Source organism: Schistocerca serialis, chromosome 5, assembly GCF_023864345.2.
Source record: "Schistocerca serialis cubense isolate TAMUIC-IGC-003099 chromosome 5, iqSchSeri2.2, whole genome shotgun sequence".
NCBI classification, from domain to species: domain Eukaryota; kingdom Metazoa; phylum Arthropoda; class Insecta; order Orthoptera; family Acrididae; genus Schistocerca; species Schistocerca serialis.
Window position 1 is genome coordinate 125,597,115 of NC_064642.1, and position 144,179 is coordinate 125,741,293.

The 144,179-nt window shown below is 42.7% G+C and overlaps 1 protein-coding gene across 1 annotated transcript; it reads left to right on the forward strand.

The window, feature by feature from the left end:
- Positions 1-41,191: 41,191 nt before the first annotated feature.
- LOC126480960 (uncharacterized) lies at positions 41,192-71,219 on the forward strand. The gene is made up of 2 exons (XM_050104389.1): positions 41,192-41,268; positions 70,647-71,219. Exon 2 carries the CDS (start codon positions 70,659-70,661, stop codon positions 71,013-71,015), a length of 357 nt encoding a protein of 118 aa, XP_049960346.1. The 5' UTR covers positions 41,192-41,268; positions 70,647-70,658; the 3' UTR covers positions 71,016-71,219.
- The last annotated feature ends 72,960 nt before the right edge of the window (positions 71,220-144,179 follow it).

Genomic DNA, 144,179 nt, shown 5'->3' on the forward strand with positions numbered 1-144,179 from the left:
AGAGAAAATCTCCGACCCAGCCGGGAAAAGAACCCGGGCCCGCTGATGCGACAGTCCGTCGCCCTGACCACTCAGCTACAGGGGGCCGACGCGTTTCAGAAAAATTTTAAAGACTCTCTGGCTAGAAAAACATCCTGGTATCGTCCAAAATATTTTAATAATCCTCAATGGACATATGGACAATCTAGAGCAAATGGCTGATCGAACGATGGACTCATTTTCGGTACAGCTCAAAATGGAGACCTGAGAAGTGAGGCCAACCTTACCAATGGAATAGTGAGGGAAACTCCAATCGGTAGAGTAGCGACTGAGTGTTCTGCCACAATGATTTTACCAGGCCGCCAATATTGACTGTTTGTGAGAGATAAAACTTCAGGGCTGCGTTTTCTGGTTGGCTGCGGTGCTGATACTTCCGTTGTACCAGCGTGTCCCTAGGATAAGGCTAAAGAAGCAGACTACAAACATTATGTTACAAATGCATCCGAAATTAAAACTTATTGAATCTTGATTTAGGTTTACAATGCAGTTTTGAGTGGCCTTTCATTGTAGCTAACACAACAAAAGGTATAATCGGCAAAGGCTTTCTTCATCAGTTTGGCATATTGATTAGTTGACAGCAATACTCAACTACATGCCAACTGTAAATACTCTGAACTTGAAAATATTCCTAAACTAACAAAACGAGCAGTGGCCCGCCATTGTACCCAAAAGCCGGCAGGGCAGATCCACATAAACTAAAGTTGTCTAAAAAAGAATTCCAGTTCCTAACTAATCATAATATAATTCTCCCGTCTAAGTTCCAGTGGGCTAGTCGGCTGCACATGGTAGAAAAGCCGGGCGGTCAGTGGCGTGTTTGTATAGACTACCGATGTATTAATGACTGTATCGTTCCTGACCGCTATCAATTCCTTACATAAATGATGTAAATTCCATCCTTGTCGGCAAGAAATTATTTTCTAAAATCGATCTCATCAGAGCATATTACCATTCCCCTCTAGCTGAAAGTGATAAGGAAAAGTGTGCTGCCATCACATCTTTTGGACTTTATGAATTCTATTTTATGCCGTTCCGCCTCAAGAATGCACCCAGTATTATTAATGACAGTTTGAGAGATTTAGATTTTTTTTGCGTGTTGCGATAATGTACTGATAGTTTAAAGATCTCCAGAAGAACATACTCTACAATTAACCATCCTGTTTGAACAATTGAACAAATCTTATTTCAGGATTAATGTTGGAAAATTGTGTTTAGAGTTCAAGAAATTAACTGTTTAGGTCATGTGATGACTCCGGAATGCACCAAACCTGACCAAAACGGGTACAAGTGATAACTAATTTCAAACTTACAGAAACGGTGTCACGATTACGTCGTTTTCCTGGCCTACTCAACTTTTATCGAATGCATTTGGTACATGCTGCAGAACATCAAGCTACACTGATTACTTGAAGAATATCAAGATAAACGGCGAAAGAAGCATACAGTGGACAGAAGACGCAATAAAGCAGTTTCAGAAGTGCAAAACAGGCCTTGCAAACGCAGATCCTTCCGTTCCCGAACGTAAACAACGATATTGCGTTATTTGTAGTTCTTCAGATTTTACATCCAGTGCAACGCTGCAAGAGAAAGAAAAACGAATATGGAAACCGACTGTTTCTACTCCAAAAAGTTCTCCCATTCCAGACTAAATATCCAGCATACGGTAGGGAACTTCTCAGCATGTACAAGGCAATAAGGTATTTTAAGTACCTCCTTGAAGGATTTAATTTTCAGTGTATACTGACCATGCTCCTCTGACACAAACTTTTAAACAACGAAACGAGAAAGCAACTCCCACGCGTTTGTGTCACCTACAACTAATATCAAAATTTACGACAGATAGCAGACACATTTCTGGAAAAGAAAATAGTGTGGCTGGTAACCTGTCCAGATTGGAAGAAGTGTACCAATTTATTACGGGAAGATAACAGATGCTCAATTGAGTGATGAAGAACTTAAGAAACTTCTTTATAGTCCTCGTGCCTCATTGAAATTTAAAGAGCATGAAACCCCTGGTGAATGATTGTTATGGTGTGATGTATCAAAAAGTAACATTCGTCTTCATGTTCCTCAGCAATTGAGATATCCAGTTTTTCAGCATTACCACAGATGACTAATCCTGGTATTAAATTTTCTGTGAAATTAACCGCATGCAGATTTATTTGGTCAAACATAAAACGAGATATCCAAAACTGGGCGAAATCGTGCATAGCATGCCAGAAGAACCAAGTGACTAGACACATTAAATCCGCTATTGGCCAGTTTCAAAGCACAAGATTAGAAGATTAGAGGTGGTACACATCAATCCAATCGGCCCCATACCTCCCTTAGATGCCGGCCGCGGTGGTCGAGCGGTTCTAGGCGCTACAGTCTGGAACCGCGCGACCGCTACGGTCGCAGGTTCGAATCCTGCGTCGGGCATGGATGTGTGTGACGTCCTTAGGTTAGTTAGGTTTAAGTAGTTGTAAGTGTAGGGGACTGATGACCTCAGATGTTAAGTCCCATAGTGCTCAGAGCCATTTGAACCTCCCTCAGATGAATTCATATGCTGTTAAACGTGCAGCCTTCGGTTCACTAACTGGACAGAAGTCATTCCATTACGTGATATTCAAAAAGAAACCGTTGAATGAGCATTTTATAACGCTTGGATCACTAGATTTGGAGTACCTAACCATATAAAGATTGACCTAGGAGCACTGTTCCAGTCAGAGCTGTTTCATGCATTACCTACGATTTATGGTTCTGAATGAACTATGATTATGACATACCACCAACAATCAAATGATAAAAGAGAGACATTACATCGAACATTGAAGGCAGCCGTCAGAGCACATCGAAAAAATAAATGTAGCAACATAATTCCAACAGTTCCCCTAGGACTGCATTGCTGTGTTAGAGAAGCAAATAACAGCTACGAAAATCCTGTGTGGCACAACTCTGACATTCCAGAATGAGATTTTCGCTCTGCAGCGGAGTGTGCGCTGATATGAAACTTCCTGGCAGACTAAAACTGTGTGCCGGACTCAGGTTTGAACTCGGGACCTTTGCCTTTCTCGGGCAAGTGCTCTACCATTTGAGCTACCCAAGCACGACTCACCCCCCGTCCTCACAGCTTTACTTCTGCCAGTACTTCGTCTCCTACCTTCCAAACTTTACAGAAGCTCTCCTGGTAGAGCACTTGCCCGCGAAAGGCAAAGGTCCCGAGTTCGAGTCTCGTACCGGAACACAGTTTTAATCAGCCAGTAAGTTTCAACTCTGACATTGCCTGGTGGTTTCATTGCGAGGTCGGAAAACGAACTAGAAGTAGATCTACCAGGATTCAATTTTAAGTAAGCCAACAGACGGCTAAACTACGCCTTCATAATGTTCACACAAGATAAGGGAAACACCATCTGTTAATGAAGATCTACATAACACAACTCATGTATTTTGAGGAATGACAAAAGTGAAAGCGAAAATAATGCCTCCCTATGAAAGTACCTACGTAGCCCCGGAGCGAAAAGCAAAATATTTCACTCTAGAAATTAAGGATGTGCCAACGGACATCTTACTTGACAGACTGAAACTCTCCTACGTTCTTGTGAACTCAAACATCAGTGGTCTACAGGATAACCTACAGAGCACCCCTCCAGTGAGTGATTTACCCACACCTCCAACAGTTTCACCAAAGAAAGTTACATGATTTGCTAGAGTTGTGAAACTCCCGAACAGTTCAAGTTATTGACTTTCAAAACCCACAGGATGATGATGTAGGGTCATGTTTATGTTCATAACTTACAGTTCGGTAAATAACTGTTCTTTGAGTTAATTTTATTTTTCTTTTCAAAACAAATGACATTGGGTGAAATGCACAGAGTAGGATATCTAGAGTTCACATGTTTTGATACTGGTCCTGTAACAAAACCGAAGTTATCAAATAATAATTTTTAATCTACAACACTGCATTTCTGTTATTAATGGTACAAGAAGACCAACATGGTGGGTTGTCTGGACTGGTTTTCGGTGTGCTGCGCCATACCCAAGTTGTTACCATGGTAAGCAGCTGGAGCAGGCCGCACTTGGTCTGTGGCCAGCAACCGAGACTAAAGTTCAACTGGAACGTAGTTTGTCGAGAATCTGGCCAGCCTGTGTAGTCAGTTGTCAATGCAGGGCACAACATTGCCTAGTTCTCCTTACCTGGAGGCTCTAGAAGACAGTACGCACGAACATATACGGAGAAGAGTTGTTTTATTACTGCTGCAATACACTGGAGCGTCAAAGAAAATGGTATACGCATACGTATTCAAATACAGAGATACGTAAACAGGCGGAATAAGATATTGCAGTCGGCAACGCCTATACAAGACAACAAATGTGGCGCATTTGTTAGATCGGTTCTGCGGCTACTATGGTAGATTATCAAGATTTAAATGAGTTTGAACGTTGTGCTACAGTCGGCGCACGAGCGATGGGACACACCATCTCCGAGGTAGCGATGAAGTGGGGATTTTCCCGTACGATTCTTTCACGAGTGTACCGTGAATATCAGGAATCTGGTAAAACATCAAATCTCCGACATCGCTGCGGCAGGAAAACGATCCCGCAAGAACGGGACCAACGAAGGCTGAAAATCGTTCAAAGTGACAGAAGTGCAACCCTTCCGCAGATTGCTACAGATTTTAACGCTGGGCTATCAACAAGTGTCAGAGTGCGAACTGTTCAACGAAACATCATCGATATGGGCTTTCGAAGCACAATGCCCTCTCGTGTAACCTTGATCACTGCAAGACACAAAGTTTTATGCCTCGCCTGCGCCCGTCAACACCGAAATTGGACTGTTGATTATTGGTAACATGTTGCCTGGTCGGACGAGTCTCGTTTCAAATTGTATGGAGCGGATGGACGTGTGCGGGTATAACCTCAAGAATCCATGGATTCAAATGGTTCAAATGGCTCTGAGCACTATGGGACTTAACATCTGTGGTCATCAGTCCCCTAGAACTTTGAACTCCTTAAACCTAACTAACCTAAGGACATCACACACATCCATGCCCGAGGCAGGATTCGAACCTGCGACCGTAGCAGTCGCGCAGTTCCGGACTGAGCGCCTAGAACCGCTAGACCACCGCGGCCGGCAAGAATCCATGGACTGTTCAAGTTGGTGGAGGCTCTCTAATGGTGTGGGGCGTGTGCAGTTTGAGTGATATGGGACCCCTGATACGTCTAGATACGACTGACAGGTTACACGCACGTAAGCATACTATCTGATCACCTGCATCCATTCATGTCCATTGTGCATTCCGGCGGACTTGGACAATTTCGGCAGGACAACGCGACACCCCACACTTCCGAATTTGCTACATAGTGGATACAGAAAAACTCTTCTGAGTTTAAACACTTCCGCTGGTCCCCAAACTCCCCAGGCTTTCGGAACCTAAGACCCGCTCGTGTACGCTTGATGACTGCACGACACGAGGCTTTAAGTCTCGCCTGGGCCCTTCGACTCCGACATTGAACTGTTGATGTCTGGAAACAAGTAGCCTGGTCGGACAAGTCTCGTTTCAAGTTGTATCGAGCGGATGGACGTGTACGATATGGAGACAACCTCTTGAATCAATGGACCCTGCATGTCAGCAGGGGACTATTCAAACTGGTGGAGGCTCTGTAATAGTGTTGAGACTGTGCATTTGGAGTGATATGGGACCCCTGAATCTTCTAGAAACGACTGACAGGTGACACGTAAGGTAAGCATCCTGACTGATCACCTGCATCCATTCGTGTCCATTGTGCATTCCGACGGACTTGCGCAATTCCAGCAGGACAATGCAACACCCCACACGTCCAGAATTGCTACATAGTGGTTCCAGGAACACTCTTCTGAGTTTTAACACTTCCGCTGGCCACCAAACTCCGCATTAATGAACATTATTTAGCATATCTGGAATGCCTTACAAAAGAGATCTCAATCCCCTCGTAATCTTACGGATTTATGGACAGCCATGCAGGATTCATGGTTCAATTGCCTCCAGCACTACTTCAGACATTGGTCGAGTCCATGCCACGTCGTGTTGTGGCATTTCTGCGTGCTCGCGGGGTCCCTACACGGTATTAGGCAGGTGTATCTGTTTCTTTGGCTGTTCAGTGTATATGGAGTACTAAGAGTGTAGTTTAGTTGCGATTATTACGCGACATCATAAGGTGTGGCCGTGGGGCTGCAAGAAGGTGTCTTTTACATTAGTGTTCTGTCCACGCTGAGGATGTGTTCTACCACTGTTCTACAGAACGTTCTATACTGAGTTTGTAAACACGCTGAAGACGTGTTCCACTATTGTGTGTTGTATTCTCCAATAATAATTTATGTAACCTGAAGCTATCTCCTGACTGTGTATGTAATTGAAAATGGAACTCTGGAAAGTCTTTAAATTATGCGAAATATTGTGATTGAGTGAAATATTCGTGCTATGAATTTTATCACTTCAGTTCAATAAAATACCACTGAAACTTCGTTCTTTCAATTGAAATCCAATTTGAGCACGTTTTCAACGTGAATGTGATTTCATACAGTGAGGGAAGATATGCTGTATCAGTGATGAAATGCACTAATCATAGTACATCAACAAAAGCGTTTGCTCTTCCTTCTGCGTCGTGACTACAAGTAGAAACGTGGTCCACATTTGTGCCACTGCGGCGCTCTGCGTGGAGAATTAATGGGTAATTAACGAGTTGTATTTATGAACTTACGTAAACCGAATGAATTTCTCAAAAGGCAACGACCGCTCTCCAGGCTCTAATTAACCCGTGAACCTTCACAGATCCCCACAACGTCCCTAGAAATAAATCATTATACATGACAACTGAAATTCAGAAACTTGCAAGAAAAACGTTGGACACGTACCTGATAATACCATTTATTCTTAAAATCAGTCGTAACAATGCCTAACATTGTTAGTCACAATCACAGTTCAAAACTCGTTCTCTACCGGACGTATTTCTGTCGGTCACAAATTCTCAAGATGGCCACACAAATAATATATCGTTACAATTACATTTACTATCTCCACAAAATGTCGGGCCATATTAGTTACAATTCATTACAATTCTCTCCCTCCTAATACGAACAAATTACAAATAGCTAATTCTTCTCCATTTTCCAGAGAGAGTAACGCTCTGTTGCAATCATGGTTGCAAGAGTGTGTGGTATGTTATCTCTGGTTTTGCGCTGTATCGCAGCGTATCTTTACGAAAAGCTAAATGTTTTCACATTTTCAACAGAATTCATAGTTTTCTTATGCACAGAACAAAGCAGGAATTAAATATAGTGGAAAACAGGTCACATCAAATGGGATAGCACTTTCACGCAATTATAAGTTTTTAAAATTTAACGTTGCTGTTGTCTGTAGACTACACAGCCTTGGTAGTCCTGTGGGTTTTGGCAGTAGTAAACTGGCGGAGCTCCTTGGTACCTAGAGGCAGATTTGTTGTTATTTTATTCTCTTACTGGATTGTATTTATATGGCTGCCCAGTTGGAACATACTAAGGGCGAAGAGGGTAAATACTGTGCTTTCTGTTTGTGTTGTTCTTGGTTGGTGCCCGCTTGGGTGTCACAGAGGTTGACACGCATTTGGGTTACGTATGTGTTCTGTATTTCTAACGCAGTTTTTTATTTGTTTCATTATTGTGTTACGCCAGTTTTTACATAAGGGTTAGCTAAGGGCAGAAACTGTTGATTTATTATTAATTTCCAGTTGTTCTACTGACGTCATTGTACTGGTGTGAAAATACTTGTGTTGTCAATAAACGGTTTTATACAATAAGTCTGCATCTGCATAATTTTAACCCATATCCCATTCCCAAAAAGAAGAAAGAAACCTATGTACGGAACTTGCTCCTTAGACAACATACCAAACTGAAATTTAACCAAATGTCTTCGAAGGACTGTCGTACAATTAAATTGAAATCTCCAGGCCAATGTGTGTAGCCCTGCAAAGTGACTGACATTTACAAGGATATTTACTATTATTTAAAAATGGCATTGCATCTCCAGCAATGCTGCTCCAACAACATATTCGAGAGTTTCGATATTTCTTGTTATTTCACCCAAGGATTGAACTTGGTCAATACCCTCTGTTTGCACGTCAAAACGCAAGCGTTTTATGAAACAATAACCTTCACTGCTAATTCCTCGGAGACAAAGCGAGCGCTGGAAAACATCGTGACCGTGAATCACCCAGAGAGGACAACAGATAACGACTTAAGTAGATAAAACAACAACCTCGACAGTCATCTCTCTGTTATGCCTTACGGTCAGTCTGCGCAAAAGAAGAATGGAATATTTTCGGAATAAGAACAGTAAACACATTCCTTGCTTATCTGCGCAGCAAGGGGATGACTACCACCTAATTCTAGAGAATTTGCATGAGTCCTCACGACTTGTTTTAACTGCTGCGTAAATCCGGTAAGTTCTGTGTTCGGTTGTCACAACAGCCAAACCTGTTTCATCGTCGTTACTGCGTCGCAGGTGTCTGGTACATAGATGGGTATAAATGTGGGTAAAATGTGTGCACTGTATCAGACTTCCGTAAGACAGTCGTCGCTGACAGCTGAATTTGCGCTACTTTGCTCACACATCGACTTGCTACGCACTACACTCCGGTAAGCAACACGTTTAAGCAACGCCACAGACCATTGGAAGTCACTTTCTAGCCTCTCTTCTTGCGCTAACGGTCTCAAATATTGTCTAGAGATCCTCTTCTTTTTCTTTTGCCTTTTGTCCCGCATCTGCCCAGGGTCGGCGTTGTTGTTAACCGATGTGGCATCATTTATTAATGGGTGGCCGGCCGCATGCCCTTCCTTTTGCCACACCTCCTGGGACGAGATGTATGTTCCCCGTCTATCTGCAAGTAGTGTTGTTCATGTGAAAGTGTACGAACGTTTCCTAAGTCTTTCCGAATCTCTTACTCAGGTGGGACTTCGGAACCAGCCTGGTATTCGGCTAACTGGATGTGGAAACCTGCCTAAAAACCACGTATAGGCTGGTCGGCACACCGACTCGTCGTTAATCAGCCGGCGAGCTTCGTTCTCCACTACCGGAAACGGCCCTTTAACATGCAAGGCTATCGGGAGGGTGGGCGAACTACTGATCGTAACTTATACCAGCCTAAAAACACTGGGTACAACTTTTTGTCAAAAAAGGCGGCAGTGATAGCGCCTAAAACACATTACTGAGATTTTCGTTTACCGGATTATTGTGCAAATACCAGTAAGTCACACAGTTCACTTTATGATGATCAGGAATCTTCACGATATAAGAAAATTTTATGTTGGATTGTTCCTGAAACTATTACGCGTGAAGCTTGATTTGTATAACAAAGGAAAGGTTAACCAAAACAACCATGAGCTTTTTGATTAATGGTATTAGTTTTGTTAGCTCTTCTGCGAACTATAGTGATCTTCTCACGAGAAAGTAGCACAATGTTTAGCAAACTGGCCTCTTATTTGGGAAGTGCTGTGTTAAAATTCTTTTCTCCTTCCCTAATACAGGCTTTTCTTCAGTGTTTACAAATTTCTCGCCGTAACTCAGGAACCAGTAACAGAAATCAACGAGCCACTATTAATTAAACACTTTCATTAAATGGCTGATGATACACAGTTGTGTCTTCTTTCTACTTAATTCCAGGATTTGGATACTATGTAGATCTACTGACAATGGAGTTTTCTCAAAGTGCTTGGGAATGACCTACTGCTTCCTCCCTATGATACTAATATGGCCAGTGACGACCGAAACTAGCAATTCCTTAAAAACTGCTGAGAAGTGTTTGGTGCTATGGAATGGCCGTCCTTGTTTTAACCCCCTATATCTCACCATTCAGTTGTAGTCTCATGTGAGCTAATGCGTTGGTGAATATATCCTTCAAAATACTAACATACTCTGCGTTAATGGCTTGTTTGTAAACTACTGTTAGCGTAGATTTTTGTTGATGCTGAATAAAAACGTTTTATCAGTTTATGAACAACTGCTTTCTCCTTTCTGTAAGTTGGCTCAATGCTCGGAAATTGACTTCTAAGCCAGCTTATTACTTTATTTGATTACACTCCAAAGTATCTTATGTGTGGTCGAATATAATGTTAGTGGAAATCATGTACATTATAGAGATAATTTCTTATTTATGCTTTTCCTGTTGTACTTATTTAGGAATATTTGGCAGATTAAAACAAGCAATTGGAAATGAAGAGGGCACAGACATAGACGGAAGGAGTCAGCAGAAGATGTAGAATGTATCAGGAAGGCACATGTTCAAAAGACTTTTAAAAAAAATGTTCAGACAGCTATTAAAGAAATGACAAGAGTTTAAAACGATCATAGGACTTGACAGAACGAACAGCAGAAATTTTGTAGCAGAAACAATTGAAAACAAGACCAGTATGAAGAGAACTAAGCAGATGTTTAAGTTGGATGGATTTCACATTTAGTTAGTTAAGATTCCAGACGCCACGGAGAAAAAACTGTAGTAATACTCTAGTTTTTAAAAGTATATAAAATTCAATAGATGAATAAGACAAGATAGTTAATTGAGAAGGTAATTAAAATCAAATGTTTTATGGCATCGTCGCCCGGGAAACTCCAAGTGGTAGGTGCAACCGCATAGAAGAATGGGTGCTCTACCTCCGTGCACATTGGTGCTTTTCCTTGTACATATATAAGAGTTCCTTCCCTATGAACTCTGTACATTACTGTGATGAGATGTTGGTAGAAGTACCGTAGTTTCTACCACAATGGAGGCCAGGAAAACGAGTGGTTCCTGAAGAGGGACAGCAAACTTTTCAATAGTTGCAGGGGGCAGCTGTCTGGAGGATTGACCGATCTACCTTTGTAAAACCAGCCATGATAGCCTTACTGTGCTTGCACTCCGAACGGCTGAAAGCAGGAGTGACTACAGTCGTTATTTTTCCCGAGGGCATGTAGCTCTACTCTGTATTACCAAATAACTGCACCCTCTTGAGTAAAATATTCCGGGGCAATGTAGTGTCTCATACGAATCTCCGGCCGGGGGCTACTCGGGAGGATGCAACCATCAGGAAAAACAAAACAAACGTTCTACAGGTCGGAGTTTGGAATGTTAATGCCTTAACCGGGCAGTTAGGTAAGAAAATCTGAAAAGAGAAATGGATACGTCGAAGTCAGATGTAGTGGGAATAAGTGAAGTATAGTGGCAGGAAAACCAAGACTTCTGTTCAGATGAGAATAGGGTTGTGATTACAAAATCAAAAAGATGTAATGAGTAGGTCGAAAAAGAATAAGGAAATAGGAGCGTTAGTATGGTAATATGCACAGCATACTGAACCCATTATTAAAGCCAAGGAAGACACAAAGCCAACACTCACCACAGTAGTACACGTTTACAAGTAAACTAGCCTCGTAGATGCAGAGATATAATATATGATGAGATATAAGAAGTTAGTCACATCGTAAAGGGAGAGGAGAATTGGCGAACTGGAATTCGACAGAAGGAAAAGGAAGGGAAGGAAAAATAATAGGAGGATATGGAAAAGGGGAAAGAAATGAAATACGAAGCCGCTTTGTAGAATTGCACAGAGCGTGATTTAATCATCGCTGAAAATTGGTTTAAGATCAAGAATGAATGTTGTATACGTGGAATAGACCTGGAGACACGGAAGATTTCAGGTTGATTATATAATGATTTCGGAAACAGATTTAAAACATTAAAATATTTCCAGGGGCAGACAGTTATTTAATTGATTACGTAGTGCAGATTAAAACGGAAGAAATTGGAAAAAGGTAGGAAATTAAAGAGATGGGACCTGGATAACTTGAATGAACCAGAGCTTGTTGAGAGTGTCAGAGGAAGCTTTAGATAACGATTGAATGGAACAGGTGAAACGAATACAGTAGAAGACGAATGGGTAGCTTTGAGAGATGAAATACTGAAGGCAGCAGAGGATCAAATAGGTAAGAAGCAAGCGTAGTTGAAAATCTCGGATGTCACAGGTGATACTGAATTTAACTGATGAAGTGAGAGCATACAAAAACGCAACAAATGAAGTGACCAAAAGGCAACAGAGACACCTAAAAAACTAGGTTGGCAGAAAGAGCAAAATGGCCAAGCAGGAATGCCAAGAACGGCTAAAAAAAAAAACAAATGGAAGGCTATAGAAGTATATACGACTAGGCAAAAGATAGATACCACCTCTAGAAAAATTTAAGAGATCGTTGGAGAAAACAGAAGCAGTACTATGAAATGAAACGAAAATCAGTACTAAGCAAATAAGGAAAAGCTCAAGTGTGGAAGGAGGGCTATACAAGGGAAATGAACTTGAAGGTAATATTCTAGAAAGGGAAGAGCACGTACATGAAGACGTGCAGGGAGATGTACTACGGGAATTTGACGCAGTACTGAAAGACCTAGTCGGAACAAGGCCCCTGGAGTAGATGACATTCCGTCAGAACTACTTTTATGTTTGTGAGATCCATCCATGATAAAAATATTCCATCTGGTGTGCAAGATGTATGAGAGAGGCGAAATACCCTCAGAGAATGGAATAATTCACATTCCAAACAACGTATATGCTGACATGTGTGAATACCACCGAACTATTAGTACAACAAGTCACGATTGCGAAGTACTGACACTAATTATTTACAGAAGAATGGAAAAAACTGGTATAAGTCGACCTGGAGGAAGATCGGTTTGGATTCTGGAAAAATGTAGAAACATACGAGGCAATACTAACCCTAAACGTTTTCTTAGAAGACAGGTTAGGGAGAGCCAAAGCTACTCTTACAGCATTTGTAAACTTAGAGAAAGCATTTGACAGTCTTACCTTGATTACACTCTGAAATTCTGGAAGCAGGAAGGATAAATATGGGGAAAGGTTATTTACAGGTTTTACAGAAACCAGAGGGCAATTAGAGTCGAAGGGCATCAAAGAGAAGCAGTGGTTGAGAAAGGACTGAGAAAACGTTGTAGCCTATCCCCAGTGTTATTCAGTCTTCACATTAAGTACGCTGTGAAGCAGGAGAAATGTGAAGAAGGAATTAAAGTTAATGGCGAAGAAATAAAAACTTTTAGGTTTGCCGATGAACATCAACAAAAGATATACAAGGGAAATGGAATGTAGTCAAATTAGAATTAGGTTGGGAAATGAGACACTAAAACTAGTAGATGAGTTTTTCTGGGCAGTAAAATAACTGACGATGCCCAAACTAGAAAAGATATAAAATGTAGACCGACAATGGGAAGAAAAGCGTTTGTAAAGAAGAGAAATTTATTAAAACCGAGTACAGATATAAGTGTTAGGAAATATTTTCTGAAAATATTTGTCTTGAGTGTAGCCTTGTATGGAAGTGAAACGTGACGACAAAAAATTCAGACAAGAAGAGAATAGCAGCTTTTGAAATGTGGTGCTACAGAAAAATGTTGAAGATCAGATGGATGCACTATGTAGCTAACGAGGTGGTACCGAACATACAGAACTGAGGAAAAAATGAATAAGGAATTTGTGACCAAAAAGAAGGTGTCGGCTGATAGTTCGCATTTTGAGACGTCAAGGGAATGTCACTTTAGTACTGGGAAAAAGTGTGTGTGGGGGGAGGGGGGGGGGGCGGACAGAGTGGCCGAGCGGTTCTTGGCGCTTCAGTCTGGAACCGCCCGACCGCTTGGGAGCAGGTTCGAATCTTGCCGCGGGAATGGACGTGTGTGGTGTCCTTAGGCTAGTTAGGTTTAAGTAGTTCTAAGTTCTAGGGGAAAATCCCATAGTGCTCAAAGCCACTTGAACCATTTTTTGTGGAGGGGGGAAGGGGGGGGGTAGAAAAAATAGAGGGACACCAGAAGGTGAATGCAGTAAGCAGGTTCCCGTAATTATTCGGATGTCAAGAGGCATACAGAGGAAAAACTAAAATTGAGAATTGCATCAAACCATAAGGGTATTTGTGGAGTGTAGGATCGTCTAATAGAAGCGTTTATAGAGCAGTGTCATATTTGTAATGGACGTTAGTGGTGATGAGAGACGGTGTGCACACGAAGCCCACTCCAATACAAAAGCTCAAAGATGGCCGCCGAAGGACAGATTACCATCAACAGCGCCAAATGTCGTCACTTTATGAGATATGCGGAGAGGTCTGGAAGTTAATCCAGGAACTTCACGCCACAATCTTTTCGCCTCTCGCCTGCTAAATATTGGTAGTGAAAATTTCAACCTCCATCGGGACTCGATCCAGTTTTCTTCCGAGTCGAACGTCATCGCACAGCCAGACATTACCGACGTAGCTACAAAAGCGGGCAGACACTTCGCCGGAAATCATGAGGTATATGATAACCGCGAGGCGAAGTTATACAGGGCGGTCCATTGATCGTGACCAGGCCAATTATCTCACGAAATGAGCGTTAAACTAAAAAACTACAGAGAATGAAACTTGTCTAGCTTGAAGGGGGACGCATCTCGTGGTCGTGCGGTAGCGTTCTCGCTTCCCACGCCCGGGTTCCCGGGTTCGATTCCCGGCGGGGTCAGGGATTTTCTCTGCCTCGTGATGGCTGGGTGTTGTGTGATGTCCTTAGGTTAGTTAGGTTTAAGTAGTTCTAAGTTCTATGGGACTGATGACCACAGCAGTTGAGTCCCATAGTGCTCAGAGCCATTAGCTTGAAGGGGGAAACCCGCTAGATGGCGCTGCCATAGGTCAAACGGATATCAACTGCGTTTTTTTAAATAGGAACCTCATTTTTATTACATATTCGTGTAGTACGGAAAGAAATATGAATGTTTTAGTTGGACCACTTTTTTCGCTTTGTGACAGATGGCGCTGCAATAGTCACAAACATATGGCTCACAATTTTAGACGAACAGTTGGTAAAAAGTAGGTTCCTTAAATTAAAATACAGGACGTAGGTACATTTGAACATTTTATTTCAGTTGTTACAATGTGATACACGTACCTTTGTAAACTTATTTCTGAGAACGCATGCTGTTACAGAGTGATTACCTGTAAATACCACATCAATGCAATTAATACTCAAAATGATGTCCGTCAACCTCAATGCATTTGGCAATACGTGTAACGACATTCCTATCAACAGCGAGTAGTTCGCCTTCCGTAATGTTCGCACATAAATTGACAATGCGCTGACGCATGTTGTCAGGCGTTGTCGGTGGATCACGATAGCAAATATCCTTCAACTTTCGCCACAGAAGGAAATCCGGGGACGTCAGATCCGGTGAACGTGCGACTACGACGACCAATCCACCTCTCATGAAATATGCTACTCAACACCGCTTCAACCGCACGCGAGCTATGTGCCCGACATCCATCATGTTGGAAGTATATCGCCATTCTGTCTTGCAGTGAAACATCTTGTAGTAACATTGATAGAACATTACGTAGGAAATCAGCACACATTGCACCATTTAGGTTTCCATCGATAAAATGGGACCCAATTATTCTTCATCCCATAATGCCGCGCCATACATTAACCTGCCAAGTTCGCTGACGTTCCACTTCTCGTAGCCATCGTGGATTTTCCGTTGCCCAATAGTGCATATTATACCGGTATACGTTACCGCTGTTGGTGAATGACGCTTCGTCGCTAAATAGAACGAGTGCAAAAAATCTGTCATCGTCCCGTACTTTCTCTTGTGCCCAGTGGCAGAACTGTACACGACGTTCAAAGTCGTCGCCATGCAATTCCTGGTGCATAGAAATATGGTACGAGTGCAATCGATGTTCTCAACACTGAAGTTTTTGAGATTCCCGATTCTCGTGCAATTTGCCTGCTACTGATGTGCGGATTAGCCGCGACAGCAGCTAAAACACCTACTTGGGCATCATCATTTGTTGCAGGTCGTGGTTGACGTTTCACACGTGTCTGAACACTTCCTGTTTCCTTAAATAACGTAACTACCCGGCAAACGGTCCGGACACTTGGATGATGTCGTCCAGGATACCGAGCAGCATACATAGCACACGCCCGTTTGGCATTTTTATCACAATAGCCATACAACAACACGATATCGACCTTTTCCGCGATTGGTAAACGGTCCATTTTAACACGGGTAATGTATCACGAAGCAAATACCGTCCGCAGTGACGGAATGTTACGTGATACCACGTACTTATACGTTTGTGACTATTACAGCGCTATCTATCACAAAGGGAAAAAAGTTGTCCAACTAAAACATTCATATTTCTTTACGTACTACACGAATATGTAATAAGAAATGGGGGTTCCTATTTAAAAAAAACGGAGTTGATATCCGTTTGACCTATGGTAGCTCCATCTAACGACCCAACCATAGCGCCATCTGGTTTCCCCCTTCAAGCTAGACGAGTTTCGTGCTTTGTTTTTTTTTTTTTTTTTTTTTTTTTTTTTTTTTTGCTTATTTCGTGAGATATTTGGCCTGGTCACTATCAATACACCACCCTGTATATCGTTGGGTCTTTACTCGATAGTGAACGTTTAAATGCATTTTGATGGTAAACGTGAACTTTATTTTTAGTACTGGGCCGCCTAATATCCGAAATTTCGTATTGGTATCCACGTGTTCCTTTTCTCATGACCTAACGAATGCCCTTCACAATAAACAGACATCTGTTGTTAAGTATGAGTGAATTTATCAAGGCAGATAAATTACTAGTGTGAACCACACAGTAAAGTAATCGCATTGAATTCTAAAGTTCGTAGAATATTTGTTCTTAACCGTTCCGTTCTGTTTGAGAGACCCACTTTACTCGTGGCATCACATATCTTTGCAGCAGGTTTTACAATGACTGTCGTGAGGCCTCAACCCAGCGCCATGTATTCAGAACCAGGCCAGAATTCACTTGACACGTTATCTCTGTTGGTGATTATCATCTGTTTTCATTCTACACTTGTTTTCTTTTGCTTAACACAGAACCAAAGAGTGCTGTCCACAGAATCATGATTTTCGAAATTTACCATAACCATTTCCAAAATCGCATGCAGACATACGAGCAGCTGTTTGGCTAAGCAGCACCTTTCCTTTGATTTTCAGAGAACAATGAGGGCACCGCAAATGCTGCTTCTGGCTGCAGTTGTTCTGCTGCTCCACCAAGGCACCCAGGCCGCATCACTGGGCAGGCAGCGCCCGGGATACCAGGGATACAATCCAGGGGCAGGCGCCAACCCGCTGTACACCCAACAACAAGGTGGCGGGTATAACGTGGGGCAGGACCCATCTCTCATCCGCCCGCCGGGCCCCTACGGCTCCCATGGCAACGGTATAGGACCTGTGCCCTACACCACTCGACCTCGGCAGGTTCGACCATCCCGCACAATCCAGCACACATCCAATCAATAAAATTTTAGACCTGTTTCCCATCTGAGAAACCTATCGCCATAAAACTAAAAATGTCTGTAACCATTCACATAAATAGTTCGTATATTAATAAGTATCTTTGCGTAAGCATACCGAAAAACTTTGTTTCTCTTACTGGAATAACAATGTGTGATCTCACAAATAATATGAAGATTTGTTGTGTTATCCAACAATTTGTTTGCTTTCATCAAAGGTTTGGTTATCGATACAAAAATGAAGCTAGATACATAGTATTATTTTAAATTTAGTTATTTCAACCTGAGGTTTCAATTGTAAAACGAGGTACTTGTTTTGAGTTCAAATGTTGTATATACATTTGTGTAGATATAGTGTAACTTTCAGTATGTATGTAAGTGCGGTATTAATTTCTCTTATCTGCAGTGATACAGTTCTGGCAACCACATTCATTGTTTTCAAGTAATGGGCGAAATCTTTTGTATTATTGACTCGTTGCAAATAACTCATTTTTTACCTTTTTTTACAAACTGTAATTCTCTCAAATATAACCTTTGTATTGTATGTTTAAATTTGATGCTGATGACCCTTTCTATGTACTTGGACGTATAATCCAGGAAGAGTTACTTGCAAATGAATGAATACAAATATTTTTAGAAATTAATTAACTTTTTGTAAATATACGTTTATGTACAATAAAACTTGTATCTTGCCCGTTATGTGTCTTATCCGTACCTTAATTACAATTACCCAAAAAAAAGACTATCTCGTTTTATTACACAGAACTTTGGCGCGTTGGCTAAGAAAATTCAGGAGGATCAGAATTATAACTGTGTTGGATTCTCATTCAGATCATTCGAGGTCACATCATATTATTTCTTGTACTGAAGCCTAAATATAACTATGTCTCCGCAACTCCGGTTAAGGCGAAATCTGAACTCTAGACGAAGTTAACCTTTAAAAAGATAACGAAAGAACGCATCTTGATCTCTCACAAACCAACAAACATCAAGCAAGATATCATTGCTACACAGCTATTACGTACAGGTAAGCAAACGAGCAAAACGGTCAGCAATGCACAATTATTTTTTGAATGTTCGACTGATTACGTTGCATTCTTAGCTTGCCGTGTTTCGATTTCATCATCTGTACCTGAAAAGCGACGGACCAAGAGCGATGAAAACCGTGAACTGAAACTGCTGTTTCAACGATCAATTCTAAAGTTGCTTTGATTCAGTCCTCAGAATCTTTCGCTTTTCAGAATTCCTTTCCATTTCAGCGTAACTGTTGCATCTGTGACCTGCCTTGTGTTCCTATATACATTTAAGAGCCAAAGAAACTAGTACACCTGTCTAATGTCGTGTAGCGCCCCCGCTAGTACGCAGAACTACCGCAACACGACGTGGCATGGAGTCGACTAATGTGTGAAGTACTGTGGAGGGAACTGACACCATGAATTCTGCAGGGCTGTCCATAAATCCGTAAGAGTACGATGGGGTGGAGATCTCTTCTGAACAGCACGTTGCAAGGCATCCCAGACATGCTGAATATTGTTCAGGTCTGGGGAGTTCGGTGGCCGATGGAAGTTTTTAAACTCAGAAGAGTGTTCCTGGAGCCACTCTGTAGCAATTCTGGAAGTGTGGGTGGCGCATTGTTCTGCTGGAATTGCCCAAGTCCATCAGAATGCACAATAGACACGAATGGATGCAGGTGATCAGACAGGATGCTTCTTCGGGCTTCTGTCAAATGGAAACGAGACAGATGGAAAAAAGGAAGTAAACTATTCATTATAAACTGTTATTATTAGATGTTAAAGTATTTATCCCACTGTGAGCAAGACGGTCAGTGCCGTCATGGGAAACCGACTTGTCTAACAGTGGAATAAATTTATTAGCAGATGTGGCTATCACTTTTAAAATAATGAATAGCTTACGTACCTTTTCTCGATTTTTCTCGTTTTTATTTGACTACTCCTTATACATAGACCAGCACCTGCGACTATTTACCTTCAGTATCCGCACAAGTCAGTTTTCAGCTATTCCATGTCTTAGATTCATTACATTCTTTATTGGGTATTTTTTCTCGTAAACTCGTTATAGAACTTTCTTATTCCTTGTATGATAAGTCCATCTGATCATCAACAGACCGTATAACATCATCAAAGGGTTCTAAGGGTTTCGATCTTACATTCCTCACTGTCCACATTTCGTACCCGCGCGGAGTTGTGCTCCACACACAACTTCCCCTTTATCTCTTTGTGCACTCAAGATTTGCCAATTTTTACGTTAGATCTGATAGTCTAATGCATAAAATATAATGCTCAAAGCTCACCGGCCTTATTCCTTAACCCCCTCCTCTTCTCCAAAACGGTCCAGTCTAAAATAAATAATTGTTCGAAAATATTCCATCTTCTTGCACAGATAGTTATGTCTTGAGAGGTGAAAAGTTTGGTTTATTTATTTTAATGTTTCTATAGCTTTTGCAGATGTAAATTAATAGCTATAAACATATAATTAGAACTTTTTCCCTCACTCTTCTGATTCGTTTAAGGCGGACTGTGATGAGTACCTCTCCTGTGCGAAACTCATCATGTCAGAGCAGTTCTTACACGCTGCATCCTCAATTACTTGTTGGATATTTCCCAGTCTCTGTCTTCACTTATAATATTTCCCCTTTAGGGCTCCCACCAGTAGCATGAAACTTATTCCCTGTTATTTTACCATGTGTCCCATCATTCTATCCCTTCTTCTACTCAATATTTTGTACATATCTCTGATCTCGCAGATCCTGCGGACAAACTCATTTCTTCTCGGTGCACTTTACTTACATCCTCCTTTTTGACAACATATTTTAAGTGCTTCAGTTGTTTTATTTCCCAGCTTTCCTATACGTCTGACATCCAACAATTCTCCCAGTCAGATTTACATTATCAGAAATTTCTTCCTCGTTTTAAGGCTTACAGTTGACACTAAAAATTTATTTTAGTGAGTAATGTTCTCTTTGCTAGTGCTAGTCTGTATCTACACTCCTGGAAATGGAAAAAAGAACACATTGACACCGGTGTGTCAGACCCACCATACTTGCTCCGGACACTGCGAGAGGACTGTACAAGCAATGATCACAAGCACGGCACAGCGGACACACCAGGAACCGCGGTGTTGGCCGTCGAATGGCGCTAGCTGCGCAGCATTTGTGCACCGCCGCCGTCAGTGTCAGCCAGTTTGCCGTGGCATACGGAGCTCCATCGCAGTCTTTAACACTGGTAGCATGCCGCGACAGCGTGGACGTGAACCGTATGTACAGTTGACGGACTTTGAGCGAGGGCGTATAGTGGGCATGCGGGAGGCCGGGTGGACGTACCGCCGAATTGCTCAACACGTGGGGCGTGACGTCTCCACAGTACATCGATGTTGTCGCCAGTGGTCGGTGGAAGGTGCACGTGCCCGTCGACCTGGGACCGGACCGCAGCGACGCACGGATGCACGCCAAGACCGTAGGATCCTACGCAGTGCCGTAGGGGACCGCACCGCCACTTCCCAGCAAATTAGGGACACTGTTGCTCCTGGGGTATCGGCGAGGACCATTCGCAACCGTCTCCATGAAGCTGGGCTACGGTCCCGCACACCGTTAGGCCGTCTTCCGCTCACGCCCCAACATCGTGCAGCCCGCCTCCAGTGGTGTCGCGACAGGCGTGAATGGAGGGACGAATGGAGACGTGTCGTCTTCAGCGATGAGAGTCGCTTCTGCCTTGGTGCCAATGATGGTCGTATGCGTGTTTGGCGCCGTGCAGGTGAGCGCCACAATCAGGACTGCATACGACCGAGGCACACAGGGCCAACACCCGGCATCATGGTGTGGGGAGTGATCTCCTACACTGGCCGCACACCACTGGTGATCGTCGAGGGGACACTGAATAGTGCACGGTACATCCAAACCGTCATCGAACCCATCGTTCTACCATTCCTAGACCGGCAAGGGAACTTGCTGTTCAAACAGGACAATGCACGTCCGCATGTATCCCGTGCCACCCAACGTGCTCTAGAAGGTGTAAGTCAACTACCCTGGCCAGCAAGATCTCCGGATCTGTCCCCCATTGAGCATGTTTGGGACTGGATGAAGCGTCGTCTCACGCGGTCTGCACGTCCAGCACGAACGCTAGTCCAACTGAGGCGCCAGGTGGAAATGGCATGGCAAGCCGTTCCACAGGACTACATCCAGCATCTCTACGATCGTCTCCATGGGAGAATAGCAACCTGCATTGCTGCGAAAGGTGGATATACACTGTACTAGTGCCGACATCGTGCATGCTCTGTTGCCTGTGTCTATGTGCCTGTGGTTCTGTCAGTGTGATCATGTGATGTATCTGACCCCAGGAATGTGTCAATAAAGTTTCCCCTTCCTGGGACAATGAATTCACGGTGTTCTTATTTCAATTTCCAGGAGTGTAGATACGTCTACCCGTTCCGGAAAAAATGGCTTTTTAACATTAGGACAAACAAAGAGATGGACCACAAGGTGCTCCCACATGGGTACCGTTTTTACAGATTAAAGTGCGGAACCATGAAAACTAGCCTTCAGATGCTGCGTCGTGTGTGGTACAAGAGCTCCAATTTCCCACAGCTGATAAAATAAATAATATCGAGACCAACTGAAACCACTAGAAAATACCTCTTTCATGAAAATCGCACTTATTTAGGCCTCGAGAACCACAATCTGGTAAGACGAAGGCATTAGTGGTCACTACACACCATAAGATGTACCAAATGACAAATTTACAAAGACAAATTACTCTTTATAATATTACAGGCCTACCACATATTCCAACGTAATAAATTCATAATCGCTTGCAAACTATATAACGGTAATATGACCACAGTAATGAAATCAAAATACACACAACAAGGTAAGAAACATGGCACTCTAGTCCATAAAGCATTACACAATAACATTGTATTAACATATTGCCAGAAAAAGCATTAGATGATGAGTAAGCAGAGTACTTGTCTGGAAGTACTGGAGAATCTAAGAAAAACCATTTCATCCAAGACTCAATGACCAGAAACTTTTCCTGCCCGTCACTTCCACGTGGTAGAGAAAGGACAACGCTTATGTCACAAGCGGCTAACGACGCAGGGACTAAATCCTTCTCGGGATAAGGTAACCACTTCTGCCGAGTGCCAACAGCCTCCTTGATACGGAAAGCAGGGGGAAGCCACCGTATTAAGGGCCCATGTAGTGTCCCTAGTTCCGCTGGACTGTGCTCTTAAGTGCGGTTGTTCCTGAGAAGAAATATTCCGGGATATGCCCCCAATCGGATATCCGGTTAAGCACTTACTGAAGACAACGGTACACAGAATTAACTCTAGATAAGAAGAGAGAAAGGGAAACATGCTGCTTGGAATATGAAGACAATGAATGAGAAACGAATATCAGAAAACGTGGAAAGAGAAATGGAGGGACACACGGACGACACTAGAAGAGGATGAACTTGGAAACAGATGAAGGGAGATGCTAAGAACAGAACAAGATAAAGAGATTCCTTTTGTAACACGTCGTAATACAAATAAAAATCATTCAGTGGCCTCCATCGCAAAAAATATTTCTTTATTGTCCTTATTGAAGACAACTGGTTTCGACAGACTTTTCTGTCATCTTCAGACCTTAAAAAACTTTTTGTTGTGAAAGGTGTTCATTTTGCGTTGACCCTCACGCCAATTTCTCATGTGAATAAAATACAGCATATTAGATTTGGCATAACTAAAGAACTTAAAAACATAAAGCACCTTTGCAAAAGGCCGTGTCCATATATATTGCACAGCCTATTATCCCTTTAATATCGCCGTCTCTTCGACAGGAAGTTGATGTGTTTTTACGACAGGACAGGGCACGTTTGCGTATGGCTTTTGCAATGCAATTTGCTCTTCGAGATGTACAACAACTGCCCTGATCAGCAACGTAAACAGATCTCTCGCCGATTGAACACATATGGGACATAATGGAGCGAGAACTTACATGTTCTTCAGGGCCTGGCAGAACCGTTGCCACATTGTGAGAAAAAGCGCAAGATGCATGGGATAATATACTGCAGGTTTCCATTCGGCACCCATATGATGGTCTGCATGTAAGAATATATTCCTGCGTTGCCGCCAGAATGGGTACACTATGGTTTGGTGTGACTGTCTGGGTACCTATCGCTGTGACACGTGTGTTTCATTTGGTCTGAATTTTTAATCAAATATACATACAATGTTTAAGTACCTGTTACCTCACTTGTCAATAAAAAGACTTCGTTATAAGGTATTTTATACGCCGTTTTAAGTAGATTTTTACTGATCAGAATACGTCCAGCTTACGTAAACAGATCTGATACAATGTATTGTGTTTTTTTATTTCGCAAGTATATTTGAGCGTTGCGAATACATAGTGGTCCATTGATCGTGACCGGGCCAAATATATCACGAAATAAGCGTCAAAAGAAAAAACTACAAAGAACGAAACTTGTCTAGCTTGAATGGGGAAACCGCTATGGTTGGCCCGCTAGATGGCCCTGCCATATGTCAAACGTATATCAACAGCGGTTTTTTTTAAACAGGAACCCCATTTGTAATTACATATTCGTGTAGTACGTAAAGAAATGTGAATGTTTTAGTTGGACCACTTTTTTCGCTTTGTGATAGATGACGCTGTAATAGTCACAAACATATAGCTCACAGTTTTAGACGAATAGTTGGTAACAGGTAGGTTATTTAAATTAAAATACAGACCGTAGGTACGTTTGAACATTTTATTTCGGTTGTGCCAATGTGATACATGTACCTTTGTGAACTTATGATTTCTGAGAAAGCATGCTGTTACAGCGTGATTACAAGTAAATACCACATTAATGCAATAAATGCTAAAAATGATGTCCGTCAACCTCAATGCATTTGGCAGTACGTGTAACGACATTCCTCTCAACAGCGAGTAGTTCGCCTTCCGTAATGTCCGCACATGCATTGACAATGCGTTGACGCATGTTGTCAGGCGTTGTCGGTGGACCACGATAGCAAATATCCTTCAGCTTTCCCCACAGAAAGAAATCCGGGGACGTCAGATCCGGTGAACGTGCGGGTCATGGTATAGTGCTTCGACGACCAGTCCACCTGTCGTGAAATATGCTATTCAATACCGCTGCAACTGCGCGCGAGCTATGTGCGAGACATCCATCATGTTGGAAGTACATCGACATTCTGTCATGCAGTGAAAGATCTTGTTGTAACATCGGTCGAACATTACGTAGGAAATCAGCATACATTGCACCATTTAGATTGCCATCGATAAAATGGGGGCCAATTATCCTTCCTCCCATAATGCCGCAACATACATTAACCCACCAAGGTCGCTGATGTTCCACTTGTCGCAGCCATCGTGGATTTTCCGTTGCCCAATAGTGCATATTATGCCGGTTTACGTTACCGCTGTTGGTGAATGGCGCTTAGTCGGTAAATAGAACGCGTGCAAAAAATCTGTCATCGTCCCGTAATTTCTCTTGTGCCCAGTGGCAGAACTGTACACGACGTTCAAAGTCGTTGCCATGCAATTCCTGGTGCATAGAAATATGGTACGGGTGCAATCGATGTTGATGTAGCATTCTCAACACCGACGTTTCTGAGATTCCCGATCCTCGTGCAATTTGCCTGCTACTGATGTGCGGATTAGCCGCGACAGCAGCTGAAACACCTGCTTGGGCATCATCATTTGTCGCAGGTCGTGGTTGACTTTTCGCATGTGGCTGAACACTTCGTGTTTGCTTAAATATCGTAAATATCTGGCGAACGGCCGTACACCTGGATGATGTCGCCCAGGATACCGAGCAGCATACATAGCACACACCCGTTTTGCACTTTGATCACAACAGCCATACATCAACACGATATCGACCTTTTCCGCAGTTGGTGAACGGTCCATTTTAACACGGGTAATTTATCACGAAGGAAATACCGTCCGCACTGGTGGAATGTTACGTGATACCACGTACTTATACGTTTGTGACTATTACAGCGCCATCTATCTCAAAGCGATAAAAGTGGTCCAACTAAAACATTCATATTTCTTTACGTACTACACGAATATGTAAAAAAATGGGGGTTCCTATTTTAAAAAACGATATTCGTTTGACCTATGGCAGCACCATCTAGTGGGCCAACCATAGTGCCATCTAGTTTCCCCCTTCAAGTTAGACAAGTTTCGTTCTTTGTAGGTTTTTCGTTTGACGCTTATTTCTTGAGATATTTGGCCCGGTCACAATCAGTGGACCACCCTGTATAATGCCACACACTGTATTACAGACTGTTCCCAATGGACTCTTATGACGCAAAGGGCAACAAACGCCATGATTTCGCCCTTGGATAGTGTTCGGTTGGCCACCGGTGATCGCACATTCTTGACGTGCGTCGTTACCACGCTGACCTCCAGAGACAGGTCTACAGGTATGGGAATGTTACATTGATAATTGCTAAAAGACTGCGTCACACCACCGAAACACTGTGCCTAACATATGCGACAATCCCTCGATACAATATCCAGATTTTTGCAGCCCCGCAATGCCACCCAGTTCAAATGGCTGAAGCTGTTCAACAGGAGTCCGTATTCGTCGGTGGGGAATGGTTGCACCCTAGAATGAATGTTGCAAACACAGATCATCCCTAAATTCAGTACATTTACTGGCACACAGTCCTTCTGAGCACCATCGGATTGCCGATGATCGTGACAAACGAATCACTAACACTACTAGCCATCAGTATGAACGTATAATACCTTGGTGCCACTGAATGATGAATTTTATGATAACACTCATCACCCACATTCCAGACGGCACACAATTCTACAAAATACTGAATATCTAATAAAATCCCAGTGAATAGAAGTACGAAGAGAAAGGTGTTTAAGACAGGAAACAAAACCGTTGTTTCGTGCAAACGTAAACATTCTTCACTATCATTTCACAAATAAAAGTCTGAAGTCTGTTATCGACGACAAGATTTTGGCAGCCTACAAAATACTGACAGCTGATTTTCCAGAAATCCGGTGTGGAAGTTCGCTCCACGAATAGGCGTTGTCGCATCGAGTTTAGGCAGGTACGCTGTAACACATGGAAGGTTGAACGGGACAGACAGTGCACACAAATGGTGGAGACGCGCCGTGGGTGGCACGGGACCCCATGGGGAGACTTCCTGCGAGGAAGCGGAAGCCCCTGCTAGGACGTGCTCTAGATCACGCCGGGCAGTAACAATGGCCCACAAGTGTTCTGAAATACTATACACTGTAATGAAAGACGTACACCCATTTAATAAAAACCGTCAAACTGTTACAAAATTATTTCTGTCAGAAAGGGGAACAATCAACATCGCTAGATACAGTAAAATGTGTTTTGATCTTTTGTCTACACTATCAAGGGCTTTACATAAATTTTAATATCTATTTATTTAAACTGGGATTTCCAGCACTCAGCACTGTACAAAATTTAATATGTATTCCTAATAATTACGTATATTGCCCGAAGATATCCGAGCCATACAATATAACCTTACAAGGAACCCTTAGAGTGTGACGTCGCAAGTTCAGTTTTTAACAACGTTCATTTGAAGGTGTTGTTTTTGGAATTATGAAGAGAAAAATTTTAGCTGCTAATGACTCACCACGTGCATCAGGAGGGAGACAGAATCTGGTCCGGGAGAGGCAAATATCAACTTTCTATGGGATGTATGTATTACGCTTCACAAAATGGACATCGTCGACATTCAAGAAATGTTCAGGACAAAGCAATATCTTGCACCATGAACGCCGAATGGAAAATGGCACGCCACAGTGACGAAAAAGGTTCGCTCCATCAACATCGAAAGCAAACTCCTTGGGAGTTACAAACGGTCCAGGAATGAAATGTGTAATGGTAGTGACACACCAAAATTACAATAGTTATCCGTTGTAGTTGCTACATATTTTATTACAATCAAAAGCATTATAAAATCACAGTCACAATAATACAGGAGACTGCCTTACAAGGCCAGATCACTTGGACAAATAACAAATAAATTCCTTTAACCGGAACAAGACCCATAAAACTTAAAATTTGAATATGATTAGGTAAATATACTCAGGTAAAGCTTTACTTAAGTAGTACAAATGTCCATACAATTCCCATCAGAACTCTCATTACTTCTAGTCAGCTGAGGAACAGATTCAGGGTAAGAACACAGATCTTTTATGGTTTGGCTAGCCAACTTTCCTAAACAAAACTATATACAAATGACTAAAAGAATGAAGGAGGTGCTTTAATTTTGACCAAACCAGTCTTCAAATTTACTTACTCAGCTAATTAATCAACAATATTCTTAGAATGATTACAAGCAGAACATGACCATATGACAATATCCCTAAAATGAGTTTGTTTCAATATTGCGTGTGAATTAGCGATAGACGCGAGCAGACCAAGGATTCAAATCAATACGAGAGATCCACGAGACTGGAAATGACATAGAAATGTACTCAACTTTGCGCTGCAATTGGATTTCAGATGCTATAGTTCTCCACCGGAAAGATAGAATCACGCGCAGTTCAATGCGCAGAACGTAATAAGGCACTATAATGCACATCCTGCAAACTATATCGAGCATTCTTGAAAAAAAACACCAGAATTTCTATCAATTACGCCTTGCACTCCCTTCAATATCAGTAGCTTTTCTAAAGTCACTGGCGAAAGTGGCAATAAAACGACCATTCACGCTGGTGTGTAGAATGTATGAGTCTGGCGACTTACCTTCTGACTTTCGAAAATATATCATCTACACAATTCGGAAGACTGCAAGAACTGCCAAGTGCGTGAATTATCGCACAATCAGCTTAACAGCTCATGTATCCAAGTCACTGACAAGAATAATGTACAGAAGAATGAAAAAGTTAACTGAGGATGTGTTAGATGACAAATGGTTTGGCTTTAGGAAAGGTAAAGGCACCAGAGAGGCAATTCTGACTTGCGGTTGATAATAGAAGCAAGACTAATGAAAAAACAAGATACGTTTGTCGATAGGGAAAAAGAGTTCGACAACGTAAAATAGTGCAAGACGTTCGAAATTCTGAGAAAAATAGAGTTAAGCTATAGGGAGAGAAAGGTAATGTACAATATGTACAAGAACCAAGAGGGAATAATAAGTGTGGACGCTCAAGAACGAAGAGCTCGGATCAAAAAGGGTGTAAAACAGGGATGTAGTCCTTCGGCCCTACTGTTCAGTCTCTGCATCGAAGAAGCAATTATGGAAACAAAAGAAAGGTTCAAGAGTGGAATTAAAATTCAAGGTGAAAAAATATCAATGGTACGATTCGCTGGTGACATTGCTATGCTGAGTGAAAGTGAAGAAGAGTTACATGAAGCGCTGAATGGAATGAAAAGTCTATTGAATACATAATAAGGATTGAGAGTGCATCGAAGAAAGACGAAAGTAATGAGAAGTAGCACAAATGAGAACAGCGAGAAATGTAACATCAGGGCTGAAGGTCACGAAGTAGATGAAGTTAAGGAATTCTACTACCTAGGCAGCAAAATAACCAACGGCGGACGGAGCACGAGGACATCAAAAGCAGACTAGCACTGGCAAAAAGGGCATTCCTGGCGAAGAGAAGTCTACTAGTATCAAACATAGGCCTTAATACGAGGGAGAAATTTCTGTATATATACGTTTGGAGCACAGTATTATTTGGTAGTGAAACTTGGACTGTGACAAAACCGGAGCAGAAGAGAATCAAAGCATTTGAGACGTGGTGCTCCAGACGAATGTTGAATATTAGGTGGACTTATAAGGTAAGGAATGAGGAGGATCTGCTCAGAATCACGCAGTTCTAGGTCCTGAGCAGTGTGTTTACATTCCGCGACATGAGGTTGCAGCTGTAATGTCTCTAAAGCTAAATACTGTCAAAGGTGTTAAATTAAATAATTTTCAATCGTTCATTCAGTTGTTAAATTTCGCAGCGTACAGTTGCAGCGGTAGCAGTTCTTAGGTTCCGTCAAAGTTGTTTGTGCAGTTACACAGTTATTAAATTTAGTAGTTTTCAATGGTGTCTCGTGCTGTTTGTGGCAAAATAACGGTTTAATAAACTTTCGGAAATGTTCACTCACTGTGTTTTTTAGAACTGTCTGTGCGTTGAAGCAAATTTCATGTGGTAGTTTTCAGCTGACGTTTCTTATTGTTTCTAGTGAAATATTTCAGTAAACTTTTCATTCACTGTTTTCATTTCGTTGAGTGTTACAGTGGCTGCTTGAACTTTTGGTTTTAGCTCAGAAACTGAGTAAAGTTTGGTAATATTGGTATTAGTTTTGGTTTAGTAGTATTAATAAAAGTTGTTGCTTTCTTAGGAGAGAGAGAATTTCGAAACCACTATTGTTAGTTCATTAAATAGGTGTGCTGTTGTAATTGAACTTAGGTAACGTAAAAGTTTAGTTTTTTCAGTAAATGTTAAAATCTTACGATGAATGAGAAGTGTGGTCGTTGTTGTAGGTTTGTAAGTTGTGGGTTACTGTCTGAGATTTGTTCAAAGTATTTTCATTGGGGGAATGCACAAGGGAAGCCAGTGGGCATTCTTGCGAGATTCTCTCCTGTGAGTGCAAAATCTATAGTAGAAATAACTTGATAGAGGAGCAGCAGCGTAAGATCTGTGCCTTTCAGATGCAGTTACAAGACGTAAAGGAGGAACTAGATACGTTGAGGAGGTTGAAGGGTACTGGGGAATGGGAACTGGCAGTTGGTAAGAAGGCAGCAAGGAGGAGGAGATATTCCGACAGTTGCACTTTGTGTGTATGCAGTAGATTTGACCAACTGTTAGAGTTGAATGGAGAGATTAGGTTTAAGAAACATGCAGCAGTCCTCAGCAGTTAGGGAGCCAAAGTCAGTTGCAAATTCTAACAGAAAGAAGAAGGTTCCACTGCTTGGTAGTTCGCACAGTACAGGTGTGGTACAGCAGCTGCAGGAAGTGTTGGGGAGTGAGTGCCAGGTCAGCAGCATTGTGAAGCCTCGACCCAGGTGACTTACAGCGTAGGGGAATTACGTAGGAATTTTACGAAAGAGTGTCAGGTAGTGATTGTGGGAGGAGCACGGAGTAGTCTTGATAGGGACGAGGAAATGATGTAGGAAGTAGAACTAATGTGCACTTCGTGCAACTGTTTCAGCGTCATAATCGGCCTCATCTTAATGTTGATTAGGCTTGTGAACATGGGATTGGAGAAGGCACTGATGGCAGAGGGCATGACACATACTGCAGTGGTGTCAGCTGAGTCTGTCAATAGATCGGGTTTCATTAGGCATGGCCTGCATCTCAATAGATATGGGAAGACGAGGCTGGCAAAGCTCGAAGGTGAAAGAGTAGTGGGTGGTGGTAGGATCACTCATGGAAAAATTTCTGTAGTAGTTGGTGTTAAAGCTGCATCTTGTTTAGATTGAAGACAGCTTAAAGGAAGTCCCTCTAACAAACAAATCGCTTTCAGAGGAGGTCAGGTATCTAAGTACAGAAGGAATAGCATATTTCAAGGGCAGTTGAATTTAGTGAAACTAAACTTCTAATTTTTACCCCTGTCACTTTCATAATTTGAAAGAGAGTATTGCATTCAACATTGTCAAAAGTTTTCTCTAAGTCTACAAATGCTAGAACGTAGGTTTGCCTTTCCTTAATCTGTCTTCTAAGATAAGTCATAGAGTCAATATTGCCTCGCGTGTTCCAACGTTTCTACGGCACTCAGACAGATGTTTCCCGAGGTCGGCTTCTACCAATTTTTCTATTCGTCTGCAATGAATTGGTTTTAGTATTTTGCAGCCATGACTTATTAAACGGATAGCTTGGTAATTTACACACCTGTTGACATCTGCTTTCTTTGTGATTGGAATTATTATATTCTTCTTGAAATGTGACAGTATTTCGCCTGTCTCATACATCTTGCTCACCAGAAGGTAGAGTTTTGTCTTGGCTGGCTCTCCCAAGGCTATTAGTTGCTCTAATGCGGTGTTGTCTATAGCCGGAACCTTTTTTTGACTTAGGTCTTTCAGTTTTCTGTCAGATACTTCTCGCAGTATCATATCTCCCATTTCATCTTCATCTACGTCCTCTTCCATTTCCATAATACTGCCCTCAAGTACGTCGCCCTTGCATAAACCATCCACATACTCCTTCCACCTTTCTGCTTTCGCTTCTTTCCTTAGAGCTGGTTTTACATATGTGCTCTTGATTTTCGCCAAAGGTCTCTGTAATTTTTCTATAGTCTGTATCTATCTTACCCCTATAGATATATGCCTCTACGTGCTTACATGTGTCCTCTAGCTATCCTTGCTTAGTCATTGTGCATTTCCAGTCGATCTCATTTTTTAGACGTTTGTATTCCTTTTCTCCTGATTCATTTACTCATTTTTATATTACCTCCTTTATCAAATAAATTCAATATCTCTTCTGTTACCCAAGGATTTCTACTATCCCTTCTACTTGATCCTCTCCTGCCTTCACTATTTTATCCCTCAAAGCTACCCATTCTTCTTCTACTGTTTTTCTTTCCCCTGTATTTGTCAATCGTTCCCTAATGCTCACTCTGAAACCCTCTACAGCCTCTGGTTCTTTCATTTTATCCAGGTCCCATCTTCTTATATTTCTACCTTTTTGGAGGTTCTTCAGTTTTAGTCTACAGTTCATGACCAATAAATGGTGGTCAGAGTCCACATCTGCCCATGGAAATGCCATACAGTTTAAAACCTGGTTCCTAAATCTCTGTCTTACCATTACATAATCTATCTGAAATCTTCCAGTGTCTTGCATGCCCTCGGGTAAAATTCGACTGTAGTTTCCCCTTGCTCTCAACCGTTCGCAGTACCAGCACAGCAAGGCCGTTTTGGCTAATGTTACATGGGCAGATCAGTCAGTCATCCAGTCTGTTGTCCCTGCAACTACTGGAAAGGCTGCTGCCCCTCTTCAGGAACTACTCGTTTGTCTGGCCTCTCAACAGGTACCCCTCCGTTGAGGTTGCACTTACGATACGGCTATATGGAGGCACGCAAGCCTCCCCACCAACGGCAAGAGCACAGCCACAGGAAATATTTTTGTTCGTTCTTCATTACTACATGGTAATTCTGTTAGTAAAAGTGCGAATGCCCTTTCGGATCATGATACACAAATTTTAACACTAAAAGACTTTCGTACTCAAGCAAATGTTATATATAATAACAAACTATGTAGGAAAGTTAATCCAACGGCAATAGTCTTTTAAATCTTGTTAAGTAACAACAGTGGCAGGACGTTTATAGTGTGGATAACATAGACGACAAATATAATGCTTTCCTTAACACATTTCACATGCTTCTTGCGAGTCGTTTTCCATTAGAACGTTCTAAACAGTGTGCTAGTGGGTGGCTGACTAGTGAGATAAGAATATCATGTAGAACAAAGTGAGAATAATATCAAAATGTTAGAAGAACTCGTAATCAAGCTACAGTAATCCATTCCAAACAGTATTGTAAGGTACTTAAAAATGTTATTAGGAAGGTAAAGACTACATGGTACGCAAATAGAACAGCTAATTCACAGGATAAAATTAAATCGAAACGGTCAGTTGCGAAGGAAGTGTCTGGTCAACAGCTCAAGGTTGGCGATGTAAAGTCTGTTCGTAGTAAAAGTATTTCTGTTACTTCTAAGTCAGATGTATTCACAGTATTCAAAAATCAGTTTCTGAGCATTGCTGGTGAATTAAATAGAAACTTAGTTTCGACAGGAAATCATATAACTCTCTTGTAAAATACCTCCCCGAAATTGACAGCTGAAATACTCCTCTGTGACACTGGCAAGCGGAAGATTGAGTCAATAATAAAATACCTGAACACTAAGGACTCTCGTGGATATGATGGAGTGCCCAGCAGAATATTAAAGTACTATCTTGCACATGTTAGCCCAGTACTTAGCCATAATTGTTATTTTTCCTTTAAGAATAGACAGCGTCCTGAAAGATAAAGTACTCAGTAGTAAAGCCGCTTTATAACAAGGGAGAAAGAGATAATGTAGACAGTTTTAGACCTATTTCTATGACATCTCTGTTTGCTTAAGTTATTGAAAATGCTGTGTACAAAAGGATAATTGATCATTTTATGTCACATAATTTGCTATCAAACGTATAGTTCGGCTTTAGAAGTAGTTTAACAACTGAAAATGATACGTTCTCTTTTCTCTGTGAGGCATTGGATGGATTTAACAAGTGGTTTCGAAGCCGGCCGGAGTGGCCGAGCGGTTGTAGGCGCTACAGTCTGGAACTGCGCGACCGCTACGGTCGCAGGTTCGAATCCTGCCTCGGGCATGGATGTGTGTGATGTCCTTAGGTTAGTTAGGTTTAAGTAGTTCTAAGTTCTAGGGGACTGATGACCTCAGATGTTAAGTCCCATAGTGCTCAGAGCCATTTGCAAGAAGTGGTTTCTAACGCTAGGCACATTTTTTTTATTTAACTAAAGTGTTTGATTGTGTTGATTGCTAAACATTTCTCCAGAAGTTGGACCGTTATGGAATACGGGGAGCAGCTCACAATTGGTTCACCTCTTACTTTAACAACAGATAACGAAAGGACATTATTTACAGTGCTGAGAATGGCTGTGATGTGGGGTCTAAGTGTGGCACAGTCAAATGGCGGCAGGGGGGGGGGGGGGGGGGAAGGGTGGGATGACCCAGTAACCTGTGTTGGAGACATTCCCGTTCCTTCTTCGTATAAATGACATGCCTTGTAGTATCACAGGTGACTCTAAAATATTTCTGTTTGCTGAGGACACTAGCTTGGTATTAAATGATGCATGCAACACTGACTCTGTTTCAAATACTGCAGTTCATGACGTAGGTTCATGGCTTGTAGAAAATGAAATAACGCCAAATCACAGTAAGACTCAATTTTTACAGATTCTAACACACAATTCAACAAAAGCCCACGTTTTAATTTCACAAAATGGGTATATGATTAGTGAAAATGAACAGTTCAAATTTCTGGGTGTTCAGATGGATTGTAAACTGTTGTGGAAAGTCCACGTTCAGGATCTTGTTCAAAGACTTAATGCTGCCATTTTTGCTTTTTGAACGGTATCACCGAGTGAGGTGGCGCAGTGGTTAGCACACTGGACTCGCATTCGGGAGGACGACGGTTCAATCCCGTCTCTGGCCATCCTGATTTAGGTTTAATGTGATTTCCCTAAATCGTTTCAGGCAAATGCCGGGATGGTTCCTTTGAAAGGGCACGGCCGATTTCCTTCCAAATCTTTCCCTAACCCGAACTTGCGCTCCGTCTCTAATGACCTCGTTGTCGACGGGACGTTAAATACTAACCTCCACCACCTTTGAACGGTATCTGAAGTAAGTGATCGTACGACGTGAAAATTAGTTCATTTCGCTTATTTTCAGTAGCTTATGTCGTACTGTATTATATTTTGGTTTAACTCTTCCCATTCTATAAGGATATTTTTGGCTCAGAAACAGGCGATCCGGACTATAAGTGGTATAAATTCGCGAACCTCTTGATCCCCGTTCACTAGTATGGGCATTCTGACATTGGCCTCTCAATATATACAGGGCTATTACAAATGATTGAAGCGATTTCATATATTCACTGTAGCTCCATTCATTGACATATGGGCACGACACCTACAGATACGTAGAAAAACTCATAAAGTTTTGTTCGGCTGAAGCCGCACTTCAGGTTTCTGTCGCCAGAGCGCTCGAGAGCGCAGTGAGACAAAATGGCGACAGGAGCCGAGAAAGCGTATGTCGTGCTTGAAATGCACTCACATCAGTCAGTCATAACAGTGCAACGACACTTCAGGACGAAGTTCAACAAAGATCCACCAACTGCTAACTCCATTCGGCGATGGTATGCGCAGTTTAAAGCTTGTGGATGCCTCTGTAAGGGGAAATCAACGGGTCGACCTGCAGTGAGCGAAGAAACGGTTGAACGCGTGCGGGCAAGTTTCACGCGTAGCCCGCGGAAGTCGACGAATAAAGCAAGCTGGGAGCTAAACGTACCACAGCCGACGGTTTGGAAAATCTTACGGAAAAGGCTGAAGCAGAAGCCTTACCGTTTACAATTGCTACAAGCCCTGACACCCGATGACAAAGTCAAACGCTTTGAATTTTCGGCGCGGTTGCAACAGCTCATGGATGCGTTCAGTGCGAAACTTGTTTTCAGTGATGAAGCAACATTTTTTCTTAATGGTGAAGTGAACAGACACAGTGTGCGAATCTGGGCGGTAGAGAATCCTCACGCATTCGTGCAGCAAATTCGCAATTCACCAAAAGTTAACGTGTTTTGTGCAATCTCACGGTTTAAAGTTTGCGGCCCCTTTTTCTTCTGCGAAAAAAACGTTACAGGACACGTGTATCTGGACATGCTGGAAAACTGGCTCATGCCACAACTGGAGATCGACAGCGGCGACTTCATCTTTCAACAGGATGGTGCTCCACCGCACTTCCATCATGATGTTCGGCATTTCTTAAACAGGAGATTGGAAAACCGATGGATCGGTCGTGGTGGAGATCATGATCAGCAATTCATGTCATGGCCTTCACGCACTCCCGACTTAACCCCATGCGGTTTCTTTCTGTGGGGTTATGTGAAAGATTCAGTGTTTAAACCTCCTCTACCAAGAAACGTGCCAGAACTGCGAGCTCGCATCAACGATGCTTTCGAACTCATTGATGGGGACATGCTGCGCCGATGGGGAAGGAACTTGATTATCGGCTTGATGTCTGCCGAATCACTAAAGGGGCACGTATCGAACATTTGTGAATGCCTAAAAAAACTTTTTGAGTTTTTGTTTGTGTGTGCAAAGCATTGTGAAAATATTTCAAATAATAAAGTTATTGTAGAGCTGTGAAATCGCTTCAATCATTTGTAATAACCCTGTATAATCTTTACCGTCGTTTCTTGTTAACGGTATCGGCTTATTTCCAAGAATTAGTAGTTTTCACTTTGTTAATACTAGCCAGAAATCCAATCTGCGTTTGGATCGCACGTCATTGACTCATGTGCAGAAAGGTGTACAGTATACTGCTGCATCCATTTTCAATAAGCTACCACCAGAATTCGAAAATCTTTGCAGTAATCCACGCGCTTTTAAATCGAGGTTGAAGAGTTTCCTCATAGGTTACTCCTTCTATTTTGTCGAGGAAATTCTCGAAAAATAAAGCTCATTCCTATGTTATATTGTTGATTGCGTTACCTTAAAGGTATGATTTGATTTATTTTGGGTCCTAAACATTTTATTCTATCTGTTATTACCTGTACGTTCAAAATTTCATGTACTGACACATTCCATGACCTTGGAGATTTGCTCCTCAGTTTGGTCTTACGGAGCTAGACATGTAAAATAAACAAATGAAAGGAATACGTGGAAAAGACTGACAAGGAGAAGGGACAGGACGATAGGACAACTGTTAAGACGTCAGGGAATGATTTTCATGGCACTAGAGGGTTCTGTACAGCGAAAAACTATAGAGGAAGACAGAGACTGGAATACATTCAGCAAATAATTGAGGACACATGTTGCAAGTGCTACTCTGAGATGAAGAGTTTAGCACAGTAGAGGAATTCGCGGCTGGTCGTGATCAAACCAGTCGGAAGGCTGATGACTCAAAAAGAAAAACAAAAACAAAAAAAAACGTGCTACACTATCATATTGCTGTGCACTTATTCTAAATCTGTCTATAAATGGTTTTTTTACTTATTTACTTTTTGTTCTGCGGATGTTCTTCCATGTATATAATTATGTTTGGTACCCATTTACCCACTCCTGGACAACGATTTTCCTCTACTGCGTTTCACTGGAGGCAGGATTTGTGACTCCCTGTCCGACAAGTATGATGAACTATTTGGCTTGATACGTGCTTTAGTATCACATTCACCTGTTAACCATCTATCTCATCTGGAGACACGCTAATATTTCATCTGTCACTTCCTTCTCACTCTGTGAAATTCCTTTGGTCTTTCAGCAACTGTTGTTGTAGATATAATACAACGTTTGCCTTGTTTATCGTTGTCATTGCTCTGCTTTGTTTAAACACCACAAGCATTGTAGCACTGTTGTGAGTTATTCGTCGACTAAGCAGTTCAACCACGCTCTGTAGCCTCATGCGATGGACACCTCCAGTCCCGCCCCCTGTCACCACTTGCGCCCAATATTGTGGTCACATGGTGGACAGTATGTGGGGAGTTGAACGCCGTAAACGTTAATGGCCTTTTGTGACGCTGCACACAATGGGTTCCTTGTTAGACTTCCAGAAGCAATTAATTTTAGTTCCAAAGAAGGCATGTGTTAACGAGTGAGTACTACAGTACCATCAGTTTAATAAACTCTGACTGCAAAACACTGATACGATTTATTTACAGAAGAATTGAACAACTGGTAGAAGGCGCCCTAAGGGAAGAGCAGTTCGTGTTCCGGAGAAATGTAGGAACACGCGAGGCATTACTGAACCTCCGATTCGTCGTAGACGATAGATTGAAGAATGGCAAACAGACGTTTATAGCATTATTAGATTTAGAGAAAGCTTTTAATAATGTTGACTGGAGTAGCGAGAAGTTAATTACAACGTATATAGAAACCAGACTGCAGTTACTAGTGCTGAATGTCATGAAAGATAGGGGAAAGTGAAACAAAGTTGCAAACAGTCCGCAATGTTATTCAGTCTGTACGTTCAGGAAGCAGTAAAGAAAACAAAAGAGGAATTTGGAAACGGAATTGGTTTGCCATTGCCTTTGTAATTTTGTTAGAGACAGGAAGCGACTTGGAAAAGCAGTTGAATGGGATTCATATGACTTTCATAATAAATTAGAAAATGAACACCAACAAAAGTGAAACAAGGGTAATGGAATATACCAGAGTTAAATTAGGCGGTGATGAGGAAATTCGATTACGAAATGAGACACAAAAGGCAGTGGATGAGATAAAGGGGTTTTTGAAATGATAAATCTGTTAAAATCGAACATAAATTTAAAAATTAGAAAGTCTTCTCTGAAGTGTCCAGTTTGTAGCCTTTTGTGAAAGTGAAACATTGACGAGAAACAGCTCAGGCAAGAAGAGAATAGAATCTCTTGACATATGGTGCAAAGAATAATGCTGAAATTAGATGGGTACACCGAATAATTAATGACGAGATACTCATTCGAACTGTGGGAAAAAGAAATTTATGACCCAACGTGGCTAAAAGAAACGTTAGATTGATAGGACAAATCCTGAGGCATCAAGAAATTTTCAGTTTCATAGTGGATTGATGTGTGTGTGATGGGGTGAAGAGGAGGTAAAACTTGTAGGAGGAGACCAAGGCATGAATACAGAAAGTAAGTTCAAATATGTTTAGGTTATAGTATTTATTTAGAGACTAAGGGGACTGCACACGATAGACTAGGATGCAAACCATGCATCCAACCAGCCTTTGGAAAGAAAACCACAGCAACAACATTCACTACACTTGTAGAATGATAAAGTTGCATAGTCTTCGTCATTGACGCTAATTCAGTGAATGTTCATCTGTGATATACGGAACTACCTTCTAGCGTCACGATATGTAGATGACTTTCGTGCTACCTCCAGTAACAGTCCATTGACAATAGTTTTGAAATAAAAAATGAAACACTTCTGCATTCATGTCAAATGTGTTTCATTTTTTACTTCAGAACTATTCTCAGTAGACAGTTATTGGAGGTAACACGAAAGTTATTGCGCTGCCTCCGTTTAGCTTCATATCTTCAGTTTTTCTGGCCAAAGCCTCTGGCAGCTATTGATTCAGAATGACGTCTCCATCTCGAATCCTGAAAAATGTGGGTTCATATTCTACCTCTTGAGCGGTTGTTTTAAACATGTAGTTCCTCTACGCTAACAGATTTCATTAAAAACTATAGAAATCATTTAAATTCCATCATCATTACCATTAGCCATGTGACATCTACTGTCGCATGAAGGTCGCTATATTAGACTTTTCCAAGCAATTCCAATCTTCAGGTTCATGGATTTACGATGGAATGCTGGAAAGTAGTGTCCCCGAATTCGTTATGAAAAAACTCGTAGACCTTTTTAAACAATACAATAGTTATTAACATTCTACATCTTTATTCTGCATATTTACATATTTATTTCTCGACATAGTCACCCTGGCGACGAACACATTTCTCCCAACGAGAGACCATTTTGTCGATACCGCCCTGTAGCATGTTTGACATTGCTGATGGAGCCACAACCCAGTCTATGCATGCACCGCTCGTCACTATCATCGTGAAGTCCTCGAAGGCGTTCTTTAAGTTTTGGAAAAATGTAAAATCATATGGGCCATGTCGGGACTGCGTGGAGGATGATCGACGACGGCGAACCTAAGACGTCGGACTGTTGCAGATATGGCAGCGCTTGTGCTTGGTTCGGCATTGTCATGCCGGAAAGACTCGTCGCAATCGGAACTCGATTACAGCAAGTTGTTTTTCACGCACCGACCTAGCTACGTTATACACCACCATGTGATAGCTAGAATTCTGAGCCCTCTAGTGGCAGGGGTTTATAACTTGCATCAACGGAGCGGGAAGGTCGACCGAGTAATATGCGATATTGAGAACAGAAGAAAAAATTTCGAAGGCACTACTTTTCAGCACGCCCTCGTATTTTGCTACACATGAATTCGTTGAATATAACTGCTCTAAATGCAAAATCTCATCAGCTCGTTGGTTCTATATCTTCATTTTTAATGCGGGGCATTATCATTTTGATGTGTTTATTGTACATTGTTTTAGATTTATTGTAGCAGTTTTTCAGACTTCATCTCAGTTTCTCTGTATTAAATTCTTCCATTAAATGTTGTAGATTCTATGCATCTGAAGCAATTAGTACAGTGTCAAAGCAAAACGACGATGTTTGAGACTTGTATTATTACGTATTTATTCTTCGTTTTCCCAGTTGGTGGCTCTGAAGAGTACCTCCAGGCTTTGGCGGTACAGAATCTCCTAGCCTAACTCCTCTTTCGATTCGAAATTTCCTACTGTCCTCGCCAGTCTAACGGTAGCTATAGAATATAAATCATACAAATTGCACATATCAAATACGAAATAAGGAGATAATAGGAAAACAGTCGCTCATATCAGAGTAGAGGACAGGTTAATTGGGTGCCGTACAGGTTAGTACAGGGGCAACAGTGGAGCGACAGGTGGAGTTTGAGAAACGTGTAATAGACTACAGTGAAATTATATCGATAGGAAGCAATGGTCGAGTCAAAAAAATTAATCGACGTACACTGATACTGAAAGAAATATTGTCCAATTGCATTTATACATCCAGATAATTACTTTTATAACACAGAAAGATGTATGCCATTATTCCGTCATTTACATATTGGCATTGTTAATTTATTACTGATGAGAGACACTATAGAGTTCAATCCCTTGCAATAGTTTCATTGTTAACTGCCTCGGCTTTTGTGTCCTGATCATCTTTTTGAACGAAAAACTTCATTTCAAATGAATGTACAGAAATTATGAATGATATTTTTGTGGAAGATGAAGGTGAACTACGTAAAAGCTAAACAAAGGCCTTACATTTCTAAGATAATAATGGAAATTCAGATGAGAACAAGTTTCGGTAAAATAACAAACAATAGGAGGTGTTATCGTATCTAGTTCGCGGTCACGCGCTGAGTGTAAGGAAAATATTCTGAGCAAACAGTAAACAACCACGTTCCAACGCAGGACAAGGTGAAGGGCATATTTTAAAGCCGCCACTCAGCAACGAGAAAATTTTCCTCCATTGATAACTGTGGCATCTGAGTCACTAACTTCGAAGCTGTTTTAAAAATGACGTCGTAACTATTCTCGAGTCAGTACAAAAGACGACCGTTTTCATGTTGCTCTTCACTTCTCCCGAAGACTCGAAAGCAACATTTCCGCTAAAGTGGTGAGTTTCGTTCCAAATGTGAACAGTTCATCTTTTTTCCCATAAGTCTGCATGTTGTCTCATCTATTAAAACACACCGAAATTAATAAGAAATAACATATTGTATTTAATCGTTCTCCGAAAGCCTCAGAACTTCCCACTGAAAGCACTCTGCGTGACGCAAAGCTACGGAATCGAGAGCTCTAACAGTCACGAATTTTTTTTTTTCACAATGAGTCAACGAAGTGAAGTAAGCTGGAAAGTACGATTACTTCAGGAAACCGTTCTGACATCCCAAGAGGAATATTTCACTTTTACATCTAAATACATACTCCGTACGCCACCAAGATGTGTCCATGGTGGAACCATTTCCTTTCTTGTTCTGCACATAAATGAAATGGGGGAAAAAAGACTCCTCATATGCTACCATGAGGGCCCTATTTATCTTGTCTTCACGGTCACTACGTGATAATAGATTCGGTTCTCTAAACTTCCTCAATAGCGTTTCACATAAACAAGTCTTCTTCTCTCCAGCGATTACCATTTGAATTCACATAGCAGTACCATAACATTTGTTTATATTAACAATATTGCGTTTTTCCGATATTTTGATTATCCAAGTAAGTTCTTAAAAATGTTATTTTGATTTCTTTTTAATTAGTTATGATTTCAAAATTGAAGTCATGGCTGAATAAAACAACTTTTCCTCATTTTTTAAGTAATTTTGATAATCTTCAAAATAAAGAAGTTGTTGCATTATCGTACCAGGGTTCTCAAAGTGTTCCGTCAAACTAATAATTCTTCTTCACTGTCACTGAGGACAGCAACGTCATCAGCGAATCTTATCATTTATACGGTTCCATCCTGAACTTTGATTTCGTTCTTGAACGTTTCCTTCATTTCCGCCATTTATTCTTCGACAACTAGATTGAACAGCAGAGTTAAAAGTCTACATGCCTGTCTTACTTCCATCTTAATCAGAACACTTCGTTCATGGTCTTCCATTGTTTTTATTTCGTCTTTGTTTTTGTCGATATTGTACATTATTTGTCTTTCGCCAGAGCTTACTCCTACCTTTCTCAGAATTTCGAGCATCTTGCAACAATTTTATATTGTAAAATGAATTTTTCAGGTCGAAAAATCCTATGAACGTGTCTTGATTTGATTTCGTTATCACTCGCAACTTATGAACGGCCTCTCTGGTGCGCTTATCTGTCCGAACTGCAGAGTTATCGTCACCTAGCAGATACTCAGTTTTCTTTTCCATTCTTCTGAATACTGTTCTTGTCAACAACACGTATGCCTGAGTCGCTAAGCTGATTATGTGATACTTCTATCAGGTAACTGCTCTTTCTGTATTCGGGATTGTGTGGTTGATATTTTTCCAAAAGTCTAATGATACGTCTCCAGCCTCCTGGAATCCGCACACCAGCTTTAATAGCAGTTCACTTGGCAGTTCCACAATGATTTCAGAAAACCAGGAGAAATATTAAACTTCCTGGCAGATTAAAACTGTGTGCTGGCCCGCGACTCGAAGTCGGGACCTTTGCATTTCGTGGGCAAGGGCTCTACCCACTGGGCTACCCAAGCACGAAAACTGCAATTCATACGTTCAACTGTCGTACAGATGCAATAATGGATACAAAAATAGGTGAGGACATAATTGGGTGACAGCACAGATCGCTCGATAGAGATCCCAGAACAAGATAACCGTTAGGCATAGATTCTCTACTAAATGTGCTGACTAACTGGCCCTCTTTTAGCATTAGTTTAGCTTTGGCCTTCGGGATATCGGACCGTGCCACGTGAGAGGAAGTAGGTGCAGGTTCAAAAATGGTTCAAATAGCTCTGAGCACTATGGGACTTAACATCTATGGTCATCAGTCCCCTAGAACTTAGAACTGCTTAAACCTAACTAACCTAAGGACATCACACAACACCCAGTCATCACGAGACAGAGAAAATCGTTGCAGGTTCTTCCAGACTGTAAGGAAGGTACTAACAACAATGCGCAAAACAATAGACCCATCTCACTCACGCCAATTTCTTGAATTATGGAACGTTAACTGTACTCATACATTTCTCTTTTAAAAGCTGAATAACTCCCATATGGGAATCAACGCAGTTTCTGCTAGTACCAAATCGTACAAATCGGCTTTATCTGTTGGATCATAAGATTCAGAATTGAGACGATAAATGAGGCCCCGATAATACACTGTCGCTTGACTACAGGACGCCTTCGACACAGTTCCGCACCGTCGCATGTGTATACGGAATATCCGAAAACAAGTACGATTGGATACATTCCTTTAAAACGGAACGTATTAGGAAGGCACAGCCAGGGGAGAGGTAGCATCGGGCGTACCTCAAGGGCCCGTGCCTTTGTCCTGGATACAGATGTACGGATGGAGAACGTCTGTAGTCCTATGAGACTATTCTAAGACGACGCATTTATGTACTGTAGTGCTCAAAAGTATCCGAACGACCTGAATTGCATTTCGCCTGGTTCGCATGCAACCCACATAACGCAGCTCTGTAGCAGGTCCTCTACTCGCTCCTTGGTACAGTCGTTTGACTATTGAAAATGGTTACAACAAGTCACCACTAGGAAACACTGCTCTGTATCGCAATAATTCAAGATGTAAAGTTATACCACGATACTAGAAATATCAGGGAACACCTTATCACAGATAAGGATTAATTAAGCACAGTATGATTAATAATGATGTTATTAATACAAATGTAATAGAATCCTTGAAAGTAAAGTATGGGTGAAATGGAATTTTTTCAATATCTCCATTTAGGCCTTAAGGCTTGTAAGCTCACATTTATTGCAGTAAATGACATACCTGAAATGTTACCACTCTCATTATTACGTCAGATAGGCAATGCACGTAGTAAGTTCGTCTTATTCATGATTTCCTCTTCAAAGTAACATATCGTACTTGTTATTTAACACAAAATGACGTTAAAAATTTAAGTTATTCATGAGCAGCTAGCTGAGAATATGTATGAACTTCAAATGACACGACGAACCGTCTCGTTCTGCATATGGATTCAAACCCAGGTCATGCAGACTAAGATATCGCGACTGACGGAAACTAACAATCATTCCTGACTAGGCATGCAGAGAGTGATATACCTCGATTTTAAACAGTATCATTTAGCAAATATAAACTTTAAATTACATAACGCAGACATTTATAATGGGCGCGTATTCCTATCCAGCATCTATTGTCTGTGTTAACGAACTACGAGAAATGTCAAATATTGCTTATTCACAAGTAACTTACTTCAAAAGCCGTGAGGTAAAGCTTTGTGTTGGACAGGGATTGGAACCCAGAACCTAATGAATTGTTATCGAAGCACAATCAACTGTGACATATCCGATTTTCGCTCCAGAAGATATAAGTTTTAACTGAACTCCAACCCGGCACCTATCGCTGTTATATTCTAGAGAAAACGAACGTTAAATATGGGTTTGTTACACCAGAAGCGATATGTGAGCATGTTTGAACTAGAAATAATATGACGAAGAGTTCAGTCCTGACTGGAAATCGAACCCCACACATATCGTTGTTGACCACACACAAAGAGACGACAGAAACTGAATTTTTCTCCGCCAGCAGCTCGGAATAACATCCTTGAACTTTCAGTTATCTCTCAAATAGTTCAGTGTCCCACTGGGAGTCAAAAACGACAGATTTTGTTAGTGTTGACAGCGAATAAAAGTGCATTAAAAATCAAAATTGTTATCCACCAGCAGATAAGTGTTCTCATGCTAGAGCTTAATAATACATAATGAAAACTTTAGTGCCGGGCCAGGATTCGAACCCATTCATGCGCAATACGTGCAGATGTTGAGTAATCTGCAGTTTTAAACACACAACAAACAGTAGTGGAGCTGTATTGTCACGAAGGGATCAAATTCCGCGATAAGCTCGGTCTGAGTTCCATTCCAAGTTCAGAACCAATTTCATCGACATACAGAAGCTTAAATAAAAGATGGAATTAGTGTCCTGTTACCCTACATAGCGTTTGTTTCGTCGTTAGAAATAAATAACTAGTATAAGAAAGGTTACTGGTGACAGAGTTCCCGCATTTCGCCACTGTTGACTTTATTGTGGTTCAACCTAACGTCTACTCGGTACAAAAGGAATATCATGTTTAATGTGAATTTCAGACCACAATAAAGTTATACCTTATTCGCTTGGCGTTGCCAGAAGACAATAGAATCTGTCTCTCCCTATTAAAAATCATTGGCAGAAGTTGGAATCGAACCCAGACCATCAACATAGGAAACTATCAGCAATCCAACACACCACCAAACCCTCGTCTGTGTGATGCATATTTCTATCATAACACCGTTGCGGAACACTTGATGAGAATTCTAACACACAAGCTCCCTGTAGTGGTTTGCAGCATGTTCAGTACATTCATTTACTTGGTTGACCGAATCGCCATGAACTAGCTGCCTCGGCTACCCAGTGCATACATTCGACTCTATCTCACAATCGCCGGAATAAAATCACGTAACTGCCACCTACACAGAACTGCCAACAGTGTAGGATGCAGAAATTTAAATAGGAAGCGTTCCTTTCCTTTTGAGCTACTCTATTGGGCTATCTGTTTGTTGAAAACGTCGTGCAGTGGAAAAGAAAAGCTGTAACTGTCTGTCTCTCAGAAGTCTAGTTCCAGCCATACACATTATCTCACAGCACTGTGGAATTCGGAATTTCTGGAGGACCTGTTGCTGACTTCTAAATCTGCTGTAGCTATATGATGGGTAGTAGTGTAACGATAAGCCTTGCGCACCCTAGATCAGATTTACAAGTTCCATTACATTCGCTCCTACATTTTTTAAAACGCAATTCTGCTGTCTGCTGAAGTTACCTACTTAATGGAACTTTGAACATAATTCCCTTCACTTCTCAACCCAATATAGCCGCATGTGGAAAAAGGACTAACTTCTGCGACATTTTGTTCTTTTAGGTTTAATAGACGGCCAGGCAGCAGATGCATCTCGAAGCTTTTGTATTATGTACAGGGAGAGCGCATCGTGCCAAAATAGAAAACTATTTTCTACATTAGCTGTCTTCTGATAGTGGCATTTTATTTTTCTTCAAACCTCTTGTAACAGCTTCAACTCAGAACAAGTTTTCTACATGGATGTAATCAATAAACTGCACCGAGCGAGGTGGCGCAGTGGTTAGCACACTGGACTCGCATTCGGGAGGACGACGGTTCAATCCCGCGTCCGGCCATCCTGATTTAGGTTTTCCGTGATTTCCCTAAATCGCTCCAGGCAAATGCCGGGATGGTTCCTTTCAAAGGGCACGGCCGACTTCCTTCCCCATCCACCCCTAATCCGATGAGACCGATGACCTCGCTGTCTGGTCTCCTCCCCCAAAAGCCAACCAATAAACTGCATGTGCATTGTCAGACTGTTATAGACAACATAAGAGAATTCGCATATGTCGTTGATGATTAATTTCTCTCTCATGTTTCGTATTGATTCAACAACATGAAAGAAACCTTACGAAAACTGTGCACTGTATTATAATAAATGAAATAAAACTACCCACGATAGCCATAAGACGAAAGTCTGTTTTAATAAAACTGAGTATCTGTAAACAAACGTGCCTCAATCGGCACGAATTAGTAAAATACTACTCACTTAGACTTCGATTGGGTCTGTGTTTAAATGGTATGCTGTGTCATACTCAACAATTATGCAAATGTGGCATTTCATAAATAAAGTTATGTCTTCCTAGAAATGCAAAATTTGCTTGTCAGCAGCGGAAAGAGGCGTCACCTGTTGTGCAGCATTGTAAGTTTTTCACCATTGCACTATGAGTTGAAAGTATTTTCTTGCGATTTCCTTATCAATGTTTGCTCTGACTACTTGTAGCTCTTTCGCAGAAGGGATAAAAACGTTACAGTCTGCGAGACAGGAACCGCGAACCATATCAGAAGCTTTTTTACGGCTCAACACGCCACCACACAGCTAGCGAAGAAGTACGCATTCTGACTTCCTCGTAAGAGGTGAATATGTGCTAGAACTTGTAAAGCGCTATTTAAAGCACGAGATTAGTAGCGATTTCCACGTGCAACGGCTTTCCTTTGCTGAAAAACCGTAAATTTACAATCTTTTATTACACCTCAAGCGATTATAAGTCAGATTATTTAATGGAAATGACAGGAAATATCAAGTGAACTTTGAGGCTTAATTCCGTGCACACCAGAAAGTAACGCGTCGATCACAGAGTTGCCAAACATACGTTGCCTTGTTGCCAAATCTCAGTTACAGTACCAGCGGGAAGAAGACGAACCGATGTGATCCTACAGCGGTCTGGGAAGCGACCATAGCTGGCGTCTCAAAGACGCAGCTGCTATGGCCTGGAATACGTAATGCATCTGATTCGCGTTTCTGTAACTAGGTTTAGGGACTGGAGCGTAGTTACTAATAATACTCAGAACTTACTGCAAACTAATCATCATAAATCAGTACCTCTCTTTCGTAACTGTACTCGAAACTAAAAAACTCATTCACGGACGTCTTCGTGCCTCGCCGATAGTCGAGCACACCAAACAAATAAAAATTAAAAAAAGAATGTGTTTGTGTATGTGTGTGTGTGTGTGTTTGTGTGTGTGTGTGTGTGTGTGTGTGTGTGTGTGTGGCGGCGGTCAGTTTTTTTTCTCTAAGACTGTGTCTACAACACATATTGCATGCTTAAGAACCAGAAGAATTAAAAAAACAAAATTAGTTTATGAGAGCAACGTTAACTATAGCATTCGAAGTATCCATTGTATTTTATATGTGTGTGTCAACGCATTCCAATGCCCACTCAAGGAAGACAACGATGCACAGTCTAGCTTCAATATTATAAATGCACCTCAGTTTGTGGATGATCTCAGGTTGATAATCATTTTGAATATTTAGCAGTGCTGTACCCACTGGTGTTAAACTCGTTTTCAACCAATGATTCCCACAGCTACAGGAACACTGTTTGTGATACCTCTTAGACAAATCAATTATGCAGTGCTATCAGACGGAAAGATCAACCTGACACAAACTGTGGGAAGTTTGTTTTACAACCTTCGTACCTGGATAAAGAGCTTTTCCTATTTGAGATATCTGTGAACATTGCTGCATAAGACGATTTAAGAAGAAATTAAATTCCTCTAGCTACGCCAATGTTTAAAGAAACCGTCTCAACGGCACTAGCTCGTGGTTTGTGAATCGTTTACAGGCCGTACTCTGCCGCATTTCGCTGGTTGGAAGGCAAAAAGCTTACTGACCAATTTCACACAAGATAAAGGGGGACGAAATGTCTCCCACTGGAAGGTCATATTGTTTTATTTAAATGATTACAAAATCAGGTAAACCGAACAGTGAGGTTGTCAGTATAAGCAGATTACTGTTGACAGTATGATGTTGCACCGCCCAGGGCCTGTAATGATAAAGGGCCATTTAGGTCAGGCATATTGTATGCAGACGTGGAAGAGAGAGCACCACTAAATTCTACAATCCGTATGCATTGCATACACACAAAAATTATTGTTACAGTGTACTTATGGAGCCCAATGATTGAATTGTATATTTTCCGGTGAGAAAGAGTACTGGCAAACAGTCTTCGCTACATTAGGTTACTTAAACTGGTGTCACTCTGAGCTAGAATATATGGTCAGAGACTAAGTGTAAGGACAATTAGTCGGATGTGGGTTTGGCAACTGTGAAATACTTTCCTACATTATAGAAGTGAATATTAAATTTGAACTAATATGGCGAAAATTTTCAACTTGGGTAGCTTAGAATGAAAATCTTTCTGTTTATTGCAAAGGAAAACAATTGATTTTCTAAAACATTCTCTGTCATACACAACTCGAAACAGGTCACGTCGACCAAATCATATGAAAGAACTCACAGTGACGTACATCGGAAGGCAGTGTGATCCCTTGGCTTTTGGTTTGGCAGTATTCGACAGCCATTTCTAGGCGCAAGTAAATGAAGAAAGGTAGCGCGATTTTGTTATCAAGTAACGTCTTCATCAATTACTTTAGTTTTAATGTAATTTACGAGTTATTACTGTTGTTTGATATTAACATGAAAAGGATTCCGTAGACAGGGAAAGAAACTGTTCTTGGCAACTACTTCTGTAATGACCAAAAGGCCTCAAATGATCTTCAAGCACATGTGTTCCAGCAGCGGTATGAAGAAAATGATAGTAATAATGACTGTAATAATCGAATTATCCGGCAACTTCACACTTCATAGTGGATATTCAAGGACTAAGAAATTTCCTTCATTAGTGAAAATTTCATAATGGCTTCACATGGAGGCTATGATGCCTAGAAGAGTCTTTACATCCTGTTGGCGTGAGAATAGCATAATCTCCACGTCAGAAGCTTACTTCTACTTAACCATTTCATAGATTCGCATTTTTCCACCGTGACTAATTTTTTAAGCTAAGCACATCATCTGTTACAGCACACTCCTGGGGCTGGGAAATGTGGCCACTGTGATTCGAATTCGTATCTCCTCTTTCGAGTATCTGAATCTCTCGAGAAAAGTATAGTTCAATCATTTGGTTTCTTTTTCCAAGACTGCATTCTTCTCTAGGTCTCCTCCAAAGGTAAGTATGTGGGTCCGATTTCTGATCCAGTACAAAAATATTCATAATTTCATTTCAAGTCTTATCACGTGCACATCGGCTCGCTAGTGAAAATTAACGTGCATTTTTAATGTCTGTTCATGTGTTGCCAACAATTTCTGGTCAAACACGCACATATCTTATTGTTGGTGAGTAAGCAATTGATACTTAAGCTGTATTCGTGGATGATAAAGAAGAACGATAGGACTGCGGTTCGATTGTCGCTCAGACACAAAAATTTGTGTCCTTCTTTTAGATTCAAACACCTAGCAGCTGGTAAGAAGAACCGATACGTAACATTTGATTTTACTTAGTTAACAATCCGATTATGTGTTGGGTTTGTATCTCCGTCACAGAACTTCACGTCCTGAGATTCATCTTTAACTACATACACACTTTGTTACTTCTGAATGGAGGCATATCACACATCTTTCATGGTTAGTTAACAGGGATGAAAGAGTCTTGATAGGAGTCCCGGTTTATTACAAAAACTGTCGTCTTTTATTTTCAAGTTTAGATTTGGTTACTGATACTGGCGAAAATTTCGGTAATTCATGACTGTTCACGGCTAGACAGCAATATGATATGATGAGATAAGGTCAGATTAATACTTGTTCCATAGATCATGAATACGACATTTTGTAATGATGTGGAACATGTCATTTTAATGTAAGATTTCTATACATAGCGGTATTCAATTCCTTTACAACAATTTTTTGCCCTCTCTCTCATTCTTTTTACTTTGATCTCTCTCTCTCTCTCTCTCTCTCTCTCTCTCTCTCTCTCTCACACACACACATTCTTCTTTTTATTTTTATTTGTTTGGTGTGCTCGACTATCGGCGAGGCACGAAGATGTAAGTGAATGAGTTTCTTAGTTTTGAGTACAGTTACGAAAGAAATATAAAAACAACTATGAGAGGTACTGATTTATGATGCTTAGTTTGCAGTAAGTTCTGAGTATTATTAGTAACTACGCTCCAGTCCCTAAACCTAGTTACAGAAATGCGAATTAGACGCATTACGTATTCCAGGCCATAGCAGCCGCGTCTTTGAGACGCCACCTATGGTCACTTCCCAGCCCGCTGTAGGATCACATCGGTTCGTCTTCTTCCTGCTGGTACTGTAACTGAGATTTGGCAACAAGGCAAGGTATGTTTGGCAACTCTGTGATCGACGAGTTACTTCCTGCTGTCCACGGAATTAAGCCTCAAAGTTCACTTGATATTTCCTGTCATTTCCATTGAATAATCTGACTTGTAATCGCTTGAGGTGTAATAAAAGATTGTAAATTTACGGTTTTTCAGCCCAGGAAAGCCGTTGCACGTGGAAATCTCTACTAATCTCGTTCTTTAAATAGTGCTTTACAAGTTCTAGCACATATTCGCCTCGTAAGAGGAAGTCAGAATGCGTACCTCTTCGTTAGCTGTGAGGTGACGTGTTGAGCTATAAAAAAAGCGTCTGATATTTCTCGCAGACTGTAACGTTTTTATCCCTTCTGTAGCCGGCCGAAGTGGCCGTGCGGTTAAAGGCGCTGCAGTCTGGAACCGCAAGACCGCTACGGTCGCAGGTTCGAATCCTGCCTCGGGCATGGATGTTTGTGATGTCCTTAGGTTCGTTAGGTTTACCTAGTTCTAAGTTGTAGGGGACTAATGACCTCAGCAGTTGAGTGCCATAGTGCTCAGAGCCATTTGAACCATATCCCTTCTGCGAAAGAACTACAAGCAGTCAGATCAAACATCGATAAGGAAATCGCAAGAAATTACTTTCAACTCATAGTGCAACGGTGAAAAATTTACCATGCTGCACAACAGGTGACGCCTCTTTCCGCTGTTGACAAGCAAGTTTTGCATTTCTAGGAATACATAACTTTCTTTCATTGTTAAAACAATACTAAAAATGATGGAGATATTAATCATCAACGATATATTCGGATTCTCTGATGTTATATATAACAGTCTAACAATGCACATGCAGTTTATAGATTACATCCATGTAGAAAACTTGTTCCGAGTTACAGCTGTTACACAAGGTTTGAAAAAGAATGAATTGCCACTACCAGACGACAGTTAATGTAGAAAATACTGTTCTATTATGGCTCAATGCGCTCTCCCCGTTCATAATACAAAAGCTTCGAGATGCATCTGCTGCCTGGCCGTCTATTAAACCTAAAAGAACAAAATGTCGCAGAAGTTAGTCCTTTTTCCACATGCGGCTATATTGGGTTGAGAAGTGAAGGGAATTATGTTCAAAGTTCCATTAAGTAGGTAACTTCAGCAGACAGCAGAATTGCGTTTTAAAAAATGTAGGAGCGAATGTAATGGAACTTGTAAATCTGATCTAGGGTGCGCAAGGCTTATCGTTACACTACTACCCATCATATAGCTACAGCAGATTTAGAAGTCAGCAACAGGTCCTCCAGAAATTCCGAATTCCACAGTGCTGTGAGATAATGTGTATGGCTGGAACTAGACTTCTGAGAGACAGACAGTTACAGCTTTTCTTTTCCACTGCACGACGTTTTCAACAAACAGATAGCCCAATAGAGTAGCTCAAAATGAAAGGAACGCTTCCTATTTAAATTTCTGCATCCAACACTGTTGGCAGTTCTGTGTAGGTGGCAGTTACGTGATTTTATTCCGGCGATTGTGAGATAGGGTCGAATGTATGCACTGGGTAGCCGAGGCAGCTAGTTCATGGCGATTTGGTCAACCAGGTAAATGAATGTACTGAACATGTTGCAAACCACTACAGGGAGCTTATGTGTCAGAATTCTCATCAAGTGCGCTGCAACAGTGTTATGATAGAAGAACGTACTACAGAGCAAATGTCTGGTGGTGTGTTGGATTGATGATAGTTTGCTCTGCTGATGGTCTGGGTTCGATTCCAACTACTGCTGATGATTTTTAATGGGGAGAGACAGATTCTCTTCTCTTCTGGCTACGTCAGGTGAATAAGATACACTCCTGGAAATTGAAATAAGAACACCGTGAATTCATTGTCCCAGGAAGGGGAATCTTTATTGACACATTCCTGGGGTCAGATACATCACATGATCACACTGACAGAACCACAGGCACATAGACACAGGCAACAGAGCATGCACAACGTCGGCACTAGTACAGTGTATATCCACCTTTCGCAGCAATGCAGGCTGCTATTCTCCCATGGAGACGATCGTAGAGATGCTGGATGTAGTCCTGTGGAACGGCTTACCATGCCATTTCCACCTGGCGCCTCAGTTGGACCAGCGTTCGTGCTGGACGTGCAGACCGCGTGAGACGACGCTTCATCCAGTCCCAAACATGCTCAATGGGGGACAGATCCGGAGATCTTGCTGGCCAGGGTAGTTGACTTACACCTTCTAGAGCACGTTGGGTGGCACGGGATACATGCGGACGTGCATTGTCCTGTTGGAACAGCAAGTTCCCTTGCCGGTCTAGGAATGGTAGAACGATGGGTTCGATGACGGTTTGGATGTACCGTGCACTATTCAGTGTCCCCTCGACGATCAGCAGTGGTGTACGGCCAGTGTGGGAGATCGCTCCCCACACCATGATGCCGGGTGTTGGCCCTGTGTGCCTCGGTCGTATGCAGTCCTGATTGTGGCGCTCACCTGCACGGCGCCAAACACTCATACGACCATCATTGGCACCAAGGCAGAAGCGACTCTCATCGCTGAAGACGACACGTCTCCATTCGTCCCTCCATTCACGCCTGTCGCGACACCACTGGAGGCGGGCTGCACGATGTTGGGGCGTGAGCGGAAGACGGCCTAACGGTGTGCGGGACCGTAGCCCAGCTTCATGGAGACGGTTGCGAATGGTCCTCGCCGATACCCCAGGAGCAACAGTGTCCCTAATTTGCTGGGAAGTGGCGGTGCGGTCCCCTACGGCACTGCGTAGGATCCTACGGTCTTGGCGTGCATCCATGCGTCGCTGCGGTCCGGTCCCAGGTCGACGGGCACGTGCACCTTCCGCCGACCACTGGCGACAACATCGATGTACTGTGGAGACCTCACGCCCCACGTGTTGAGCAATTCGGCGGTACGTCCACCCGGCCTCCCGCATGCCCACTATACGCCCTCGCTCAAAGTCCGTCAACTGCACATACGGTTCACGTCCACGCTGTCGCGGCATGCTACCAGTGTTAAAGACTGCGATGGAGCTCCGTATGCCACGGCAAACTGGCTGACACTGACGGCGGCGGTGCACAAATGCTGCGCAGCTAGCACCATTCGACGGCCAACACCGCGGTTCCTGGTGTGTCCGCTGTGCCGTGCGTGTGATCATTGCTTGTACAGCCCTCTCGCAGTGTCCGGAGCAAGTATGGTGTGTCTGACACACCGGTGTCAATGTGTTCTTTTTTCCATTTCCAGGAGTGTATAATGGCATAGTGGTCTGAAATTCACATTAAACATGATTTCCTTCTGTACCGAGTAGACGTTAGGTTGAACCAAAATTAAATCGGGAGTGGCGAAATGTGGGAACTCTATCACCGGTAACCTTTCTTATACTAGTTATTTATTTCTAGCAACGAAACAAACGCTATGTAGGGTCAGAGGATACCAATTCCATCTTTTATTTGAGCTTCTGTATGTCGATGAAATTGATTCTGAACGTGGAATGGAACTCAGACCGCCCTTAACGCGGAATTTGATTCCTTCGTGACAATACCGCTCGACTACTATTTATTGTTTGGTCAAAACTGCAGATCTCCACATATTGGGTGTGAATGGGTGCGAATCCTGGCCCAGCACTAAAGTTTTCACTATGTATTATCAAGCTCTAGCATGTGAACACTTATCTGCTGGTGGATAACAATTTTGATTTTTAACGCACTTTCATTCGCCGTCAACACTAACGTAATCTGTCGTTTTGACACCCAATGGGACACTGAACTATTTGAGAGAAAACTGAAAGTTCAAGGATGTTATTCCGAGCTGCTGGCGGAGAAAAATTCGGTTTCTGGCGTCTCTTTGTGTGTAGTCAACTATATGTGTGGCGTTCGATTCCCAGTCAGGACTGAACTCTTCGTCATATTATTTCTAGTTCAAACATGCTCACAAATCGCTTCTGGTGTAACAAACCCATATTTAACGTTCGTTTTCTCTCGAATATAACAGCGATATGTGCCGGGTTGGATTTCTGGGAAGGAAAATATTAATGTTTCGTCTCGTTATTTCAGTTAAAACTTCTACCTACTGCCGAGAAAATCGGATATGTCACAGTTGATTGTGCTTCGATAACAATCGATTAGGTTCTGGGTTCGAATCCTGTCCAACACAAAGCTTTACCTCACGGCTTTTCAAATAAGTTTCTTGTGAATAAGCAATATTTGACATCTCTCGTAGTTCGTTAACAGGAACAATAGATGCTGGGTAGGAATTCGCGTCCATTAAAAATGTTTACGTTATGTAATTTAAAGTTGTTATTTGCTAACTGATACTGTCTAAAATCGAGGTATATCACTCTCTGTATGCCTAGTCAGGGATGATTGTTAGTTTCCGTCAGTCGCGAAATCTTAGTCTGCATGACCTGGGTTTGAATTCATATGCAGAACGAGACGGTTCGTCGTGTCATTTGAAGTTCATACATATTCTCAGCTAGCTGCTCATGAATAACTTTAATTTTTAACGTCATTTTGTGTTAAATAACAAGTACGATATGTTACTTTGAAAAGGAAATCATGAATACGACGAACTTACTACGTGTATTGCCTATCTGACGTAATAATGAGAGTGGTAACATTCAGGTATGTCATTTATTGCAATAAATGTGAGCTTACAAGCCTTAAGGACAGTCTTATCTGTGATAAGGTGTTCCCTGGTATTTCTAGTATTGTGGTATAACTTTACATCTTGAATTATTGCGATACAGAGCAGTGTTTTATAGTGGTGATTTGTTGTACCCATTTTCAACAGTCAAACAACTGTACCAAAGAGCGAGTAGAGGACCTGCTACAGAGCTGCGTTATGTGGGTTGCATGCGAACCAGGCGAAATGCAATTCAGGTCGTTCGGATACTTTTGAGCATGAGTGTACATGGAAGTGACATCCTTACAAACGTATTACAAAGTCGCAGTCGTCTTTCGATAGAGGGAGTGCTTATTTAAATTACACCCATTTGTGAGTTATTGCTACAGCCATACACTTGTATATGATCATCGCCAGGTGCAAAGATAGGAAGCATTATTAAATTAATATAATGCTCGTGAATAGACGAAATGATCCAACGTAGTTTGACTGGGATGTCGGAGATCAGTTACTGCAGTTGTAAAATTGTTCAAATAGCTCTGAGCACTATGGGACTTAACATCTATGGTCATCAGTCTCCTAGAACTTAGAACTACTTAAACCTAACTAACCTAAGGACATCACACAACACCCAGCCATCACGAAGCAGAGAAAAATCCCTGACCCCGCCGGGAATCGAACCCGGGAACTTGGGCGTGGGAAGCGTGAACGCTACCGCACGACCACGAGATGCGGGCTGCAGCTGTAAATTCCAAGCCTCTAAAGGTTTATATCCAGGATAATTTAAGATGTACGACCACATAAATTTAGGCGTGGTGAACACCCATGGCAGGTCAGCGTTATTGGAAGAACACTAAGCAAGTAAGTAGGCGGTTACGAAATCCTCGTTCGGCCATTTCTTGCCTACTGTTCGACCGTCTAGGACCGAAAACTGGATTAAGAAAGGAAATGGATTCAAAGAAGAGTTGGAAGCTTCAAATGTCTGTTGAGAGTGTCACGGAGATGTTCAACCAGCAATGGTGCGAAACGCTACGAGAATTACTCACAAAATTCTGAAATCCTATGTTCCATAACGAGCCACGGTACATATTATTTCTTCCGACGTATCTCTAATGTACTGACCACTCAACAGTTACGGTAATTCTGGTTCATACTTGAAGAAACAGAGGGTCTATGTTTCCGCGAATAATCTGCAGACAGAACAGATAGAAGCGGTCACTTGTGGAGTTGTACATGTCGTTATTCTCAGCACCAGATTCATTTATGATTAAATGGAAGATTTTAATCTGTACTGGAGAATCTTTCGCCAAGATCTGACGGATGCCAACAAATTTTCTCTAATGTTTTCCCCTTTTCTCTCTTTAAGTGAATGTACTACAAACAATATGGTTATAAGAATTTCCGAACGGAACAGTTAAAGTAATTTGCCATCCTTAATTGCCTTAGTTCGTATGCATTTATGTACAACGTGGCGACAAGTGTTTTACCTGTGACGAAAGTTTGTTCACATTTGACTTAAATGTTTTTAATTCGTTTTTTTAAGTAGAGCGTAAGTGACTATCAGTTACAAGAAATACGTATACTTCCTACTGTTCTCGATAAACGTACTGAGCTCGTGGAACAACGTCGCTTTAATGCAGTGAATCCCAGGTTTTCTGAGGCCATATAATGAGACTGGTTAGTACCCACCCTCCTACGCCATTCCCACCCCACCACCACAACTTCAGCCCCTTAGCAAACGTTAAAATGAAAAGTAATTTCCTTTGAACCCTTCTAATTTCAAAATGACAAAGGATTAATTATTATTTAGCTTTTGTAAGTGTTTTAACGAACCACGAACAAATTAGTCAATGTGTTTTACCAAACCACGAACCAATGAGTCAGTTAGATGCTGTGTACTGCTGGGTGCTAACAATCTTTCCTTACTGAGTGATGAGTGTCATTTTCTTCATCCACACCCCACACAGCCATTTGAAATCAACAAAGTTGAAATGCGTACATTGCACTTACTGTTTGTATGTCACGTGATTACTCTACTCCTTGCTTCTGAACTGAGAGAAATTGGAGGCCCTCAGTCTGCCAACACTTAGTCTGACCCTGCAACTAACAGCAATAATAATCACAATTACTAATAATACAGCCTAGGCGCTACAGTATCGTAGTAGCTATTACATATACCGACGGAAAAGAATCTGAACACCAAAAAATTATTAATGTTGATTAATGGAATTTCGGGACTACATTTGTCTAGGTAACATATTCAAGTGATAAAAACTGCAAGACCACATGTTAATAAACGAAATATAAGAAATTGCAGATATGAAATGCTGTTACGTTAATGACCAGGGTAACTGTCAGAATGCTGAATGCAAACATGTGAACATGCATGCACTGTGTTGTACAGATACCGGATGTCAGTTTGTGAGACGGAGTTCCATACTTTTTGCACTGGGTCGATCAATACAGGGACGATTAATGCTGTTTGTAGATGACGCTGTAGTTGTCGTCTAATGATGTCCCACATGTGCTCGACTGGAGACAGATCTGGTAAACGAGAAGGCCAAGACAATATGTCGACACTCCGTAGAGCATGCTGCCTTACAACAGCGGTGTGTGGCCGAGTGTTATCCTGTTGGAAAACACGTCCTGGAATTCTGTTCGTGAAAGGTAGCTCAACAGATCGAATCACCCGACTGACGTACAAATTTACAGTCAGGGCACTTGCGATAACCACGAGAGAGCTCTGTTGTCATATAAAATTTGAGATCAAGACTGGTGTTAAACAGGGAGACGGATTGTCACCATTGTTGTTCAATATAGCACTGGACGATCAGGCAGTGGGGAGCAATAAACGAGGAAATGGGAATACCAAAGACCCATGTGGGGGACAAAAAGGACAACATGGCTCAAGTGGACTGCCTAGCCTTTGCAGATGACATGGCAATAGTGAGACGGAAGAAGACGCGAAGACACAACTCGACAACGTAAGTAAGGTAGCCAGGAAGTTGGGACTGAGGATAGCCTATGACAAGACAAGGACATTAAACACCACTGCAGACTGGCACTGTGCAAATGGTGGACAAATTTAAATACCTGGGAAAATTTATAACAGGAAAGAACAGGAGCAAGCAGGGAATAACAGAGAGGATAAAGAAGATGAGGTCAGCCTTCTGCATGACGAGAGAGATATGTACAATAAAAAGAATATGTTCACAGAGGCAAAGATCACTGCAAAGCAACAATGAGGAATGCAGTATTATATGCTGCTGAGACGCTGACGCTAGGAAGAAATGGGGCAGAACAACTAGAGAAAGAAGAGAGAAAAATATTGAGAAAAATACTAGGTCCAAAAAGAGGTGGAGAGAGGTGGATGCGAAGACCTAGGGAAGAATTGTACCGGAACATGAGAACAATATCCGGGGAAATCAGACTCAAAAGGGCAAGGTTTGCTGGGCATGTAGTTAGGATGAGTATGGACAGAATGACGAATAGAGTGTGGGAAACAACAGGAAGGACAAGGGGAAGGATAGGAACAAAGTGGATTGTCGAACTTCGGAAGGATTGGTTGGAACTGGGGATCAAGGTCGAAGGAAACGATAATTGGAGGAACAAATATACATGGACAAATATGCCGGAGATCAATGACAAAGAAGAATACAGGAAAAGATTAGAATGTCACCAGTGGAGCCGCCAGGAGAAACGGAAACTGAAGATCTCGGAAGAAGAGCGGGAGAGAAGAAGAGAAAGAGTGAAGAGGTTCTGGGAGAAGAAGAGGAAAGTCCAGTCCACGAAGGGGCTACCCGTGGTCCTACAGAGGCCGTAACGCAAGAAGAAGAAGAAAATCTCACCCCAGATCGTAAATCCAAGTGAAGGTCGAGAGTGTCTAGCATGCAGACAGGTCGGTTGCAGGCCCTCACCTGGCCTCCTTCTAAACAATACACAACCATCACAGGCCCCGAGGCAGTTCTAGCTTTCATCAGAACACACAACAGCCTTCCACTATGCCCTCCAATGATCTCTCACTTGACACCACAGAAGTCACAAATGGTAGAGATTTAGGGTCAGCGGCTACAGGGCTCCTGGCTCGGAACTGTCCTTGAAGTAACCGATGTCTAACAGTTCGATGTCTCACTGTGGTGCCAACTACTGCTCAAACTGCTGCTGCAGATGCAGTACAACGCATGCTCCGAACACGATGGCCTTCCATTTGGTAGAGCCACGTGGCCGTCCAGAGCCCGGTCTTCTCTCGACCGTACATTCTCATGGCCACAGCTGCCAGCAGTCACGCACAGTGGCTCCATTCCTGCCAAGTCGTTCTGCAACATCGCTGGAAGAACACCCAGTTTCTCGTAGCCCTATTACTCGACCTCGTTCAAACTCAGGGAAGTGATGACAATGACTTCTTTGTCGCGTTAAAGACATTCTTGACTAACATCAATTCATCACATCCAGTCTCTAAGGAAAGTCAACCCCACGACCGTTATTGCGTGTATTTAAAAAAGTCTGATATGATCCTGACAGTGGTGCTACAAGCGCCATGCTTATAAGACTCGTTAAAATTTGAATAGAAGTCATCTTTCAAAAGGAGAAACACGTCTGAAACCTACAATTATGGTTAAATGGATGCAAGGAGAAAGCTTAGGGCTCATGTACAATCACGTGTCATTTCCTTTTACTACCTTATTGGCATAAACACCTCTTAAATGGACAGGCCATTGGCAATCACAATTTCAGTTAATTACAATAGAGAAAAAGTACGACTTCAGGCCTCAATAATACGGCAATATAAACAGGTAGGCCTTGATTAATAAGAGTTTCAGATAACCCAAATTATAAAACAACACTTAATTTAATTAAAAGGGATCAGGCAGGCCGTCAATAGCAACAGCTGCAGTTAAGTAAAATTACTAAATAGAAAACAGGCAGACCTTAAATAACAACAGCTTCAGTTAAGTGAAATTACCAAACAGAAAACAAGCAGACTTTATCTAATACGAGTTTCAATTAAGTAAGGCAACCAAATAGAAAACAAGCAGGCCTTCCTGAGTAGCTGCTTCAGTTAACCAAGAGTTTGAATTGCGTCTTGACAGGGGGTGCACGAGAAGGCTTATAAGCAAGGCACACAAGATTCACCAAAAAATGTTCAAATGTGTTTGAAATCTCATGGGACTTAACTGCTAAGGTCATCAGGGCCTAAGCTTACTCACTACTTAACCTAAATTATCCTAAGGAAAAGCACACACACCCATGCCCGAGGGAGGACTCGAACCTCCGCCGGGACCAGCCGCACAGTCCATGACTGCAGGGCCTCAGACCGCTCGGCTAATCCCGCGCGGCAAGATTCACCAAATAGGAAGGCCAAGAAAGGTTACAATGCGATGACCGGCCTTCCAAGGCCCTTTTCGTTGGGTACAGACTGCAAAAGATGTATTATCACAGCGAGCCTAGTTACGTGAAAGCAACAATAACTAGCCAAATCGTATACCAGTGTCACTCCAATGTGCCGCCTCTACAACGACAACGAAATGTCAGAAAGAAAACTAGGCTGCCAAACCCAATTATGTAACCCCAGCAGTTGCAAATTTTGAGCCCCAGGCGACTCGTAAGCCAATATACTCGTAATTAACAGAACGATGACGTCTGTAACGCCCGAAGGTATGTCGAAACTGGCACCCGGCCGTATAACAAGAGAAAGGTACCTATCCGGCGTTCGAAGACATTTAGCGGGGAGGTCGGCGAAAGCCGAACCATCTACATACTGCGTAACGAAAGGTGGGAGAGGGGTGGGGGTCTGGTCACACCATAGAAGAAACACATTATCGCTCCAGCTCAGGACACACCATCGACTCACACATTTTAAATATTCTGTTAACAAACATTCGAGGCTTGTATAGACTCAGGAAAAGCAAACAACAGCCACAGTTCAAGGAACCAATCGATGGTGAAATAGATCAGCTAAGAAATCACAACAGACCTATAGATATCAATAAGAAAACGACAGTTAAAACCTCAAAATCCAAAACTTAACTGTAGTTCATGAATCGAAACTGAAGCTTGCCGGTTCCAAAGTGGGTCCAGAATTCACCACAGGGAAACTGGTTTCAACTCTCTGATCTGTATGCCACGTCCCAGAGTTGCCTGGCCAGGTTACACACAAAGACAGCTTTCGAAGTCAGCCACAGGTTAGAATTGGCCCACAAATATGCCCAGCAACCACTTGCCGGACTCTGTGCTCAAAATGATTGCGCAAGTGCTCACCTTACTCGCCGGGCGGACTTCTCACACCATCCTCCTCACCCCTTTACCATTCCCCAACTCACCATACCGCAACACGCCTCGCCTTCATCAACAACCTCGAATGGAAACCTCAATGGCCTCAAATCAGAGGGACCTCACACGACAGAACGAGTTAGTGACGCCAAGAATTCGAAAGTTGATGCCTGCAACCCTGTCACGGCTCAACCTCCCCTCTTAAACCAAAGGACCGTTGTCCAGTCTATAGTAGAAAAAGGGGAAGGTTAATTAACAGGTTGATTAAGGTGCACACTAAGGACAATACCAATGGCCAGATGCCTGACAACCAGACCCAGAATTTTCGCGATAGAGCGCGGAGTTAGGTCACATGGAATGGACTTCCTGCGCTTGGCACCACCCCTCACCTAACCAGCACAGTTCTTCAAAAAAGCTCATGTTCTACCTTGCCCTGAAAGGGGTGTCTGTTCCTGTTATATCGCCCGGCAGCAGTGGGGTAAAATAATGTTATTCCTGGCCCATTTCCAATTTTCCCGGAGGTCTTCCGGTGTAACAGACGAGGGCATGAGGTCACTGATATACCACAAGTTGGATGGAGGAGAATTGATGGGATACTCAAGCAAGAGAGCGGCTGAAACTGTCTTGGATGCTTCGTGCTGCGCAGTAGTAAATGAAAAACTGAGCCAAGGCAAGGTGGTGTACCACGTACTCGAAGCCTTATGATGGTAAATGATCAAAGCTGACTTACGGTTGCGATTCACTCCCTTGGCAAATGATGCCTGATGCCTAGGAATAATATGGCGTGATGGTTAGGTTCAAAATGGTTCAAATGGCTCTGAGCACTATGGGACTAGAATTTAGAACTACTTAAACCTAAGTAACCTAAGGACATCACACACACCCATGTCTTGGCAGGATTCGAACCTGCGACCGTAGCGGTCGCGCGGTTCCAGACTGTAGCACCTAGAACCGCTCGGCCACCCCGGCCGGCGCTGGTTAGGTGCTTAACAGAGTTACAAATGCAAAACTGCTTAAACTGTTCGGAAACAAACGCTGGAGGATTATCGCTAACAACATCCTTAGAGGGTCCAAACCAGATGAAGATGTTGGTCAGATATGCAACGATAATGGCCACCGTGACTCACGACTAGGGATTAACCATACAAATCGGGAAAACTCGTCAACAACCAGTAGAAAATATCTGTTCCCCTTCTTGGTACGAGAAAGAGGCCCTAAGCAATAAACAAAGAATTTGTCCATAGGGTTCTCCTCGCGCTCCGATTGTAACAACCCCTTCGGAGAACTGTTACTGGGTTTAAGCTTCTTACAAGCTTCACAGTCATCCAGTAACCGCCTGATATCCTTATACAATTTGGGCCAAGTGAGGTGAGACTTAACCTTTTCCATGGTTTTGTGGAGGCCCAGATATCCTCCCACTAGAGAATTATGAAAATAATGTAAAACGGGAAGCATCAGCCATGGCTTCGTTATCTTGTTTACGTAGTATGCCATTCCTGATGGAGTAGTCGCTAACCTCACCACGTGATGAGTAGCTCTCTTAATGGATCCCACAACGGATCTTGATTGTTTGGTTTTAAGGTCAAAAAATAACTGAGTAACTTCAGCTAAAACGATACACACAGCTGGGTGAGACCCACTGACGCCCTTGCCCCTGAAACACGCGACAGAGGGCGTCGGTGACTTAGTTGTCAAGATTCCTTTATGTGTCGCACCTTGAAGTGAAATGCCGAGATGCAGACCGCCCACTTCGCCATCTTGCCAGTTTTCTTGGGTTGAACGAATACCCAACATAGGGCCTGATTGTCCGTCTCGAGATCAAACTCCCTATGCTCAAGATAGAACTGGAACTTCTGTAAGGCGAAAAGCGCAACTAGCACCTCGCACTCGTAAACGGAGTAATTCATCTCGGGACCAGACAGCCTCCTAGATGCGAAAGCTAATGGGCGTCTTATACCTCGATCCTCCTGCAACAACACTGCAGAAATACCGGCACCAGAGGCATCAGTTTGAACGATAAATCTTTGCCGAAATCCGGCACGGCTAAGACTGGCGGATTGGTGATAACGGTCTTGATAGCTTCAAAAGACGCTTGTTGCCTCTCACCCTAGACAAAATTCTTCCCCTTCCTATGCAGTTTATACAGGAAGCGCCCGTCTGGGCAAAATCAGGGACAAACAGAAGAAAATAATTCGCCATCTCAATAACTCTGGCTACCTCCTATTTCGAAGCTGAGGAAATTTCTTCAACACCTTAGTTCGTTCCTGATCAGTCATAATGCTGTCCCCGGAAATTAAATGGCCTAGAAAGAACATCTATTTCCTAGCAAGTGCAATCTTGGACGACTTAACGGTCAACCCTAAATCACGAAACGTGGAGATGACTTCCCGAAGATGGGAAAAACAATCCTCGAACGACTGACTATTAATGACATCATCAAGGTAATTAAAGACACAAGAAAACTTCAAGTTGCCCGGAATATGATCTAAAAAAGACACAAAACTGTCGCCCCACTGGACCAGCTGAACGGCACCTCGTTGAACTCATAAACAGCAGTGCAGAATACGATGACACGTTTAGACTCATCGGTAAGAGGAATCTGATAATAAGCTTGGCAGAATCAAGCACCGTGAACCACTTAGCCCCCAGAAACCAGGTAAAGCAGGTGTGAAGATCCGAGTCTACAATCAACCGCTGGTCTGTAGTCCTGATCCTGAGCTTTAGGAACGAGAAAATTTGATGACACGTAGGGAGATGTAGACGCCTAATGACCCCCTCATTCAACATACTCGCCAATTTCTGTCTCTAGATTTTCATTTTGGCTGGCGAGAGGCAGTACGTAGACTGTAACACCGGAATATCGTCAGCCAGGTATATATAGTAAAGTACAGTATGACGTTAGTGACCCCCAACTTAGTAGAGAAAACCTCGCGAAAATCCCCAAGTAAATTCAACAACTGCCCTGCCTGACGCAGCTCAAGATGGGCCATATCAAATTCACCAGGGTTGCAGTTTATGAAATCCCCCACACTTGCGCAATGGCAAGAGCAAAAAAGGCTATGTTGTCACTGGACGAAGACCTAAAAGAAAAGGTGCAGCTCACAAAGCCTAGACCTAATCCATTTTTCTAAATAAAATCACACCCGAATAACAAACTGAACACTAGGCCATTAACAAGCAAGAGGAAAATCTGCCATGAGAAATTAAAAATGGACAAACTACAGCGCACCTCGCCGAACAGAGGCAACTCTTGCCCATTGGCCACACGACATCTCTGAGGACGGGGGCGCACAAAAGATAATTTACAAATGCCCAAGCTCCAAATACCAACTACAGCTCAACAAGGACACAGAGCTACCAGAATACAACAGCGTGCGGAAAGGTTCTTGTCCTAGACGGCCACAGATAAAAGGGAGGGTGATCGAATAAGCGCGCAACGTGGCACGCACCTAAGACGCGAAAAATCCCCCTCCCCCCTTCATCGCCTGACGTCATTTGCCGAGTCTAAGAGTCCATGCTATGGGACATTCGCACACCAAGTGATCGCGGACGCCGCACCAAAAACAACCTTTCCAGCACATGTGTGCTTGAGGAGACGCATTAACTGTCGAGGCGGACGGATGAGTTTCCAAGTGCTCTTCATGCCTCCACTCCTCAATGGCAAATGACAAGGATTCAATGGAATCAACCAATGTTTACAGTTCCCGTAAGCTAGTGGGGCTGGAAGAAAAGGCCAAGTGTGACCTATCCTCGGGACACATGCCCTCCAAAATGTTTGATACAGTATTGAGTTCCGAAAGCGACATACTAGGCGCACTCGCTCGACATACTGACTCAGTAGTTCAAATGATACCCACACCTGCCAGTAATATTTGCGTTCAAGCTCGTTTCGCATCCACGGCGAGAGCTTCCTATCGACATTCAATCCTTATAGATGTCCTACTGACCCCACCCGCTTCAGGACTTCAGATATAAAATCATCATGAGCAGCTTTCGCCAAGAGGTAAAGTAATGCTAATATCACGTGGTGAGAATCCCCAAGGCATCTGCACGAAATTCACGTCGCACCAGCAGCCACAAAAACTGCTGGACACTGCCCAAGGTATCGAGCGAAAGCTCTGAAATATTATTGAGCAGGCACATAATTGGGTTGAGTAGTCTAGAGACATGGTTGGCCACAGGGCTACCTAAACCTTTGGCCCAGACACCAGATCAAAGAACTGATTTGTAGGGGGAAGCTGATAGACTTCCTCCTGCTTCCTGACGTTCTAAGCTTAAGGGAGCTGCTTGGACCTGCAAATCCCTCGCTCGATCACTCAGCTACCTCACCCTGGTAACTTCAGGCTGGCTAATTTGCAAGGAGGTAATGTCCCTCTCACGATTCCCCAGATGTTCTATGTGGGTCTGATTTCTACCAATTTGCCTAACAGTAAGTTGACTGTCTTGCAGAAAGGACCAGTCCCTCTGCACGTTATCCAAAGCACCGGAAATATTATCGAGAGAAACACCTACATCCCCAATGGTGCTCGCCGAAACGAAAAGTGGGTAGCCCAGCTACGCACGCAACCTCGCTGTCATTTCTGGAACACTTCTCTCGATTCTAAGCTCCCGAATTCTAATTTCATACTGCAAGAGCTCCTTCTTTAGATGCCTGATTCCAGGGCATCCCCATAGATCCATAACCAGCTAGCTCCCTGTGAACAAAGGAATACATTAATACAGTGTTAGACAGAAAGAGATCTTTACACACTAAGGAAACGATCACAGAAAAAAAGTGGACAAAAATAAAAGACCCCCCGCGATGAGAAAGCAACCACGCTCTGCAAATACCAGTTGGAACCTACAATTATGGATAAAGAGATATAAGGCAAAAGGTTAGGGTCCATTAACTATCATGAGTCATTTCCTGTTACGACCTTATTGACATAAATACCTCTGAAATGGGTAGACCTTTGATAATACAACTTCAGTTAACTGTAACTCAAATTAAAATATGAGATCTTAATAATAGGGCATCGAAACAGGTAGGTCTCAGTTAATAAGAGTTTCAGCTAACCCAGGTAATGAAATATCTCTTAAATCGATTAAAAGGGGACAGGCAGGCCTTCAGAAATAACAGTTTTGGTTAAGTAAAATTACCAAATAGGAAACAGGCAGGCCTTAAATAATAACAGCTTCAGTTAAGTGAAATCACCAAATAGAAAACAAGCAGGCTTTATTTAATAAGAGTTTCAGTTAAGTAAGACAACCAAATAGAAAACAAGCAGGTCTTCCTGAGTAACTGTTTCAGTTAAGTAACCAAGAATTTGAATTGCCTCTTCACAAAGCGGTGCTCCAGAAGGCTTATATGCAAGGAGCACAAGACTACACCAGATAGGAAGGCCAAGAAAGCTTACAACGAGAGGACCGGCCTTCCAAGGCCCTTTTCGTTAGGTACAGACCTGCAGAAAATGTATTAACACAGCAAGGTTAATTAGGTGAAAGCAACAATAATTAGCCAAATGGTATACCCGTGTCACAGCAAGACGCCGCCTCGGCAACGACGGCGAAACGTCCGAAGAAAAACTAAGCTGCCGTACCCAATTACGTAGCCTCATTAATTGGAAATTTTGAGCCCCATGCACCTCGTAAGCCAATATAATTAACAGAACGATGACGTGTGCAGCGCCCGAAGGTATGTCGAAACTGGCACCCGGCAATATTACAAGAGAAATGTACCTATCTGGTGATCCAAGAAGACATTTGGCAGGGAGGTACTGCGTAACGAAGGGTGGTCGAGGGGGAGGAGGAGGACGGTTCCGCCCACAGCATAGAAGAAACACATTATCGCTCAAGCTCAGGAATCGTCTCACACAGTTTAAGCTATCCTACTAACAAACAAGCGAGGCCAATATAGACTCAGGAAAAGAAAACAACAGCCACAATTTAAGAAACCAACTGGTGGTGAAACAGATCAGCTAAGAAATCGCAACAGACCTATAGGTGTCAATATTTACTTATTTATTTGCTGCCATTTACAAATGACCTGCCACCTTGATACTAAGACACGTTGTTCTTTCACAATACGAAATTATACAAGTACAGAATATAGTACTTATTTGTTATTTCTTACTTTTAAAAGGATTAATAGTATTCCAGCTTTAAATATTTATAAACTTAAAAGTAATTAAGAAACGAAAACCTTAAAATTAGCGATTTATGAATGGGCGATAGGAATTTATGGAGACAGAGAAGAGGTTATGACATTGTATAACTTTCAGTCACATTATGAATTCGGGAAAATTTTTTCTAAAGTAAACAACATTCCTACGTTCACGTTTGATAAATAAAAGATACTAAACATTTATGAAATTAACGAAATTTTGGAAAATCGTATTATAAACCATAACCATATTTTTAGGAAGAGTGAAAACAGAAGATAAGAAAGATGATAATGGAAGAATGTCCCTTCACTAAGTGTGCCTGACGGTGAGAGTGTCTTGGAATTGTCCATCAAGCCACCGACCGCCAATCACAGCTTTTCATGTAAATCTAACATCTATTCTTGATTTCCTAACAACTAAACCTGAACCTCAATTCATTTATTTACTTTTTTTAGGCTGTTGTGTTGCTTATTTAAGGTATTCCTTCATTTTCATTTACGGTCATGTCGGGATCAATGTCATCACTTGATTTATGTCGGAATCAGTGCTGTTTTCCAATCTGTGGATTTCATCCTGTCTATGCTTATAGGCTCGTTGTGTATCTCGGACATATGCTCTATAGGTCGCTTTGGATATATCGTCAGTGAGTGCGTTTAACATGGTCCATTAGTCTTCGTCTCTGAGCACTGTGTGTATGGTGTCTTGAATATTATTGTGGTTTAAGTGTATTGTGTGTCTGATGTTGGTATATCGTCCGCAGAAAAAAACGATGTGTTCTGAAGAGCCATCTTCCCCACATGTGCATGTTGGTGTCTGCCTGAGACTCACGCGGTTTAAGTGTGAGAGATAAGGGCCGTGTCCTGTTAAGAAGTGTCCATACCACGGCTGGGATCGGTATGTTTGAGTTTCAGTCTCTCCCTTACATCGGGAAAGAACTGCTGTAGTCCGCGGCCAATAGCACTTGTGTTTCACTCACGTTGCCAGGTATCCATCCTCCAATTTTTTAGTATTCATTTTGTGTCAGTTGGTGTTCCAGTGATCTTTCGAACCTGGTCGTGCCCTCCCACCTTAAGCCAGCTTCTAGCAGCTATATACCTTATAGTAATGTTTATCGGATAGATTCTGAGCACCAGACAGTGTGATTCCACCGAGGTGGTGCCCAAAACCCCGGACAGTGTAAGTAAGCCGCTCCTTTGTCTTCACCTCTCGAGGGTCAAGTTTGTTGATAGGCTCAGCCTGTGAGCCCATGTGGTGTCGGCGAAGCTAAGTATCGACTCGAAGAGAGCACAATAGTATGTCCGCGTAACTCACAAGGCGAGTTTAAATTGTACTGACTTTAGTATTGCCGATTTGTGTAGTATTTTTTCTGCCTTTTTTTGACAATGCACATGTGTTTATGGAAATTTTGCTTTTCGTCAAAGTGTACCGAAAGACACCCTGTGGTGACTGCTTGTTTAATGTTTGTGTCCCCTATATTTACACTAGGATTTCTCTGGTGTTTTCGTCGCACGAAAATTTTTAATTCCACAGATAGATTAATATGACCAAGATGGGATGATGTGCTACCAGCAAGACGGTGCACCACCTCACTTCCTCAAGAAAGTTCAAGGTTTCCTGGATAATCGCTTCCCGCATTGGTCTGAAGAGACAATCGCATGGCCACATCGCTCCCCGTACTTGACACCACTTGATTTCCGTCTCTGAGGTTTCATTGAAGACCTCGTGTATGTTCCTCCCCTACCAAACTTTTCTACCGACCTGAGGAATCGAATCTACGCTGTCGTTACCTAAGTTACATCCGATTTGCTGCAACAACTGTGAGAAGAAGCTCACTGCCGGTGGGATGTTTGCAGCATCGAAAATGGCAGTCGCAACGATTCACGTAACACTCGATACTTTTATGTGAACTTGAAGTTTTTTGCAACAATACGACACGTCTACCAATTTTGTATACTATATCAGCAACTTTCCATGTAATTCCAAAGTTGTAATAGTCCTTTTTGATTCACCCTGTATATCATAGCACATGTAGTACTCCCAATCACATTTCCCGAAGTCTAATTTGCTGTGTTATCGAACGTTCTTCGCTTATTCGAAGTCAGAGTGCAAGCATTGTGTTTCAATGAAATAGAACAAAGAGGAATTTAACACTTGTCAAATGAGACATGTCGACATTTTCGGTGTAACCACCTTACAGTAGTACACCAACATCAAAAACTACAGTGAGCACACTAGGCAGATCTTTTTCGCGAGTTGTTACATTCCACAGTGACGTGAGCCAAATCTGTCTCACTGCCGTATGGATGAATGTGGCCACACACATACCAAAACAGTTTGGCACCATCGACAGCCCACCTAGAATAATATCTCACTCACTAAGAAGAACTTCCCATTAGTATACTAAACTTTTCCGAATCTTGGTGATTTAACATTTCTTACTGTTGTTACAAGACCAATCTGACAACTGAGTATTACCCAGAGCTTACTTTACGTCTTAGGTAAGAGACTGTCACATGAGTGGACATATAAAACACTCATTGTTTATATAAAATATTCACTGTTTTTTTTTTCTTTTCAGAATAACTGTGTAATGAAGACAACGGAGTTACTTGTTGTGGCAACTGTCATTTTGTCGTTCGACAAAGGTTGTGACACGGTGCCAACAAGAAGGCCACAACAAGGGGCACTACAGCGACAGAATCAGGGTCAACAGCCCCAACAGGGTGTGGCGCTCGCTCCGTGGTACGAGGAATATCCTGACATGACGGCATACCAGAACGTGCCACCTTACCTGCCTGTACACCCCGTGGTGCTGTATGATGAGTCCATTTACTATCCGCCTCCTATGGACTTGCAAGATCCTTATTACTACATGGGGCTGGGAGGATATGGACCCTGCCGCAGCGGCCAGAAGAAGCACGGTCGCAAGCACAAACCAAGACAATAGATATTTCAACGACACATCGACTGTCACAGCAAAACTGATGTGTTAACATCAGTCGCTCAGTTTATTATTGACACTGTTAGAGCGTTCTCCGTGTGAGTTGCTAAAAACACATGTGACAGAGCCCCAAGTACCTGAAAAACGCAAAACTGGTTTTACCTGTGTGCTGTGGAACTTCAATTACACCAATTAAAGTGGAAAAATGAATTCAGAGTGACATTTATTATAACACAAAAATTACATTTATCTTGTATCTTACCAGTCTCATCGGAACAAAGTGTTCATAGAGAAGATAATACCATTAAGCTGCGGAGAAAGAACAACTTACAAACAATAAGCCGATACAGAAAGACAAAGTACATGATGCTTCAACTCTACTTAAATTCGAAAGCAATATCATACATATACGTTATTTCCAGGTATGTGTGTCATCTCACATTACACAGCGATAACAACTCCATAATACTAACAGGACATACATAGCTCCAAAACGAGCGCAGCTCAGAATTATTCAAACATAGATTTTAGTGTGAACCTTTCACGTACTCCCAAACGTTCTACATTCTCACATCTCTATACTATAATTTCCTACAGAGGGCTCTCTGAACTCTTATTTGAAAGCTTTCACTTAATATTAGTAAGAGCATTACCAAAATCTGAAAACAACAATAATATTACTAAAATCCTAAACTATAATCTAATTCATTTATTAATAAATTTAAAAGGACATTAATATATGATGTAAGGTGTCAGGCAAATCCAGCACCTTCCATGAAAACCCTGACATGATAACAAATCCGGAAGTATGTCACATAGCTCCGAATAAATCCTGACATTAAATTAACCAAAGTAATACGATCAACGAGTGAGCAAATGGAATACCACAGACTAACACAATAACGCCTAAATGCATGTCATACCTTCCCACCGTGAAACAGACGCAGTTCAGAGGGGAGAAACGAGGACAGAAGCCGAGAGCACAGTCGTGTAAGCTAGAAGGCCCTACCATGGTCGGCCGACCGCCAAGACCACCCCCCAGCCCCTGTTAAAAGATAGAGCCCTCCAGAAGAACACTATAGATCTTAACGATAACACTAAAAGGGCCACACAAGCTGCAGGTGTTAGCGTGAGAATATACGCGTCTCTATTACGTAGCAAACATTAAAAACATTGCCCCACCACAAAAAGTATAACGTTTCTCATTGGATAGACAGAATTTTTGTAGTCTGAGCTTAAAGTTAACATTGAGGCGCTGATTGGTCAGTTGAAAACACAGCCAGATACCTTTTCTTAAACCAACTTCGGTAACTTGTAGTAAAGAAACGTTAAAGTTGCTTCCGGGGTGTGTGGAGCTCCGCCGCCCGCCGCCCCCTGACGCTGACTAACCACCGACGAGGTAATGAACGCACGCGGTGCCGCATAAGAGCGCATAAGGCTTCACTCAGAACTGCAGAAGTCTCATCTGTTACATCCCTTTTTTGCGTAATACTAGTGTCGATCGTCAATTAAAGCTCATGTTATTCTCATTTGCTATTTGAAGTTAAAATCTGAAACGCGATGATTTTTCTGTTATATAATTATTGAGAAGCCACTGTAATTGACGACAAGTTAAATAAGTAATTAAAGATAATTGAGGATCACTGTAGACCATTTTTGATAGTTTTCTCTTTTATGAAACTTAATTTAAACCTAGATTATAATTGTGATATGGCATAGGTCATCCTTCGATTCATTGTAGAACTTGGAAACCCATTCAGGGAATATTCGTTCACATTTTTGTTGAACGTAGTTGGTTTTTATCAGCCTGTATTAAAATATTTCCTTTCATCAAGCCGGCCGGGGTGGCCAAGAGGTTAAAGGCGCTACAGTCTGGAACCGCGCGACCGCTGCGGTCGCAGGTTCGAATCCTGCCTCGGGCATGGATGTGTGTGATGTCCTTAGGTTAGTTAGGTTTAAGTAGTTCTAAGTTCTAGATGACTGATGACCATAGAAGTTAAGTCCCATAGTGCTTTGAACCTTTTGAACCTTTCATCAATAGCGCAATTTACAAACAATGTTTTGTGAGTAGAATAAAAATTCCAGTGGTAAACTTAACTGCTTTTTCGACATTATTTTACCAACTAACTAAAAATAGGAAAGCCTTGAACCGCTTCCACTAAATTTAGTTAGTATTAAGATTCTTTTACAGGGAGTGCAGTGGAGCTCACGCTGAAATCATTAAGTATTTGATTATATCATCGCTAGTCTCACTGAACTCTACATGTCATGTGTGGTCTGCCGTCTCCTTACCAGCAACAGGTCCCAGGTTCAACTTAGCCAATTCCCTAAAAAACACGCTCAGAGCGTCGGTGCGCGAAAGTGGTAGGGAGAGACGACTTAGAACAAACAGACACCACGCAGAATGTTAGAAGGACATAAGGTCCATTTAGATACAAAGCAAACACGTAACTTCTAAACAGCGCACCACAGCATACGCACTACCCCGATAGACAAGCAACCACCATGACGCCTTTTCTGTTATGTGAGTTCTATATTCCTTGGAAGACCGCAAGGCAAAGACCAACTACACCGCGCATCAGTTTACGGCAAAACAAAGTCACAGTAAGCAATGAATTATGTGAGTTCTGAGCAGCATATTCTCTTCCATACGGAATTACTCAAAGGGTCTACCACATAACAGTACATTGACTTGGTCCATCCGTACTACGCGATAAGAAGCTGCTCCCATCTGCCACGTACCACGAAACGAGACATACCGTTATGTCCGCGCTATAAGGGTCTCCTACCTATCTGAAGGTAGTGACTCAAAGTCTCCAAAGACTTCACCTCAGTAATCACTGCAAGTTTGAGCGTCAGTCATAGAACACCAAGTGCCGTAGCCCTACTTGTCACACACACGTCCCATTGTGTTCTGGCCCACATACAGCTCGCACAAGCTTTTTATGGCTCCGCAGTTCCCATGTAACAACCGTTTTGGCTGCCACCGCCGACCTCCCAGCGAAGCGCGACACGCAATCCATCCACCGTCACAAACCTGTTGTTGTTGTGGTTTTCAGTCCGAAGACTGCTCTATCCAGTGCAAGCCTTCTTATCTGCTAGTAACTACTGCAACCCACATCCTTCTGAACCTGTTCATCTCTTGGTCTGCCTCTACGATTTTTACACTCCACACTTCCCTCCAGTATTAAATTGGTGATCCCTTAAGGGGCTCCGGAACGCCCTATACTTGCAATGTTAAAATAACGCTTATAAATTACATCTTTCCTCACAAAGTATTTGAGGTAGGAAGTTGAACTTTTTGCAGATTATTTATTGGAATATGGGCTACAACTTAACACAGGGATTTTACAAAATTTTAGTTCAGTTATTAAAGATGATTTTTTTTTTCAATTGTAATGAAAATTCACAACATTTTTTTGCAATTTCTTATTTATATATTCAAAAATATACAGTTTTTTTGGAAAAAGGCTGTGTTAAATTATGCAGAAGGTACTGTGTAACATTTACTGAAAGTTTGAAACAAATATGTTTGGAAGATCCTTAGAAAACATGTAATTAGTATGAGAAAATAAAAGTTTTGGGAATCGAGCGACAAAGATTGGATTAACTTTTTAGCGCATTCCAGGTCCATAGGATGGATTATCTTCATCCTCTGCAAACTCCTCCTCCAGCTTCCTCTTGTTCCTCCTCCTGTTTACTCTTGCTTGTATTTCTAGACTCTTTACAGCCCTGTCTGCAGCCCGAAGGCGTTCCTTGTCTAAAGCAAGCATCGCTCGTTGTTGTGTTCGTAGATTTTGCTACCATTTTCTTCAGTTGCAGTTACTGCCACACTGTTCCAAAAGGTGGTCATGTATGAACACTTATCACATTTCAGTTGTATTTCACTAGCAAGTCCTACGTGCTTTATTATGGAGAGTTCCATACCAACTTCACTACAATGAATACATCTTACACAGTTTGAAAAAATTCCTTTGAGATCCGACATATCAAATATTTCATTCACATCCGATTCGCCCATAAAACATCCATAGTTTTCACTCATTGAACCAAGCTTCATCTGTGAAGTATTTTCTTTCCCACTTTGACTGCTATGTGCAGGTGTACTTGAGAGGTTAGGTTCACTCACTTGGTTATCGTCTTTATTGTTTACAGTAATAACACATACCTTTGGCTTTCCAACATTTCTCCTTTTCTTAAAAGCCTTCAGAGGATTTCTAATAACTTTACATTTACTCATTATTATACTTCAACAAAACAGAGACTCAAGAAACAGAATTAATTACGAATATTTTCGAGATAACGACAGAGTAAATAAACATGAAACAATCGACAATCACACCAGCGATATATATTGAACCATCACAGGTTAGCCACAACACATACTTTATCTCACATCACTAAAATGTACCTGATGAACACGGACGTTAATAATAATACCATTTGACAGCAGTTTAACAGCGCCACAGTGGGTCACGCCCATGTAGAACACATTTCAAAAAAAATTTAAAAATAGTTGTAGTCTTTGGAATTGAATAAATTATATATCTATTAAAAGGTAGTAGTCTGCAGATTCAGAAAACGCAAAAAAGTAAAAATTGAACTTTTCATGATTTTGAGCCTTTCCGGAGCCCCTTAATGCCTTAGAACGTGTCCTACCAACCGATACCTTCTTCTAGTCAAGTTGTGCCACAAATTCCTCTTCTCCTCGATTCTATTCGATACCTTCTCATTAATTATGTGATCTACCCATCAAATTTTCGGCATTTTTCTGTAACACCACATTCCTTTCTCTGCTTTTCTAAACTTTTTATCGTCGATGTTTCTCGTCCATTGGCTACACTCCATACGAATACTTTCAGAAAAGACTTTCTGAACTTTAAATCCACACTCGATATTAACAAATTTCTCTTCTTCAGAAACGCTTTCCTTACCATCGCCTGTCTACATTTTATATCCTCGCTGCATCCTGTTATTTTGCTGCCAAAGTAGCGAAACTCGCCTACTTCTTTAAGTGTCCCATTTCCTAATCTAATTCCCTCAGCCTCGCCTGATTTAATTCGACCACATTCCATTATCCTCGTTTTGCAGACCTGTCGATAGGCAAATATGTGCCATCCGGCACACCTGTGAGCGCAGTTATTGGTATAGTGTTCTACAGAGTTTGATGTTTCGGGTCATTTTCAAGTATTTTACAGAAATTCGATAATGTTTCGTTATGCCGTATACGTCTTTGCTCCCGTGTTATTATTATTACTGCTTCTAATCGTCATAAAATAAAACAGAAAAATGCTTTATTATTATGGGAGCACGTTACGTTTTAGCTGAAGCTTTGCAACAGCTGCCCAAAAGTAACGTCCTCCCACAACAACGAAAAAGTGTCTCCAGTTCATTTTATGACTATCACGTACCACCATACTTACAACATAGGAGCAAGCGAATCTCCTGCAAGACACTTGAAAATTGCATAGAGTCCGAAATTGTACAAATGTAATTCAAATAAAGAAAATGTCAGCTAAAGGTGTCACAAAACCAATTAAATTCATTGCTGCTGCAGACTCAGTTCCAATGAAGACTGCAGTCACTTCATTGTGTACTAGAGAGGAAAGGAGGCTTTCAAGAGGAAATTTCTGTTTGTAAAGACCTTCAAGCTTGTGATGGTAGGACTCATTTCTGTGTAAAATACAAACTTTTGGGAATAACCTCTTTATCGATGTGCCTAAGCAAAATTGATTGTAAGGCAAATTTGTCCTTAAACGTCTGAGTTCTTTATGTACTTCGATATGCTAAATAGACATGGTAAAGCTGGAGTAGGTTAGAAATAGTTGCTCAGTAATAAGAGGTTTCTTCCCCTCCGTAGATGAATAGCTAGTGCAGCTGACTGTCATATGGTGGACCTGAGCTCGATTCCCGGTACTGCCAGGCACTTTTCCTTGGCGGGACGACTGGTACGGGGTGAGCTGAGCCCCGTGACGCCAACTGTGGTGCCATTCCACCGATTAGTGGCGCTTCCAAGGTGAAGAAACCCGACGAAAACGGGGAGAGCGGTGTGCTGCCCGATCTCTACCGCGTTCGATGATGCAATTAGCTGAGAAATGACATGCCGCTCGGGGCCAGAATGTCTATTTACTGTTACACTATACTGTCTATACTTCCCACCGTTCATTAAAGGAGGACATCAATGAAAGTAAATTATCTTTAGTCGAAAGTCCACCGAAAAAAGAGCTCAGTCAACCGTGGTTACTAAAGAGAGCCTTCTCTCGCTGTCGTCAGAACATTCTCTCATTCGCTTGCTGTCATTCTAATTAATGTACGACTGCACGCTCCCGCGGAGATATCCAGTAATAAAACATTCTCTAGTTTCAAGCAGTGTGAAGTGGTTACCTGCCCACGAGCTTTCCTCTGTTGTCAAGTGGTTGACCGTCGTGGGAAAGCCGCTGCCGTGAAAATATAGCTGCGCCGTCGTCAGTGACGTTAGTGGTGGCCTGTCCCGCACCATGTATGGCAATTTTGCAATGTTTTTCTGGCGCTCCGTCTTAAACTTGCCCAACTTTATGGAGCATTTTGAGAACATCGTCATGGAAGCGGCTTCTGCAAAGTTCCTTTTATCACTACGTCTACAATATCTTCATCATGTAACCTCATGGAGATGAAAAGCTGGAAGACTTCCGGGAACACATCAGCAACATCCACGACCACATAAAGTTCACGATGGAAGTAGAGAAGGACGGTTCCATGCCGGTTCCTGGACATTCTTGTCCGCCGTAAACCCAATGAGTGTCCTGGCCACAGTGTTTACCGCAAGCCCAGCGACACGGAACAGTGTCTGCAAGCCTCCAGCTACCACCACCCAGCACAAAAACTCTCTGTTCTGATGACGTTGATACATCGGCGTGAAACCGTCTCAGACGCCGAAAACCCGCCGAGGAGCCTCAGCCACTTACGTACAGTTTTCAAGAAAAACGGTTACAACAGAAAAATTTCGTAAGCAATTTCATCTAAGCCGCGAAAGCAGAAGACTGCGTTTTTTTCCGTTTTTGGTTCAGTAGCAAGAAGGATTAGCCGGCTCCTGAAGACAAATAAAATCGACACAATCTTCAGGCCCACACCAAAGATCCGAAGACGACGACGACGACGACGACGACGACGATGATGATGATGATGATGGTTTGTGGGGCGCTCAACACCGTGGTCATCAGCATCCGTACAAGTTCCGAATCTTTCCATTTCCAGTCTCGACACGTCCAGAATGATGAGCGGAGATCCGGCAACTAATGAAGCCTGTGCAAGAAGATGTGGCCTCATAAAACCTGGAATATACGAAACTGCATGTTGGTTCAAATGGTTCAAATGGCTCTGAGCACTATGCGACTTAACTTCTGAGGTCATGAGTCGCCTAGAACTTAGAACTAATTAAACCTAACTAACCTAAGGACATCACACACATCCATGCCCGAGGCAGGATTCGAACCTGCGACCGTAGCGGTCGCTGGGCTCCAGACTGTAGCGCCTAGAACCGCACGGCCACTACGGCCGGCAAACTGCATGTTGGACGTGGGCAGTTTTATGTCAGTCAGACTGTGCCCAGTACTGAACTGTGCCGCATAGAACATGAAATGTGTCTCCGCCTACGCTATCCCGTAAAATCAGCTGTAGCGGAGAACTGGAAAAAGGACACCGAGGTGTATTCGGCGATACTTCTGTTACTGAACAGACAAACGGCTTGTGGGAAAAAATAGTTCAAGTGGCTCCAAGCACTATGGGACTTAACATCTGAGGTCATTAGTCCACTAGACGTAGAACTACTTAAACCTAACCAACCTAAGGACATCACACACATCCATGCCCGAGAGAGGATTCGAACCTGCGACCGTAGCAACAGCGTGGTTTCAGAGTGAAGCGCCTAGAACCGCTCGGCCACAGCGGCCGGCTAACGGCTTCTGAGATAGAGTAATAACTGAAGCAATAGAGATCAAAATATCGGACAACGCCCTCAATAAAGACGGAGGACTACAGCTGAGTACGCCCTGGGATCCTGTGATCGGGGAGTTGAAGCAGACGCGTTGGTTGCATCACCAAAACATTGTCATATATGGTGAGAAACTGAGCACCAGTGACGCCACTCTTGACGACGTAGCTATAGAAGCGCAGCAGCGGCATTCACACGATGGTCAACCACTTGACAACGGCAGAGGAGATCTCTGTCGAAATTTCGTGGTCAGTTAACTTGATGCGGCCTGAAACCCGAGAGTGTATCATTTTAATAGGATTAATTGTCGTACAAGGAGATAAGAGTCAGAAATGTCAGGCTCCACCGTAGCGTCCATCGTCCTGTGACGTAAGCTGAGTGAGTAAGGCACTTAACTGTACGGCTAGGTATAAATGTTAGATTTTTTTTTTTTTTTTTTTTTTTTTTACTCTCAGAGAGCTTTGCGACTAATTCGTGTCGAGTAAACAGCGTCGAGATTCAGCCCGCCGGAAGTATCAGAGGTTCGGGGAAGATCTCACATAGTCGCTCTCTGCGAGTTTAGACCTCTGGTGTAGACGGCAACTTTCATCTCTCGTCAGCTGCAGGCCGTTCCTCTCAGACAAGAAAAACTATACAGGCTTTGTCGGGGGAGCTGATAGTAGTCGGAGAGTGCTGAGCGGCCATATCGCGTCCTAGATTTGTGCCGTATTTCACAGTTTGTACACTAACACTCTTGGTAACATTCATTGTGGTGCTCATGAACACATTAAATAAAAGTACCTAGGAAATTGCGTGTTTTAAGCCATAATACATCTAAATCTACATACATACTCCGCAGTCCACCATACGGTGAGCGGCGGAGGGTACCTCGTACCACAACTAGCATCTTCTCTCCCTGTTCCTCTCCCAAACAGAACGAGGGAAAAATGACTGCCTATATGCCTCTGTACGAGCCCTAATCTCTCTTATCTTATCTTTGTGGTCTTTCCGCGAAATATAAGTTGGCGACAGTAAAATTGTATTGCAGTCAGCCTCAAATGCTGGTTCTCTAAATTTCCTCAGTAGCGATTCACGAAATGAACGCCTGCTTTCCTCCAGAGACTCCCACCCGAGTTCCTGAAGCATTTCCGTAACACTCGCGTGATAATCAAACCTACCAGTAACAAATCTAGCAGCCCGCCTCAGAATTGCTTCTATGTCCTCCCTCAATCCGACCTGATAGGGATCCCAAACGCTCGAGCAGTACTCGAGAATAGGTCGTATTAGTGTTTTATAAGCGGTCTCCTTTACAGATGAACCACATCTTCCCAAAATTCTACCAATGAACCGAAGACGACTATCCGCCTTCCCCACAACTGCCATTACATGATTGTCCCACCTCATATCGCTCTGCAATGTTACGCCCAAATATTTAATCGACGTGACTGTGTCAAGCGCTACACTACTAATGGAGTATTCAAACAATACGGGATTCTTTTTCCTATTCATCTGCATTAATTTACATTTATCTATATTTAGAGTTAGCTGCCATTCTTTACACCAATTACAAATGCCGTCCAAGTCATCTTGTATCCTCCTACAGTCACTCAACGACGACATCTTCCCGTACACCACAGCATCATCAACAAACAGCCGCACATTGCTATCCAATCTATCCAAAAGATCATTTATGTACATAGAAAACAACAGCGGACCTACCACACTTCCCTGGGGCACTCCAGATGATACCCTCACCTCCGATGAACACTCACCTTCGAGGACAACGTACTGGGTTCTATTACTTAAGAAGTCTTCGAGCCACTCACATATTTGGGAACCAATCCCATATGCTCGTATCTTAGTTAGGAGTGTGCAGTGGGGCACCGAGTCAAACGCTTTCTGGAAGTCAAGGAATAATGGCATCCGTCTGATACCCTTCATCCATGGTTCGCAAGATATCAAGTGAAGAAAGGGCGAGTTGCGTTTCGCAGGAGCGATGCTTTCTAAAGCCGTGCTGATGCATGGACAGCAACTTCTCTGTCTCAAGGAAATTCATAATATTCGAACTGACAATATGTTCGTGAATCCTGCAACAAACCGATGTTAAGGATATTGGTCTGTAATTTTGAGGATCCGTCCTTCTACCCTTCTTATATACAGGCGTCACTTGCGCTTTTTTTTCCAGTCGCTCGGGACTTTACGTTGGGCAAGAGATTCACGATAAATGCAAGCTAAGTAAGGAGGCAATGCAGTAGAGCACTCTCTGTAAAACCGTGCCATGTTTCTGAGCGAAGAAACAGCCCGCTTTATCTCCTAAACGAATAGCACAAGCAGTAAGCCAATTTGAAAAGTTCAAGACTTAAGCAATGCTATGCAGCAAATAATGTATGAACACATCATTGGCACATTACATATAATTAACAAATGAAAAGAAAGAAATTGTCATTGGAGAGACTCGATCCCATATTAATATGAAACTACGAATGACAGACTGGCCCAGTATCCATTGCGCCACTTCAATCTGTTAAAGTCGCTGTTTAAGCACGTACCAGCATTGTCGGTACAGTCGAGACCACTGTCGCCATCGATACGCTCTGTGTGTGAATATCAGCGATGTACGGGCAAAAAAAGTAATGAAGAAAGCTGCTAGGAAGTGGACTCAGGACGAAGTTGTGCATTTAATTAGTTTGTAAGACGAAAGGTGGGTGTTATGTACAGTCACTTGACCACGGGAACTTAGATAAGAAGCAAAGTTTGTTGGCTGAAGTAACTGCTGCCCTTAAAAACTCCACAAAAGAAATTTACCAGCGCATGCACAATTCGAGGAATCAGTCAAAGCAGTTTTGTAACACAAATTAACTAAAGTAAAGAAACAAGTGAAGTTGTGTTTGAAAGTAATCTTTTGGAACTCGAGAAATTGCCATTTAAGTTCAAGTAGTACAGCTGTAACTATAATTTTATATGACGTGGTATTTATTGATTATATTATTATATTGGTTGATGAAGAAAAGACCTTCAGGAATTTATGCGTCGTGCTTAAATCAGTACAAGTAAAAACACTCAAAGAAATGCTTGATTTGTCATATGTCCGTTCTATCAGGCTTTTCAACTTCTGTGGGTATCACGATGAAAGTGGCGCAACGTTATTTGATCGTAGCTGTCACATTACTAAATATTAACGAGAACAAATGTAACTGGTGTCAGAAATATTAGTGTCACCAGCAGTCTGTCTTTAACACTAATCATTTTAGGCAAAATATTATCTAAATTCGCAATTTTAGGTCTAATTACAAAGAGTATTTCTTCCATCTCAATCGCTGTCATTCTCGTAAAATTTTCGTATTGTTGTGGATTTTCCTTCACATGCTCTACAATAAGATTCTCACGTCCTCAGAAACTTCCCGCCGCCTGTACCGCTCTCTTATCCAACACGAAGACGATCATTTACGTTTTTTCTTTGCCACTAAAAGTATTAAAAGTGCAGCTGCAGCTCGACGTTCTCCCATTGCAGCCATTCCTGCACGCATAGAAGAACGACAGAAAAATGTTGCGGAGAATGATATCTCAGCTCTCACAGACATTCTCGCCTTGCTGTGCATAAACGCTTCCGACATTTGCTCTCGCAAGACTCTGTTTCACTTACAGAAGGTACCTGAAACGAACTATCGGACAACAACTGCACTCATGTATAGAAAAAACAGAATACCTTGAACAACTAGAAATAGGCCGTTAATAATCACAGAACACGTACATTGGTATGTTCTGCAGAAATTATTAGCATTTGAACCATGTTGGACTGTGCGTTCAAGGTCAACTTCGATATCGCGGCGGAATACTACCTACCGGTAAAATGTGCCTGCAGCCCTCGTTGTCGCTATACCGAAGCTAGTGGATCAGTGTGACTTGACCGGACATGCAGGATGCCTCGAAGACGTATTCGCCAACCGTACCATCAAATCAGTGAGTTTGAAAGAGGGCGCACTATTGGCATGAGAGAATGTGATGCATCCATCCGGGAAATTGTTGATGTTTTGGGACAGTGCAACGGGTGTGTGCAAAGGGGTTCACGAAATTCCGTAGAGCACGACGAAATGGGTCAGACAGGTCGACACCTTATTCGAATGGCGTTGCAAGACAGATCTGCATCCTCCTCGCCTCTGGCGCAACAGGGGAACAGTTTAACACATCTTACACTATTAGGGATGGCAGTCCGTCGCCGTTTATTATGGCATGGGTTACGTGCACGTCGCCCACTCTTCCGCTTATCTTTGACGAATGTACAGAAACATGCTAGACGGAAATGGTGTATGGAACAATCTCACTGGATAGTATTTTCGGACGAATCCAGGTTCTGTTTGTTTGGAGGTGATAGCGACAATTTCGTTCACCGAGACAGGGGGCTGGCAACACAGCGACTGCATTCGCACAGGGCATACAGCGCCAATTCAAGGCCACATGGTGTGGGGTGCTCTTGGGTACAACCACAAGTCACAGTTGCTGCGTGTCCAGGGCACTGTGACCAGTGTGGCCCACATGAATGACATTCTGCTACCCGCAGCCACACCCTTTCTGCGCAACACCCAGACTCCATTTTTTAGCAATACAATGCACGACCACATGTTGCTGCACGCACAGGTGCCCTTTTGGTGTCACAGTATGTCGCCCAATTGCCCTGGCCCGCCAGATCACTAGACTTGTCACCAACAGAAAGTGTGTGGGACGACTGTGACCCAATGCCAACCATCACAGATGAACATCGGAACCAAGTCAATACAACATGTGCGGCAATACCGCGCCGTATACGCATCGATGCAATCACACATTGAACAAGTTGCCGTGGCCCATGGTGGACCTTGTACCTACCAGGCAACAGGACACATTCTGAAACGAGGTGACTGAAATGCTAGTCATTTCTGCAGAAGTTACTAATGCACATGTCCTGTGAATGGGACGCCCTATATCTAGTCGTTCAAGGCGTTCTGGATTTTTTTCTGAACATCGGAGTACCAGCGAAAATTCGCCCCTAGTATAAACAGTTCCGCCAATACTATCTGAGTGTACCAAACCGTATGAGAGTAAACTACTCTTGCGTGTATCACATCCCGAACTCTTTTGCTTGTGCCCAGATAGCGTGCTAGTGAACCTCCACTTAAAAGGCCTTACCTTCGCATTACCTATTACGCTACTGACTCAATGGTTGGAGTCCTCCAACGCCTATCAGCTTGTCATTTGTAAAAAGCACAAGCACATGATGAACTCTCTCCATAACACAGTGAGACGTGGGACTTACGGAAAGCAGGAAAGGTGTGACAAGGCCTAATCAGTTACCGTTGGTTGCACAGAAAACACATACACTTTATTTTCAAAAAACAAAACTCTCAACAATCTTTTTTTTAATTTTACTACACTGATGGCTGAAAGCCTTATTAGAATAATTGCACGTTATTGTCGGCTGAAGGTCACAAGCAATGTTACACACAATCAACAGGTGAAAGCCTGATTAAGAAGGTTCAAAATTATTCGTTGGCTGAAGGCCAGAATCAATTTCAAAATACACAATGGCTGAAGGCCTGAATTACAAGTGAGGAAGACATTTACACATGTCAAAACAGAGAAACCTTTTTAAAACAATCTTAACGAACTGCAACGGGCTATAGCGACGGCTGCAGGCCTTATTAATCGAAAATTGAAAATAATTTGTCAGCTGAAGACTACAACCAGTGTTACAACAATTAACGGCTGAAGGCTGGAATTAAAAGTGGGGAAGGCAACAACATGTTAAAACGTTACAGTAAATTTTAAACATTTATGACAACTTGACCAAGTAAGACGGAATGATCCACAGACTGCTCCCTGGATCGACCTGAGAAAAGGTCCCTACAGCTGCGTAAGCGGTGAGACAGGCAGCCAAGAGTTATGCTCACCTAACAGGATGGCAACTCAAACTAGGGACAGCTTAAACACCAACGAACAATCTTACAAATTCACCTAACGTCTGATCACCAGTACAACGATTGAATATTTCAAGTGAGGGCGAAGTGACAGAAAGCACTGCAGCTTCAAAATCCAGAATTTAGAACGACCAAAAGCAACAAGGAAACACTACGACAAACATACCAGAACAACACCAACCGACCGAGAAATAAAATACTCAAAAACAGCAGTCCACTCGCTGCGAGCAGCGACACACCAACAAACGGCGAGATCTCACCATAGTGGAGGTTTCACTCCTGGGTAAGGTTCAGTCAACTTCAAACGTGCTGGGTTCGGTCGTCGGCTACAGCCCCTCGATCAGACAATACCTGCACGCCGCCAGTGGTCCCAGCCTGCCCTGGCGCTGCGGATCTCCTCTTTGCTCCATCTCAAGCCCAACTACCGACACCAGAACGCAGACAGCGTTTAACTAACTGCCCATTAAAAACCATACAAGATGCACACCGACAATTCTACTATGTCTCAAACAATACTAAAACTAGTTATTGTGAAACAACACGGACGAATTATAAGTCCGCACAAACACAGGGAAGCGAGAAGCGGTCGGAGATCAAAATGCACGACGACCGACCGAACGACCAACCAACGGTCGTTCGCACTCAAGTCAGGCACGGGAAAGATCCCGATATAAATTGTCGTCTGCCAACTTATTGGCATTAGGTCACTTCGACAGGTGGACACACACACAAGTGAAGGTTGCACTACTCGAATATCAAGGTCCACTCCACTAAAACTCCCTGAACCCGGTCCTTGACGTGGCGGTGCACTCTCGCGACGACATCCTTCCGTCGGACAGTGCATGTGTGTCGCCAGCGGTCGGGCGAGTACGGGCTGTCCGGCCCTCACTATGGCTCCGTCCCAAATCCACTCGATGGAGACACGACGACCCGGAGGCCGCTCCAAAGATAGTACCACAGTACGCGCTATCGATAAGCGGTTCTGCTGCCACTCATGGACAGACAAGGCGAGCAGACGTAGTGGCGCCAGTGAACACACTAAGAAAACGAGACGCCACTATCGCTATTACAAGGTGCCAAGCTATGAACGGCATCAAGGTGAGCCGAACACGGCTCACACACGTAGGAGTAGCTTCTCTGTCATCGATGTTCTTATCAGACACTTCTGTTGAGTGCCCGATCATAATGCTCTCCCTCGGTAGCCATAAGGCATCGGTGTATTGAAGAGGAACTACTATTTAGACTAGATCTTTTTCTATAAATACATATGGAGTTTACTGAAGTTAATTCATTCGCTTTGTCTCACATACTGCTCTCCAACTCTAAGAAGAGCGCTTGAACGATCTAACAAGCTCCGTACTAATCTTCGTCTTTACCTCGCTTAAATAAAACGGACGATCTTATTCTTGCAGGGTGACCTCACAATCCAGTACCCTAAACCAATAACCATCAAGAATCCCACGCAAGTAAATTGTGTGTAAACCTGACGGATCAGTGGCAGTACTACTCCGCCAGTGCGACTGGAAGCTCCCCGACAGCCAGATACACGTTTCTGTGGTGGTAGCGTACTGTAAAGTCGGTCATGTTATATCCTAATGCTATGGCACATACGCACCCCCCCCCTCCCCCCTCTTGCATAATTAGAGCTCACATTAGCTCATGAAATCGCATGTAAAGAAAATATTCTGTTAATGTTTCTAAACACATCCTCTTTCTCTCAAATTAAAATATTAGGGTGCATATTAGGTCATGAAATAAACTGCTCACTAATTATTACCAAGGTTGAATGTGCTGGAATGGTGCGTTGACCGCATCTCGGCGCTACAAAAAATGGTTCAAATGGCTCTGAGCACTATGGGACTTAACTTCTAAGGTCATCAGTCCCCTAGAACCTAGAACTACTTAAACCTAAGGACATCACACACATCCATGCCCGAGGCAGGATTCGAACCTGCAACCGTAGCGGTCACACGGTTCCATACTGTAGCGCCTAGAACCGCTCGGCCACCTCGGCCGGCTCGGTGCTACACTACAAGCGTTTGTCACAGTGCACCCGCATACACGTGCAAGTTTGGGTCAATGGTCGAAGGCACTCGGCTATCAACCAATCACAGAAACAGTAATCAGTAAGGAATACGAGCAACACTACCCGTTCCTCAGCCGCTCGTATTGAAGTTTGCAGATGCAACTGGCTCTAGCGTTTTGCTGCTCTCGCCCGATTAATAGTTTGAAGCCCTGGGACTGTGATTACCGGAAGCGTTTGGCTGGCGAGTCAGCTTGGTTCTTCCCCCTGTCTGTGTTGGGGCTTATATAACATCCCTGGTCCTTGATCATGGAAACGTTGCTTTCTATTCAGAACAGTTTTTACGTTATATCGTGTGTCTAAATCTGCGCTGTGAAGGTGATTTTTCGCAGTCCAAGCAATAATTTGTTTTTCATGACGATCGTACAATTGCAAAAGGTATTAACACTATTTTGCGACACAGGGTGACCTCGTCCTTCTCGACGGGATGCACTGGCGCACAAACGACGCAGGATCTTTCTTTCCAACTTCTGTCCTTCCAACTACAGGACGCTAAATTTACCACTTGGCCTATGTCGTCCCATATTGGGTAATGAAAACTAGTCAATGTATAGCCGCAAGAAATCTTCGCTTTTGCCCCCTAAAATAATTATAATCACTATACCGACTTAAATTTATAATATTTTCAAATTTTTAATTAACGTTCTTCAAAGCTAAACATGTCAAACATCCGATTAGATTTTCAAACAACTTACGGGAATTCAGGCAGGTAATATTTTCAGCGAACGCCGATATTTCGGCGGGAGTACACCCAGCCATTTTCGAGGCACAAACTGCAACGGACAGGCGAGGTACAGACAAATTTAAAACCTCAGCTCTTCGAGTAACTCAGGAAAGATAACACACACACATACACACACACACACACACACACACACACACACACACTGAACACTAGTCAGAGGTATCGATAGTGAAAGACTACGAACTAGCAGGTGATGTAACATTGACTCTGTCCCTCTGTTTTTTGACAAGGGAGAGAGCAGGATTCCAAGCAGAGTTTAAACAAAAATCTCCATCCTTGTTTACAGGGTTGCTCGCTAATTTAAACTAAACAGCTTCCTTAGTAACACTGTTCCAATAACTGGACGTACATGCCAATGTCTCGGTATTGTTATATAAGATAGGGCGACCAGTATCCAAACAATGTTCGGCAGCAGCAGATCTACTTGGGTGCTGTATCGTATGTGCCGTTTGTGCTCAGTACATCGGTCCCATACGGTACTGACAGTCTGACCAATATTGCCATGCCACAGCTGCAAGGAATACGATATATTTCCGCCTTACGCAAACCGAGATCATCCGTAAAAGAACCCAAAACCACTCTAATTTTAGATTGAGGTCGGAAGACACATTTCACATCGTATTTCCGTAAAATAAAACCGATCTTGTTGGCAGTGGTTCCTGTGTGAAACAAAAAGGCTTATTCTTAGGTGTCGACTCAGTATTATCACCAGTCACCCGATGCACAGTTGGTCGAAAGAGCAAAGCACGTTCAATCTGTCTTTAACCATTCTGACGAAATGTAGCTTCAAGATGGGACAGCTCAGCTGGCAAAGTCTCAGTGTCAGAAATAACGTGTGCCCTGTGTACCAAGGTACGAAGTACCCCTTCACGCTGAGCCGGATGGTGACACCTATCAGCCTGTAAATACAAGTCATTGTGAATACGTTTCCGGTAAACTGCATGCCCCAATGATCCATCAACCTTCTTCCTAACCAAACCTCAAGGAGGGGATGGCAACCATCCTCTTCCACCTCCATCATAAAACGAATGTTTGGGTGAATAGAGCTCATATGTTCTAAAAAGACATTCAGATTCTCCCTACCATAAGACCAAACAACCAAAAGTATCATCAACGTATCTGAAGAAACAGGCGGGTTTCAAAGGTGCCAACTCCAATGCCCCTTCCTCGAAGCCTTCCATAAACAAATTTGCAGTCACTGGAGACTACGGACTACCCATCGCAACACCATCTGTCTGCTCGTAATACTGGCCATTGAACGAAAGAGATTAGTTAATTCAACACCAAACCTAACCTCAATTACCCGCAACGAATCAGACAGAGGAAAACGAGTGAAAAGAGAGACAACATCAAAACTTCCTAAAATATCAGTCATTCAACCGCATTCCCTCCAAACGACGTAAGAAATCAGCTGAGTTCCTGACATGATGTTCACACCGACCAACTTGTGGGCTTAACAGAGAAACAGAGAAGCAAGCTGCTTGGCTACACGATATGTCGGAGCGCCGATATTGCTCACTATAGGACAGAAAGGAACCCCTTCCTCGGGTACCTTCGGAAGGCCATATATCCTAGGGAGAACAGCACTATAGGTGTTAAGACTCAGCGTCCTGCGACAAACGACTTTTCTGCAGGAGGCTGTTGGTATTTCTCTCAACAGTTTTCGTGGGGTCAGCGTCGATCCTACGATACGCTGAGTCAGACAATAAACATGGAATCTTTTGTACATAATCCTGTTCTTTTAAAACAAAGGTGGCATTGCCCTTGTCCGCAAGAAAAATAACAATGTCAGGATCAAACTTGAGAGAGCGTAAAGCAGCCTTCTCTGCTACTATTACATTACTCTTAGGTGGGCGAGCCCTAGTCAACAAACGGCATGCATCCCTCCAAACCTCCTCTCCAGGGTCAGGAGGTAGTTTACAAACTGCCTGTTCAAATGCACTAATAAAATCTACTACTGGCAAACTCTTCGGTGTGGGTTGAAAATTTAATCTCTTCCCTAGCACAGATAAAGTTCCGTCGTCAAAAGAGTTCTCTGTGACATTTATCACAGACCGTCGAGACATAAAATTAGACTCCGAGCGAGCATAAACGACACACACGATTACAGCAGCCAAGTAGATCTGATATTGCCGAACATTGTTTGGATATTGGTTACCCTATGTTATATAACAATACCGAGATATTGGCATGCGCGTCCAGCACTTGGGACAGTGTTATTAAGGAAGCTGTTGAGATTAAATTAGCGAGCAAGCTTGCAAACTGGGATGGAGGTTTTTGTTAAACTCTGCTCGGAATCCTGCTCCCTCCCTTCTCAAAAAACCTGCTAGTTCGTAGTCTTTCACTATCAATACCACTGACTTTGGCCATCTTTGGTGGCACTAGTGTTCAGTGTGTGTGTGTGTGTGTGTGTGTGTGTGTGTGTGTGTGTGTGTGTGTGTGTGTGTTATCTTTCCTGAATTACTCCAAAAACCAAGGTTTTAAATTTGCTTGTACATCACCTGTTCGTTGTGGTCTGTGCTTTGAAAATGAGGGTGTGTACTCCCACCGAAATATCGGCTGTAAATATTACACGGCTGAATTCCCGTAAGTTCTTTGATAATTGTATACGCCAGGAGAAACTCAGATTCACATCTGATTAAATATGCGACTCTAGAGTATTTGTGCAAATGCGTATCGGTTTGGGGCAATACGTAGTGCATTGGTAAGCGATAAACGTAACAAAGAGTTTAAATACTTGCATTTAAAATTTTCAGTGAAATAATTATGGATAGATTTCAGTAGACAGAACATTAACTGTTGGTTGGAATGAAATGAGAACTAATTAAATAATCCAACCGGAATCAAAGCTTAACTAATAGCAGAAGTTATGATGGTGCTTACCAGTTAGTTATTTGTGACACATTTACGTTATGTCAGCTGAAAATGTAGCCATATGGAAGTGCTATGCAACTGATCGGGCATTGAGAACAAAATATCATGTGGGCAGTCGTCTGAAACTTGCCAAATGTATGGTCTCTCCCTCTTGCAGAATGCCTCAATTATTTACATTGTTCTTGAATACACTGATGCACATTCGCTGCCTGTTGACTCACCTTCCATATGCATCAATACGAAGTGTTTTATTTTTACCCTGAGAATTTGAGTGTTGCGATACTGAAACATTATTTTAGTAACGTGTTCCTTAATGATGACGAGGCAGTCTCCCTTCAAGGACTACACTAATGTTCTAAAATATTGTACGCCCTTGATTGCAGTGATGTTATTTTTTTAGTTATACATATCAAGATACATATGTAATTTTTTTGGGCAGGGACAAAGGTTGGGGAGGGGGGGGGGTGGCTTGCAACAATGCTTGGCAACAATGTGATCTCATTCTGCCGACTATTGACTCAGAAAGAGCTCTGTGTTTACTGAGGTTTGGCATTAACTAGCTGTGGCTTGAAATTATTGCTGTTCTTTTTTTTAATTTTCTTTCTACTGTGCCTGTGTTTTTTTACCGTCATGGTGAAAACTCATGAATTAACCTCTAGAAAGGAAAAGTGCATCGAGGTTTTCCACAACGAAAGCGTAAACAACACTGAAATTGTAAAGAGATTGAACTGTTCGAGGTCAGCTAAGAGTCGATATCTACAAAAGGTGATAGCCAAAGGAAATATGGAAAATTTATCACGAAACGGGAGCCCATGAATTTCTTCGCTTTGGGAGGACAGAATTCCTCGCTTCCTTGCCGACTAAGCCGAAAAAACAGAACTGCTTCTTCATTTGAATTGGCAAAAGCATGGCAAGTGGCAACGGGAGTTGATTCTAGCTCATCAGTTGTTAGAAAAACACTCTGAGAATTGGAACGAAGGTTAAGAGTTGCCAAGGAGAAGCCATTTTTAGCTACTGCAGTGAGGAAAAGGAGGCTGACGTGGGCCAGACAGCAAGTAAACTGAACAAAAGAGGGGTGGAGAGTTGTATTTTCAGATGAAAGCCAATTTTCCATGGTGAGTGACAGACCGCAGTACGTCAAGTGTGAAGCCAACTAAAGGATGGATCTTGACTGCTTTGTGTGAAACATGAAACATGCTCTATCTTTAATGCTGTGGGGAGTAGACATACCAGCTTGCTGAAAGGCTGTACTTAGTTCAGGGAACAATAAACGGTGACCATTACGAAGTTGTGATTCAGCATCCTCTTGATGTTTACTGAATATGACGCTTTTGTAGCTATGCAGTGGGTTTTCCAACACGATTAGGCCCCATGCCACATATTGAAAATGTGACTTACGGTTATTTTATCTTTGTAATACAATTTCCAAGGTTACTGCTATTACATATCGTCCAAATCTATCATTCCAGATCGGTTCTGTCATATCTGAATTAGGTATCAGAAAACTTAAGTGGTCAGGATATTAGACAGACCTTAATCGAATTGAGAATTTAGGGCGACTGGTTGGGAAAGGCGTTCAGAAGAAGAAGCCTGAAACAAAACAGTGGTTGCTAGAGGTGATTATAAAAGTGTAGAACCATGAAATTGACATAAGTAGACCTACCAAATACAAAATTGATCGACTCCATGTTTGACACAGTGGAGGCTGATATGAGGACGAAGTGCATCCAACAAAATATTAATATGATTTAAAGTGTGACTGCTGAATAATGCACTTTTGATACACAATATTTTACACTATGACCAAATTAAAAGGAAATTTCATTGAAATATTTAATATTTAACTTCGATATCATCAGTGACAGGCATGCTGTTGTACTGATATGTATGTACTGTTGACATATTTTTTTGAATTAAAATATTAGTAACAATCTTATCGTTCATTATAATGTTCCTTCTCACTTGTAGGTTAGCTTTCTTTAATAAATATTTGAAATATCAAGGCAAATGGATTTTTAGAAGTCCTGTACCAAAATTCCATAGAGTCGTGCGATACTCTAGACCAGTAGTGTACGCATTTCGGATGAATAGAAAACATAAATCCATAGCTCAAGCCCAGTTTTCTCCACATCTGCGTTGAATGATGCTGAAGAGTGTCGAAAACGGTACCGGAATATTGCAAGGATAACACTAGTAACCTGCTACTCTTTCTTTTTAATTTTAATATCTTAGTGTAACTAAGAAACGTAACAGACATTTTTATTTCCGTATATTTTTGTTTGTCATGCCAGTCCACAGAGACTTTCCTTGGATTAAAACATTCAATTTGTTTGTGTCTTTCTTATTAAAAGCTCACCTCTGTGATCAGGCCCTGAAGACATCGTGATGTCAACCAGACACCGTCTCATCCTCTGCATTTTGTTGACATTTCTACGCAGTGTGGACGAGCATGAGACCAGCACAACGCTCTCCGAGCTGTTTTCTACTCCCCAGACCATGGAGCCCCTACTTCACATTATTCAAGTACCTGTTCAAATGGCATCACTCCATTTCATATCTCCCAACAAGGGAAACTGCTAGTAGTGGGCTAAGAAGACTTCTGGCGCAATTTGTGTGTGGCTTGCATACACTCAGGGAGAAGAATATCCTCCTCGCCCTCTCCTTAACCTATTGGTATGCTAATTGATTTACAACTCCCTGGGTATAATGTGGCTTATGAGGAACACCCCACCCCACCACCTTTCTCTCTACCCCAAACCCTCTGGGAAAAGGGATGCCAATCTTAGGGCATTTCTTTCGCCACTACCTCAGTTTGAACCCTTTTGTCCCTCTGAGAAAATCCTCAGCCTACCCCCTCCCCTCCTAGAAACCCTGTGCCACTTTTGATATTAAAAAAAATTTCAGTACCTACACTTTTACATATTGGTGCAGTTATTTACTACCTCTATCCCACAACCCCTCAGCTCCCTACCCCTTTTGAAAATATTGACATACTTTTACAATGAAATGAATAACCCCAGCTGCATACAGGCGTTGATATATACGTCAACAGGGACAGTTGAAAATGTGTGCCCCATCTGGGACTCGAACCTGGGACCTCCTGCTTACATGGAAGATGCTCTATCTATCTGAGCCACCGACGACACAGCGTATAGCGCGGCTGCAGAGACCTATCTCTGGCACACCTCGTGGGAGACCCGACTTATTGTCCCACACTATATTCACCATGATGGTAAAAAAACACAGGCACAGTAGGAAGAAAATTAAAAAAAAAAAAACAGCAATAATTTCAGGCCACAGCTAGTGAATGCCAAACCTCAGTAAATACAGAGCTCTTTCTGAGGCAATAGTCGGCAGTATGAGATCACATTGTTGCCAAGCATTGTTGCAAGCCATCCCCCCCCCCCTTTGTCCCTGCTCATCATAATCATTACTCGCGGCTTTACTGCTGATTCCCATAGGAGTTCAGGCACTGTTTGTGCATCTGCACAGAAGAAGATGGTCAAATAGCCGGTGAGCCTTAACTATATATACACTCCTGGAAATTGAAATAAGAACACCGTGAATTCATTGTCCCAGGAAGGGGAAACTTTATTGACACATTCCTGGGGTCAGACACATCACATGATCACACTGACAGAACCACAGGCACATAGACACAGGCAACAGAGCATGCACAATGTCGGCACTAGTACAGTGTATATCCACCTTTCGCAGCAATGCAGGCTGCTATTCTCCCATGGAGACGATCGTAGAGATGCTGGATGTAGTCCTGTGGAACGGCTTGCCATGCCATTTCCACCTGGCGCCTCAGTTGGACCAGCGTTCGTGCTGGACGTGCAGACCGCGTGAGACGACGCTTCATCCAGTCCCAAACATGCTCAATGGGGGACAGATCCGGAGATCTTGCTGGCCAGGGTAGTTGACTTACACCTTCTAGAGCACGTTGGGTGGCACGGGATACATGCGGACGTGCATTGTCCTGTTGGAACAGCAAGTTCCCTTGCCGGTCTAGGAATGGTAGAACGATGGGTTCGATAACGGTTTGGATGTACTGTGCACTATTCAGTGTCCCCTCGACGATCACCAGTGGTGTACGGCCAGTGTAGGAGATCGCTCTCCACACCATGATGCCGGGTGTTGGCCCTGTGTGCCTCGGTCGTATGCAGTCCTGATTGTGGCGCTCACCTGCACGGCGCCAAACACGCATTCGACCATCATTGGCACCAAGGCAGAAGCGACTCTCATCGCTGAAGACGACACGTCTCCATTCGTCCCTCCATTCACGCCTGTCGCGACACCACTGGAGGCGGGCTGCACGATGTAGGGGCGTGAGCGGAAGACGGCCCAACAGTGTGCGGAACCGTAGCCCAGCTTCATGGAGACGGTTGCGAATGGTCCTCGCCGATACCCCAGGAGCAACAGTGTCCCTAATTTGCTGGGAAGTGGCGGTGCGGTCCCCTACGGCACTGCGTAGGATCCTACGGTCTTGGCGTGCATCCGTGCGTCGCTGCGGTCCGGTCCCAGGTCGACGGGCACGTGCACCTTCCGCCGACCACTGGCGACAACATCGATGTACTGTGGAGACCTCACGCCCCACGTGTTGAGCAATTCGGCGGTACGTCCACCCGGCCTCCCGCATGCCCACTATACGCCCTCGCTCAAAGTCCGTCAACTGCACATACGGTTCACGTCCACGCTGTCGCGGCATGCTACCAGTGTTAAAGACTGCGATGGAGCTCCGTATGCCACGGCAAACTGGCTGACACTGACGGCGGCGGTGCACAAATGCTGCGCAGCTAGCGCCATTCGACGGCCAACACCGCGGTTCCTGGTGTGTCCGCTGTGCCGTGCGTGTGATCATTGCTTGTACAGCCCTCTCGCAGTGTCCGGAGCAAGTATGGTGGGTCTGACACACCGGTGTCAATGTGTTCTTTTTTCCATTTCCAGGAGTATATATATATATATATATATATATATATATATATATATATATATATATATATATATATATATATATATATGACATACTTTTGATTGATAGACTCGACTGGATTAGTCACTACTGCTCATTTGGATGTCTTGCTCAAAATATCAGATTCATTGACTATTCTGCAGTGAAAAAAGCTCACTTAAAACACTCACTACCATTAAACATACCTGGCGAATAAAAAATCACTCTTGCATATTCGTGCACGCTTTCTGCCAATGGGACGAATGCTGGGAAAAGCAGCTGAACTGGTCGGGAGAGGCCCCAGGTTCAGCGCCCTATGCTCCGTGTGCTACCGCCGCCACCAGGGAGAGGTTCGATAATGGTGGGAATGCAGCATTTCTCCCTCATCCACTTGGCAGGAAAGCTCACATATCATCAATTAAAGAAATCACGTACCACTGAATACTGGACTGACAACTACGCTACATGCCTGGTGCATCAAACACACCCAGATCATGGTTCAATACATGTTACTACAACTGATGGAAAATACTTCATGGCTGTAATTATACATCGAAATTGTTGTAAAAAAACACTACTATAAACGGCAGAGCGTATTGATACACAGAAGTAAGCATAACTCATACATTTTACAATTCGAGTTACTGAATTTAAAAAAACAGAAACATTCAACGTGGTGCTAAATATACATAAGGTCTTATATGCATCAAAGTTTAATTACACAAGCACCTCCTCCACAAGCTGCCTGCAGCCTACTCTACACATGCGACTGTGAACACAGTCCAATATATAGAGAGTAGTAGTTCACAATGCAGAGGACACCGAGACAGCAGGTGCAAGCTAAATTTTTTGTTACTCCCTGCCCAGCCAGCCTGCGGCGTAATCCCCCAGATGAATGTGTGACACCGCATGTCGGCTTCCTTTGATCTCCCGGCCCCCAACAAGGCCTTGGAGGGTGTCATCCCTTTTATATCCACTACCTGGGACATTCCTGTTGAAACGTATGCTATCTCTCCCCCTACGCCCCCCCCCCTCTCTCTCTCTCTCTCTCTCTCTCTCTCTCTCTCTCAAGTCGTTACTTCCTGTTATCGCCCTACACCTCAAACCAGTAAACCAAGGTGTAGTCCGCCAAGAGAAGTGCATTCCTTTAGGCTAATGCTGAATCAGTGAAGCTATATAGAGCCTATCCACAATCCCCAGCAGCTCTCATTCTGCGCCGTCCGCAGTTGTGTGAGGTCACATGTCACCTTGCATGTGCTCTTATCGACAATCTTTAGTTGTTAGTTATTGCAAAATGAAGTGGTTGGCCAACAACAGCAGCAGTATCAGTGCCAAACGTCCCAGGCAAACAGAGGAATGGGAATTACAAGGTAAGTACGTCTGATTGATAAGTGTCTCACAAGAGTGATACTTTCACAACGTTTCTGAAAGTCAGTGGATTACATTTATTTTCTTACGTATTTATTGTGGTGCTCCGCGCAACTTTCCATTCTTCTTCATCGCCATAAATACTAGAATAGTCCTCATGACTTCGTAGAACAAGTAATTAAGCCGCTGCATCGTTGATGCACAAGATGCACTCGTAAATTGTTAGTCCACTCAAGAAAGACTTTGCCTGTAGAAATGTAATCGCCCTGCTAAGACTGTAAAAGGCTCATTACAACATAGTGGAACATGTCTGATGACGCTGTGATAGTTTTGTTTCTTCCTGGAATGACAGAGTGATTATCTTGCAACGTTCAATTGGTATATTCGTGGGATACCAGCCAAAGATTCTGAGTGAATTCATCGTTTTATCAAATATATGTTCACAGATAAGAGAGATTACTTTCATACAGCAGCTACAACTAATCTCGTTGTCTAAATCGCAAATTATCTGTATCAAACATCACAAGGGGAATGAGGAGGTAATGAACGCTGCAGTTCTTCGCTTGCTCTTTGAAAATGGTGACGCACTGTGAAGGGTAAGAGGCAGTAGCTCTCAGTTTCAAACTGGCGCGAGAGTAATATTTTACCACCTCTGCGGCAAAGCTACAATCAGCTACATCCAAATCAGAACGACACCAAAAGAATTTTTTTCATCATAGTACGTCTCGGTACGTTCAGCAACAGCAGATCTAGAGAGAAACATAAAATATTGCTGAACTTCCACCGAAAATACAGAAAGCTGTTAATGAAATCGTATCAATGACAAGTTTGTTAACTGTTTTTCGTTCAGCAACTACTCTGACAGCCAGATTGTCATATTATTTATTTACACGTAATGTTCCGTAGGACCAAATTGACGAGCAACTCTCCAAGGTCATGGAACATGTCAGTACATGAAATTACAACGTAAAAGTAATAACAGACAAAAATTTTTGAATTCGAGGGGCAACTTACTGAAAATGGATGCAGCAGTATACTGCACACCTTTTTGCACTAGAGTTAAGTAAATCCGATCCAAATGCAGGTTTGATTTCTGCCGAGTATTAACCGAGTGAAGGCTGCTTGTTCTTGGGAATAAACTAATATTAGTAACAAGAAACGACAATAAGGAATATACATATTGAGAGGCAAATGTCAAAATACCCAGACTCGTGAACAGAGGTCAACAAGAGCTTCGTGAACCCACACCACTTATTGCCCGAACCGCCCGTTTCTGAGCCAAAAATATCCTTGTAGAATGGGAAGAGTTACCCCAAAATATAATACCATACGACATAAGCGAATGAAAATAAGCAAAGTAGACTAATTTTCGTGTCGAAGTATCACTCACTTCTGATACCGTTCGAATAGTAAAAATGGCAGTATTAAGTCTTTGAACAAGATCCTGAACGTGGGCTTTCCACGACAGCTTACTATCTATCTGAACAGCTAGAAATTTAAACTGTTCAGTTTCACTAATCATATGTCCGTTCTGTGAAATTAAAACGTTAGGTTTTGTTGAATTGTGTGTTAGAAACTGTAAAAACTGAGTTTTACTGTGATTTAACGTTGGTTTTTTTTCTACAAGCCATGAACTGACGTCATGTACTGCACTATTTGAAACCGAGCTAATGTTGCACACAACATCCTTTACTACCAAACTAGTGTCATCACCAAATAGAAATATTTTATACTTACCCGTAATACTAGAGGGCATATCATTTATATAAGTAAGGAACAGGAGTGGCCCCTGGGGCACCCCCCACTAGACAGTACCCCACTCAGACCCCACATCACAGCTGTTATCAACATTGTGAATAATGACCTTTTGCTGCCTGTTGCTAAAGTAAGAGGTGAACCAATTGTGAGCTACTCCCCGTATTCCGTAACGGTCCAGCTTCTGGAGCAATATTTTGTGATCAACACAATCAAATGCCTTAGTTAAATAAAAAAAATACGCCAAGCTTTCGAAACTTTTTGTTTAGCTCATCCAGTACCTCAAAGAGAAAAGAGAATATAGCATTTTCAGTTGTTAAACGACTTTTAAAGCCAAACTGTACATTTGATAGCAAATCGTATGATATAAAATTATTAATTATCCTTACACACAGCCTTTTCAATAACTTTCGCAAACACTTAAGGCATAGAAATAGGTCTAAAATTATCTACATTATCTTTTTCTCCCTTTTTATAAAGAGCCTTTACTACTGAGTACTTTAATCGCTCAGGAAACTGACCATTCCTAAAAGAAAAATTACAAATATGGCTAAATACAAGGCTAACGTGTGCAGCACGATACTTTAATATTCTGCTACACACTCCATCATAACCATGAAAGTCCTTAGTTTTCAGTGATTTAATTATTGACTCAATCTCCCTTCTGTCTGTATCATGGAGGAGTATTTCAGACATCAATCTCGGAAAGGCACTTGCCAAAAAAATTTTATGATTTCCTGTACAATCTAAATTTTTATTTAATTCACCAACAATGTTCAGAAAATGATTGTTAAATACTGTACATATATCTGATTTATCAATAAGAGAAATATTTTTACTGCAAACTGACTTTATATCGTTGACCTTGTACTGCTGACCAGACACTTCCTTTACAATTGACCATATGGTTTTAATTTTATCGTGTGAATTAGCTATTCTATTTGCATACCACATACTCTTTGCCTTCCTAATAACATTTTAAGCACCTTACAATACTGTTTGTAATGGGCTACTGTAGCTTGATTGTGACTACTTCTAACCTTTTGATATTACATTGCAGTCCGGTAAAGCTAGTTAAATATGACAAAAGACCTCATGTTTAATTAAGTTAGCCATTCGTTGTATGGTATTATAGTGAGACATCAGTTGTATTAGTGTAGAACATATTAACAGCCTGTCCCATTAGGTTATTGAACAAAATAGACATAGATATCAGAGAAACTGACAAAATATGTTCCACATCGTTATCGAAAACTGTCTGATGATATACAGACAGTTTTTCGATCCCACACGTGTAGCGACTAACTGATTCTAAGTTACGCCACGTTTAAAGCGCAATCGCCAAAACAAAACAAACGAAAGAAAACAAAAACTATCTTTCTTGATAGTTGATCGATAAGTGGAGAGAAAAGTAAACACATGCGGATGCCAAATTAGAAGACGTGTAGTAGGCTAGTTTGACAATCATGCTTCTTGGTGCTGTCTTCCAGGTCGCATATGTTACTCTGTGACTGCAACACATGTCATTTGCTGGCAACAAATGTTAACTGAAAAGCATTTCGTAACACAAACACCGTCTTTGTGCCACGACATGTGTGTCAATAACAATACATTTGGTGGATGTATAGAGGCCCAGCCGGCCTCTGTGCCGAGTGGTTCTAGGGGCTTCAGTCCGGAACCGTGCTGCTGCTATGGTCGCAGGCTCGAATCCTGCCTCGGGCTTGGATGTGTGTGATGTCCTTAGGTTAGTTATGTTTAAGTAGTTCTAAGTCTAGGGGACTGATGACCTCACATGGTAAGTCCCATAGTGCTCAGAGCCATTTGAATCATATACAGGTCATCGTTTGAGACAATGTTTGTTACAGCTTACCTACTATTTTCTCTTTATGAAGTCACCGTATGGGGCTTAAAAACACCATCAGGCCTTACCGATTTAGGTTTACCTTTTTAAATCTATTACGGCAAACTCCAGGCTCAATCATTTGAAAGTACATAGACGACTTCCTTCCACCTTCTTCCCAGTTCGACCTTCTGCTTCACGTCTAATCTCGTTTTCGATGAGACGTTGTACCGTAATCCTATTTCCTTTCTTTTGACTTCACTATTACTACTGAAGAGAAGTGTCGCACGAAGGTTAATTCGTCATCACGCTTGTGTGTTATCGGATATACTGCCATTGACCATAGCAGTAAATCACAGAAACGTAATTCATTAAAGCATGTTTGTCTGTCTGAATCTGGTGATTGGTTATCTCAAAACAATCGTATTTGAAACTATACAACTTGTCTTCCTCGATAGTACTCACTCCATACAGGGCCAAGATGTAAAGAATTGCCTCCATTGCTTTCACCCTTTTGTTAAAGACAAAAAGAACACAATGTCACAAATGTCAGACTTTACTACGTTTTATAATGCATAAACGACACTTCTCATAAAGTCAAAAATGAGAAATATTCAATTTGCCATAGCACGAGCTATACTACAGTCTTGAACAAAATAAGACCATAGTTAAGTATGCTTATAGCAACATGCCACAGAAAATCACCATGGAGCATGCTGAAACACGGTATTATACCATACACAACTTTGCATAATGTTATACTTGCTAATTCAAGCGCAGAAAAGTCCGCTCGTAGAGACCATAGGCTCTATGCCTGATGCATCGCTACGACTTGTGCAGACGCCAGTCTGTATCAAGAGTCCATTGGCTGATGGCGCTGAAATTGGTCTTACCATCACAGACACCCACGAGCCCTTACACATAAACATGTTCCCACAAGACTTTTCTACTACTGGCTGGTTAGAAAATGAACGAAACTGTCTTTGACCTGTCAGACTGATGCTCTTAGCAAACAGATGCAATACGGTTTAAAGAAGAAAGGAAAAGCAAGGGTTAGATATCACGGCTTTGCACTGGCGTTGCATGATGTTGCTTTATAGACCACGAATAGGCTATTCACAATAACTGCTCAAGTGGAAGTCAACACTTCCCATACCACGTGCTGTGTACCTCATTATGACAACCCCTTGAAGCTAACACATGTGAAATTCGGTGGTTGGTTGGACTGAGACTAACTTGTGTAAGACCCCAAGAAACCCAAAAACCCAAATAAGAATGCCATGATAATTTAAAGTAGGGAACAGTGTTATCCTGACAGGTACGACAACTTTGACAATAATATAACACTTTAAAGTTTTGATGCACACCAATTTCAATAATTACTGAATACGTCATGATATAAAGCTAGAAAGAAAGAAAGGTCATTTTTAGTTAGCTATCAAACATCTTAGTAAAACTGCAAATCAGTACGACGAAAGTTAAGTCCAAAGTAATATGTCGATCAGAGATAACATTTATTGTGAAAGAGTGTTGTAAACGCGGTGAAAAGGAAATTCAATGCATGTACAATGCTCGGTCATGGAAAAGTTAGTCGCTTGCTAGCTTGCTTGCTATTAAGTCGAAAGAAAGTACCGTTTGTTATAGTACTACGAACGGAACGCTACGAGATTGTTTCTATTCAAAAAAAGTGATATTGTGTGATAGAGATCCGCGTACTTTGTTCTCAGTTATTCTGACTTGAGAATGTGAACTGAAGTGATATTCTGATAGTGTACGACAACGTAATGAACTTTAATTATTGGAGATATTATTGTTGGACTCAATCTTCATCAAAGTGAACAGTTACATCGAAGAATGGACATAGTATCGAAGACTGCAATACCTGATTAGCCTGGAGTAGGAAACATTAATGCGACCACACGAAGATAATACAAATACGCCGATTGTAAAAGTTGTCGTAATTGTCCCGATCACCGAACTGAAAAGAATCGTAATTGATCTGATCCATCGGTGTGCGTGTGGTGTGATGATTATAAACTAACTGCTAAGAAGGAACAATAAAATTGTTCCTCAGTAATGGAATCTCACGTGTTGGCTCCTTCATTAATTGAACTGTGTGATAGTTGATGATCAAAATTAATTAACTGTGAACATTTTAATTGAAAGAGTGACTTGATGAACATTGAGCATTGAAAGGAGTGTTTTGCCGAAATAACATCACGACGCACTAAAGCAAGATAGCTTTATAGATTATCTCTGGATTTGCGTCCTACCGTAGTGAACCATTCTGGCTAGCAACGTAACAACTACTGATACTGAACCGCAAATGAATTTTTCCTCGCTTCAGTGGTGTGAAACGACGCCGGTGATGAATGATTCATTCAATACTGCAATAACTAACTAACCGGGCATAGCAAATCATCATAAAACCATAACAGACAGTTAAAATCAGCAGTTCGCATCGTTGAGAAGACTGAGTGGACTCGCAAACGGACGAGTGAAGTGTCCCTATTGGCTGGGGGAGAAAGGTGGGGTCTCTCTTGTCCGTCGGGAAGCAGGGTGAGTTAGCAGCGAGGCGCCACTCAAAACGCACGTTTTAGTAACTGGGGGCGGCTCCAAAAGAACGGTCGCGAGTAAATATTCCAGCTGTTAAACAAGATATAAAGTGAAGGTATTAGTTATCAGTGAACGCCACGAGTCGTAGGCAGTATCTATCACGAGTATGGAAAGTGAGAAATGTGTTAATGTGTTGTAAAGGGCTGAAGATAACGGCGTAGCGAAGACCCACCATATTGGAAATTCTGTGATGTGTGTTTCATTCTTTATTAAAACGAGTGTAGTACAAAACGTTGTTAACATTTAACAACTGGCATCCCGACACACCCCACTTCAGCAGGATCACAAACCTACGTTGAACCTGGCGCCTGAGCGCTGCTACTGCGCGATGAGGGACTACCGAAGCAGCAGGACACCAGGTTAGTAATACAGAAACCAGAGAAGTAAGGCAGAGTCGCTTCCTTCTCGCTACAATGCCACAGAGGGCACTGTACCTTCAGATTTTGAAAATATTGGCTATGGACTGGGATTCGAACTCCTATTTCAAATTATCTCGGGATTTGAATCCTTCGAGATGACACTGTCGCATCGTTTCGCTGTTTCCTCACAATTCCAAACTTCTCTAGGTCACTCGAACGGCGCGATGCTAACTACTAGTGAAAGGAAATTTGATAGCTGACACCTATTTGTCTGGCACCAACAACGACGATGAGCTTCGATTTGGAATCCCAGGCAGCACAAAACTATTCGTTGCGTAATCTCTTGCCTAAAATGTGCACATCTCGTTACTGGTGAGGCAACGAAAAATATTTCATGTCTGGTCGTAGCTATAAGACTGTAGCGAAAGGTGCCGAATTCGAATCCCTGCCAGAAAAAAAATCATTTTTATCGTCGTTTCGTTTTCCAGTGTCACGCAATTGGTGAACATATTTCATATCTGACATCTTCTTGTGCGTAGTTCATATAGGTACTTGGTTCTACTCCCCGTCTGTCACCACAACTTTGCTTCATGGCGTTTCATGCTTGTGCATGCACTTCATTACATACCTTTCATGGTTATTTCACAGGGGCAATACACGTTTCATGACGTTCCCGGTGCATTGCTAAATGTATTGCCATTTATTTCCAGGTTTAGACTTTCGACCTAGTAAACTGTTACTGATGAACACGTCGATATTTTAAGTCTCTTTTGCCTAATCGAGTCTCGATGAGACATGCTAGCTTTGTTTGGTTAACTGTGGGTTCAAATTCGGTCACGACCAACAACTCGTCATTAGGGCGGTAAGCCATCTACATCATCACTTATTGTAATGAAGTTTGATTTACAAGGGTTAAGAACTGTCTCATCTCAACGTGTTTTCTAATATTTTTTGTATGATGTTATTGGCTTGCATCGGGACTGATTGCCATAAAGAGCAGTGTTCTCTACGTCTCTTGTGGTACCCATTGTATAATCTTCAAACGACTGTGCTGCAGAGCGTTTAGAGCACCTGAGATACAGCTGTGCTATGTGGGTTGCATAGAGTCAGGCGCAGCCTACACATGGAATTCAGTGGTGGCCTGCTTCTTGTGCTCTTGAGTGTAGAGTCGTAAGAAGGCTGGGCTCTGGACGCCCACGTGACTCCGCGGAGAGGGCATACCATCGAGTTCGGCATATGACTATGGTGCGTCGTACCGCATCTCCAACAGCAATATGAGCAATAGTTGACACCACAGTGACAAATGTTCAAAATGTGTGTGAATTCCTAAGGGACCTAACTGCTGAGGTCATCGGTCCCTAGACTTACACACTACTTAAACTAACTTAACGCTAAGGACAACACTCACAATCATGCCTGAGGGAGGACTCGAACCTCCGGCGGGAGGCCACAGTGATACAACGAACTGTTATAAATTGGTTACACAAGGACAGTTCCGAACCGGCCGTCTTGTAGCCTGTATTGCACTGACACTAAACTACCGCCATGTGCGACTGCAATGGTGTCAAGCGAGAGCTCATTGGAAGACAAAACGGAGGTCTGTTGTGTCTTCTGACGAAAGATGGTTCTGCCTCTTCTGTGCCAGTGGTGGTTGTGAGTTGGTTAAGAGGAAGCCAGTTTAGGGCCTGCAATCAACCAGTTAGCGTGCTAGACACACTGGACGTACACCTGGAGCTATGGTCGGAGTCGCAATTTCATACGCAGCAGGAGCACTCTCGTCACTCTTGCAGTTATCCCATACACCCTGACAGCAAATTTTTAAGTGAATCTGGCGATTCGACTTCTTGCGCTGCCATTGATGAACAGCACTGCAGGGGGAGCTTTCCAACAGGATAATGCTCGCCCACTTGCCACTGTTGTAACCCAAAAAGCTCGAAAGACCGTCGACACTTCGACCTGCTCGGTCACTAGATCTATCTCCACTAGAGCTCCTACGGAACATTATCGGATGACAGCTATAGCGGCATCCACAACCAGCATCAACCTCCCCTGTATTGACCGACTAAGTGCAACAGACACAGAACTTCATCCTATCAACTGATATCTGGCACAATACATTTACGTTTGCATGCTGCATTCAACATTCTGGTGGTTACACCGGCTATTAATGTACTAGCATTTCACATTTGCAATGGCTCTCGTGCTTAAACAGCTTAGGTTACGTTCTGAAATACGATAAATGCACACTGCAGCTGATAGCTACAAACAGTATTTCACGATTTTCTACATTTCTAAATCAGAATATACGCATTTTATTGTTTAAATAATTTCTGCGAATCTTAATAATGTTCCAGACATTGTATAAATTAAGTAACCGGCGTAGAAACACACTTTCTGGGCACCCGTTTTTGTAAACAACACGCCTGGCTGAGCAACGACGCAGCTGTGCGAAATATCGATTGGGCCAACCTTATGGTGACGCCTGTGGCTGTCTTCTTGCACTACGGGCCGGATTAAGAATATATACGAATGGAGACAGCACATATTATTAGCAAAAAGGAAACTTGTGAGCTATCAATCGGAGAGGAATGCTATGTAGCTGATTAGCTACACCATGCATTTAAGGGGTAAGTGATTTAAGCTGCTTCGCTACACCGATGATACCTGTTCCTAAGTGAGTCACGTAGCCAGTTGTTTCGACTCTGGAATATTTGGTTCAAATGGCTCTGAGCACTATGGGACTTAACTTCTGAGGTCATCAGTCCCCCAGAACTTAGAACTACTTAAACCTAACCAACCTAAGGACATCACACACATCCATGCCCGAGGCAGGATTCGAACCTGTGACCGTAGCGGTCGCGCTGTTCCAGACTGTAGCGCCTAGAACCGCCCGGTGACTCAAGTCGGCTCTGGAATATTGTCTTCTTTGGAGAAGGAGTTTTCGAAAAATTTACAAACCTACATTGAAATTTTTGTAGGGTTCTTATTACATTAAGATGTAAGTCAATTCGCAAGGAAAAGCGTCGAATGTATTTAGTAATTCTGCTTTAGTGGCATTGTCATTTGTAACATTACCGTTGAAGATATTGATTGCGTTTTGCTGCTGGTGCATTTCTGGACAATGTAACTCTGAAGACAGATGAAACCACATGGCTAAGCAAGAGAGACGTTCAAGTAGCAATGCCAGTCAACATTTCTATCTGAGTTGCAATGTCACATCTGCAATGATATTTACCATGATAAGTGGACAGGTAAGGACGGAGCAGTTCAATGTCCAACACGATCGCCAGACCAACAGATTTCTATCAATGGGGTTGTAATAGCCCTCCCGTATACGAAAGCGAGTGACTGTTAAAGGAACTTCAGGACTGACCCTAGCAGCGTCCGAAATCATTCGCGAAAGTCCTGCGTGTTTTGCTGTCATGGTACTCATACACAATTAGCGTATCTTTTAATAATACTAAAACCTCACTTCACTGAACTAATCAAACATGAAAAAGGAAAAGGCTGATATTAGAGCACCAATAATATAAACTGTACAGAAATCCATTTCATTAAAACTCCACACAAGAAGCTAAATGTGTCTGTAGTGCCGCTAGACACTGAAATCACTGCGCCTCAAACTCATAGCTACAGGAGCTAAAAATAAAATGGTGCAACCCATTGATACTGTGGAGCATCATGCGGTAATTGTTTTCCGTAACTGAAGGCGAAAAACGCCGTAACAGTTGATGCTGATCTGGGGAAAGTATACGGCATCAGCTCACCATCGTTATGACACAGTGGTCACCCTTTCAGTGTGATCAAAGAAGTCTGAACGACAAAGAGCCAATTGGAGAACGGAGAATTGCGAGAGGTGTGGTGGAGTTGTTACTCGACGACCGGCGTATCGCAGACGAAGCGATAATGGAAGAAAGTAAAAATTCAGTCACTGACCCTCTTGTCTAGAAGTGGGATAAATTTATTAACAGATATGACGGTTAATTTCGAAATACTAATCAGTTTACTTACTTCTCTCCATTTCCTTAGTTTTCGTTTGACTGCACCTCACATATTTTGCAGAAGGACCACGAAGATTAGAGAAATTAAGTCTCGTAAGGAGGCTTGTAGACATATAGACACATATATTTCCCTCGCTCTGTTTGCGAGAGGAACAGGAAACGAAATGTGGCTACTAGGAGGCGTACAGTGGTGATGGTAAAAGGTCACCGGATGCCATAACAGGAGAATACGAAGAGTGACGCAAAATTTGATAGTGCAGAGAAACAGCAAGTACAGGATGACAAGGGTCTGGCAGTCATCGAATACAGCTGGAGGCAACCTCTGTTATTTTCAAAATGCCGTGTAAGAATTTGACAACTAATCCATGACCGAACTTCCACTTTTTCTATTATCGCTTCAATTGCGATACGCTGGTCTTCGAGTACCAGGGCCGATGCGGTTCTCAGTTCTTGACAGAAGAGTTTTCTGATCACAATGAAACGGTCTGTGCACCTGACCACTGCTTCATAATGATGGTCAACTGTTCCCGCATATTTCCAAATCGGGATGGACCGTTGAGGCGCTTTTCCCATTCAGCTACAGAAAAAGAATTACCGCACAGTTCTCCACTTTATCAATGGGTTGCTACATATTTTGTCTCCTTTAAGCACGGGATTGTGTAGCGGGTATTTCAGTGTATAGCGGGACTGCAGACTTGTAACAGCAAAGTAACAAATAAAGTACTTTATTTTTTCGGAATGATAATCAAAATTATATGGCTCTCCCTCCTAGGTACTTTTGTGGTGCTTTAATAAAATTCCTGTTTACAAATTGGCACCTGTATTCAAATAAGGATTTATGTAACAGTGATATCTCGCGACTGCAAAACATGAACCACATTAAATTTTTATATGGCTCGTATTACATTAAGATGTAAGTCATTTCGCAAGGAAAAGTATCTAATTTATTACAAAGATAACACAAAGCAATCGGCATAATAGTCTGCAATCAATCATCTATTTTTTCATGAATTGGTTAAGAGCAGCTGCGAGGTAGTCGAATTAATAAAAAGTACAGACCCCAAACACACAGACGTGGAAGTCAGCTAACCGCTCTTAAATCTCTTTTGCGGACATAACCTGAAGATCTCATAACAACGTAAGCGCGTGCTTTCTGGTTCACGCTTCCTATTATCTGGCACATATCAGTTCTTCGCTGGAATCAACTCGAACTAAGATAGCTGTAATAACAAGAGGCTGATGTCTGTGCCCTGGAAATTGATACGTTTTATACGCTATCTGAGCCGCAGCTAATCAGTGAAGAAATGTAGCAGATGATTTCTTGTTGTTTCCGAACAGACTTCGTCGATTTATAAGCTGCTTTAGGAAGCGTACTATAGTACAATGATGAAGACAAACAGTGATATGGTAGGGGAACAGCACGAACACCTTCAAAGCGACCCACTACTGTTGTAGTGTCACGCAAGAGTACCAAAAACCTCATCTCTGCCGTCTGGATGTAGACTGAGGCCAGAGCAAAGTAAAGCCGACTCTACTTAGGCAACACAACCGTCTGTATGGCTACGCGCTTTCCATAATCTGCAGTGAAGCCCTTTTTCCCAGAATTACTGCCTTCTTTGAAATCTGGACTTCTTTCCATTAGGTCCTATGATCATTTTCATGCTTGTCAGTCATTAAAATGACACTTGGGTTCCATCCCTGCTGACCTGTTCAGGTATCGGCTTCTCTTTATTCCTATATGGGGTCCTCAATGATCGCGCGTGTGACTCTCACACTGTCGCATTGTTCCGTGTTGATTGTTTCCGTGCGCTCTAGGAGTCGTGCTGTTGGCCTTAGTTTTTCGACTTTCTCAAGACGTTTCCTGGTATATGGCTTGATTACGTCACTGATGGTGACTATGTTCAGGTATTCATGTAAGCCTATGGTTCTGCTCCATCATGGCGCTCTTGATATTATCCTCAATCATCTGTTTTGGCTTATATAGAGTATTTTATTGTTTGTCACGCTGTGCCACAGGAAGAACTTCCGTATATTGTAGCTGGTAGTACAAGTGCCTTACATAGTCCAAGCTTCGTGTTGACGTTCATGTTTACATTTGACAGTAAGAGGAAACAGATCAGTCGAATCAGCTTAAGCCAGAGATAAATTCTGCCGAAATTTTTACAAAGGTACAGACGGTGTTTAGAAAGGATAGATTGCATGCAACCGGTGGTGGAGTGTTCATCGCTGTTAGTAGTAGTTTATCCTGTAGTGAAGTAGAAGTGGATAGTTCCTGTGAATTATTATGGGTGAAGGTTACACTAAACAACCGAACTAGGTTAATAATTGGCTCCTTTTACCGACCTCCCGACTCAGCAGCATTAGTGGCAGAACAACTGAGAGAAAATTTGGAATACATTTCACATAAATTTTCTCGGCATGTTATAGTCTTAGGTGGAGATTTCAATTTACCAGATGTAGACTGGGACACTCAGATGTTTAGGACGGGTGGTAGGGACAGAGCATCGAGTGACATTATACTGAGTGCACTATCCGAAAATTACCTCGAGCAATTAAACAGAGAACCGACTCGTGGAGATAACATATTGGACCTACTGATAACAAACAGACCCGAACTTTTCGAATCTGTATGTACAGAACAGGGAATCAGTGATCATAAGGCCGTTGCAGCATCCCTGAATATGGAAGTTAATAGGAATATAAAAAAAGGGAGGAAGGTTTATCTGTTTAGCAAGAGTAATAGAAGGCAGATTTCAGACTACCTAACAGATCAAAACGAAAATTTCTGTTCCGACACTGACAATGTTGAGTGTTTATGGAAAAAGTTCAAGGCAATCGTAAAATGCGTTTTAGACAGGTACGTGCCGAGTAAAACTGTGAGGGACGGGAAAAACCCACCGTGGTACAACAACAAAGTTAGGAAACTACTGCGAAAGCAAAGAGAGCTCCACTCCAAGTTTAAACGCAGCCTAAACCTCTCAGACAAACAGAAGCTAAACGATGTCAAAGTTAGCGTAAGGAGGGCTATGCGTGAAGCGTTCATTGAATTCGAAAGTAAAATTCTATGTACCGACTTGACAGAAAATCCTAGGAAGTTCTGTTCTTACGTTAAATCAGTAAGTGGCTCGAAACAGCATATCCAGACACTACGGGATGATGATGGCATTGAAACAGAGGATGCCACGCGTAAAGCTGAAATACTAAACACCTTTTTCCAAAGCTGTTTCACAGAGGAAGACCGCACTGCAGTTCCTTCTCTAAATCCTCGCACAAACGAAAAAATGGCTGACATCGAAATAAGTGTCCAAGGAATAGAAAAGCAACTGGAATCACTCAATAGAGGAAAGTCCACTGGACCTGACGGGATACCAATTCGATTCTACACAGAGTACGCGAAAGAACTTGCCCCCCTTCTAACAGCCGTGTACCGCAAGTCTCTAGAGGAACGGAGGGTTCCAAATGATTGGAAAAGAGCACAGATAGTCCCAGTCTTCAAGAAGGGTCGTCGAGCAGATGCGCAAAACTATAGACCTATATCTCTTACGTCGATCTCTTGTAGAATTTTAGAACATGTTTTTTGCTCACGTATCATGTCATTTCTGGAAACCCAGAATCTACTATGTAGGAATCAACATGGATTCCAGAAACAGCGATCGTGTGAGACCCAACTCGCCTTATTTGTTCATGAGACCCAGAAAATATTAGATACAGGCTCCCAGGTAGATGCTATTTTTCTTGACTTCCGGAAGGCGTTCGATACAGTTCCGCACTGTCGCCTGATAAACAAAGTAAGAGCCTACGGAATATCAGACCAGCTGTGTGGCTGGATTGAAGAGTTTTTAGCAAACAGAACACAGCATGTTGTTATCAATGGAGAGACGTCTACAGACGTTAAAGTGACCTCTGGCGTGCCACAGGGGAGTGTTATGGGACCATTGCTTTTCACAATATATATAAATGACTTAGTAGATAGTGTCGGAAGTTCCATGCGGCTTTTCGCGGATGATGCTGTAGTGTACAGAGAAGTTGCTGCATTGGAGGATTGTAGCGGAATGCAGGAAGATCTGCAGCGGATAGGCACTTGGTGCAGGGAGTGGCAACTGACCCTTAACATAGACAAATGTAATGTATTGCAAATACATAGAAAGAAGGATCCTTTATTGTATGATTATATGATAGCGGAACAAACACTGGTAGCAGTTACTTCTGTAAAATATCTGGGAGTATGCGTACGGAACGATTTGAAGTGGAATGATCATATAAAACTAATTGTTGGTAAGGCGGGTACCAGGTTGAGATTCATTGGGAGAGTGCTTAGAAAATGTAGTCCATCAACAAAGGAGGTGGCTTACAAAACACTCGTTCGACCTATACTTGAGTATTGCTCATCAGTGTGGGATCCGTACCAGGTCGGGTTGACGGAGGAGATAGAGAAGATCCAAAGAAGAGCGGCGCGTTTCGTCACTGGGTTATTTGGTAACCGTGATAGCGTTACGGAGATGTTTAATAAACTCAAGTGGCAGACTCTGCAAGAGAGGCGAGAGGCGCTCTGCATCGCGGTGTAGCTTGCTCGCCAGGTTTCGAGAGGGTGCGTTCTGGATGAGGTATCGAATATATTGCTTCCCCCTACTTATACTTCCCGAGGAGATCACGAATGTAAAATTAGAGAGATTAGAGCGCGCACGGAGGCTTTCAGACAGTCGTTCTTCCCGCGAACCATACGCGACTGGAACAGGAAAGGGAGGTAATGACAGTGGCACGTAAAGTGCCCTCCGCCACACACCGTTGGGTGGCTTGCGGAGTATCAATGTAGATGTAGATGTAGATATGTGTCTTTCACACCAGTTTCTTATAAAGTATCAGTCCTAGGTATCCGACCTAGTTCATCTACTGGATATTTATGTTGTTAATTAACAGCTTTTCCTTTAAGTCTGCTCCTCTGCTGGTAAACATGACTGGGAGTGTTTCATCTACGTGTAACCTCATCATGCTGGTCTTTGCCTAATGTTCCGTGACTGTCAGCTGCCTCTGGAGGCGGGTTATCGCCACTTTTACTCGACGACTGCTGGTGAACAACGCAGAGACGTCAGCGAATTAGGCTGCTATTGTTTATGGTAATTCTGGCAGGTCATTAACGAATAAAATGAGAAGGACTCTCTGGCTGTCATTCCTCATCGCTGCTTTACTTCATTTATTAGACACTGGTTATCGTGTCAGCAGGCGGTGGATTGTAAACTAATAGCACGGATACGTCGGTTCTAGAAACGACTTGTAGTCTCCTGAAGCACTTCATTCCTGAGGAGCTGTAGCTGCGGTTTGGGAACGTTACTTGGTAGAGGTGTGTAATTCGCCATAATACAGTGGCGACCTCCAGGGCCGACAGGCGCAGCGACTTGTACAGGAAGCCGCTGAGGGGTTCAAATGGTTCAAATGGCTCTGAGCACTATGGGACTTAACATCTGAGGTCATCAGTCCCCTAGAACTTAGAACTACTTAAACCTTACTAACCTAAGGACATCACACACGTCCATGCCCGAGGCAGGATTCGAACCTGCGACCGTAGCGGTCGCGCGGTTCCAGACTGAAGCGCCTAGAACTGCTCGGCCACATCGGCCGGCCCCGCTGAGAGTTTCTGCTAACCTTGGTATGGGGTTCGACAACAAAAAGAGTCGGTTCACTCGATCCATCGCTTTCCCCCACAATTCCAGAACGTAATGGAGCCACGTACCTAACTTGACGTCGAGGTATTGCGAAGTTTATGGTATGGCAGTGGACTTCTACGAAAGTGAACGGGCTGTATATTGGCCGGTATGTTCCCCACTGCATGGCAGCGGTGCTTTTGTCTGTATGGAAAGCCAGATGCCCCTTCACGACCAGCGTATTGTGGCGATCAGTCGTGGCCATGGGTACCGATGACGCTGATGATTCAAACGATAAAGGACGATGACACCGGTTTAGAACCGTTAAAGGCTTGATTACGTAGTGACCAAAGAGACTTTTCGTCAAAATTACCGTTTCAGTGGTGAAGAGCGATGGAAATAAGTCGGAAGTTTTGTGATTTTATGTGATAATACCACTTTTTAGCAGGGCTCTAATGGTACGGAAGACGTCAACCACTGACGAAACTGGTCCAGTTATTAATGTCTACGGTTAAAAACTATACTGAAACACTGACCATAAATCGCATAAAATGTTGCTTTCCAAATAATTAAAATTATTTTTTCTGAATAAACTTCCATTCTAGAGTGTACCAAGAGAGCCGTAGAGAGGTAGAACAAGGGGACTAATGGAAACAGGGCTGTGAGGGCGGGTCGTGAGTCGTGCTTGGATAGCTCAGGCGGTTAGCACTCTCTGAAGAAAGGCGGACGCTTTACGTTGCGGTTCTGGTCAGGTACAGAGTATTAACCTACCAGTAAAGTTCAAAATTACTTGTAATGGCTTTATTTTGAACAAAACTAATAGTAATAGTATGAATCATTGTATGCGTGACACCTCAGAAGCTCGAGCACGTCCTCAAATCTAATTGTGCCATTATTACTTACAGAAACGAAAAGTATTTGGACACAACCAGCAAAACTTCCCCAGGTGTGGCTACTTGGCTTTAACGACTGTTAGATCACGTTTTAGGGGATGTTAAGTTCGTTTGCGTATATAATTACCTTAATGACGTTATTCATAGTCGGTCATTCAATGGACACGTTTCTCATCTTGAGCAGGTACTTGTGAAACTATCTAATGTTACTCCCGCTAGGCAGCAGATTACTGTTCTATGTCACTTGGTCTCCAGGGACGGTATTAGGACTGATCAAGAGCGTACTTCCGATTTAAGACAGTTCCCTCCTCCAAAGAATAAGAAAAAGCTGGTAAGATTGATTGGTTTGGGAAATTACTTTAAGAAGTTCGTCCTAATTTTGCTTAACGTGCTGCCCCTCTTAAAAATTTTCGCAAGAAGTAGAAAATTTTATTTGGAGAAAGAGCAAGCAATCTGCTTTTGAAGCTATCAAGACCAGTCTCACTAAAAACTCTCCTTTATGGGCCATTACAGAAATTCGGAACACGCTCGTAGTTCAGACTGATGCTTCCAGTGCCGGAGTTGCCGCTGTTGTTTTACAGGAAGATTCTGGAGAGAGTCGTCCTCTAGCTTTTGTCTCCAGTATGTTAGTGGTCCCGAGCTTAAATATTCGGTTTAAGAGCGTGAAGCCTCACTTGCTCTTGACAAATTTAACTTTAATCTCGAGCACAGAGAATTTAATTTAGAGAGCGTCAACTAAGCCTTGAGATGGGTCTTAGCACTGTAACCTCCCCTCACTTATCGACCTTAATGACAGTGAAAAATTAAACTGCGTGTACCTAATGGAAATTTGGGAAAAGCAATCGTCACCCAAGTCAATTTGTCGGTAAAGAGGGAGGAAAGGGTTACATCTAAATGAAAGGAAAAATGCAGGTATTAGCCTGCTTCGTCACTTTGGTATCTGCATCGGATACTAAAGCCTTTAAAGTTTCCATCTTCTTTTGATCCTCTTCTTTCACTAATTGAATTTGTTCCGTCACCTTATTCTCGATGATCGGAGCAACTGCTTCTCCTACACTTTTCTCGATTCTACTAATTTCGGAATAAAAACGAGTATTTCTGCTCGCAATTTCCGCCTGAACGCCTATCATTTCCTGTTTAAGATTACCGATTTCAGTATTAATCACAACAATATCTTCTTTGATTTTATCAACTTTGGTGTTAATAACTCCAACATTGTTGTTAACAACATTAATAGCTTTGTTCTGATTGTCTAGCTTTCGTTCAATTTTTTTCAGACTGAGCTTCTTGCTTGGCAGCCTGAGCTTCTTGCCTGGCAGCCTGAGCTTCTTGCTTGGCAGCCTGATCTTCTTGCTTGGCGGACAGAGCTTTAATTTCTGCCGATTGATTCTTGATTTCGTTAATCAAAACATTCATTAAATCAGTTAAATTCGCGGAAACTACCGGTTTTACTTCCGTAGCGGCTTCCTCTTTAATTGTCCCCCCGTATTCGTCATCAAGGGAATCAGATTTGATTTTCACTTCCGATTCCGAAACATTTTCTAAAGTTTGGAATTCCATTTCTGCTCTTTGTTTCGTTTCGGCGGTCGCGTCTTTCACGCTAGCCGCCTGCCCCTGAACAATGGGTACCGCGGTGCGCGTTTCCCACTGTTCGACCGATTGTTCCGTATCGAAGTCTACCAAATTTTGGCAATTGTTGCCTTCACTCATTTTAATAATTTTCAATATAAATGCCAAATCTCAAATCTAATTAGGATTCCTCACACTAATATTCTCGCTGACGTATCGACCATTTCGTAACCAGTACTTTGTTACGAGATTTGCACAATGCAAAATTCGCGTCCAGAACAACCTCAAATCTGAAGATTGTCCTGTCACCAGGTCGCCACGTGTAGCCTCCCCCTCACTTATCGACCTTAATGACAGTGAAAAATTAAACCGCGTGTACCTAATGGAAATTTGGGAAAAGCAATCGTCACCGAAGCCAATTTGTCGGTAAAGAGGGAGGAAAGGGTTACATCTAAATGAAAGTAAAAATGCAAATGAAACTGGTTGAAATTAATTTTGAAAAGAGGTAAAGTTAACAAAGAAAGTAAATGTGCTAAGTTGCTGTAATTTTGTGATGCAACAATTTTAAAAGCTGAGGTATGCCATACAGTTCTAAAACTTTACGTGCTTCCAGTCTTCCTTGTTGGTTGGTTGAAGGTTTGAAGCCGTCGATCGAGAAGGTGGCGACAGTCACTCATTGTCGGTCGTCGCTGTTGCAGAAGCTGGATGTTGGCGCGCCTTCTTCTCGACACGGTCACCAAACGAAACAGGCTCTTGATGTGCGCCAGCTAATGCTTCCCGTCCGCGACACCAAGTCAGAAACTATCATCGCAATTCGAGCGCAATTACATGCTGCCAAATCCCGAAAGCGCGGCAACTCGCGGGAGCTTCACACAACACACCTGCTCCACTGCGCCACTCCAGCCAGACTCTCCCTCTGCTCTGCCCGCGCTCCACGCGGCAGAGTTAACACTACCAAAGATCCTAAACACTTTGCTTCTCCACACGACCTATCGATGTATTCGTTCGATAGCGTAGTTTTCCCTAGGCCAGACCCAGCGTATAAATACAAATAATATTCACAAAACAAACCAATTATGAATCGACATAAATGCATATGTATACAAATAGTAAAACAATTACAATATACAAAGCCACAGAAATGTCATATCTTGAGGTAACAAAACAAGGAAAAAAAATATAGTACAATAGATGGAAATACGAGAATATGCATTTCCGGCGTTACAGCACGTCCTTGGGAGACCGGGTAGGACTTCAAGGTGAGCTGTCCATATCTGCCTTCCGTTTCAGAGTTCGTCATACTCGTATTAAACACGCCGACAATCTAGTTGCTGATGCACTTAGCCGCATGTTTGATGAAGAGACACAGGAACTGTAGGGTTGCTGTTTATCGGGCGGTTCTCCTGTTTGTAGTGTCTTAACAGAGATACTTCAGCTCTTCACCGACCTCAGACTTAAACAAGATCAGGATCCCTTGTTAGGACTTTTTAGGTAGCGTTGTTTCGTTGGCTGACTTGTTCCTTGTTATTTATTAAGAAAGGGGATACTGTGTCGTGAAGTTGGCAGACTGGGTGAATCTAAAATTTATCTATCGAGTTTGTGCGCACCATTTTTTATTGTTTCCATAATTCATTGTTCTGTGGACACTCACTTGGCCTTCTTTGTACAAAGACATTCGTCGTTTAATAGACGAATGCGAACAATGTAATACGAGTAAACCCAGCACCATCTCACTACCTTGTATCAATTTCGCCTTTAATTCTGCACAGTCTGAGGCTTCTGGAGCATTTCTGGCTTTACTTACGTTTGCTTACTCTTAATTCTCCTCTTGCCAACTTGCGAAGTTTAAATGATCTGTGTTTATTACCTCGTAAGTTATCAAACAGCAGTGGGACGTGAGTTAGCCCACCGTCATCTCGAGAGACGCTGTAACCAAGGGAGCAGCCCTTTCGAGGGGCCATGGGGGATAAGGTTTTCGTTCGAAATTTCAACGAGGGTGGCAGACAGCATAGTGGAATTACAGGTAAACTTGCTCCGCGATTTATTGGACCCTTCCTGTTGTTAGGGTCTTGAGTCCAATTAATTTACTGGTTCGTACTCTCACTACCGGCAAAATACTTAAGGTTCACGGTAGCCAGGTGAAGCAGGCTGATTATTTTCTCCCTTGGTAAGAAGAAATTAGGGTTCTTTCCGTTTTAGTGGGGGATGCTGAACCGTGGTGGCTTCATTTCATCTCTTCTTTCCCCTTCACTTGCTGGCGCTCCGCTAGGTGACAGGAAATACCCTTAGCTTCATGTGTGTTGTCGCTGGTGAGGTGTCTGGTAAACAGACCGCAGCGTGTCGAAAGAGATGTGTCTGGGTAGGTGGCGAGAGGGCAACATGGACAGTGGTCGGCCCATCGACTGTGTGGACTGTTGGCTCTGTTTGTGCGGAGACAGGTTTGTTGTGGGTGTACCGTCAGTGGCTGCATGGAAGTTTCCAGCACGCCCTTCAGTGTGTGTCAGCTGATTTGTCTTCCCTTATGTCTATGCTGTGGGCTTTTGAGTACCGATGTGTTACATTGAACTGAAATTTTGAAATAACAACTTCTTGATGTATCAATGGTTAGTATCTTTCGCGCTGTGATGTACCCGCCTATGTGACTGTCGTTTTATGGATCCCAAAAAGTTATTTCAAGTGTTGTAATTATTGTTAACAAATCGTCTCTCTGAATACGATCTATTTAATGGTTTGTGCATGTTCCGTACATGTAACGGTGGCTGCTTGCCATTATAAGCGGTTCTTGATGTTCTTCCTACCTGTTCCTTGTTTACGCCACAAACTGCCTGGTACCTCAAATTTAGTGATTTTCAAATCAGTATTATTTTCCTGTGAGCCGTGAGGGCATTTGTCGTTTCCCTAGTGTTAAACAAAGTTAGGTATTTAGAGCTGTTATATTGTTCACAAGCTCTGTGATAAATCTGGTTTATCAAGAGTTTGGTTTAACTCCTTGAGACACTTTATTAATCAATTTTTTACTTAAGGAAATTTGACGAACTAATGTGTATTGTTAAAATTGTGTTTTACAGCGTTTTGAAGTCTAAGTGCTGTGGAAAAGAAACTTACTTGTAAATGCTAGCATTTAAGTACCACCTCTACAGATAAGCTCCTGTTTCTCATAACAATTTCAGTTTGGTGCAACAAGTTTCTGGCTATGTAGCCTAGGTGGCTTATTGTTTTTGTGTCTCATGTAACTTTCTGAGGTTAATTATTTCAGCCTACACTTTCTTGTTCTTTTGTCTCATGTTTCACCTGCGTAGTGTTTGTTAACAGCTCATAGTTTTACCAGTTGCGGGTCCAATGCCTGGGGCGGCGGTTGGCCGCGGTGACCTGTTGCTGTTACGCATCTGCATGGTGTTTTCGGGGAAGATTTGTGGCTACCCGACATTATCTTAGGGAAGCCGTTCGCGCTAGAAGCGTATTTGTTAAATTTTTTTTAGCCTGTGCTCTTATTTAGAAACTTTTACGTTAATATTTTCCTCCAAATATTTTACGTCTGTCCAGAAATGGGTAGTATGTAATTTGTGATTAACTTTCAGATATACTATTTTATGCAGATTATTTCAGCATGTACTTATTGTTCTAATATTTGGAAACTCTTTCTCTATTGGTCAATGTTTCGGATGCTTTTCTAATTACTATTCTGTCACTTCCGCACTGTATTCATTCCATGCACGTAAAGAAAACCTTGCTGGATCGTAACTGTTGGCACTTAACTTTCACGGTTGGTCTGTTCCTGAGACTGAATGCTTGGAATTGAGATTTAGTAATCGCAGCTTCAGAAGTCCCTTTTCAAGGGCTAGCGTGATTAATATTGAAACTAATTTAAATTTCTTTTTAAAACTCTTGTAAGAACCGTAAGTGCGATTTGTTCTTAAAATTTTCTGAGAGTAATATCTTTAATTACTCCAATGCAAAATTTCTTTAAGAAATGTTACCTTATTAGTTTGCCATTTGTATTTATTGATGATTTGTTTGTAGCTTGGGTCCTCTGATCTATAGTTTAAGCCGATTATGTGGAAAAAGTATAGTCTTGTTGCTCATTCTTCGACATGGTTAATATTGTATTCCGTTCTTTAGTGTAATGTCTTCTGTAAATATATGTGAACTGTGAAAGGAAAAATGATGTGATTATCGGGGGTCCACTCTTTCGTGTGTCCTTTCCCCTTCCCATCTTATATAAGGGGATTTCAGTATATGCATCGTGGACTGCCCGGCCCATACCCGAAATGATACTCAACGTGTGGTGCTCCGTTTGCATGTCCTCGTTTTTGTGAGAACTTGTGCGTCCCAGAATCACAACATCCAGGCACTTGGCCACCGTAGTGCCAATAACGAAATCTGCTGACACGGTGGTCGGAGTCTGATGAATGAAAGCATTATAGGAATACTGAAAAGAAAACCTAATGTAGAGCACAAATCGCTAACTAAATGGGAGAAATGATTGGCAGGTTGCAGGCTTCTACACGACCAGGGTATACCAACGAGGTCTCTACATGGATTAAGGGAGGGTAAACATATAATTTTATCACTTCAAAACATCTGTTAAACTGCAGATGGGCAGCACTATTTTCTTTCTCTATTATAGTGTCGCACCACGGTAGTGTCATTCAGGAATTTCAAAGCCAATCAGAAAAGTCAATCAGACTATGTACGTAAAAAAGATTACAAAATTGCTTTATAACTGTCCCTCGTGCTCTGCCTGCTTACCTGATTGCAGTTGTCACAGTTGTCTACGCAAGTATCACCTCTCACCCCGTTCTGAGCCCGCCAACAGGAGGTTGGTTCGTTAGTAAATGAAAGTTCCTGGCATGTTAAAACTGTGTGCCGGACCGAGACTCGAACACGGGACCTTTGCCTTTCGCGGGCAAGTTCTCTACCGACTGAGCTACCCAAGCACGACTCACGCCCCGTCCTCACAGCTTTACGTCTGGCAGTACCTCGTCTCCCATTCTGGTTAGTAACTATTTAGAATGTTGATATTTGCGTCGTTGATTAGTCCCCAGTACGGGGTACGCCACTGAAGAGAGCCACTATGTAGCATGAAGCTTCCTGCGGCGGCTGGTTCTGATACTGGTCAGTCGGTCACGTCCTGCAGTCTTCCTGCTAGATACACCCACAAAATATTCTGGACTAACGGGGTCGATCCCATCTCCTACCCTTAGCCAATACATTCGTTTGTAGATGGATGCACGTAGCTTAACACTTCACAGAGTCTAGTACTATTATATGGCAGCATACAATATAAGCGCCAGTTTTTAGGTTTCAAGGCTTTGGACGTAGTGGCTGTTCTGAACGTTTATGCTAAGTTCAACGTGAGGTAGATTCTACGTGACGCTATCTGTTTATAAGCTTCATAACTTGTGAAACTCCCTTGCTGTATAGTCCCTGAGGTACATCCCTTGTGACACTCTTTAATAACTCCGTATTGAGCACGGTTATTAGAAAACTCGATTCAGTACTCAGCTTTCACACACTCACAGCATGAGATTAATCTGCAATGCGAACAGTTAATAGATTCAGTTCTCAGCTTTATTGCATATGGTTGATAAGTAACATGGGAACATCGTGTTTATTGCAGCTGTAGCGAAGACTCCATTAGCAACGACAGCGCCTCCAACAGACTTGGGCAGAGGGTCCCCAGGTGCTGAAGCGCCCTCGTTCACGAGCAACCCGCATAGTAGGGGCCCAGGATGCGTTCTGGGTGACCCTGCCTGTCCACGGCGGACGAAGCTGCAGCGTCTTCCACCAGCTCCACTTGACGCCACCTGTTCCGCTCAGCTTTCGCGCTGTAATCGGCGAATACAAGGCGATGGCGTGGCTGCCGAAACCTGTAGACAGGTAATCATATGAGAAGCAGTTTGTAGCTGGCCTGGGATCCCCTTACGTGGCGAAGCAGCATCGCTGTTTACTTACCTGAAGACTTCTGCATACTGCTTCGGCATCGCCACTGCGTCAGCCTTGCCCTTCTTGCTTCTTTTACACCATCTCTTCTCTTTTCATTGTGAGAATGTGGTGACCTTGTACACTACAAGCTAATGATGCGATGCCCTCTCGCCTTGGTTGTACACTACTACAAGGTAACGATGCGTTGCCTTCTTGGCTTGGTTGTACACTACTGCAAACTTAACGATCCGATGATCTCATTCCTTGGTTGTACACTACTACGTGCTAACGATGTAATAGCATCTTGGCTGTACGTTTCTACAAGCTATGCTTCCATCTAAGTGCCATCGAGACTCTGGTGTAAAACATCCAGTGCGTTCTCTTTTATAGCTGTACGACAATACATTAAGTGATTTCCCTGGAAACGACTCGTGACGTTATTGCTTCAGCCATTGTCTATGATTGTTTCAGCTACATGCTACAATACTGTACTTCATTTCACTTTTTACCAAATGATGAAAGACACATTACTTCTTTGACTAGCCTTTAAATTTTCTATTCACACTGAACAATTTCATATTATATTCGTCACATCAATTTTACACAGGTTGTAAACACGTTCGCAGATGACGTTTATTAATCTTTTCCGACACTCCAGTATTTCCCTCACTTCCAACAAGAATTTCAACTGGCACATCATCACTGTATATACCGTTTTAACATTAATGAGAGAAGTGTGTCAGCAGCTGAACCAGTAGCATCGTAACCAGGGGGAGTCAGATTTGCATTCATATTTTATTATTGAATGGCTTGCTCTAATCACAATGAGGTGAGTTTCGGAATTATTCCTCTAAAAGATCTCGTTTGAAAATCTCTAAGTTCCCATAGCCCTTGTTATTTCCCGTTTTAGGCTGTGCTCTGATAATTTGCATGACTAACCTCCCTTCTTAATTTCCACCACGCATGACGAAGGTTACCCATAATCTTGATTCAACGGACTGGTGTTGGACTGCCAATTGATGGGTCCGCATTTTTGTCCTGTTATTTTTCAGCCATTCGCCTTGGTCGCAGAGAAGTTGAGAAGCTGCGTAAAGGTCACAAGTGACAACTTTTCCCTCAGTACTACCGCCTCCGAACTGCGTAAAAGAAAGACGAGGCAGTACGGCAGTACCAGCAAGGACGCCAATACTACTTTGGCTTCAGTTGATGGAGCTACCATTTCCTATGTTTCTCAGCGTCCACCCCTTCGTGACTTAGAGAACTGCAAGGTGTGAAAGGCGAAGCTACATTAAATTTATGTTGCACATATACACTGAAGAGCCAAAGAAACTGGTACACCTGTCTAATATCGTGTAGGACCCTCGAGCACGCATAAGTGCCGCAATACGACGTGACATGCATTCGACTGAAGTCTGAAGTAGTGCTGGAGGGAATTGACACCATGAACCCTGCCGGGCAGTCCATAAATCCGTAAGAGTACGAGGGGGTGGACTCTTCTGAACAGCACGTTGCAAGGCATCCCAGATACGCTCAGTAATGTTAGTCTGGGGAATATGGTAGCCATTGGAAGCGTTTAAACTCAGAAGTGTGTTCCTGGAGCCTCTCTGTAGCAATTCTGGACGTGTGGAGTGTCGCATTGTCCTGCTTGAACTGCCCAAGTCCGTTGGAATGCACAATGGACATGAATGGATTCACGTGATAAGACAGGATGCTGTCACCTGTCAGAGTCGTCTCTAGACATATCAGGGATTCCATATCACTCAAACTGCACACGCCCTACACTATTACATAACCTACACCAGCTTGAGCAGTCACCTGCTGACATGGAGGTTCCACGGATTCATGAGGTTGGGTCTCCATACCCGCACACATCCATCCACTCGATACAATTTAAAACGAGATTCGTTCGATCAGGCAACATGTTTCCTGTCGTCAACAGCCCCATGCCTCTGTTGATGGGCCCAGGCGAGGCGTAAAACTTCGTGTCGTGCAGTCATCAAGGGTACACGAGTTGGCCTTCGGCTGTGAAAGACCATATCGATGATGTGTAGTTGAATGGTTCGCACGCTGACACTTGTTCATGGCCCAGCACTGAAATCTGCACCAATTTGTGGAAGGACTGTATTTCTCTCACATTGAACGATTCCCTTCAGTCGTCGTTGGTCCAGTTCTAGAAGGATCTTTTTCCAGGCGCTACAATGTCAGAGATTTGATGTTTTACTGGATCCTGATATTGACGGTGCACTTGTGAAATGGTCGTACGGGAAAATCCCAACTTCATCGCTACCTTGGAGACACTGTGTCCCATAGCTCTTGCGCCAACTGTAATGTCACGTTTCAACCCACTCAATTCTTTATAACCTGCCATTGTAGCAGCAGTAACCAATCTAACAACTGCACCAGACACTTGTTATCTTATATAGGTGTTGCTGACAGCAGCACCATATTCTGCCTGTTTACAAAGCTCTGTATTTGAATACGCATGCCTATACCAGCTTCCTTGGCACTTCAGTGTGTATGTTCGCTTATATAATATAATAGTTTTCAATTCATAGATGATTGCTTCTCGGTTTCTGGGGTGTTGATAAAAATCCAAGTGTAGTCATCCGTAATAAACAATGTTATATGAAGCAACAAGGATATCCTTTGATGCAATAACACATTTCAGAGACTTGTTAAGCAAAAACAGCAGTTCAAGGACTGCTGAACAATAGTAAAGATGTGGGCCACATAGTCATCAAAGCCTTACTCTATTATCTGCCACCTGTCGCCATAAATCCATGGCTCGTCAGCTCTGAATTCAGTTGATTGTTAGGATTGATGGTATTCACAATAAAGCATTTGATTCAATGATATCCATACATTAGATGTTACAGCACTTCTCATTAACATGCTGCTTGGCATTTATGAGATAATAACATCCAACTATCCGTGGCCCTCCAGTTGTGCAACTTTGTGTTGGCCAACATCTACCACACTGCTGATGAGAAATTTTGGAGTCTTCGAACATCAATAAATGTCATGGTACTTATCGTGATATAGTCATTGTCACTGCTAGATGAGAGTGCCATCCAGTGCCTCTGTTCCTTATCACTACTACAGACCCTTCCAGGTGCCAGTGTGGTCAGAGTCAGCTACTTATAAGGCTTCTGAGAGTGCCAAACACTCCAGTGAGTCATCACGAGTCGCCACCATCCTTCGGAGCAGGACTGAAGACGCTTAACTGTGTAGAGCATCATCACATGCTACGGATCTGCCTGAAGACTGTCCGCTGGTAGCCCACAAGACTTCAGGTCCAGACCTGACCACCACCGTGCCGACAGCAGGAGTCAGTGGAATTTCACCATGTCACTAGCACGAGGCTTCAGGCTAGGCTGGTGAGAAGACACTGAACTGTGAATCGAGGTTAATAAATTTTGACTTTCTAATCACGACTGCAATGCGATGAGTCCAAAGGATATTTTCTACTGCTCTGTATATTTTTGTTGCTTTATATGGCTGAGACTGGACACAGAGATTGGCATTCAATGTGGAAAGTGACTTCTGTCAAACTTGAAGAACCCGTGGATCTGTCACAATTTAAAGGCAATTTTAGGATACTTACATGGTATCCGGGAGGTGTACGAGCTGTAATTTAACTGGTCATTGAGCACCATATAAAGAGCGGTACATGCAACTTGCACCTCTTGAAGGAGTTACCGTCTTGCAGCACACTGTCGTCCCAAGTGTCGCTGGGTAACGATCAGACATAGGTCTTAGTTAAAACTGAGTGTACGAGGCTTTGGTGAAATTATGTTTCTTGAATTGTCTGTTACTTTTAAGAGAGTGTTCCTTTCGGATTAGTCTTGTGAGTGTAAAAGTAGTAAGTGACACAAAGATATCGGAAACATAGTCAGCCAACACAAGCAATATTTTAGCTGCTCTGATGGAGCAGGTATCGAAGTTGTTAGACGATATAACTCAGCAGAAGTTGTATGACGAGTTAAGTACACAACTAGAAGCTTGGCGAGCTGTGCAAAAGTAACCACTGCGTTTAGTTGATCTTAAAACAGCAGTGAGTGAACGCTCGTCCCCATAGATCCTTCGCCAGAAAAGCAACAGAGGACATGAAAATATTCATAAAATATAATTTAACCCCAATAAAACTGAGTAATTGGTCGAACGAAACGAGTCTGTGGATGGAAACTCTACAGCTAATGGGTGAGGCTAAAATATGTGATGTACCACGAGGTGCTTAGCAAAGCTCACACATTTCAACTATTGGCAAAAGGTTTGTAACAGAGGTGCAGTAAACAGAACAGTAATAGAATTTTTGGAGGGAAGTTTGCTGGATTAGTGAAGAAAGCCAATGAAGCTGTCATAGTTTTTTCTGATAGAATTCGTAAATTAACATGCACACATATGAGTTGACAAATAATCCAGAAGTGGATCAAATCATGCTCAGATAAGAGGAAAACTGGACGGTGGATCTCTTTTCATGCAGAATTCCTGCTAAATTTTCACGTGTAGTCCGTTAGGGAAACCCGAATGATTTAGCATTACTGCTTCGAATTGTCATGCAGTTGCAGGAAATCGACATTCCTTTGAAAGTACACAATGATTGACGGCTCCTTGCTTCTCAAAAACAATTTTATCGTTACGCCAAGATAGGACAATAGAAGTCACAGTGTCACCAGACAAAGTAGTATGGTTGTGACGCTTTGCCCATAAGGCACCAAATCTAGAAGCAAGAAACAGGTTAAACGAAACAAACAGAAACAAGCATTAAATGTAAACGGGAGTGTTTCGCTGCTCAGGAAACATTCCCTGTAACGATAATACTACAAATAAATATGCAGAAACATATTGTTCAATGATCGACTTAGTACAGGACAGTGAATATAAATTCCAGGTAGAAACTAGTTCACATGTGTCGGTCCTTAGTCTGAACCTCTTGGAGAGGAGACTAAAAACTCCAATATACACATTACGTAAAGTTGAAAATAATGGCTTGGAGTCATCGGGGACAACACAGCTCATCTTTAAGACAGGAACTAAACTGCCAAAGTTTATCTTTAGCGGTGTACAGTTCAACTTAGCAGCAATTCATTTCCCATGGATACAACAGCTGCAAATGTTTCAAACTCATCTGTGAACATTTGCATAAAAGATAGTTTGTCATGACAATGTACTGGTCGGAACTGGAAAGTTCATTTAGGTGACTGTGGATTTCCAAGTAACACAACGAATATTAGGTGTGGTTGAGCCACTGACAAACAGTAAAGCTTTAGATGAATTTCATTGTTTCATGCAAAGACATGTAGCATTCGGTGACGTTAATGGCGAATTTGATTCTGGTAGACCTCTACAGTTTTGGGAAGGAGAAAGTCAGTCTTCCCAAGAGATTAATATTAGCAACATTAGAGATGCTTGGTAGGGATGGTATCGATAGGTCAAGAGATAATAGCAGCCACACGCCGTCAATGAATCTGCATTACGTTCTAGGATGCGTCGCTTGGAAAACAGCGAATGGGAAGCCCCAGAAATAATTCTTTAGAATACTCAGTCTTGTTTGACTTAGATGGTCTGCTGCTAGCTACATCCATAATTCCTCACGTTCCAATGGACGAAACTACACAAGTCCTTAGGAAGGCATACAGAATACCAAAGCACATACCCCTACTGATAGATGAATTTACAGATCAACTGCAAACTGAGAGTACTATGAAATATAGCAGTAGCCCCTTCTCAATTTGATTCATCGTTGCTTTTCCTGTCTGGTTTGCGAATATCGAAGGACAAACAAACAATAATAAGTAATGATAATAGTATGTGATCGGTTTATACAAACATTGGGCGCTTGGCATGGCTGTTTGCGTAAGGTCCGTTCATTGTAAGTTTGACCGTGAGTGATTTTTCTGAAAATATCTGACTTCGTATATTGAATAATTCCAAAGCTTTAGTTCGTAGTGGACCTTTGATACAATTTGTAACACGGAACCTTTAGCGTTACTAAGACGCCGTTTGATTGGAACAATAGCATGCAACATAAATGAAACACAAGATGAAATAATATCACTGTATTCACAAAATATTATACTAAATTGAATTACTTAAACACTTACATTAATTCCGTTGCTCTGTGCCAAATAATTATCTGCAGCGATGGCAGATATGCGTCCGATCAGGACGGCATCCAGAACAAAAAAGATGCCGTCTTCTCGGCAAGGCAATTGAACTGCATAATTATTCTAATGTTTCAGCGGTTGCACGCCACAATCGATACAACCGCTTATACTAATTAATGTCTTATGTAATTCTTAATTTATATTCTGAGCTTATATCTACATTTTTGCTAAATATCCACACCCATCCTGCATATGTGCCTTTAAATTGCCCCCTGAATTGCGAGGCCAAAGGACGCATCTGCAGGCGAACAATTCACCCTAAAGCGCATTCGGTACAATATTTATATACATATTCAAATACAGTTGATGGTATACAATGTTTAAACGAGGCACGTGCGCCCAAAAAATTTCAGTGTTGCTATCTCGTCTGCCGCGCATGCGCAGTCGCGTGTATTTCAATGTGGCAGGAGCCGTTAGTTGAACTCGCGACGCGGTGATCACAGTTTATATACAGTTCGTATGTGCGTGTGCGCAAGACATCACTGTGACAGGACATTCCAAGAAGTTTTTACAAAAAATATGCACTAACATCTAAAACAGGTACAATAATCTTAAAACTACTACATATGTTAAATCAAAATACGTTTCATTATTGGTCATTGTCTCTCATGTACAGTATAGCATTTAAAATGTGTTTCTGTTTCAGGTTAGCTGTCCTCGTACGACATGTCATCCTTTACAGTTCAGATACATAATACATACAATAATAACGCAAATGTGAGCATTGGTTTGGCAGTTTGCCTAACGTAAATCTTATTGCATATCGACGTCACTGTTCACAGATTTGACAAACGATATGTGGGCAGGTTCACTCGTTGCACTGGTTATTTTCACTGATTACACTGTTCTTCCTAGGTCATGCGTCGGGTGATTGAAGACCAGTGGATTTCCATTCCACAACATAAGTTTCGTGAGGGTATGGATGCAAGACTTCGGAAGGCAAAAAGCTGGCATCAGTCCTCGATTTGTCGAGGTGAGAGTGGCCGTCGTATACCGAGAACATTACATTCCCTGAAATCCCATCCAAAATTCCTCCACAGGTGGAGTTGTCTTCAAAACTTTTATGCGTCGCGACTGTAGGTCCAGTGTTTTCCAGAATTTGCACAGTTGCATCGCGGTAAATGTCGTTAGGTGATGCACTACAAATGTTATTGCACTTCACATGCACATTTCCATCACGCATACAGTTTGACTGGTGATGTACAACGATTGTTTGTTAAGAAGTTTCTACATAAATATTTCATCGCGAACATTCTCACAGCGATAAATAAAGAATAGTTTTTAATAATTTTGCACGCATACTTTGAAACTTCTTTATTAAAAGGAGTGTGTCCGTACTTAAATTGCTGAATGACTGATATCCAAAATATCCTAGCGCAACGCAATCTGACTGCTCAAAAAAAGGATAACCTGACTTCAAATAAATAATTCAAAAGAATGTCCCTGACTAAAGTGAAATCCTAGCAATAACCTATACATTTCATTAAGCACTTACCTCACAAATATCTTCATTACGCGAACTACTGCAATACAGCGAGCGTCAATACTGCTAGCTAAATAAAAGATTCTAACTACTAAAGCCATAAACTACTAATAGACATGTGGTTAGCAAAGGAAAGATTTTGTTGTAAACCAAATAATGTATTTTTTACCTTAATAATGTGACATCCAGTTGAGAGACGAATATAAATCGTCATTGACATCTAGTACAAAGGTATATAGTCATGAATAATATTCAGTCTCCAAGTCGAAGATGTACAGAGCGTTACCCTGCGCTAACACTTCAGACCTCTACCCTCCATCAATGCTAACTGCTCACAGCTAACATCCATCACTGCTGGTTGTTCACCCCCAACTGCCCAACAGTACTTCCATCACTGCTGGCGACTAAATTCCAACTGCCCAACACTACTGGCGATTAACTTACAACCAGCCACAGAGTCTGCCAGCCACAAAGAAAGCGCAGTCAGAGATCCAATGCAAAGCGCTACACAGCGCTGCCAACACAGAAGCAACGCACTTACAGCTTCATCGTGGTTACAGCCATTGCGATGTATGCAGAATGTCTTTAAAGCAGTCTCTCTCACATAAATCTCATGGTTTTACCCATTTTTTACATACTAAAAATTCTTATCACATTTACGTACCAACATATTACGTTCTGAGAATGAGATTTTTCACTCTGCAGCGGAGTGTGCGCTGATATGAAACTTCCTGACAGATTAAAACTGTGTGCCCGTCCGAGACTCGAACTCGGGACCTTTGCCTTTCGCGGGTAAGGCAAAGGTCCTGAGTTCGAGTCTCGGACGGGCACACAGTTTTAATTTGTCAGGAAGTTTCATATCAGCGCACACTCCGCTGCAGAGTGAAAAATCTCATTCTGGAAACATCCCCCAGCCGGTGGCTAAGCCATGTCTCCGCAATATCCTTTCTTTCAGGAGTGCTAGTTCTGCAAGGTTCGCAGGGGAACGTCTGTAAAGTTTGGAAGGTAGGAGACGAGATACTGGCGGAAGTAAGGCTGTGAGACCGGGCGTGAGTCGTGCTTCGGTAGCTAAGTGGTAGAGCACATCCCCGCGAAAGGCAAAGATCCCGAGTTCGAGTCTCGGACGGGCACACAGTTTTAATCTCTCAGGAAGTTTCATATTACGTTCTGCTTTACATCAATATAGATAATTACACATAAATGCATTTCATTTTGGCTTTATATGGAATAGAAGTATTCACATAATCTTACATACATTACAGATTTTTGAACCAAATTTTGCATTCGCGCAATGACGTCACCTGAAAATGGAAATATTATACACATCATCTGGATACATCAGCAAACAAGCTCTAAGGGACAAACATCTAAAGCAACACACTAAAAACCTACAGAATTCTCGCGTTACGAGTGTGTGTAGAGTGTGTATATGGCCTTAGCTTCACATAAAATTGTTCCTAGGCGATTGTATTTGGTTATCGTGTTGTTTTGTATACAATTCAATCAGTCATGAATAGTCCTTGACCGACGTTACAGTTAGTCAATTATGTTGTCTGAAAAATGTTTGCATCACACTTGCGTAAATCTCATCATAACATATGCGTTAAAATTTAGGCTGATGTTGTTTATTACATTCGGCGAAGTCGAAATCTCTTCTTCCTTCTTCTGCTGCTGGCTGGATCATCTGAAATAAAATTTCTTATGCTACCTTGTTTCCTTGCAGTAGTACTGAGAGGTACACGTGTTTAATAAATATACAGGTTACTTACTCATTACTAATAGGTACAAATTTACTGGGGGGAGTAGTAGTAGAGGGGTTTTTTGGGCCCACGACAGCAAGGTCTTCAGCGCCCGTACAAATTTACTGTTTAGAATGAAGTACCCTTAAGTCTCAATGAGAGTAAAGCCCAATGATTCTATTTGTTTTTTGGAGCCGGCCGAAGTGGCCGTGCGGTTAAAGGCGCTGCAGTCTGGAACCGCAAGACCGCTACGGTCGCAGGTTCGAATCCTGCCTCGGGCATGGATGTTTGTGATGTCCTTAGGTTAGTTAGGTTTAACTAGTTCTAAGTTCTAGGGGACTAATAACCTCAGCAGTTGAGTCCCATAGTGCTCAGAGCCATTTGAACCATTTTGTTTTTTGGTTCTGCAACAGGTATGCACCAGGATGTGGTATGTTGGCAGTTACATATGGACCATCGTACAGCAGACTCCACTTCGCGTTGCGCCGCTTTGGTGCAGAAGATTTGTGGTGAATACGCAATAGTACCTACATACCTACCTTGAGTTCCTGATTTCGCTTAACAGTACTAGAGTAGTACCTGTTTCTGCATTAGCATGCTGCGTCAGCATGGTTAGTACTTCTCTTACCTTTTCGTCATGTGACAGCTGCTGAGGTGAAACCTTTGGCAGCGGATCGCTCCTCTCATTTGATTCTTTGCGATCGAACATAAGCTCGTTAGGTGTATAGGTTGTGTCATATATATTCAGGTTGTTGTGAACTTCTTCAGACAGTGGCAAATAACTTACCCAATTAGAGTGCTGTGTAGGTATACATGTCCTCAGGAATCTGTTCAATTCTCTGAAAATTCGTCAATAGGATTAGGTTGTGGGCTAAACTTCGAGATAACGCATAAGATCGTTAGGTGAATAGGTTGTGTCATATATATTCAGGTTGTTGTGAACTTCTTCAGACAGTGGCAAATAACTTACCCAATTAGAATGCTGTGTAGGTATACATGTCCTCAGGAATCTGTTCAATTCTCTGAAAATTCGTCAATAGGATTAGGTTGTGGGCTAAACTTCGAGATAATGCATAAGCTCGTTAGGTGTATAGGTTGTGTCATATATATTCAGGTTGTTGTGAACTTCTTCAGACAGTGGCAAATAACTTACCCAATTAGAGTGCTGTGTAGGTATACATGTCCTCAGGAATCTGTTCAATTCTCTGAAAATTCGTCAATAGGATTAGGTTGTGGGCTAAACTTCGAGATAACGCATAGGCTCGTTAGGTGAATAGGTTGTGTCATATATATTCAGGTTGTTGTGAACTTCTTCAGACAGTGGCAAATAACTTACCCAATTAGAATGCTGTGTAGGTATACATGTCCTCAGGAATCTGTTCAATTCTCTGAAAATTCGTCAATAGTATTAGGTTGTGGGCTAAACTTCGAGATAATGCTCTTAATGCTATTGTCCTTTAAGAATTTACGTCATTTCTACTTTGTGTAGTACGTGATGCTGTCAGATAAAATTACTTTGGCTTTTCCCACGTGAGGGACGTAGTCACGTGAGAATCATTTGATGACTGAGCCAGCAGTTGCAGATTTTACGGCGTACAGCTAAACATGTTTAGAAAGTACGTCATAAAATGCTAAAATATACTTCACACCACCACTACTTGTTGGATGAGGACCACTTATGTCTGTACTTAAAGTATCTAGAGGTTTGTTGGGTGGTATGGAATGTAGATCTGTCTTTGAAGGTAGGTTCTGAGGTTTAGTTTTCTGACAAGATATACATGTTATATGTGCAATGTGAATTCTTCGTCTCATATTAGCGAAATAACAACACCTGCTAAGCTTTTCAAGGCACTTCCTCGTTCCATAATGTCTCCAAACTGTGTGTGCCAGACTAAGTTGTGTTCCGAGTCGTTGGGAATACATACACACCCGTTAGAGCCATCAGCATGACGACGATAGAATAACGGTCGTTATACACTCCTGGAAATGGAAAAAAGAACACATTGACACCGGTGTGTCAGACCCACCATACTTGCTCCGGACACTGCGAGAGGGCTGTACAAGCAATGATCACACGCACGGCACAGCGGACACACCAGGAACCGCGGTGTTGGCCGTCGAATGGCGCTAGCTGCGCAGCATTTGTGCACCGCCGCCGTCAGTGTCAGCCAGTTTGCCGTGGCATACGGAGCTCCATCGCAGTCTTTAACACTGGTAGCATGCCGCGACAGCGTGGACGTGAACCGTATGTGCAGTTGACGGACTTTGAGCGAGGGCGTATAGTGGGCATGCGGGAGGCCGGCTGGACGTACTGCCGAATTGCTCAACACGTGGGGCGTGAGGTCTCCACAGTACATCGATGTTGTCGCCAGTGGTCGGCGGAAGGTGCACGTGCCCGTCGACCTGGGACCGGACCGCAGCGACGCACGGATGCACGCCAAGACCGTAGGATCCTACGCAGTGCCGTAGGGGACCGCACCGCCACTTCCCAGCAAATTAGGGACACTGTTGCTCCTGGGGTAACGGCGAGGACCATTCGCAACCGTCTCCATGAAGCTGGGCTACGGTCCCGCACACCGTTAGGCCGTCTTCCGCTCACGCCCCAACATCGTGCAGCCCGCCTCCAGTGGTGTGGCGACAGGCGTGAATGGAGGGACGAATGGAGACGTGTCGTCTTCAGCGATGAGAGTCGCTTCTGCCTTGGTGCCAATGATGGTCGTATGCGTGTTTGGTGCCGTGCAGGTGAGCGCCACAATCAGGACTGCATACGACCGAGGCACACAGGGCCAACACCCGGCATCATGGTGTGGGGAGCGATCTCCTACACTGGCCGTACACCACTGGTGATCGTCGAGGGGACACTGAATAGTGCACGGTACATCCAAACCGTCATCGAACCCATCGTTCTACCATTCCTAGACCGGCAAGGGAACTTGCTGTTCCAACAGGACAATGCACGTCCGCATGTATCCCGTGCCACCCAACGTGCTCTAGAAGGTGTAAGTCAACTACCCTGGCCAGCAAGATCTCCGGATATGTCCCCCATTGAGCATGTTTGGGACTGGATGAAGCGTCGTCTCACGCGGTCTGCTCGTCCAGCACGAACGCTGGTCCAACTGAGGCGCCAGGTGGAAATGGCATGGCAAGCCGTTCCACAGGACTACATCCAGCATCTCTACGATCGTCTCCATGGGAGAATAGCAGCCTGCATTGCTGCGAAAGGTGGATATACACTGTACTAGTGCCGACATTGTGCATGCTCTGTTGCCTGTGTCTATGTGCCTGTGGTTCTGTCAGTGTGATCATGTGATGTATCTGACCCCAGGAATGTATCAATAAAGTTTCCCCTTCCTGGGACAATGAATTCACGGTGTTCTTATTTCAATTTCCAGGAGTGTATATCAGATAACAGCTAGACAGTGGATGGTCAGGTTGATCATGACTAAAGCTCTTACCTTGTTCCAGTGCGGATCAGACTTCTGTAAAGCTGCCATATTTCTACAAAAATCAATGTAATATGTCAGGTAGCTCTTCAGAAATCGAAGGGAACACCGATACCAGATCTTGTGTCAGTATTCCGTGATTTTGACAAAGAATTCATACTTTTCTGCAGTACCAGCAATTGTGCATTAGGTTGTGTTCTGAATCAGAATTTGAACGGAAATAAAAAACCTGATGGCACATGCATCTAGACAGTTGAACAAGGCTGATCGAAATTACTCAACAACCGTAAAAGAGATGTTGGCAGTTACATATGAAATTTATTTTACTTTCTTTGTTATTTGTATGGTTGGAAGCTTAAAGTTATAACAGATCAAGCGTACCTGAAGTGGTTGTTAGCCCTAAAGACACTTCAAATCGGTGAACAAGATGGACACTAAAACTGAGTGAGTCTGATTATGAAGTGTTTCGCGAGTCAGGGGTCAAGCATTGAGCACAACTACGCTAAATAGAAATAAAGTGATATTACAGCCGTTAGGTAGAGTCAAGCAGAGTGCAGAAGAGGTACAGGCAGCTGACATTGCCAAATATTTAAAACACATTCTCAGCTCGTAGCACATTAGCGATTACTGAGCAGGTCAACAAAGTGCAATCAATTTATCATGTGTGTCAACGCTCAAAACTATTACAATAGGTTGATGACAACGTATTACCAGTCATACGGTAGGAGAACAGCGGATAAATAAGTTGCAAAAATGTTTTTGAGGAAAAGATGGAGTAGCGATGAGCTGTATATGAAAAACTGCGTCCAGTGTGTGCAAACACCTGATTTCAATCATCAAGAAATATAGCTGCAGAGGTTAGCAGAAGCTGAAAAACCGTTTCAAATGGCGGGGCACTATGTGTTATGGCCTTTCAACATAAGTCCGTTTGGTAGCAAGTACATATTAGTGATGATAGATCAGTTATTTAGATATCTAATAACAGTTGCAAATTCCAGATCAGAAGGCTAGTACCATCAAACCGAAACGGAAAGTAACTGGTTAGTAAAATAAGATGTGCCAGAGAGATTAATCTCAGATCAAGCGAATAACTTTGTATCCAATCTAACTTAGCCATTTACTGTGAATCAGGGAGTTTTGTACCAGCCCATTCCACCTGCAAGTGAATGGATGAAAGGAAACAGTTCACCGCATAATCTCACTCAATATCGAAAATGCTAAGCCACTACACGAATATCCAGTTTGTGGACTGGGATACCTATTTAAATTTTGTAGTCAGACCACATATCTTTAAAGTTCGCAATGGAGCAGGACCTTCACCATGCGAAATAGAGTATGGCCAGAAAATGCCATTACCTTTTGTCTTGATTCAACCAATACTAGGGACACAAGATGAACCAGTAAAACAGTTGGCAAAATGCTTAAGACAAGTTTGGCAGAGAGTTTAATGTGTCGGCATTAAGGCTTTGTAAAATCAGGAACCTTTTGGGCAACATGCTGGTAAACTAGGCAAAACAAAATGTTTTTAACGCGGTATCAGGGACCATACCAGATCATCGAAATGATATTGCCAGTAAATGTAAAACTACAACCCAATAACGAAGACATCGCAGTCCATGCCAGTATTGCACACTGTTTAAAGGAGCGATTCGGGTATTACTGCATGTTACTCAACAATTGCAAGTAAAGGAGGAATTGTCTAAGAAAGGAAAAGATTCATTCTAGTTGACTGCCATACGAGTGTAAAACACTGGACACTGGTTGCAGCAGAGCTGTTAGATAACACGACTGCTTTCACGAGTGGCCTGGCCTCTGATATGGTAGAATAAGCCTGTGATGGAAATGGAGTACGTGGTGCGTGGTGGGTGGATTTGGTGGGACTTGCATCTGGCTCTTCCAAATGGATGTGATCCCTATGACAGGGGTTTGGGGTGGGAGTGGCATAGGAATGGACTCGGATGTTTTGAAAGTTGGGTGAGCAGAGGAACACCACTTTGGGAAGGATTGGAAGTGTCTTGATTAGGATGTCCCTCATTTCAGGACATGCTAGTAGATAATAAAAACCCTAACAACGGACATAGTTCAGTAGTTCCAATCCAGGGAGGTATTGGATGATAAGGGGGGACGCTTATTTGTGGTTGGTTCTTTGGATGGATGAGGATCAGGTGTATGTGTGAGGATATGGCACAGGAAACCATTGTGTGAATTAGAGTATTGCCTGTCTGTGAAGGCCTCTGTGAGGCCTTCAGCATACTGGTTGAGGGAGTTATCGACACAGCGTATGTGTCTGCCACTTGTGGCCATGCTGTATGGGAGGTTTCTTTTCTTTGTGTGTGTAGAAGGGGTGGCAGCTTTCAAAGTGCAAGTATTGTTGATTATTGGTGGATTTGATGAGGATGGAGGTGTGGATGGAGCCATCTGAGAGGAGGAGATTGGCATCTCAGAAGGTGGCATGATGTGTGGAGGAGGACCAGGTGAAGTGGATGGTAGACAAGGTGTTGAGGTTTTGGACAAGTGAAGATAAGGTGTCCTGACCTTAAGTCCACATTATAAAGATTCATCAATGAATGGGGTTTTTGGAAGCTAGGAAAGTTTCTTTTAGGTGACCCATTAAGATGCTGGCATAGGAGGATGCCATCCCAATGCCCATGGCTATGCCACGAATTAATTTGCATACCTTCCCTTCAAAGATGAAATAGTTATGGGTTAATATGTAGAAGGGTAGGTGTACAAGGAATGTAGTGGTTGGTCTGGAATCTGCAGGGTGTTGGGAGAGTTAGTGTTCAGTCACAGCAAGGCCATGTTTGTGTTTAGGGAGGTTTCATCAACAGTGACAAGTAGGGATCCAACAGATAAGCGTTTGGGGACGCTGGAGAGCTGGTGCAGGAAGCGATTGGTGTCTTTAATGCAAAAGATTAGGTTTTGGACCCATAACCACTTCACAAACAAATTCGTGGCACCAGTGTGGCACCCTCCTATGCCAGCCTCTTCATTGGCCTCCTAGAGGAAACATTCCTAGCTTCTCAAAACGTCAAACGCCTGCTCTCGTTCACATTTATTGATGACATCTTCATGATCTGGACCTATGGCCAGGACACCTTATTCTCATTCCTCCACAGCCTCAACTCCTTTTCTCCCATCCACTTCACATGGTCCTCCTTCATCTATCGTGCCACATTCTGAAATATCACTCTCCTCCTCTCAGATGGCTTCATCCACACCTCTGTCCACATCAGACCCACCAGTCACTAACAATACCTGCACTTTGACAGCTGCCGCTCCTTCCACACAAAAAAAATCCCTCCATGCAACCTGGCCACGTATGGTCGACGTATCTGCAATGATGAGAACTCCCTTACCCAGTAAGCTGAAGGCTTCACAAATGCCCTTAAGACAGGCAATGCCCTCCAGACCTAATTCACAAGCACATTTCCCAAGCTATATCCTCACACACACCTGTTCCTTACACTCATCCCAACTGTTTGTGTAAATCATCGCTTACCCCAATACGCAGGCCAAATTTGTGTCCTATATCAGCTAGTTGCATGCTGACGAAATCTATCAGTGGACTAAGCAAAATGAAGAGACAGTCATGTGCATGCAAGACAGTGTGAGTGTGTTTGGAGTGTATGGTTTTCATCCTAAAGTTAGGAAAAGGAAGTGCATTCTGAAAGCTAGCCAAGCTTCATACCTTTTGTTTGCTTGCCTGTCGACGAGGCAACACTTCGGCCTTTCAGTGAGTCATCTCCTTTATTCCTGGTTTTCAACCAGTCTTTTCCATACATTAAAATACCTAAAACGTACAGACTAGTTTGATAATGGCTAGAGACAGTTAATTCAGGATGACTTTCTTGATGAAGAGGGGAATGCTTTACCACAGAGCAAAGAAGTGGAAGAAATTTTAGTAAAGCTGACGACATACATCAGGACACATTGCTACATCAGCACCAATCGCCAAGCACAAGTTAAGCCTTCGTTACACATTCACCAAAATGGCAACACACACACACGCACACACACACACACACACACACACACACACACACACACAGAAAGAGAGAGAGAGAGAGAGAGAGAGAGACTGTTGTGCCAATGAAAACTGTGACACCATTACATTCGTATTTCTAGTGTCATAATCATAGGAGTAGAATAAAGGAGATTAGGAGATGTACAGGCAGTTTTTTACAGTCTGTCAGTCAGAATCGATTAACTGGTGTTATGTTTCTGAATTTCTTTGGGCAAACTGCTTCTACTCTACATGGTTGTGATTTTCCTCCATAAGTTAGTGTGCTACTTTGCTCGTTGTGATACCTCTCTACCTGTTCAGCGATGGATGGAGGACTAGACAGTCTTCTAACTATGGAGCACAGCTATCGGAAAGTGATGGGATTTCGACAGATTTCGCAGGGGTCTGTGACTCGGCTCGGGGTACCACTTCTTCCTGATGTGGCAAACACTGGCTATCATGCAAGAACGTAAGTAACATAAATAATAGACCCTAGGTTTTTTTATTGTAATCATACCCTTTATTCCTCGACAAATATGTGATAACGACGATGTAGTGGGATGGTCACTGATAATCTGCGGCAGGACATGTGAAACGACGCCCAGCTTGTCTGAATGTGGATATAGTATAATTTTATGGACGCTATACACTTATAAATAATAATCACGCTAGTTGAAAGGAATTTTACACTGTTGAAACAGTGCATAACGTTACTGTGGAAAACTAATTTCAGTGCATCGGTATCTGTAAGGGGGATGAAAGGTTTTACGTAGAAAATTGTGTCCAGTCATTCAAAGGATACATATTTACATGGTAAATTGATATTTCCAGAGCCACAGTCGTCAGGAGGAGGTACTTCCGGTACTTTGCTCATTGTCAAATGTCACCAGATTGGCCGTACGATCGTAACATTTAATTATAATTAGACTGAGAAATATGTGGCCTTTCTAGGAGGGCACTACCTTGGTGAGGGGGGGGGGGGGGAGGTATGGTTTAGGTAGCCGGTAGCTGGATTGGAATGGATTGTCTGGGCGAAGAGACCAAACAGCGAGATCATCTGTCTCGTTGGATAAGGGAAGGACAGGGAAGGAAGTCGGCCGTGCTCTTTCAGAGGAACCATCCTGGCATTTGCCTAGAGCGATTTAGGGAAATCACGGAAAACTTAAATCAGGATAGCCGGACGCGGGATTGAACCGTCGTCCTCCCGAATGCGAGTTCAGTGTGCTAACCACTGCGCTACCTCGCTCGGTCCCGGTAGCTGGAATGAACCACCACTGAATCTCCTGAACTGGTCAGGCAGGATACGAGGGAGCCGTTGTCCGCAGTATCGTCCTCTTGGCGGTTGAATAATGAAATAGTACTCAGTATGTGTTTGGCACCCTTCTTGATCACGTGTGTTGTGAGTACTCTTCAATTTTTACTTGGATATTCGAGAAGATTTGATATCAATCACTGACAAATGCTGGTGCCTGACATATTGATAACAACCGAATGTCCACCACTCTGGTCATCTATGGGAATGCTCCACACTGGGTAGTCCTCTCTGGTGGGCTGAGTTCAGCTGTAAACTTGGCACGGTCACTGAGATGCGTATTTATGGCAGCATCTAGTGCTGTGCAACCTCTGGCCTGGGGCATTGTGTGGACATCGGAATATGAGGGCATGGTATATACGAGGGCAATCCACAAAGTACATTACGTTTTGGAATTAAAAATAAATAAAGTATTGGACATTTTTTTATTATGTACAGATGAAAGTCACACTTAAATACTACTTTTCTACATAGTTGCCATTTAAATTAAGGCACTTATCGTAGCGATGGACGAGCTTGGAAATTCCTTCGTCGTAAAATTCGGCCGCCTGCGGCTTCAACCATGTGGTTACCTCTTCTTGAAGCTGTGCGTCGTCATCAAAACGCTGCATAGCCAAGCACTTCTTCATTGCTGGGAATAAGTGGAAGTCGCTCGGCGGCAGGTCGGGACTGTACGGCGGATGAGGAAACAACTCCCACTTAAAAGATTCGAGAACTTCGCGAGTGGCATTTGCCGGGTGAGCCCGGGCGTTGTCATGAATCAGCAAGATCTTTGAGCTTAACTTTTCCCTGCGCTTGTTTTGTATTGCTCTTCTGAGGTTGTGCAGAGTTTGGAAATACCTTTGAGAGTTTATTGTAGTGCCTCTTTCCAGGAAATCCACAAAAATCGCACCTTTTCTGTCCCAAAAGAGGAGGTAACCACGTGGTTGTAGGCGCAGGCGGCCGAATTTTACGACGAAGAAATTTCCTAGCTCGTCCATCTCTACGATATGTGCCTTATTTAAATGGCAACTATGCAGAAAAGTAGTATTTAAGTGTGGCTTTCATCTGTATATAATGAAAAAAATTTCCAATACTTTATTTATTTTTAATTCCAAAACGTAATGTACTTTGTGGATAGCCGTCGTAAGAATGTTTCATCGAAATTTGACATCTAACTGTGACAACGACTACTGTGGAATGTATCGTGGTTTAGGTGTGTGGTGTTTACTGCATCTCAATACATTCCAACGGACCTTTTCTTGCAAGGTGGGAGTGGTATTTGTTGTTGTTACTGTCCTAGGACAGGATAGACACTTCCTCCTCCTCTTCCACCTCCTCCTCCTCTTCCACCTCCTCCTCCTCATTTTTCGTCCTGGTGTAACTGAGAGAACCAGCTTGGTGATTATATACTGCTGTACAAACTCCACCAAAATATTAAATTCTCGATTATTCAATTTATTGCTTGTGATAGTGGTATTGCAAGCGCACTCCAGTTAAATCCCCCTGCTCTCCCTTTTCGCAAGATATAGCGCAGTTGAGTTGAAATTTGAAATTTTTAGCTATATCCAATTAGATAGATTTCCTGCCAAATGACCTACCTGTGCCAGTATCCATTAACAGGATGCAAGCAAAGTCGAGAAAAAGGGAAGAGTGCCGTTTGGAAATTGGACAGTTGCGGGATTGAATCCAAGAATTTTCCACCAAACATTCCAATCCTAGTATGGACCAATAGGAAAGAAGGCAAACTGCCCTGCACAGATGTCATCGATTTAATTAATCGATCAATCAGTTTGACTGAGTTGGGGTAGTGGGAAGGACTATTGCCACGACATCTGTAGCCTGGCATTTTGTAGAGGATGGGTGTTTATCAGCTATCCACAACTTTGTTCAGGAAAAAAGTGTGGTTGGTGTGGTTTCTGGTGGCATGCAACACTCTCTCACCGTGCAGGAAATAGTTACTTGCGAGTGTGTGTGTGTGTGTGTGTGTGTGTGTGTGTGTGTGTGTGTGAGAGAGAGAGAGAGAGAGAGAGAGAGAGAGTGTGTGTGTGAGAGAGAGAGACAGACAGAGAGAGAGAGGGGGGGGGGGGAGGAAGGGGAGGGAACAAGAGCAAATGTTTTGTCAGGAATTCCTCAGGTACCACTATCAAAGAGTTGCCACCATCTGATGTTAGCCCAACAGGGAATAACTAGTGGGGCAAAGGGGAGGGGAGGAGGAGATTGGAGGGAGGAGGGTTAGGGAGCTTGCTTATCCCAGCAGCCTCTGCTTGTGGTATTGTGAACTAATTCAGTCAGCATCTGCATGGCAGGGTGAGCACATAGGCAGCTGCTTCCACTGACCTGGTATGGAAGGCATGAGTTTTTGAGCAAAACAAGAAGTGAGTCTCGATCAAAGGGACGCCAGCACCTAAAGCTTTTTTTGGGGATTAAGTAGCGGGTGAATGGGGGTTGCTACCGATGACATCCTGTCACTCCTGCAGTTGCTGCCCACTGTTCAACACATGTGCGGCCACAGCCCAAACATTGCCTGGTAGTTTGCAGACGGCATGCACAAAGAAGCTATTGTGTGCAATCGGAAAGTTGTTTTTTCGTCACATACGTTTAGAGCAATCTGTAACAGTGTAATTACGTGCATTGAGCTATGTTGACGTCGATTTCATTATGGTATTCGTCGAGCGATTGGAAAAAAACATCTATTTATGTATTGTAGCTGAATTTCCTGTCGTGGGATCCTTCCAGTCCACCAACTGAGTGACGTTTCTGGCCAATTTTTTCAGTGTAAGGTGAGTTGGGAGGAGTCGAGTGGTAGGGGCTGGAATGTCATCTGCTGGTGGCATTGTGCACTACCCCAGTCGATCACTGCATGTCAATTTTTCAACAAAACAACACCTCCAATCTGCAGTAGTGTAATTACGTAATTATAACATGTAGTTGCTGGACAAGACGATACTTGCATCTTCCAGTCCAACAGCTGAGCACATATGGAGAGTTTCCCGCGATTTTTCCAAGTGGGGAGGAGAAGGGGGAGTTTGGAGGGGAGGGTCTGCGATTTTCCCAACAACTTCCAGCGAGGTAGCACCAAAAATAAAGTAAATAAAAAACCCTTGTTATTCTTCTCCGGCACAGATTGGGTCTTTTTCCCACCAACATCCAGATGGGGAGGGAATGGAGTGGAGAGTGGGGGAAAGGGGAGGGCTGGGGGATTTCCCTGAAGGGGGTGTAAGTAATTTATCTGTTCAATTAATTAGTCAAATAATTTGATATAAAACGTGTGTTTGTGTCGGTAAGGGGGAGGGGAGAGACGTTTGGGGATTTCCCAGAAATGTGGGATGTGGGATAGGGTGGCAGGTTCTCAGAAGGACTAATTATCACCAGGGGTCACAAATCCGATGCCATTAATGGTATAGCGTAACAATGGCTTTGCCCCTGAATATATATTTGCCCCTAAATGTATATATAATAAAATATGTGCTCATGCCGCCATTACCTTACTATTCATATGCTGTCACTTTCTTCTATCAAATTTTGCCTCATTCTCCATATTCTCCCAATATCGCACCAAATGGACTTGTACCACCACTCTTGTACCACCACTCCTGTACCACTACTAGTTATTTCTTCTCCTGGTCCACACGCAAATAGAGCAAGTGAAAAAAATCCATCTGTGTGCCCTGACATCAGCCTTAATTTCTCTTATCTTCGTGGTATTTACATAAATTATAAAAGTTGCTATCAAATGAGAGCGTGATAGATGGAAAAAAGGGAGTAAACTGTTTATTAACGAGTTTGTTTGCGTGTCCTTCCTCTTCAGCAAGCACCGAAATATACGTTTTGTAAATAATAAACGCCTTCTCCTACTGCACTGCATTTTATTTTCCCAGACGGCATTTCACCTTTTTTTCACTTCTAGGCATCATCAGTGTGATCTAACTACTGGCCATTAAATTTGCTACACTAAGAAGAAATGCAGATGATAAACGGGTATTCATTGGACAAATATATTATACTATAACTGACATATGATTACATTTTCATGCAATTTGGGCGCATAGATCCTGAGAAATCAGTACCCAGAACAACCACCTCTAGCCGTAATAACGGCCTTGATACGCCTGGGCATTGAGTCAAATAGAGCTTGGATGGCGTGTACATGTACAGCCGCCCATGCAGCTTCAACACGATACCACAGTTCAGCAAGAGTAGTGACTGGCGTATTGTGACGAGCCAGTTGCTCGGCCACCATTGACCAGACGATTTCAATTGGTGAGAGATCTGGAGAATGTGCTGGCCAGGGCAGCAGTCGAACATTTTCTGTATCCAGAAAGGCCCGTATAGGACCTGCAACATGCGGTCGTGCATTATCCTGCTGCAATGTTGGGTTTCGCAGGGATTGAATGAAGGGTAGCGCCACGGGTCGCAAAGTGCCGTCAGTGCGAACAAGAGGTGACCGAGACGTGTAACCAGCGGCACCCCATACCATCTCGCCGGGTGATACGCCAGTATGGCGATGACGAATACACG

What these genes read in the sequence shown, in the direction of transcription:
- LOC126480960 (XM_050104389.1), top strand. Translation starts at nt 70,659, where the DNA reads ATGAAGACAACGGAGTTACTTGTTGTGGCAACTGTCATTTTGTCGTTC.